This window comes from Heterocephalus glaber, unplaced genomic scaffold (genome assembly GCF_053883595.1).
Source record: "Heterocephalus glaber isolate CG9 unplaced genomic scaffold, H.glaber_assembly_v1.0 deba00000621, whole genome shotgun sequence".
Classification (NCBI taxonomy): Eukaryota; Metazoa; Chordata; class Mammalia; order Rodentia; family Bathyergidae; genus Heterocephalus; species Heterocephalus glaber.
The window spans coordinates 17,880,488-18,002,383 of NW_028258153.1; the positions used below are offsets into that span (position 1 = coordinate 17,880,488).

The 121,896-nt window shown below is 38.2% G+C and overlaps 3 protein-coding genes across 7 annotated transcripts; 2 read left to right on the plus strand and 1 right to left on the minus strand.

Moving 5' to 3' along the window:
• Positions 1-43,344: 43,344 nt before the first annotated feature.
• Positions 43,345-69,485, minus strand: Fastkd2 (FAST kinase domains 2). Of its 3 annotated transcripts, none has more exons than XM_087206234.1 (12): positions 69,375-69,485; positions 67,209-67,340; positions 63,255-63,358; positions 62,591-62,699; positions 62,194-62,317; positions 61,794-61,933; positions 60,425-60,597; positions 49,894-50,057; positions 46,992-47,210; positions 46,473-46,557; positions 44,720-44,834; positions 43,345-43,546 (listed from the first exon to the last, which is right to left on the minus strand). In XM_087206234.1, the coding sequence occupies exons 2-12, from the start codon at positions 67,326-67,328 to the stop codon at positions 43,454-43,456; spliced, it is 1,446 nt and encodes a 481-aa protein (XP_087062360.1). In that variant the 5' UTR covers positions 67,329-67,340; positions 69,375-69,485; the 3' UTR covers positions 43,345-43,453. The 3 variants fall into 3 exon arrangements, with proteins under 3 accessions (XP_087062360.1, XP_087062361.1, XP_004851211.2); XM_087206235.1 differs by having other exon boundaries at positions 69,217-69,485; XM_004851154.4 differs by having other exon boundaries at positions 67,209-68,043; positions 69,217-69,485.
• Positions 69,486-69,601: 116 nt separating this feature from the next.
• Mdh1b (malate dehydrogenase 1B) lies at positions 69,602-107,970 on the plus strand. Of its 3 annotated transcripts, XM_004851155.3 has the most exons (11): positions 69,602-69,796; positions 73,365-73,477; positions 76,192-76,326; positions 76,492-76,634; positions 77,668-78,164; positions 83,185-83,326; positions 84,614-84,777; positions 86,807-86,946; positions 87,338-87,389; positions 91,204-91,281; positions 107,733-107,970. In XM_004851155.3, the coding sequence occupies exons 1-11, from the start codon at positions 69,775-69,777 to the stop codon at positions 107,759-107,761; spliced, it is 1,515 nt and encodes a 504-aa protein (XP_004851212.1). In that variant the 5' UTR covers positions 69,602-69,774; the 3' UTR covers positions 107,762-107,970. The 3 variants fall into 3 exon arrangements, with proteins under 3 accessions (XP_004851212.1, XP_021119226.1, XP_087062362.1); XM_087206236.1 differs by lacking the exon at positions 73,365-73,477 and having other exon boundaries at positions 69,728-69,796; positions 107,733-107,969; XM_021263567.2 differs by lacking the exons at positions 86,807-86,946; positions 87,338-87,389; positions 91,204-91,281; positions 107,733-107,970 and adding an exon at positions 86,342-86,764.
• A 12,817-nt stretch (positions 107,971-120,787) lies between these two features.
• LOC101715361 (RNA 3'-terminal phosphate cyclase-like protein) lies at positions 120,788-121,451 on the plus strand. Its single transcript, XM_087205948.1, has 2 exons — positions 120,788-121,180; positions 121,295-121,451. The coding sequence occupies exons 1-2, from the start codon at positions 120,803-120,805 to the stop codon at positions 121,427-121,429; spliced, it is 513 nt and encodes a 170-aa protein (XP_087062074.1). The 5' UTR covers positions 120,788-120,802; the 3' UTR covers positions 121,430-121,451.
• The last annotated feature ends 445 nt before the right edge of the window (positions 121,452-121,896 follow it).

The following is a 121,896-nucleotide window of genomic DNA, read 5'->3' on the forward strand; positions in this document are numbered from 1 at the left end:
TATTGATCTCTGTACTTTTCTATAGGTTAAAGTTTCTTAATAAGGGAAAGTGAAAAAAATCAGGAAACATTAGAAGATCTGATTTATTAAATTGTATAAATATATTCTGATCAATAAGAGTTCTCAAATTTGAACTGATTCACAGACATCGTATTCACAGGTAACATAACCTATCAGAGATAAATCTCCCAAACTAAACTGGTAGTTAAGAAGCCTGAATTCATTTCTCTTTGACCACATCTTATTTTTCTCACTAAGCCCTGGAAATTTTCAGAGGTTCCTTTATGTTCACGGGTCCCAGGGATACAATTTAATTCACAGGGACAATAATTTAAATAAAGGCACCAGATGACCTATACAGAAGAAGCAATCTCTCAAATAGCTATATTTTATGGCCAATAATATGCATGGGCCATGTTACTGGTATTAAGGTACTTTTAATTCCAAAGGAAAAAATAACTGTAAAATAGTATTTAACATATTTTTGGCCTATTTTTGGACACCAATGACATTTTAATGGCTGCCATCATTTTAGGTATAACGTAAAGCCACCTATACATCATTTCTGTTTATGAGGCTCTCTGGACATCTGTTTCTTGCATTAGGTAATTAGTTCAGACTAAGTTATGGTAAATGGCATATGCTCAGTTGACCATCTGCCTCCTTGATATAGTTCACTTTCAGAAATGGCTTTTGTTCTATCCTATTCCATCAATATTCATCACATGGGTATATTGATAAAAGTTCCACTTTTACTCACTGATCACTTGTCTTAACTCTTTCCAACAAGATTTACAGAAAAGACCTATAACTAACACAAAGGAGATTTCATTTTAGAGAGATTTAGTAAATGTGATCAAATCCCTTTTAAGATAGCCTGACCAAATGGTTACAAATGGATGTTTTTTATATCTGATGTAGTTTTCCTAAATCAACAAATCTTATTTTACATTATACATCACCATAACTATGACACCTGAAAGTGCTACTCTGAAACAATTCTGAAATGTCACAGCCAATATCTGGCATTCCTTCTCAGAAAGAACAATAGTTTTTCAGGATAGTGTAGTGACACTAGCTTTGAAATCATTTCCAATTTATTGTTATGTTCAAAACTGCCTCACACGTGCTAATATAGCAGCTTTCTGGCTCCTTGTTCTATAAGCTTTGTGAAAGTATATTTTTATATTATTCACAAGGGATAACTTTTTAAAAAAAGGAAAGGGAGAGGAGGAAGAGGTAGAGGGACAGTCTCATTGTTTTAGGAGACTTGAGCTATAAAATGCATTGTGTGCTTATGAATCTGAAATTTGATTTTCTACCATAATATTAAAAAATCACTTTGTGATGTTATTATTTCCATTTTCATTTCATGGCATTTCATTTCCCATATTACTGTTCCCTACTAAGAATTATGGGTGAATAATCCATCCCAATTTTCATTTGTCTGAATTTTCTGACACTTTTACAATGAGCTCATATTAAATCTATACGGAGCAGAATAAAAAGCATTTTTATTCAAAAATGTTTTAGAGTTTGCCAAAATATTGTGATTTCATCATATAACTTTATTTTTAGTTTATCTGTGCATACAACTCACAGATGTAAAATGTAGTAGTAACTAGGATTTGGTTTTCTGCAAATTATAGGTAACTATGCCTTAGTAGCTACAAGTATATTATTTTGTCTCTGTTGTTACTAAGAGACACCATTCAGTTGGCAAATGTTAACAAGGAGCAGAGAAAATACAAACACCACTTGTTCTACTGATATTTTAATAGGCTTCCTTTGAGATAAATTCTCTTGACACCATAACACGATATACAGGTAAATGTTGCTTAACTAGTTAAATAATAGCATTAAATGATAGCATAATGCAAGATCAATTATTAGATTCCGACAAATTCAATGTACTGTGAGACTCAGCTAAAATAAAGAGTAAAAGTGATTTTGATCTACTAGATTAGACTAGACTGAATAGATAAATGTACATGCTTTAACCCATTTCTCCTTTATCCCAGAAATAGTCTTTGGTGGGGCTCAAGAGATAACTTGCTGATTACTGTCCCAACACTTCCCATAAATTTTTCCATGAAATATGTCCTTTTTATTATTATCTTTGCGTTGCTCTAATGAGTCAACAGCCTTTGGGAATGAAAGACATCACTCCAAGAACAAAATTTATATTTTATTTTCATATGTGGAAACAGTTACATGTGTTTCCGTGTGTTTATGTAAAATTAAAGCAACACTGGCAAGGAGCCGGACCTTTTGATTTCTAAATGGGGAATGGGTTAAAGGTCAATAATCATAGAACCATACACATATGTTAAGTGTGTTACTTTTTTCCCCTTCAAGCCTCTATTCAAATTGTACCTCTCCCATGAAGCTTCTCCTGTTATTTCTGGAATGATCTCTCCTCTGGCTTTAAAAAACTATGTATCTCTGTAATAGAATTCACTACCATCTCATACTGTTTTGTCTCCTTGGGATGCACAGAATTGTGCACATTTTAACATTTCAGAAGCTTAGAAGCACCCTATGATGTATATGTTATGCAATTGGCCCTCCAAATTTGTGGGTTCCACATCCATGGATTCAACTGACTGCAGATAAGAGTATTAAAATGATTGCATCTGTACTGAACATGTACAGACTTTATTTTTTGTCATTATCCCTAAACAACACAATATAACACCTATTTACATCATGTTTGGCATTCTAAGTAATCTAGAGATGATTTAAAGTATAGGGGAGGATGTTCATGGGTTATATGTGAACACTGCACCACTTTGCCTAACGGATTTGAACATTCTCAGATTTTGGTTTCTGAGGAAGGTCTTGGAGAAAATCCCCAGAGATACCAAGTGGTGACTATTTTTAATGTGTTATTGCTTTCTGCCGTATCCTGCATATCTCGTTAAATCAGTAGAGGAATTTACAATTAATTAAACTGTGAATAGCCTTACAATCTGCTTACTTGAAGTACTCATATTCTCTAAGAAGATAAACCATAAGCTTGCAGTGTAGAGATCTGGGGAGATGGAAATTACTAACCTCAGGCTCTCTTAGACAGAGAGAATTTTTATGTTCATGTTCCTGAAGTGTTACCCAGTGATATCTGCTACATTTCTTCAAATGTATATTATTATTCTTTCTTAATCTCAGACAATTCTATGATATGGCATTTGTCCATGTACTGCAAACAAATCAGATTTTATATTTTATGCAAGTAACTTACAGTTCAAAGCTTAACTTGCTTCTCTCCTTGTAGTGGACACTGAATTGGGCCATTCAGATGCTTCCTCCCCTTCCAAACTGAATCACTCATTTCCCCAGCTCCTGGGAGTATTGATGGTGGACAGCTCCTAACTGAATCCTGCTGCAGATACTGCTGTCTGCTAAAGACAGCTATGTAACCTAAGCTCAGACCCCTTCCCAAAAACAGCCCATAGCTGATGACTGGTTAGAGTTGCAAAGGCTGGCCGCTCTGCCCCATTTAGGGATGGTGACACAGAGGGACCACACCTCTGGAGCATGCAATGAGTTTGGCTGTGGCCCCAATTGGGAATGCCTCACAGGCCAATTCCTTTTTCTGTCTTACTTCTTCTTTCCACAGGGGTTGAAAAGGGTTGATGCAGAGATTTCTACTCCCCAGGGAACTTGACAGCTGGTGTGCTAGAAATGGTCTCAAAAATGCTTCAAAAATAAAATGTTGGAGCTGGATTACTCATGATCCAGTGAACTATAATGGTCCCTATCACTGATGGTTGATAGATGTCTGAATGTGAAGATGCTTTCACTATTCATGAACAGAGTATACTAGAAAGATTAGCAGGTCTGATGTACAAGGTATTTAAAAAATACCAAAGAAATAATAATAATAAGCAAAACTGATCACTAATTAAGTGTGAAAGCTGAAGCTTACTTTCCAGTAAAACAAGTCACTCTTATTTTCGGCCACTACAAAGCAGACAAAGTTGAGAATCAAGATCAAGACTTATAAGAATAAGAATAGCATAATATCCCAAAGTTCAATGTCCCTGGCCAGTCTATTATCCCAAAGTTAAGGCCCTGATTAGGAAGTAATGGGGCCTTGATGTATAAGATTGGAATGTCTGGGTTGATGCATTCAACAATCTTGAACCCTCAGATTTTCCTGACTCCTCTACAGATGTGACCCACACCCTTCCCTATTAAAAGCTAATATCTCCATTGATGGACTAAGGCATAAGGACTCCGCCCTTACAAAAACATGGACCTCACTCAGGATCTGTGCTTAGTTCCCCTTCTGTCCACCAAAACAACAGCTAGATTTAAGTCAAAGCAAACTTTAGCTTGGGAAGTGCCAAGTATGTGAAGTCAGGAAAGAAATAATAGGCTAAAGGAACAGTAGGATCTAGATGACATGTACTGATAAAGCCAGGAGAAGACATATGTTTGGAACTTTATGGATTATGGAGGTAGGTGAATAGAAATGGAGATATGGGTGAATTTATAGATATGAAAGTAATACAGAAAACTTAATTTTTGATGAAAACCCACTTAGACATGGATAATGCTTTACTAAAAGAGCTCTTAGGAAGTGGAAGAGAAAGTAATGGCTCTCACTAAGTAATGTAGAAATGTTGTAGCTGGAAAGAAAGATGAATGGCATTAGAAAAATAGATAATCATTAGTTGAAAATTCCACCAGATGACTGATCCACAAGAAGGCCCAGAAAGTCTTCCATTAGACAAAGCAATAGGAAATGTGATTGCAAGGGACAGCAGCATCACCGAGTAGCTCAGTATTGGCCGATTCTGTAGATCATGGTTGACAGTAGATGTCAGTACAGAATTGAGTTCTTTTGATAGCAATTCGGATCATTCCATCCCCCAATAAAAAAGACAAGAAGCAGTGGCACTTAGCCTTAGAAGCAAGGGGAGTACAATTATTGCAATGAACAGCAAGGACAGTGTGGCTGACAAAAAGGACTAATCCTTAGAAAGCTATGGAGATGCATGAAAAAAATAATAATAAGGCATCCCTAGAGATGACAAACAGTAGAGAGGGCTATAATATATCCCATTAAATTTCTACTTATAAGTTCCTGCTGGGAAAAGAGGGCCACTAGAATCTCAAATGAGTGACTCCCAGGACATAAGGGGGAACTAAAGTGAAAGCTGCATTTGCCATTCATATCTTCCTTTTCAGCTAAGAATTTTGGCAACTCATAACTCAGCTTGAAACTGAGTCCCTATCTAAAGATAGCTCTCCACTGCAGAAAGCCACCTCCGCCAAGATCAGGCTTCCCTCTGGGCGTAGCCCACATCCTGTGACTGGTCGGTCAGTCAGCAAATACAGAAGTCTATCTCCCTGACCCCAGTGCAGAACTATCCTAGATCCAAAGCTTTCCTTGAATTAACCAAGGTCTTCTTTGTAATTGTTTCACAGCCTGACTTCCTCTGCCATATCCTTTCTCCTTCATTTTAACAGGTATTGATCCTATAAGTACCCCCTATAAACTTTCTGTATGCAAATCTCTGTTTCATGGGGAACCTAACCTGAAGCATTCCTCCTCACCACATCTACATCAGCAGTTTCCAAATATATGCTGTTAACTTGCTATTGCAGAAACACTGGGAAAAAAAGAAAATCTCACTCTCATGTTCACCCCATACCAAGAAAACCACAATAGTGGACAGTGTCAGGGATGGGAAACTCTTTAAAACTCCCTTAGATGATTGTGGTGGGCAACTTTATGTAGGAACAACTGCTGCATCAAGAACTTAAGACTCCAATCTTCCTGTCAACTTATTACAGAATGGAAAAGTGGTAAAAGGCCAAAGCTTAGTACTGAGTATATAAAATCCAAACAAGTGTGCTTGCTTCAACAGCACATATACTAAAATGTGAACAACTAGTTCTCATGAGCACTAGTATGTTCTTGGCTATTGGCAATTAATCCTATTTCCTCCTTTCTCAGGGAGCTCAAAACAGGTTTTGTGGCCAACTCCTGGCTTTCAAATAAAACTTTATCATATCTTCTACCAAACATTAACTTCACCTCTGGGTGTCTCTCATTTTTGCAATCCAATTTCACTTCTAGTCCAATTTCCTTTTCTATTTCTTGTCATATTTTATATTTCACATATTTCTGTAAGCAACCTCAAACCCATTTTTGTTATTATAGGGAACAAGTGGAGAATCAATTAAAAGAAAAGAAGAAAAAGAAGGAGGAGGAGGAGGAGGAAGAGAAATAGGGAAGGAAAACACTGTTAGTTCTAGATGTGTAAGCAAGTGTGGATATATAGGACTTGAGTTATTCAGAATATAGCTTATCTTAGCTGCTCTTAACAGACCCTTATTTTGGAGCAAGAACTCACCACTGAACATATTTTAACACTAGACAGTAAAGTTTGTAGGATGCACACTAAGGTGGAAGGGTGAGAAGGGGTAGGAGGATGAATTTGGCCATGGCTGGTCTGAGAGCCCTGTTACCCTAACTGAAGGCTTTGATTTCACTATTTGTCCTCAGGTACAGCCAAGTCTCCCTGCCTGTGTTGGCTCTTCTGACCCAGAGAGCTTAAAACATCTGTGTAGAAGACAGCAAGGAGAGGAGGTAGGAGTGACCTTGCCCATGGAGTGATATTTAGTATAATTATAGATCTCCTTCTCATACAATTTTGTCCTTTTTCCTACTTGGTTGCCCCTGTGTGTTTTGTATAAAGGTTCCACATCCTGGGAGGGTAAGTGAAAAACTTTCTCTACAACCAAGCTGGAATAGAATCCTAATAATGTTTTGTTCAGGCTGGATAAATGTCCTAAGTGAAAGTGCCAACAGAGTCTGATATTATTTCCCTGGTTACAAGCTTTTCCTCTTCTTCTGTAGTTGGTAACTACTTGGAAGAATAAAGCTATGGTTTGCAAATGTATCAGAAATTTAGAAATACAACTTGTACATGTAGAAATTTATTTTTTCCTCTCTGGAAGGTAAATGATTGTGATTAATAGCAATTCTACTTGTGGGATGCCTGGGCCACTTGACCCCCTAAGGAAAAGCAAAAAAATAAAATCAAGCTAAAATACATTTGTTTTCATTTCGAGAGTATTTTTTACCTGTATTTTTTAACAGTGTGCTCTAGCAATCATTGACTAGGATTACCAAACATTCTTGTGCCTCCTAGATTTACAATGGCCCAGCTACATTCCTGGGCTGGTCTCTGGAATACACTTGTCACTCAGCTTCACTTCCCATCTTCAAGTGCCCACTGGTGTGTTAGAGACATTTTCTTCACAGATAGAAGATAGTGTGTGTGTGGGGGTATGCACACACACACACGTGTTTTAGTTTATACCAAAATGAGGGATGAACCTCTAGGGCTTTTTATCAAGCCCATACAGACCACTGATTTTATGAAAGATCTAACCTGATCTAGTGTTAGAACTCCAGTAATGCTTTTGAGAGCTCAGAAATCTGAACCTAAAGAGCTAATAGGAAAGAGAATAAGCTCCTCCTTTGGTTGCAAATGATTTTTTCATCTTTATTTTTTATTAGTACATGTTTGGCACACATAATGATCACATTTGTCATAGGGAATTTGTACCTGTACATAATAGATATTAACTCTTTCTCCCCTTCCCCTCCCTTCCCTTAAATCCTTCTTCTCCCCATTTACGAAAGCTCTGTTTCCATTTTTTCCATCCATTCCATTTTTTCCGCTCCTTCCCTTGTTCCTCTCTGTCCTTTATTCCTCCTTCCATTTGAACAAGTTCTTCCTACTTCTCAATATCTATCCCCCATTTTGCTCCTTATTTACACTTTGGGTTTCTCACACAAGAGAAACAATGGAATATTTAAACTCTCTTGTCTGAGTTATCTCACTTAAAATTGTGGTCTCAAGATGCATCCATTTACCTAAAAATTACTCATTTTTCTTTCTTTGTGGTTGAGTATTGTGCATAAAAAACTACATTTTCTTTATCCATTCATCTGTTGATGTGCATAGGGGCTGTTTCCAAAATTTAGCTATTATAAATTGTGCTGCTATGAACATAGGTATGGATGTATTACTGTGCTATGATGCTTTTAACTCTCTCAGGAAGCTACATAGAAAGGGTAGCTATGGGCTGTCTCTTCATTCTGTTGGTGGTTTCTTTTGCTGTGTAAAAGCTTTTTCATTTCATGTGATTCCATTTGTTGATTCTTTGTAATACTTCCTGTGTAACTGAGGTTTTTCTAGAAAATTGTCTAAAAGCTAGTGAAACACACCTGTCATCCCAGCACTCTGGAAGGCTGAGGCAGTAAGATCAAAAATTTAAGCCCAGATTGGGCACCTTAGTAAGAGCCCCATTTCAAAAATAAATAAACCCAGTGGGCCCTTGAGTTATGATCAGCCCCACATATGAACAACTTGGGTTACAACTGGAATTTTAGTTTTAACTTACTACAAAAGTCTTGAGTTATGACCTGAATGCCGGCCACTTATGCAGTTTGAAACAGAGACCCCTGATGCGAGGAAAGCGTATGTAAGTGAACAAAAGCATCAGTCTGAGTCCAGATGAGCATGTCTGTACATGTGATTTCATTCAGTGCTTTATATAATCACTATACTTACTGCTATCAAAATGGCCCTGAAAAATCTAGAAAAGCAGCTAAGGAAGGAAGGGAAGGGAAAGAAAGCAATCACAATTTTAAAAAAGAAGGAAATTGTGGAGAAATATAAAAGTAGCATTCATGTGACCAATCTTGTACAGCATGTCAATAATCTTACAGAAAAAATATTTGTATAAGGAAGCTGGTGTTGCTGAAGGTGTTACTCAAATTAGTAAGTCATGATCAACAGTGTTAGATGAGGTAGAAAGGCTATTATTAATGTGAATAGACAAAAGATAGACGGCAGGTTATAGCCTATCTGAGTTTATAATTTGTGAAAAAGCTAGGGCTATAAATGCCAATCTCATAAAGGATAATTCATCAATATGTGATAATGGTAAAACATTTCATGCCATTAAGGGGTGGTTTCACAATTTTAAGGTGAGAATAGGGGCTCATAGCATAACTAGGCATGGCGAAGCAGCCAGTGCTGATAAAAGGGTGGCTGAAAATTACATACACCACTTCAAAATGGTGACACAGAGAAATGGCTTTTGCTCTCATCAAGTTTTCAACTGTGATGAAACTGGCCTTTTCTGGAAGAAAATGCCCAAGAAAACATACATTACCCAGGAAGAAAAGAAAATGCCAGGCCACAAGCCAATAAAGGATAGATTAACCTTACTGCAATGTGATATTGCAAACGGTGATAAAGCCTCTCTTGGTTTATCACTCTGAGACCCTTAGCATGTTCAGAAAACACAAAGTCATAAAGAATAGGCTAGGGGTCATGTGGAGATCTAGTGCAGAAGCCAGGGTAACAAGAGTACTTTTTCTTGAGTGGATCATGAAGGCTTTCTCTCCTACTGTTAAGAAATATCTAGGGGAGAAAGGTTTACCACTCAAGACTCTCCTCATCATGGACAATGCTCCTGCTCACTCACAAGATTTGGAAGAAAAATTGGCTGAAGAATTTCCATGGGTCTCAGTCTAGTTCCTCCCACCTAATACAACTTCTCTATGGCAGACTACGAACCAATAGGTTACAGCTAATTTTTAAGAAACTATATACCAAGAAACTATTCCTGAAGTGCTTCCAAATGGTCTCAGAAACAGATTTAACCCTTAAAGAGTTCTGGAAGGAACATTATAACATCATTTCCTGTGTGGGGTTAATTGAGAAATCCTAGGCCAATGTCTCTCTCAGGGCACTGAGATCTGCCTGGAAGAAAGTGTGACCTAAAATTATACAGGAGAGAGACTTTGAAGGCTGTGTCTAGGAGCCTGAGCCTTCAATTGACCCTGTGATGACAATGTCACTATAGCAGAGTCCATGGGCTTGCAGGTAGACAGTGGTGATGTTGAGGAAGTAGTGCAGAAACATTCAGAGGAATTGTCTACAGAGGAACTTCAGCAACTTCTGGCTGAACAACAGAGAATGGCAGCTGAAGAGCTTTCTGAGGAGGTGGGAGTGCAGCAAAGTTCTTCTTCTGAAATACAGAAAATCTTGAAAAACTGGACAGAGCTACAAACATTTGTAGAGAAGACCCACCCAGAGAGAGAAAACATCAATTGCTGCATTCACTTGCTTAATAACAATGTCATGTCATATTACAGACCAGTGTAAAAACAAAGACAGAAACAGAAAACCTTAGACCAGTTTTTAGTTCTGAAAAGGTTGAGACTTAGTGAGCCAGAAGCAGGTTCTAGTGGGCTACAGACTCTCCCAAGGAAAGAAAGGACACCAGAGAGAGAGACAGGTTCCTGATGTTCTTATGGAAGGGCCTCTCCTTTTCAACAATAACCCCCTTCCATTTACCCTCCCTTCTTGCAAGCTAAAGATGTCAACTTGAAAGGTGAGTACAGTATAAAATTGTTGTTTCTGGTAAATTAGGCATGTTTTATAGCTTTTTGGTGAATACACTAGGAAAATTATTGGTTTTTCTGATAAATTATGCACATTATATAACACTTTATGATGAAATGTTAGTTAAGGGGTGCTTTGGGAGTTTCAGAATGCATTATGAGTATTTCCATTATTTCTTATGGGAAACATAGTCTTGACTTACAACTAACTTGAATTACAACTAGCCATCATGAATGAATTGAGTGTGTATGTCAAGGGTCCACTGTAATAAATAGACAAATAAAATAAGAATCACTGGGGATGCAGCTCAGTATGAAGACCTTGAGTTCAGTTCTAGTGTTTACCCACCACCTAAAAAAAAAAAAGCCTAATATTCACCTGCCTTGTCTGGAAACTAAAACAAGGTCTTGCCTTTGTATAGTGTTTCATCATGTATCATGAACATTCACAATTTTTAAATGAAATCTAATGATAATAATATGAAGGAAATAGAACTTGGGTTATCATTTTCTTTACAAAGTCACCTTCCTTGTGTCACACTGATGCCTCTTCTATGACATTTGTGGATTTATGTTTAGAATACTCAAAAGAATTGACTAATTTCATTGATCAGCTAAAATATCATCACAACCTTTTTCACAGTATGAGTATTTCTAGGCTTCTTAAAAACAAGAGGTGGTCATAATGAACCACCTCTGATGAATAAATCAAGCTAATAGCTAAAAAAACTAGGAATCACTTTAACTAGGGAAGTCAAATGTCTACAAAATGAAAATTATAAAACACTGAGAAAAGAAATTAAAGAGGATACAAAAAATGGAAAGATATTCCATGTTCATGGATTGGAAAAATTAAGATTGTTAAACTATCCATAGTATTCAAAGCAATCTACAGATTCAATGTAATCTTTAACAAAGTACCAATGACGTTCATCACAGAAATAGAAAAAAAATGAACATAAAATTCAGAGGGATTTTACAAAGACCCCAAAAAGCCAAATCAATGCTTACCATAAAGAACATGCTGGAACCATCACAATAACTAACTTCCAAACATACTACAAAGCTATAATAGCCAAAACACTATAGTACTGGCCTTAAAATTAACATAGAACAATGGAACAAAGTAGAGAACCTAGAAATTAATCCATGTACCTATGGACAACTGATTTTCAACAAAATTCCCCAAAACATACATTGATGAAAGGATAGTCTCTTCACAAAATAGTGCTAGGAAAATTGGACACAAATATGCAGAAGAATACAGCTAGACTTCTCTCTCACCATATACAAAAATCAGTTTAACATGGATCAAAAACCTAGATGTTATACATGAAACTACTAGAAGAAAGCATGAGGAACCCACTTCTAGGCATTGGTACAGGGCAAAGATTATCTTGATGAGACACAGACAACAGAAGTGACACTAGACAAATGAGATTGTGTCAAACTGCTTCTTTACAGCAATGGAAATAACCAACACAGTGAAGAGACAATCCACAGAATGCAAGAAAATATTTATAATTATTCAACCAACAAGGATTTAATATCCAGAATATATGAGGAGCTCTAACTCAACAGCAAAAAAATCCAATTTTAAAATGGGAAAATAATCTGAAAAGATATTTCATTAAAGAAGACATACAAATGACTAAGTATATTAAAAATGCTAAATATTACTAATCATCAGAGAAATTCAAATCAAAACTATAATGAGATATAATCTCACCCCAGTTGGAATGGCTGTAACTTAAAAAAAATGTTGGTGAGGATATGGAGAAAAGACAAACTCTTGTACACTGTTGCAGGGAATGTAAAATACATTCCAATACAGCCACTATTGAGAACAGCATGGAGTTTCCTCAAAAAAACTAAAAATGGAACTACTATATGATTCAGAAATCCCACTATTAGGTATATATCCAATGCAAATGAAATAAGTATATCAGACAGATGCCTGCATTGCATATTTATTGCAGCTCTATTGACAATGGCCAAGATATGGAACCAATCAAGGTATTCACTGACAAATGAATGGATAGAGAAGATGTGGTATACATACAAAATGAAATACTATTGAGCCATTAAAATGAATAAAATACTGTTATTTGTAGCAACACAGATGGAAGTAGAAAACATTTTGTTAAATGGAATAGCCAGGCACATATAGATATACTGTGTGTGCTTACTCATTTGTGGAAGTTCAAAGAGTTGATCCCATGGAAGAAACAAGCAGAGCAGGCATCAGTAATGACCAGGAAGGATAGAAGTAAGGGCAATATAAACAGGTTAGATAACTGATACCAAAATACTTAGGTAAGAGTATATTAGTTCTAGTGTTCTTATAGCACAGTAGGGTAACTGTAGTCTAAATAATTTATGATATAAGTCAAAATAACTAAAGGAGTCTGAAGTTCCTCAACACATAGAAATGGTAAATATTTCAGGAGGTAGAAATACCAACTACCCTGATTTGATCATTAGATACTGTATACATGAATTATAGTACAACACATCATAAATATGCACTAATAGTGTGTCAACTGAAAATAAAAATAAGAGGTTGGTTGTTCCTATACCATAGTTATTGCAAATAATACTGCAGTCAACCCAGCAGTGCAGAGATTTCTTCCAGACACTGATTTTATTGACAGAGCAATGTCAGCTAAAATTGTGGTGATTATTTCACAATGTAGATATCAAAATATCAAGTACATTTTAAATATATACAACTTTAATTTTTCAATTATACTCAATAAAACTGGAAAAGATAAGGGTTGGGATTATAGGAATGCTCAGCATTTACCCAGCTCTAGTTCTATACTGGCCTATAAAAATGCCAAATGGTAGCCCATGCCTAAAATCCCACACTATGAAGTGAGGCAGGTGAAGGGGACAGCAAGTTCAAGTCCAGCCTGGGCAATTTAGCACTTAACAAGACCCTGTCTCAGAATTTAAAAAAAAAATGTTAAAGGTCTGCAGAAATAGCCAATATAGTGTGAAAGCCTTGGGTTCAACTTCCAGTATCTAAAAAAAAAAAGCCAAGAGTGGAAAACACATGACTAGAGGAGGCATAGGTGTGGAGATTCCCTCACAAACACAGAAGAGCAGGACTAGCTGGACAGGTCACATTTTGTGCAAGAAAATAAGCACCACAGAAAACAGAGACAATATGTGGTTTAGACTTCAGTGAGGCCACACGTTCCATATGGTTTGGTTGATTTTAATCTATAAATCTCAAAAAATGATGGGTTAAAGGGCTGGGGGTTCATCTCAGTGGTTTCGCCGCCTGCTACACAAGCACAAGGACCCAAGTTCGATCCCCAGTACCAAAAAAAAAAAAAAAAGACGGGTTAAGTCAGGGATATTAGGAGATACATACATGGAGGACATGAATTCAATTACAGGATGGCTAGAGCAGGCTTTGTCTCTCAAGATGGAACAGACGTTCATGCAGGAGAAGATCTGTAACTGATTACAAGATCTGGCTTCTGCCACAATGGTGGAAAATCTCATTTTTCTAATTACCTAACTATCCTCCTTTCTCCATACTTTTGGAGGCTCTTCCTCCTCTGTTACCACCTCTACAGTTGTACCCAAAGCACAGTCCCAGGGCCTTTTTTTCTCTACCTTCCATTTACACTTAGGTCATCTCATCTAGACTCATGATTTTAAATAATATCTATACGCTGAAGTTCTTGTATTTATCTTTAGACCTGATGCTCCACTGAAGCTCAGATTCATCTAAATGATCAATTAAGCATCTCCAACTCACTCTGACCAGAATAGACCAATGATTTCCTCTTTACCATAAACTCAACCAATTGAATCTTTAGCCTCTTCCAGTCTTCCAAATTCAGCAAATGACATCATTTTTCATTAGTTACTTAGACCCAAAATCTAGGCACTCATAATCCATTTGCATTTTTCCCTCCACAATGACACCACTTTATTCTCTAAATCATGCCAGTTTCTGCCCATCAATATATCTCCAATTTACCCACTTTTCTCCATCTCTGTTGCCACCATATCATCATCTCCTATGGGTACTGCTCTAACATTTATGGTACTTCTACCTGCTGGACACAGTATTCAAGCTGTAGGTGTAAATATTTGACCTTAAATAGGTTAATCTAATTCTTTCCTGTGGGAATTTAATTTTCTTTCTTCTTTTGTGATAAAAACACTTATAAAATACTTCTGCTTAGCAAACTTTTAGGTTAACCATACACACTATGCTATACAGTAATCTCTAGGACCTATTCATGCTGAATAGGAGAAATGCAAAGTTTCAGTTTATATCCCTTGACTAGCAGAATTTAAATCTTAATCAGAGGGACACATAGAAGTTCTCCTCCATCATGTTACCATTTTAAGAAGCTCATTGGAACTGAGTCATTCACATGGAGTGTTAGTACCGCAACAAGTTGATCCAAATTTCCTGACCTGGATTCATGTCCAATGGCTGATTTCATGGATATCAAGGGCTCATAATTCAGCTTTTCCATTGATTTGGTGAGCCACTCAATATCTGTCCCTCAGGAAGGGTGAAGTAAAAAGTTTCCCTTGAAACCACAAATAAGCCTAATTGCACATGACCCCAGCATAAGTGACCCAAAGACTTGATTAGAATAGCATCAGAACAGTCATGATGCTTGTGGACAGGGAATTCTTTTATTTTATTCAGTACATCCTTAGTGCCTGGAATAGCACCTAACCAATACTATAGTATATTAACAAAATGTTTTTAAATGAATGAATAAATGAATATTAGCCAGGCAAGGAAGAAATAGAGTTCCAAATAGCAAAGATATCACGTAAGACTGAGAGAGAATATGCATGTCTAAGAAACAAAAAGAAAGTAAATTTGGAGTTGGCCTAGGGGTTTGGGATGGGTGGTTAAAGATAAGGCAGGAGGAATAATCAGTGGTCAGATGGTGAAAAATTATACCCCAGATAGAAGTTTAAACTTCTTGGAGAAGGAAAGGGGAACATTATTTTAAATTTTTAAGTAAGGGAGAAAATGATAAAATTCACACTCAGAAAGCACATTGTGGCTACAATGTGGAGATTTGGATTGGGACCGGACATGGACTGGAACCAAGGAGACCAGTTCCAAGTCTGTTGCAGTAAAGCAGGCAAGAGGCGTGGTGGCAGCCCAGGGCAGCAGAAATGTACAGCAGTATTCTGAGAAGGATCTCTATGAAGTAACGGCATGGTGACAGGGAACTGACAGGTAGCTACGATTTCCTGTGTCTGATAAATGGATAGAGATACCATTCACTAAACTAGGGAGCAGTTAGAAAGGAGCAAGTGTCAGGGACAAGTGATGAGTTGAGTACAAAATATGATGATTTTAGAACATGCAGATGTAGAAATAGAAGACGCATCCCAAGGTATGGGGCTGGAGCTAAGGAGAGGTGTGTGAGGGCAAGATGTGGAGTCAGTGGCTATAGGCATAAAGATGTAACAGAAGACATGGAAGAAAGTGAGATTTTGCAGCAAGCTAATGCGACCTGAGAGGAAAAGAAGATCTAGCCAAGCCCTGAGGAGTTTTTGTACCAAAAGATAGAAGAAAGAACCTATACTGGACTGGAACTAGGGAGACTACTGGAACAGCTAACAAGATAGGATACACAGGAATGTTTGCAAGTTAAGAAAGAGAAACAGACCGAGACTTATTTCAAGACAGAAAAAGCAGTTCAAGGCTGCTCTGACACTGTATGAAATAAAAACATCAAGTTGGCATTGTATTTGCAACAAGGACAACACTGGGACTTGTTGAGAATGATTTCAACAGGGGGAACAAAGGGACTTGGGGGCAGAGGGATGAAAGGAACAGAAGTTTGAGGAGTGAGGGCAGCAGCTCTTGGGGGCTTGTCTTTGGAGGGAAGAAGGGAAGTGGCAATTGCTGGGAAGGGATTTGGTCTTATGCAAGAGAGGTCAGCATGTTTAAGAAGCAAGAATGAAAGCATCTTTAAACAGAGGAAGGAAGACAAGATAGAGGGGGGAGGAAGGTAATAAAATTAAGGTTAGGTGGAAAGCACCATGAAAGAAATCTAAATGCAGTCAGGGAAGCCCTTTATCTGCCCACCAACTGTCCCCCATATTTTCCACAGTAACTTTTCCAAACTTGTCTGCTCTCTCAAGTTCTTATCTTCTCCTTCCACTCATTGTCACCTGAAGAGAGCTACTTGGACCTCTCCAGATACACTGAAGTTGCAGGCAAGAGGCCCTTGAGATGCCTGCATCCATGCTCATCTTTTCTTCCTTTAATTCTGATACAGTAGAGATGTCTAACTACTGTCTACAGTAGCGTAGTAGACTTCTCCCTCATCCATTCACTCGAGGGTTCAGGCAGCCTCTGCTTTAGGCTGGATGAGCCCCTCAAGGAGTTGAGGATCTGTGGAGAAAAAGGTAGGTGACCATACAATAAAATAGGTAATTGAAATAAAATACTGTGGGGCTGTGGTAAAAGTATGTAAAGAATCCCAAAGGACCCCAAGTGGTTCCTTTGGGCTCTCAGAGAAGAAATCTTAGTGTCCCCTAAACTTCCAAAGATGAGGCCATTTCAGTTCACTAGCTCCAACCCATCACAGAATATTATAGTAGTCCTGGAAAATACACCTTAATTTTGCAAAAGAAAACAAAAACCTAAATTCTCCTAAGTGTATTTGACTGAAGAAAATAAACCTTTCTACTTTAAAATATAAGTGTACTCTTAATTTATTTTCTTTCTGTGTTAAATACGCAAGACATCCTATTGAATCTCAAGTGTTGTCATTATTCTATTTCTTGGTAGCAAATCTTAATTGCCATGTTCCAAGAATAGGGTCATTGAACAATACAGGAAAATCCTTAACAAACACTAAGGCTTCCCTGAATATGGTTTCGGGTAAGAGGTAAGTGTGATGGACAGTGTAATTACCACCTTGTTGAGTTCGCTACATTAGGCTTGAAGTGTATTCATGTATGAATAACTGAAATGTATGAAATATTCAAATTGCATCAATTTAAACATGATATTTGTGATATGTGCTTTCCAATAACTCTCTCTCAGTAATGAACAGTTGCTATCAGGTCATTATCAATAAGATACAAGGAACCCTCCCCAAACACCCATAAACTGAAACTCACTCCAAAGAAAGAAAGAAGTTGCTAGAGATCAACAAAGCAAGTGTGTGGCAGAAGTTGCTATATACCTTCCAATGTATTTCCCCCATCTTTCTACATAACTGGGTGCAAGAAGATGAACTCCTGCTGGTATCTCCCACAGCCAGCTAAGGATAACTACATACTCTACTGGAGCTCGGTGACCACCAAAGGTTATCGAGGACCAATACCCTGGAAATGGTCACATCGCCCTTGATTTCCTACTTACACTCCCTCCCCAACCTGAGTCTAGAGAGAGCACCTGAGACACAGAGAGCAATAAAGTGTGGCATGCTCATTCATACCATATGGATCTTTTTTTTTTTTTTTTTGGTACTGGGGATCGAACTTGGGTCCTTGTGCTTGCACAGCAGATGGCGAAACCACTGAGCTAAATCCCGAGCCCCATAGCATATGGATCTTAAAGGGTTTTTTTACATTCAGTGTCAGTGAAGCAGTTAATAATTTCTTTTAAAAGGTGTTTATAGGAGAAAAAGAACCACATAGAGCAAAATAGACTTCACTTCTTGGTGCTATATCTTAGCAGGCCATCAATATGATAGCAATCAAGCAAGAAGGATTTTATAAGCAAAGTTACACAGAACAATGATTTTAAAGACAGCATTTTGTGTACACCGAATGGGCAGCCATATGCTATTATTTGTGATTAGCACTGTATTCCCACATATGTTAACTGTCTGCTATTTTTCCTAGTAGCATCCGTCACATTTTTTCTATTATCCACTGAATGTTATACTAAATACATATTAAAATATAACTTTTTTCTGAAACAGAAGCTCCTAAATTGCTAAACTGGTATATCAAAACATTTTCATTTTTCATAAGAGTTAGGTTTCATTGTTGATTTTAAACCCAATAAACTAACATCCCTTTATTGCCTCATTGACAATCACACAATATTTCTACCCTCTTACTTACTGAGTTTTATGGAAACTATTTCAACAGAGTAGACATTTATCATCACTAGAGAAACTCCCATTTAGACATTAACTACTTTAGCTTTATTAAAAACTCATTTTCCACAGATGTCCAGCCAGGATTTGCTCCTTTTTATCAGGAAATAAATAATATCAGGTAATGGCTTCCTGTGGCAGAGGTTACATCTTTATTATACCCAGGGAAATAGATACTAACTAGTTAGAGGACAGCCAGGTGGCTTACTGTTCTTATCAATGAAATTTAATTTTCAATGAGCTAATTGCTATTGAGCTAATTTTAAAACAGGAAACAGGAACTGGGAATTCTTCTAAGGAGAAATAATTATGGCATCTATAAGAGTTCCAAGTTTGCCTGAATAAAGATCTAGTTATTAATGCTCGTTTCTTCTTTAACCTGTGCCCATGCCAAAAACCCGGGCATCTTCCTTGGTGTCAAGACAATCTATCACAAGCCTTACCAGTTCTACCATGTACTGTCTCCTCAATCTGTGTGCTCTTTGTATTTCCAATACCACAATCTTTTTTTTTTTTTGGTACCGGGGATTGAACTCAGGACCTGGCATTTGCAAGGCAGGCACCGGAACCACTGAGCTAAATCCCCGGCCCCAATACCACAGTTTTAATGTGGTCACCGTCATTATGTGACTGTTCCCTTGAACCAACCAGTTCACACACAAACCCCTATCCCTTCTCCTCCTTGCTATCCCAATGGTCTCTCAAGAATGAAAGAGTAAAATACCTAAATGTGGTTTTAAAAGCCTGCATGCTCTGCTTCCATGACTAGTCTTCTAGCTTCATTTGCTACCTCTGATACCATATCCAATTTATATAAGAACTTGTATCCCAATAGATTCATTTTGCTTTGCCTCTATGCTTGTGTAAACAATGTTACTTTTGCCTGTAATACTTCTCCCCCTGTCTTCTCCACTCTCTTCTATCTTTACCTCAGCCTAGCTAATTGCTGCTCTCCTTTAGGTTCAAAGTCCACATGACTTTCTTAATGAAGACTTCCTAGTACTTCAAGATTGAACAAGGAATCCTTTCTAGATATTTTTGCAACATCTAAATGAATATTTGATAAACTTTACTGACAAAACATCATTGTCAATATTAATTAGTCACATGGGATCTTGCACAAATGATTAGGAGGGAAGGTGCACTCAAGCATGACTATTTTCTGATATCCAATTAAATTTGATGTCACTAATATTGCTGGGGCATCAGTGAATGTATTAGCTTTCCTATTACTGGAAAAAATACCCAATACCCCAAACTTAGACGAGGAGAAGTTTACTTTGCCTCACAGTTTTCAATGGATTTGGTCCATGGTTGGCTGACTCCAAGGCAGAAATAGCATGGTGAAAGTGCATTGTGGAGGAAATCTGCTCACCCCAGAAGCAGAGATGGAAGGAAGGAGCCAGAAACAAGAATACATATACCCTTCCCCACAGTGATCACCTTGTCCGAGGGGGCCTGGGCTCTTAACGGCACCATCAGCTAAGAATTCAGCCATGTACTAATCCATTGATGAGTATAGTGGCCCCACAATCTAATCACCTTCCAAAAGCCCCATCTCTGAACATGAGACTCTTCAGGGACATTTGAGATCTAAACAATAACAGTGAGGAACTGTAGTAAGGTACTGCAACTGTAGTTTTGTATCAGAAAACAAAACTAATGGAAATGTAAACAAAAGCGAGAAGAGAGTCTATATATGAGCAGTCCAAGGATACAGCATACACAGTCATCAGGATCTTTTGCAAATGGGCAGAGGAGAGAGAGATGGAGGGAAGAGGAAGGGAGAGGAGGAGGAGAAGTAAGTAGAATTAAGATGTTCAATGTGTGTGTACCAGCTTCCCAAGATGAATGCAACAATGATGCAATGTAAGCATGTACTAATAAAAAGGTTTTTTAAATCAACACTAAAAAAAAAAAAAGATATAAAAAGTCATCAGGAATCCAACTCTAGCAACATTAGTGTATGACTTGCATTCTCAAAGCCACAGAATGTCCCTGAGTCACTGGACATCTAACCTTCATTCCTGGCAAGAAACAAAGAAAGAGGGTAAGGAAGACTCTTGCTGATGTCTTGCCTGTCACCTTCAGTTTATAGCACACTGACCACTCCTAAGTACAAGAAACCCTGTGCCATGTAGTTGTTTAGTTGAAGATCCTACTGCCTCAAAAAACATCTTTCAAAGAAAGAAGGGCAGAGTGAATACTGGGTAGGCAACTAGCAGTGTATTTCACGCTCAGCCTAGTTTTATAATCCATTTTTAATCCATTCAATAAATTGGAAAAGAATCACAAGGGGGACTTTTAAAACAGCATACTTCAAATGTGAAGAAGATAGAAAAAATTCAGATCACACATGATCTTTTGGAAACACATCTCCTGTGTACACAACAATCTCACTCGTCCACTCATGTTATCCACATGGAAATTTTAGTGGGCAACATTGAATGCATCTCCTGTTTGTCCTTCACCTCATGAGGCAGGCCGTGGATGAGGACACTGAGGGAGAGCAAAGTTAAGTAACTCATGCAGGATCACATTGTTGGTGATGGCAGCCTAACGCCTTCTCTACTCTGCAATAGAAATTCCCTGCGGGCTGGGGATTTAGCTCAGTGGTTTCACCGCCTGCTTTGCAAGCGCAAAGACCTGAGTTCTATCCCTGGTACAAAAAAAAAAAAAAGAAATTCCCTGCAAAGCCCACCCAACACCACTCTTAACATGGACTATCAATTCTGTTACTCCAAGAACAAAATTTCCACAATGTCCCTTAGTGACTCCACTCAAGGCAGCCTGTGCTCCGTAGAAGTGATTGGCCACTTTATTGAGCTTAAGCATGATGGGTAATTTAAATAGGTTACCTGGGGTCTGGAAGAATCTGTATAGATCATTTAGAATCACTTTACTCAATTTGGAGGTGAGAACACTGAAAGTGGCCCAGGGAATTGGCGAAGGTCACAGCAATGAGTTGTATGGCTAAGGGGAGAGCCCAGACCTCAGGCCTCATTATTTTGGGTGCTCTTCCTCTGTGGTACCCCTCAGCTTTCTCTTTCCAAAATCTTTTCAAAACCCATTCATAACTTCCATTGTTTTCTCAAGTCATTCCATGGTTTTCCTAATAAGAATTAATTGGGCTTAGCTTAAATTATATTTTGAACCTCTATTTTAATATTTCATTCATTCTGTTCTACATTGATTTTGCATAGAAGTGTCCCCTTCTAGATTATAAGTCCTTTAAGGATTTATTGTTTACAATGTCAAGCATCTAGTTTACTGTTTTGTTCATGCTAGGTGTTCAGTGTGTATTTATTGAATGGTTAAATGAACCAGTAGTATTTTAGCATTTCTTAAAAGTTCATTAAAAGATATCTCTATCGCTAGATTTGAAAATAAAACATTGCTCATTCTTCTGTATTAGTACTTCCTATGTTGTTCTGTCTTTTGTTTGTCTACCGTTCAAAGTGTCCTCCAGAAGAACGTAAGATTTTCATGCACACTCTCTTCCTAATGCCCAACACTGTGGCTCAAGTAAATGGCAAATAAGCACCAAGCACCAAGTAAATGGCAAATAAATAAATGAATCCGTTTCTCCAGACACTCATGAGACATTTTCATTTTCAATCTAAGTCTTCCAGAAGAATGAATCCACCAGAGAAAAATATCTCAAAACAGCCATTTCATATTTCCAAGGAAATAATTGTGGGATGTGTGAGAACATCAAGTTGGCAGATACACAAACACATCTTAAGAAAAATGGAGGTGTGGTTGTCAAGGAGAAAAAATATGAAGACGAGAGATTTTGGAGCTGTAACATTAACTGTTCCTATAATAATGCTGGCAACCAACCAGCCACAACATGACAATGTCATAAAACAAAAAGCAATGGTTACTCATCCCTTTGGAACAATTGATTAGGCAGCTTTGTCTATCTTAGCTGGGTGGTCCTTCTCACCTAGTGGATGACCACACATGTATAAGGATATGTGTTGATGTTGGGGGGTGGTCAGCTGGTTTTCAACTAGCATAGGATGTTCTTGGCTGGAATAACTGGACTAATTACCTCTATTTCAAGAATCTCTAATCATCCAACAATCTATCACACATACTCTTTTGTTTAAGAATGAAAAAAGACTGTTTTCACCAGTGCTGTCAAGCTTTTGTTGTCATGCTCAGTAAGAGCACATTGGCCAAAATGTAAGTTTCATGACTGAGGTTAGAGTCAAAATTGAAAATCACTATAGATTTATCCAGCAAAGAGCTTGGAGAAGTAGAAAATTGGAGCTATTTTTACAAATCTACCACAAAGGTGAAGAATAACTCCTGCTTACCTAAATTATATTCCCTTAGCATATAACAGTAGGCTCAATAAGTAGCATACAATAGTAGGCTCACTGCACTGATCATTGGATGGATGGATGACTGGTAAATTAATGAAACTAGTTTATGGAGCTCTTAGATGAGACAAGTCATTAGTAATTCAACTCTTATCTCAATGATGCTAGCAAGAAAACATTTGTCCACAGATTTACACGAGATCTAATGCAACATCTTATAAAAACAGAAACATGCCCAGGTTCACAAGGTCCACCAAGCTACTCTCAGGATGAATTTGTCAAAATCCTTCCACGATGAACATGAATTTTCTAAGGGGCCAACTCTTGTTTAGTTATAACAAGCCTTCCTTTGCAAGTGAGTGAAATTTTTCTTACAGTTGTACTAAGAACATACTAATATCTCCAATTTTTATTTCCTTACAAAACAAAGGTCATCAGAGAAGTATCTTTGATCTCAAATGCAGGTTCCTTATTTCAACAACAGCAACATTAAAAGCCCCCTGGCCCATGCTCACTTTTGACAAGGCCAGTGGAAAATGTTCTAGAGTTTCTAGGCAGATCTCTACTACTTAGTGGATGACAGAACTTTCCACTGGGGATTAGATTGCAACAAAAAATTGTGAGCTGAAACTCAGTTGTACTCTTTCCTTCATTCTCTCTAAATCCAAGAACAGTTAGAATTATAGTGAAATGGATTTAATAAAAAGTTAACTTGTCCAAGTGGAAAGGTTGAAAAGATAAGACTTCTATATACTTGAAGGAAATAATGGAAAACACATTCATGCTTCAAGAAGTAAAACCAAGGTCTTTTGGTGAGTTCTTTATAGCAAACAATTGGTAGATATTACTAATTGATGCTCTTAAACATTCCAGATTGCCCTGAGGTACATGAAAATTTGGGTATGTGTTCATAATAATAACCAACATTCACTGACTCTTAGTTTATGCCAAGTTCTGTGGTAAGCATTCTTCATTCATTATCTCATTTAATCTTGTTTATAAGTATTTTTCCTATCTTTACTTTATCTTACCTATTTTACAGAGGAAACAGTTTATTCTGCTAAGAATGTGATAACCATGCATCTTAGTTTGACCAACACTATTCTAATTTATATTTGCTACCCTGACATAATTATTGATACATCACCCGTCACTCTCAAAAGTGTTGATTTGGATGATAATTATGGTCACTCTAGTTAAGAAACTTATACACCTAGCTAATAAATGCAGAACCAGGACTAGAAACTAGGTCAGCCTGATGCTAGCACCAGCAATTTCACCACGTAGAAACCCTCATTGTCTTACCAATCAACCCTAATGATGACTGACATAATCTATTCCTCTAGTATCTAACAGCCCTAGTCTGGGAGCTGAGACTATAGAGATGCTCAAGTGCATTACGACTACAAAGTGGAATTTCAGAAAATTCTAGTTGCATGTCAAGAAGACTGGAAAAAGTTAAATTGCCCAAAGAGCTGGAAAAGGGGAAGAGGTAGATACTATCAAAATCAAAGTCCCTGACATTATTCCTTTAGATAGAACTTAAAACGACTACTTTATATATACTTAAATATCATCTTATTCATTAAACTGCTGTTTTATTTATTGAATATACATATTGAAGAGTCCCACATTCTATCCCTGATCTTAAGAAAAATGGATAATACAGTCAAAATATTCTTCCTCTTTCTTATTTAGCTTGCTACCAGTAAATACTAACATTTATCTCTTTTTGTGTAACAGGAAGGATAACTTGTATCTCCAAGAAGGTTGATTTGAGCAAAATGGAAATCAACACAATCATAAATTTTCTCTTTCACTGTCTCTCCTTCTCCAGGAGTATGAAGTACACACATCAGCAGCAGAGAGATGTAAGAGAAATGCAAATAAGTGCACATTGTGTATTTACTCCTTATGAATAAATTTCTTTAAAGAAGAGACAGACACCCCTGCCTTTCAGGTCACACTGACTGTTCTTTACTAATACAAAAATTAGGAATTCACACACATTCTCCTCATGCAAACCAAGTCAGAAAAAATTAGCTTGGAAGAGGGATTGTTTGTGCTTATAAAAGAATCACCATTAAATTCTCTTGGTAAAACATATTGTCTAAGTCAAAGAGGGGAAATAACTAGTCCAGAAAAGGGAGAACAGTAGAAGGCAGCCTAAATTATAGAAACAAAAGTTTAAAAAGATCCAGAGAATAAATAAAAGCAGTTAGAATAAACACATGTACACGTGATGGAAAAGTAGAAGCAAAGCCTTCTTACAACATGGTCAGAACATATGATGGTGACATTAAGAAGTTGCTCCCCCAAAGTACAATCTACTTAGGGAAGCAAGACTTCTAACTCAGGAGACAAAACACAGGGGAAACAGATGTTTCCAGTTGCCTGACTGCCCTGAGAGATCTAGGAGAGCAATGATACATACATCATACCTAGGAGGAAATTCTACTGATTCCAAAGGGAGGGGGGGGAGAGAGAGAGAGAGAGAGAGAATATTCATGAGTCATAAGGAAGAGAGGAAGTGGGCAGCCCCTGGACTGTCTGCTTGACATGATCCAGAGCCACACCTAAACCATCCCAACAGAGAAGACCTCCAAACAGCAGTGCTCCTGGCTCCCCTTGGACACAGTGTTCCAGGGCACAACATTGGTCAGAATGTTTCCTTCTTACTGATCAACACTCCTGCTATAGGATTATTCTCACTCGTTCTGCCTGCAGTGGAGATCCAGAGCAGGCCAAGCCCTCTGGCTTCTTTTCTCCTTGGGCGGACAGGCACAAGCCTCATCCTACATTGTAGACACACTATCTCTCAGAAGAGAATTATCAACCCCTATTGTCTTCTCCAGACTCACTCATGGCATCCTCTAAGTTTTTCCTCCCAAAGGGAATTCTTAGCCTTCAGAAATGAGTGCATCATCTATGGCCATACCATCCTGAACATGCCCAATCTTATCTGATCTTGGAAACTAAGCAGGGTTGGGCCTAGTTAGTACTTGGATAGGAGAAATGAGGGCATTTTGGGAAAACAATTTTTAAAAATAAATATTAATGAAATAAAGATTCTCATATTTAAAAACAAAGAAATGAAACTTCATCTCAGTTGTGGCTCTCCAGGTATGGATTCCAACTATGGACCCACTTAAACCATTAAAAGGTGATTGTGTAACAATGGAAGCAACAAAGAACTCCAGGCAAGCCAACATGTGTTTAAGACAGCTCAGGATTTGACGGCTCTCTATTCTATCAACTTTGTTTTAGGTGGGGCAAGGATATTATTATTAATAGTACAAATAATGATGATGGTGATGATGATGATAAAAAAATCACAGTTCTTTACTCCTCTTTACTGAGTATGGTGTCAGAATAATGATCTCTTTCGCTCCCAAAGACATTCCAATTCTCAAAAGCCATACATGTATTATATTTCATGGTAAGGAAAAACTAAGGTTGCAAATGCAACATGGTTGCTAATTAACTCAAAGCACTTCTGCTAAGACAAGGAATTAAAGCAAGGAAGTACCTTCCCACCACTGCTTTTCAACATCAAATTTTAGTCCTAAGTAATGCACCAAAAAAAAGAAATGAAAGATATACTGATTGGAAAAGAAGAAGTAAAACCATCTTTGCTGGAAGATGGCATCATCATCATCCATGTAGAAAATATGAAAGAATCACCAACAATAAAATACTGTAACTAATAAGCTATTATAGCAAGGTTGCAGCACAGAGTTACTATGTAAATGTCAATAGCTTTCTATGTAGCAACAATGAACAAATGATATTTGAAATTAAAAATGTGTCACCAATTACATAAATACCTCCAAAATGAAATACTTTGGAATAAATCTAACAAATATTTTATATCCTTGTGAGGTAAACTACAGAACTTTAATAATGATATTAAATAGCAACAAAATAAACATGAAATACTCTATATTATTGCACAGGAAAACTATTATCAATATGTGAGTTCTTCCCAACTTGATCTCTAGATTTGACATAGGTATGCCCAAGAAAAGTCTCAGCGAGTTATTTCATAGATATTAACAAACTTATTTTAAAGTTTACATGAAAAGGTAAATACCCACAAGATTGCAGGTAGAATTAAGGTTGTTAATTAACTGACCTTAAATTATGGAAATTATCCTGACTTGTCAGAGAGGCCACAGTTTAATCACAAGTACCCTTAAAAGTAGGAAAGGAGGCAGAAAAGTCAGTGTCTAGGTGACACAAAGTGAAGGAAAGGAGGAAGGAAGGAAGGGAGGGAGGAGGAAAGAGAGAGACAGAAGAAAGAGAAAGAAAGAAGAAAGAAAGAAAGAAAGAAAGAAAGAAAGAAAGAAAGAAAGAAAGAAAGAAAGAAAGAAAGAAAGAAAGAGAGAAAGAAAGAAAGGGAGAGAGGAAGAGAGAGAGAAAGGGAAGATAGGGGACTTCATTGGCCACTTTCTTGAAGACAGAAAAAGGGCACCACAAGCCAAGGAATGCAAGCAGACTCCAGTAGCTGGAGAGGAAAAATAAAATTGAATATTTAATGATTCCAAAAAGGAAGGGAACCCTGCTAACACTTTAATTTTAGCACAGTTAGACCCATTTTGGACTTGTGATACTAACACTGTAAGATAATGAAAGCACATTATTTTGAGCCACTTATTTTGTGGTGGTTTGTTAATGCAATAATAGAAAACTGAAAAACTCTTGCAAACTTTGGACTGTTTCATTTCAATAATCCCTAATTCTTACAAACACTGCAACAAAGGTACAATTATCTGGTTAAGACAAATGAAGACTCTCAAGCCCCAGATGTTAGTGACACTGTGGTTTACATATGGTCTGAACATCTCTCCCAAACATTCATATGCTGGAAGCATGATCCTTAGTATGGCAATGCTGGGAGGTGGTGTGAAACCTTTAAGAGAGGGGCCTAGTGAAAGGTGATTACATAATAAATGTAGTTTTCATGGGATCCTTGTAGGCTAGAGTGAGCCCGACCCCTCCTTGCTTTCTGTGCTCCTGTTGTGAGCTCTCCCACAACGTCCGCCATAATACTACTTGCCATGACGTGGTGCAGCCAGCGGTGCCCTTTCCACATACGACACCATGATGTTTAGAATTGCAGCCTTCAAACTGTGACCTAAATAAACCTCTTTTCTTTATAAAGTACTAGCCTCTGCTATTTTGTTACAATGGAAAACAGGTAATACAAGTGATTTGTCCAAGGTCTCAGTTAGTAAAATGTGAAGTTGGAGTGTAAATACAGGTCTGAGTGACCCCAAAGCCTCTCTCCCTTCTCTACTCAAAATGAACCCATGTGGTACCAAACCCTAAGGAACATTCACTCCATGTTCAGATATGCAATGCTCCACCTCAGTAGCTAAACTGACTCTACAGAAGCTGCATAAAGTTAAAAAAGAAGTCAATTACCATTTTAAAATAGCTCTCTATCTAAACGGCCGAATGAAAGTATTATTTTGGTTTAATGGGTCTAACTGGCTCTGTCTGGTACCTCCTTTATTCAATATATAGGGCTCTTCTAAGGAAAAACATTGAGGGGAGATAGGGTGACTCATGCATAAGCCTGAAAGCTTGGCCGAAAGCACTTGAATCAATAAACAAGCCGATGCTTGAGCCTGGGAAATTTACTACAGTTGGGTTTTAAATGCTTTTCTCATTTTGTTTTTATAATTAATTAGTATTGATAATGCTTTTTGTCATTATTTTTATAATTAATTAGCAAGCATTGATAGTAGGTAACAACTTTTCATACATTTCCTCAAACATACAGAGATAAAAAATCAGAATCATAACTGGAGTGCACATTCATGGATTACTAAAATGCTCACATAAGAATTACACACTAATTCAACCACAATAAAGAAATTACACTTTAAGAGCTTATTATATACTATTCCTTCCCGTTCTGAGAAACATTTGAGCATAATCCTAGCATGGTTACCATGACAACTATAATGCAAAATTGGCAGTAACTTTATGAATTGCAAATTCCTCTAAGGGTGTTGGGGAATTTGTTCTCTACTTCCATTTTTAACCATCTCATATGCATTATTCCAGCAATATGTTAAACAAGATTTTTGGGAACTCATGCATCACTTCAAAACAAGCTATGTTTTAAACCCTCAAATTCCATTATTCCTACAAGAGCAAGCTAACTATGGAACACCCGATTTACTGGATTTTAAATTTTCTATGGTTTTTAACTGAGTTGTTAACACATTTGATCACCCTCATCTTTTCTAAAGAGAATCCAGGTAGTCATAAATGGAATCAAGATATTTTTCAGCATCAAAATGTTGAATCTCAGGCCGGGGATTTAGCTCAGTTGTTCTGGCACCTGCCTCGCAAGCGCAAGGTCCCGAGTTCGATCCCCGGTACTAAAAAAAAAAAAAATCTGCCTCTCCCTCTCCCTCCAAGTAATTTCAGTTGCATTCTGCATCAAAACTTTAATTAAACAAATGGTCAGTTTCCCTTTCTCAATCTCGCCTCTCATGGATGCTGAGTAGCATGAAAATTACTTTGAGGAGCTCCTTGAGGACCAAGAGAGCTGTGTGGATTGACAATATGGATCGTCTTGGAGCTCAGATACTTGCAAAGGTGGCCAAATGTGCTATAGCATACGTGTGCTTTTTCATTTACAAGTACTTGAAATGGAGGGGAGGGGGACCCATGAATCACAATTGATTCTGATCTCAGTATTGCCATATTCTAGCTCTGTGACATGGTCACCTGTGAGTATCAGCCTACTCATTTATGGAACATGGGTTTTAATTTTTGCCCACTCCATTTCACAAGTGTGTTAGACTTGAGTCACAACTTGTCTGTTAATCAAGAGATAATGTGTTCGAAAACTGCCATATCCTAACTCAATTATTCTGAATTTTATTTCAAAAAACCAGTAGTATCTCCAAAATGTAAGTACCTGTATCTTTTATTTTCAGTACTGGTATCAAGACGAAAGGTGCTGATTTATGAATTTGGTGTTTCAGTGTTCAGGAAATAAACTGATGTAAAGCTAAGAACAAAAGGATCAGAAGTAAGTCCTATCTATAAAGGAAGACCTAAATTATTGCTTTTCCAACTTGGAAGGTGTATTTTTTTTTTCAAAACAGTAACACGGTAAATGACTGCATTCAAAGCATATCTCTAAGACAAGGGTCCATCCATCAGGCTTAACAAGTTCAAGAACATTTTGTGAAGACACACAAGTCTACTGGTTTATCCCTTTCTGCCCTGTTTCATAGCAAGTTCCTATGGTGAGCGGAACCTTGAACATTTGGCTTCAAAAAGGATGTAAGTACTGTACAGCATGATCCTCTGATGGATGTAAAGTGTGGTATAAAAGTAATTAGAGAAATGTGGTGAGTAATCTTCAAAAGACTGAGGTCCTTCTGGCTTGACTTCTGAAGAATTTCCCTGCCTCCCTCCCTTCCTTTTTTACTTTCTCCCTTCCCTCCTTCTTTCCTTCTTTCCCTTTCTTCATTCAACAAATACTGAGAGGTTTCTGTACTCTGCTTCAGTAACTGAAGGGAAGAATCAGACATATTCTCTCTCATGAAAAGCTCTCCAATGTATTCAGAGATGATTGTGGAGCCCATATTCTAGCCCTTGTCCATATCTAAATCTTATAAGAAGACAGAGATGGCAAAGACTAACCACAAATGGGGCAGGAAGGAGAGAGAGAGACATCTCATGAAGTGTTGCTCCAGTCCCATTAATTTAGGAACTCTAGGGGGAGGAGAGGTGGCAGGGCTTCTATAGAGGAAGAATGCATGTGTAAAGGCTCTGAAGTGTGAAATTCAAATGCCAGTGGAGGCCTCTGAGTAGCTCGAGCACAGGACGTCAAGGGTGGGGAATAATGACGAAGGAACCTCAAAAAGTGGCTTCAAGTATAACCTGACAGTGTGTGCATAAGCAATGAAGAGTCCGAGATCTTTTAAATAAGGAGAGAGAATAACATTGTCAGATCCGGGCTTGACACAGGACACTTTACAAGTAGCAGGGTGTACCAAAACAAGGACAGATGCTCCATCACAGGTCCCTAACTTGTCTCCCGGACCAGACCCAAGATCCAAGGGCTGCAAGGGCATGAGCAGCCTGGGAGAGCTGCAGGAAGGAAGTGCGAATCTACCATCCTCCACAACTTCCTGATGAGGGAGGAAAATGCTGGAAAACTGCCAGCGCACTCTCAGAAGGTGAGCACACAGATTGCAGAGTATTTCTACCTTTCCAAGCTTGGCAATAATACAAAAATGTGGTTGATTTCCTTCCCTCCAAGTAACTCACACCAGATGCTGATGCCCTTAGTCTCTTCCCCAGCTACAGTTCCCAAAATCATTTCTTTCCAGAGGTCAGGCATATGGAGCTCATTAAATTCCATACAGCAACATTTGAACTGTGTGAAACTTTTTGTTTGCAATGCAATTTAATGTTGAATTTGATTTACAAAACACTACATATTCTTAGTCTGGGGATGACAGCCTATTCTAGGAGTTTGAATAGTGGTTTGGGGCAATGGGATTCAAATGGGAAATCTGGGTTTATGCTAAGCATCTGTAAAGAAGAGAAAGTTTTACATCTAGAGAAATCTATCCCAACTTAATTTTTCTACAGCTGAGGAAACCAAGACCCAGATAATTCAAATGACAGAGATAGTGGCTAGAACCCAGGTCTTCTGTTTTTTAGTCCAGTGGCTTTTCCTCTCTTTCTTGCTTTTGTACTGCTCAACATACAAGAAGGAAGGTAAATGGAGACCTTTCTTTTCCATGATGTAATTCATTTCAAAGTGAAAAAAAGGGCCAGGGATTTAGCTCAGTGGTTCTGCTGCCTGCTTCGCAAGTGCAGGATCCAAGTTCGATCCCTGATACAAAAAAAAACCCAGAAAACTCAAAGTGAAAAAAAGTTAACTCCATGTAATGTGCTAGCACCTTCATGTCCTAATATAAAACTTAGAGAAAATTATTAAGATATTTGTTTGGAAACATCTTGCTTTCTGTTTGTTACAAAGTTGTGCAATATGTAGTGTGTGGCTGTGGAATCAAATGTAAACATTTAAATAGCTTGCTCAAAGTCATGTGGCATTGCTAAGCCTAAGTCCAGATTTCTTTGTGTAACAGGCAAGATAATACTGACTTCAAAGCTCAATTACTTCATTTAATTAAATTTTGAGAAAAATGCTTTAATGATTTGGCTTTTATTATGCTTAAGTCATATATATATATATGGGTTTGGGCTTCAAATAATCTGTACGGGGGACTCACCAAACACTCCTGTTCATGATGCTATAATTACTCAAAATATTGTATGCACTGTTTTTGGATGTGCCTTCAGAGTTAGTTTTTAAGTCTTTAGGGAAAATTATGTCTGTATGTCTACTGCAATGGTTTATAAGTGTCTTCCAAAGGCCCTTGTGTGGGCCTGGCTACTGTGAAGTGAATGCACTCCCACCATGATGCACTGTGCTGTCACAGGTCCAAGATAACAGGGCCAAGGGAGCATGGACTGAAACCTCTGCTAAAATACAACTTTCCTCTCTTCACATTAATTGTCTTAGGTGTTTTGTCACAGCAACAGAAAGCTGACTAACACACCTATATTTAATGAAGGAATGGAAGTCAATGTTATCAACTTCATTCACCCATGTTACCTGTGAGGCCTTTTTTTTTTTGGTACTGGGGATCGAACTCGGGTCCTTGTGTTTGCAAGGCAGGCAGCAGAACCATTGAGCTAAATCCCTGGCCCTACTGTGAGGACTTTTAACCATGTGTTTAAACCAAAGCCAGATACAAAAGATGAAGCTTTGCCACAACCAAGGATACCCAAAATTCTTCTTTAAATGGAAAGGATACATTTTCTATTGATTGGATCAGACCCAAAAACCTTGGGAAAGTCATAAGCCATGGAACCCAACCTTGCCACAGAGTCCAGGTGGGAAACGGGGTGTGATGACTCCAGGTTGGCCCCAGAGGCTAGTGTTCTCTGGAATTTTTGAGAGAGATACTGCCTCTCCAAAACAACTATGTGAATTTTCACAAGCAGAAAAGATCACTGTAGCTCTGGTAATGATTAATGCTCATTCTGCAGGAAGGACAGAAAGGAGGGGAAGTTTTGGAGACCAGAACTCTCTCCAAAGTTCACCTTGACCTTGCACGTAAGACAGACTGTGTTAGGAAGAGGGGCACCTAGGCACTCTGTCATGCCCTCATTCAGGATAAACTGAGCCCTACCTTGTCCCCTTTGCCCAAGGCCACACTCCATGAAACAACAGACCCCTTTCTCTGTGCACTACCAGAAACTATGGGAGTTGAGGGTTAACAGCAACTTGCACCTCAGACATCTCATTCTTCATGTTGTTAGCATTATAACTCTATCACTACACCGCTGGTTAATCATGATTAAAACAATAAACAAGGGGAAAACTCTTTCCCTGGTGAGCATAATCACCAACAAATACATCTTGTTTGGGCTCCACACCATGTAATGTTATATGCTATGATGAAGAGTATTAGAGGATGTTTTATAGTCTGAGATAATATTTCTAATTATAATGTATATTCTCTTCAGATTCCAACCTCAACCTGAAGCCCAACAAAGTCACCCAAAGAGATTTTACAGCTCTTCCATGCAGTTTATGGGGGAAAGTAGCCTTTCCCTTTGGTAATAACCCTAAAGTGAAAATGTAAAACCAAGTAGAATGGGGTGAGGGGTGCTATTCTACCAGATGTTCAAAGGAAAGCACATAGGGTGTAGGCTAGATGCTGGGGTGATGGAGCAAGGAGAGGAAATCCAAGGGTTCATTTGAAAATGTATCACATACTTGGAAGGCTCACACTAGGGGAAGCCTGCTTAGGGAATGGGCCAGCTCAGTGGTTGGGCGGGAAATAACTCAGATTTCTTCAAACCTCTGACAACTCTTCTTTCTCACCAAGCAAGGAGATCTCCAGCATATACCAGAGCATGATGGTCAAACTCAGTTATTAGAAAGGCCTCATTTTCAGTATCCAAAAACCCCTCTACTGACCTATTCTCCAAATAGTCATCTCTCACCTACTATAAGTTTCCTCCAGAGTGAGTAGTGGGGGAAGGAGGCTGTGGAACCTCCTCTTCCAGTTCTTCCACCTTGTTCCTTCTTTTGCTATTCCTGTTCTACTCACTGCACTGCCTGGCTCCTTTGGGGTCAGGATGGAAAAAGGGGGACACCGGCAATTGACGAATAGATAGATAGATAGATAGATAGATAGATAGATAGATAGATAGATAGATGACATTTTTACAAGCATCACATCTAGGAAGCTAACGAGGGGGTAGAGATGGATTTGATGTTTTATTCTTCAAAATAATTTTAATGTTCTTAGGAAGTGACATTTAACCTCTTAGTGTCTCAATTTCTTCATCTCTAAATGTATATGATAATCAAGACCTGCTGTGAGTAGTAGATAATAATCTCGGGAACTCTAAGACTACATAACCAGGAATGCGTTAGTGGGATAGGGCAGAGGATCTGAAGCTCTGCTGTTGCCTTGAACAATTTCCATGTTTCTGTGGCTCACTTTCACTGCCTGAAAATCAGATGTTGGAAGACCCCTTTCTACTTTGCATTATAAGGTAGCCATATAGGAGGAAGAGCTTTTTAATTTCAGGGCTCAGCAGATCTACCTAGCTGTACAACCATGGACCCGTCATCAGTATCTCTGTGCTAGTTTCCTCAACCTCTGAGGAGGAGGACAGCTACTTCACAAGGTTTTTGTGAGAATCAAATGCCTTACATAGTACAGTGCCTAGTATATAAGTAGCAGTACTCAACCTATACAAGAGTTACACACATTAGTTTCCAATGAGAAATTCCACAGGATTACCTCCCCCTTTACTGTCTAGATTCAGTAATTTCTGAATAAGCTTAGTTGCTATGGTTACCTCCCAACGACACCACGTTTGATAATGTGCTGGGAGATGGGGATTGATGGCAGAAGGATTTAGTGGAGGACACAAAACAACTTTCAGCAGCAGACATTTTAATACATATGAATTCTTTCCCCTGGAAACAAAAGTCAAATTTTGCCAAAATGGAAATGAATTCAGGAAGCGGAATATCAGAAGTTCTGCATTTGGCCAGTCTCCTTCTCCCATAACTGAGACCTCAAGGACAGGTATATCTGGCCCTGAACCAACTCTGGAGCATCTCAGTTTCCTCCCCCAGGATCTGGCAGTCAAAAAGCTGTTGGTTGCCAGACAGAATTCATTAGATTCACTTCCCAGATGCTATCAGTTCTGATGCTGAAGGAAAAATAGGTTGCCCAGGAATTGAGGATAGAAAAGAGAGGTAGAGCTGGGAAATGCAAAGTGTTACACACACAATGACGGGCTATTCTTGTTACAACGCAGTAGCAGCCATTATTGTATATTCTGGGGTCCTTGCATTGCTCCAGTCCCATACCGTGTCCCTGGAGGGGAGAGGCACCAGCATTCCAAGCTGAACTCTCCCCTGCAGTGGTGTTAGTTTTCATCTGTCAAGATCAGTCATGGCTTCAACAGCTCTCAGCAAATGAATAAAGTTAGCCTGATCCTGCTTCCTGTTTCCAACTAAAGTAAATACAAGACCCACTGGAGCCTCACAGGCACTCAATACTTCTAAAAAGGCTCTTACTCCCTGGTCATTTTCCCCAGACATCCTGGGAGCTGTCCTGCTCTTATTTGAAATTCAAACCCAAAGGAAGTCACCCCTGAAAATAGTGTGTCCCACTTGTACTTTCGTGATGCTTCAGCACCACCTAGGGGACACTGATTCTCATTTCTATTTTCATTTTAAATCCTTTATAAAATATTCCAACCCCTCTCTCAGGAGAGAGCTATGGAAGATTCTCTACGTATGTTTTCCAAGATTCAGCTCTAGCCTTACTTTCATCTGGAAGTTAGCACACCATGAGCACTGTCGAGGGTCGTGGTCCACAGTTAAAACTCATACAGAGAATTCACTTTATTATTACTATAAGAACTACCAATTATTAAGCCGCTACTATATGTTGAACCATATTATTTCTAATATACACAATAGTCCTTCAAGTTGGGCATTAGCGTCCCCATTTTACAGATGAAGAAATGAAGGCTCCGAGAAGTTAGACTTTTTCAGGATCCCAAACCAGGGCAGGCTTTCTTTTTTTGCTGTCTTCTTAACCTGCTGTGTGCTGATCCTACATAGCAGTCATTTGGATGACTCTGAAGCACAACACTAAGAAAATATTGTCCTTCAAAGAAGACACTTGGAAGCCTGTTCCGTCATTCCAATACATAGTGCTCATGACGCCCTGGGTCTCAGACACCCTGGGAACTGTCCTCAGAGCTGTCTGTGAACTGCATGACATAATCTCCTTACTTTAGAAACATGTTACAGGTTAAATCAAAATATGGTGAGGATGCTGTGATACTGAGCAGTATAATCTTCCAGCCCCCTCCTCTGTTGATTTGGATTCAGTGCATCTGAATGGACCCAGAAATTGGTGTTTTTGTCAAGTATGCAAGTGAATGTAATCACCAGGAAAGCTGAAGAAGTGTCAGTTACTGTAATGATACCAGCTTTGGGGTCAGAGGACTTGAGCTGAAGATCTGGCTCTGCCTTTTTTTTCTAATTATTTACTCCTAGGAAAACCTTTGAAAACCCTGGAACATTGGCTCTCGTCATCTATAATATGAATATTGATATTTACTAATAACCATCAGACAGGGTTGTGGTGAGGATTGAATGAGATAATGACTGTGAACTGCTAGTACCTGACACATAATAGGCACTTAATAAATGATCACTCTTCTGTTACTCAATTTAAGCACCATTCAGCTTATCAGGTTTGCCTTGACTGGCTATTTCCCACTGCATTCACAGTAAAAGGAATGAGGGTACATAAAATATACTATAGTAATATATACTTCATTTAAAAACTAAACAACTAGAGAAACTACCAACAGAGCTAAGAGACAACCTACAATATGGGGAGAAATTTTTAGCAGCTGTACCTCAGACAAAGGTCCACTATCTAGAATATATAAAGAATTGAAAAAAATCAGACCCCCAAATTCAAAGACCCAATTCAAAAATGGGCATCTGAAATGAACAGACATTTCTCAGACAAAGAAGCAAAAGCAACAAATAAATATATGAAAAAATGTTCCACATCACTGGTCATTCGAGAGATGCAAATGAAAACAACACTGAGATTCCACCTAACCCCAGAAAGCATGGCTATCAAGAAATCAACCAATAACAAATGCTGGCAGGGGTGTGGGGAGAAAGGATCCCTTCTCCATTGTTGGTGGGAGTGCAGACTGGTGCAACCACTGTGGAAATCAGTATGGAGATACCTCAAGGAACTAGGATTAGAGGTCCCATTTGACCCAGCTATTCCCCTGCTGGGTATCTTCCCCAAAGAATTAAAAGAATCATACCACAGCGATATATGTGCACCTATGTTTATAGCGGCACAATTTGTAATAGCTAAGGATTGGAAACAGCACAAGTGCCCATCAACTGGAAATTGGATAAAGAAGATGTGGATTTTTTATAAAATGGAGTACTACTCAGCCATAAAGAATGAGAAACTAGAGTCATTTATAGCTAAATGGATGCACATTGAGGCCATACTCTTAAGTGAAATAAATAGGACACAAGTGTAAATACCAAATAGTATCTCTAGTGTGAGAAACTGAAAGTGTATATAAGGATGAAAATGATTAAAACGAATAATTGATAATTTGAAATAGGAAAAGGTCCAAAGGTGGAGGGGTGGCGGGAGGGGAAGGGGAAAGGGAAGAAAGGAAAGGAAAAATTATGAGAAAGAAAAAAAAATGGAAACAAAGTCTATGCAAACAGGGAAGGGTGGTGGGGGTGAAGGGCACACAGGTAGTGGGGAAAAAATAAGAACTAAGATACATCATGTTCAGGTACAAACACCCAATGATAAATGTAAATGTATTGTATATCTAAAATGTACCAATTAATATATAAATAAAAATAAATAAGTAAATAAAAACTAAACAACTGAGAATGCTTAGGAAAGGAGATAAGATTAGATGGAGAGATAGATGATAGACAGCTAAGGCTGGATAATCTTTAGGATAAGAAAATATTCTAGAGATTAGAGACTAAACACTAAGCTCCTTTAACAAATGAAGTTTCTGAAAACACACACATATTGATATGAAATGTAGACACTACCCAAGCATCCATCAACAGATAAAAGGCATGAATATAATGTGGCACATTCACACAGAAGAATATTATTCAGTCTGAAAAAAGGACATTCTGATATATTCTATGATATGGACGAACCAGGAGAACATTGTGCTAAGTGAAATAAGCCAGTCAGAAAAAGATACTGTATGAGTCTACTTCCATGAAGCACTGAGAGTAGTCACTTTTATAGAGGGCAAGGGGCATCTCTCAATGGAAGAGTGTTCACCTGGTGCGTACAGGTCCTGGTGCAATCACCAGCACTGACAGAAGAAAAAGAGAAAATAAATGATTGGTTGCTAGGCCCTGGGAATGGGGGGTGGGGGTGGGATATGGGGACTTCATGATTAACAGGTACCAAGTTTCCATTTTGTAAGTTTAAAAGATTCTGGAGATGGATAGTGATGTTTGTTACCCAACGATGTAAATGTACTTAATGCCACTGAACTGTGCACTTAAAATGGTTAAGATGGTAAATTTTGTTATGTGCATCTTACCATGATTTAATTATTTTTGGCAGTACTGGGGACTGAACCCAGGGGCCTGCATATGTTAGGCAAGTGCACTGCCACTGAGCTGCAGTACCAGACAGTTTTATCTATTTATTAAGTTGCCCAGGCTGGACTCCCACTTATGATGCTCCTGCCTCTACCCTCTAATAACTAGAATTAAAGGCATGTGCCATCATGCCTTGCCACAATTAAAAAACACACACACACACATGGCATCAAATTCACAGGGAAATGTGTTTGAGATTTTCTTTGGTTTGTGTTGCTGGGACTCACATGAGTGAGATATTGTGACTTACAAGCGCATATAGTACTTTTTTTTAATGAGCAAGTAAATTCACCTGTAAATGAATAGCATTGCTTTGGTTGCCTGGTTTTTTGTTTGTTTGTTTTTTCCAGCTATGTGTTTATCCAAGATGACTTCAGAAATACTGGGCAAAAGAGGTAGTGGTGACTGAACAACCTGCTCTGCCTCAATATCCTGGCCCTGGGAGATACTTTGTAAATGGCTGCCCAGCACAGAGCACCTTTTAGAAACAATGAAAGAGACACACCTTCCTCTCTAGACACAGTGACCCACACAGAGCCCTGTGGATTGGACCCCACACTTCCCCATTTCAACGATAGGCTGTAACCACAGCAGATGGAACTTTATTTGAACTTCAAACTGGTGAAGAGGGCATCACCCCTTTAATTAATTTTCTTTTAGACTAAGTATTCTTCAAGACTGCCATTCAATAAAATAGAGAAATATTTTCTGATGTATGCAAGCACTTCAAAGGTTTTTAAATATAACATTGGTTGTCTAATTTACTTAAAATTATGACAAGATATGACTTACACGTTTAGCAAATTCCCTTTCTCCTATTCTTCATTTTTTTTTCTAGCAAAAAGAAGGAATGGAATTCCTAAATCCACTGGGTAAAAGGTTGATGCCCTCTCCCTTTCCTTCTTCAGGATGTTGTGGTTCCTACAAGACTGCCTAAGGAAACTGGCACATTGCAGTAAAAGTGAGGGGAAGTAAGGTGAAAACCAAGTGCAAAGAGAGTAGCAGGAAGCAAAAGTTTGCTTTCTCCCCTCACCTGTCAGGAAAGCTTTACTGCAGCCCAGAGAAGCCTGCTAAGGATGTAAACTAACAAGCCATGTACAAGGTATTCATAGTGGGTTTCAGTAACATGTATCTCTAATCTTGAGCAAAATTCACAAAATTTTAGAGAAATGAATTCTACTTTTAAAATTTACAACATATGTAAGCCTATACCTGTAGCATCTATCAATCAGCTCTCATAGGTTAATAACTGAAGCCACTCTAGTTTAGACAGTGCGCGTGGAGGCTAACGTCTGGGATTCACAGAAGACTCCTCTGCTAACACGCTGACTGGACTGGGGTAAAGAAATAGCCTTCAGTCTGACACCCAGCGATGACTCTCAGAATTCCATCACAGAACTCCATCACAGAACTGGCTATCCGGAAAAGCTGCTTTCTCTGTTTGTAGTGCAGAACCGGGAACATCAGGAAGGTGCTGGTTCCAATCACATTCTTGGCCATAATCCCTACCAGCAAAATGGATGCCCCATACTCTGCCACACTACCCCAGGGACTCACTATTGTGATTCCAGACAAGTCAAATGCTCCATGACTGTTGGCAGAAACAACAGAAGCAGGATCTCCATCTCATTTGACCTACCTAATTTCATGCAGGCATATCTGCATGGAGACAGCTAAGTCTCATTTGGAATTCAAGCTGGAAGGGCCAGGAAAATGTAGACTTCAGCTTTTTCTAGGCCCACCACTGAGCCAGGGCATACACATGTGCACAAATGGATCACAAGTATATCAAGAGATACCTGACTCCTCGGCCTGCTGGGTGTCCACAAAGGGCTGCATAGCTGAAGCCCCCTTGGCCAGTAATCTGCTCACTCAGGGAAGGCTCTGCTGATGCATCTCTCAGGCCCCATGGATACCGACCATGACAGGCTCTGGCGCTCACTCTGCTGTTAGTGCAGTATGTGAAGGAAAGTGTGTGTCCAGTCACCTGGACATCTACCTGTGTAGCCTGGACACATGGACAAAGGAGCCTCCAGCTGTCGGGTAAGATCAGTGAAGCAGAGTAGGGGTTTGAAGAATGCCAGGTCCTCACAGGCTTATTCTATCAGATTGTCATCCCTCTTTGGAAATACACAGAATTAAAAAATTCAATTGCATTTGAGATCAATTATTATCATCACATACAAAAAAACACCCACACCACATTCTGTCAATGACTAAAAAAGACTTGTTAGGCTCTAAACATAATTTTCAATTGTATTTTTATAAACAAAGTTTCTTGTCAATGGTAACTAAAGAATCTAAGGAACTTCTTAAAGTGTCTTGATCAAGAATTACTCATAGCCACTTCAAGTACATAGCTTGGTATTTAATCATTATGTCTAGAAAGCAAGATCAAGGCACTCATTAAGGATTCTGAAAATAATGCTTGAAAATTTCACAGAAAATATTTAATATATAGTATTCCTAACACTAGGCTTTACTGATTTCTTATTATGTCATAAGGAAAACTTTTTTCTACCAAGCCCTGAAGACTCCAAACAATCTACAGCTAGTGCTATGGAAATACATCATTCCCTCTGTGTATCATAGATCTGTAGGTTCAGGGTCAGAGGGAAACAAAGAGAAGAACCTTTTACAGGTGATCGATCTGCTCATTGCCTTGACTGCAGTGATGGTTTCTGAGGTATATATGTACTTCTACGTCAAAATTTGCCAAACTGCGTTTTAAATACCCTGTATGCAGTTCCTTGTATGTCAATTATACTTCAATAAAACTATTTTTTAAAATACAGGAGAAAAAGTACGTTCCAGAAAATTTGAATTAATTTATATTCTACCAGCAGCACAAGCAAGTACTTGCCTTATTGTACCTTCATTAGCACTGTAATTCCTGAAGGAAAATAAAACACTGCTAATCTAAAAGGCAAAAATATCTGTTGTTTGAATACGCATGTCTTCACCAGTAGATTGAAATTTTCTCATGTTGATCAGCTGTTTGCTCATTTTTCTTTCATTGCCACAAAGCAATGAAGAATGCTAGTATTAGCGATGCTAGTAAAAGAAGAATGCCTTAATTGCCATGTCAATCAGTTCAAATTCAGGAAAACTACTAATCCAAATGGTAGTTATACATATTCATAAATTGTCCAATCTTCTGATCATGAGTCATAATTAGCCAAAAGAAGAAACTGATCCACATTTAACATTTAAAGAATGAATCTTAGTTTCATAAATAATAGAATATTTTCATCTCACTCTGATGCTGCTTATAAAGGTTAAATCACTTGATAAGCACACAAACCCAGATGATGTTCAATCTGGAACTAGAATCCTAATCTCTTTGGACACAGGTGTAAATCAATGGTATGACCTAGGCTTCAGGAAAAAAAATGCTTGGAGCCTTAACTTTCTCATCCATAAAATGAGGGACCTTTCAGCTCTAACATTTTCTAAGCAGGCTGGGTAAATTGACAAAAGCTGACAGTTGTAGTCAAATTGCTGCGTTTTTATTGCCAACCTCAGGAATCCTCAAGGATTATGAGGAATACTTTCCTCATAAGCCCACAGCAGCTCACATTAAAAGTCTAGCTGTAATAGGTCTGTATAGGGCCCATGCAGGTTTAGCAAATAACTTATCTTCATAGTAGATATGAGGGAGTGAAGGCCCAGCGTTCATCCTAAAAGAACCTGCACTTCAAAGTTTGTAAGATAAGGAAGAGAGAGAATACATATGAATACTCAGCAGTCCCTGGCATATACAGTAGTAAGATGTCCAGTAACTGCATGTCTTGGGTACCTGGGGTAAAATAATACCGACTTGCAGGGAACACATGTAAGTTCCACAAGTGACCATACCTATTCATCACTGTTTCCCAAAGAGTCAAACACTGGGTGGTTAGGTACAGAGAATAAAATATTTGAACTTGAACAAATAATTAAACAAAAGAATGAAAAAAAAATTGAAAAATAGTTGTAAGGTCTAATTTATAACAAAGTACAGTTACATATTTAATTTTGAAGATCTCATGAAGTGGTGGGAAGTGTAGGAATAAACTCAAAATGGCAATAATTATAGTATTAGCAAGTCGTAGCTTATCAGTTTACATAAAAATACAGACTCTTTGCCATCCATTATCTCATCTGTTTCTCTTATTATGCCCCATGAAACACCTCCACCTATTCTGCTTGTTACAAATGTAAATGCTATCCTCATTCATTCTTTAAAAAGCCACCTCACTGCTTCTTACACACTGTACAAATGGAGAACGGGGCCCAACTGCTACATGGAGAGTGCTTGAAATGATCTGGACACATAATCCTAAGTCTTAAAACAGCTTATAGCAAAAAGATAAATATGCAGATTCCTAAGAGGACTGTCCATATCAATTTGCCTGTGACCTATCGGAATTCAACTAAAAAAACAAAACAGCTTTTAATACATCAATGCTAATAAGCAAAAGTGAAACCTATGGATAATAATTTGTCAGATATGTGGGCAGTAGAAGGAATAGGTGTGTGGTCAGAAAAATGACTCTTCTGGAAATTTTGTAAGCATATTCTAAAATGCAAGTAACAATGTTTCTTCCATTCTTAAAATTAACAGTGAACTAAAATAACATTTTCTGATTCAGTAAGCAGCCAGGTTAATTCCATTGATAACCGAACTACAGTCTTTATTAAAGTTATTTTTACAAATCTATGCATTCTAATATGAAAAGGTTGATTTTTACTTGAAAATGAGTTTTGCAAATTTACATCAGTAGTAGGAAGGACTTCCTGAATAGATTTTGGTCTTCAAAACTTTGACTGCATCCTTCATCGTTAGTTTTTTCATCTCCCAGCTTTTGACCTTACCAGAGAAAGAGGAAAACAGTTTGTGAGACGATACATACGTAAAATAAAAGCTAGTTTCAAGATCCAAACATATAAAGTAGCATCAAGTGAACTGCTTTCTAAATGCAAATATTACTTTATAATTACCCATATTTTAAAAGTGTAATGAGACTATTTAATAGGACTGAGGAAAGCTGTAACACTGAGACTTATAAAAACCTTAAAGGCTCTCTAAGTGGTGCAAAAGTTATTTTTATGGGAAAATCTTCCCTAGGATATATATTTTTCCTAGTATGAAAAATAAAATCTCAAATAATAGAGAAGGGCTGTTTTCATCTCGATAATCCATGCACAATTCACTTCTGGATACTAAAGTATGACAGTGGAAGATGAGAATGTTTACACTTCACAGTACACGTAGGACCAACTGAGTAGTGCTACGACAGACTCCAACATTATCACAAATGTATCTGTTGTGCTCGCTTCGGCAGCACATATACAAATGTATTTGTGAGTTCTTGCTACAAAGATATCTAAAGAGGATATTCAAGAACAGGTATGGTACTGGGATCCAACAAGCATGAAAGCGAAAAGGAAGAGCCCTGCTGTCCCGGTTTCTATGTGACTAGCATCCTACAACAGCCTCACACTGCTCATGAAAACAAGCTTTGGCATCCTTTATCCCTTGTTCAAAATAATATGAAAATTGAAAATAGTTCCATATGTCTTGAATTCAGTAAGATGAAATTTGCATTCTTCTTATCAAAACTGGATTAAAGCTGACTAAAATAACATTTATAAATCTTCCTAGTAAATAACAGCACTCAGCTGAGTAAAAGCCAAATCAGGTACTAGAAATGTTGTTTTTCAAAGAAAGCAATAACTAAAATCCTTATTCCAATAATACCAACTACTCTTTTAGAGCCTGGCTACCAACTTCTTATTCAATACTTCTTATACCAAATACTTTTAGTTCAAAGCTTCTTATACCAATACTTATTCCAATAATACCAACTTCTATTATTTTCTTTTTTTTTTTTTGGCACCAGGGATTGAACTCGGGACCTTGAGCTTGCGAGGCAGGCAGCGGAACCACTGAGCTAAATCCCCGGTGGCTCCAACTTCTATTCTTTTACAGCCTGGCTACCGCTAGAATGTACATCAGCCACCATTTGCATTTTTTTCTTACCAAGACTACATGAAAACCCATTGTATTCAAATGACGGATTTTCGTAGCAAGGAATCCTCTGGGATGGCTTGAATGCAAGCAATAACCAGATCTAGGAACACATAGCACAGCTACTCTGAAAATAAAAATAATCAAATGAGACATTATTAAAACTGCATTTGCAACCTGGCTGTATTCCTGCTCTTTAGAGGGTCAAAGTTTACCTCTTCCCTAGCCACAATCCTCACCATTCCCGAAGGTCTTGGTTCTTTACTTCTCCCTGTTATTTGGTTTTTGGAAACTACAAAGCCAAATTGTATTATAGTCCTATATTGCAGAACATGAAGACTACTTTATAAACCCAAAACCTTTTAATAATATTTTATACAAATAGCTATCCCTCAGCCATCTTTAAGGATGGCTAAATTTCTGAGGAGTAAAATTTTCAGATATGGAAGGACATATCTTTCAGATATGAAAGATATTTCAGGTATGAAGGACTCTCAGATATGAAAGGACTAATCTAGACCAGTGCTAACCTCTGACCTGAGTATAATTATTTAGTAGAAGTACTGGTAAAGGTAATACCAAATGGCAGATGCTTTTCTTGTATATACTGCACATATTCTAGAGAGGAAGATTTAAAAACCAACTGAGACAAAAATGAAAGAAAATCCTAAAAAAAAAGGCAACTGTTAAAAATATGAAATTGAAAAATGTAACAAAAATGTGGAAGGTGTAGTTCGTTCTTTCCATTTTGGAAACAAGTTCACTGGGAGGAAAAAAGAAGGCAAAAAAGGCACTTATTTCTTTACTGTCTTCTCTGTCCTGGCTAAGAGAAAATTTACATTTTTAAAGAAATGTTTAGATTCTTTATTTCTCAGTACTTTGAGAACTATTGTTTTTTATTAAGTTTTATTATGTCAGAACAGTGGAGTACCTTAAAAGAGAAAAATGATACTTGCACAGGGGCAGAAAGTCTCTCCTGAGGGCATATAGGGAATAGGGATAAGGAAGACAGAACTTGAAAAAGATGAGCAAGGAATGAGCCAGGCGGACTTGGCAAGGGTAAAAGTCACAGAACTGCATGGTATTTATGTGCATATCTAACAGAATGATCAGAGATATTAGTTCCTTGGGGCCAGGGCCCATGTCTGACTCATCTCTGTGTGCCCCACAGGCCCTAGCAGAACCTTTCCACCAAGGCTGAATGATCTTATGCATGTGCTGAGCAGGCTGGACACTCTCCCACAGTGTGGAGTCGTATTTCTCCCAGAGGCTCCCAGAAGTCCCCATTTTTACCCAGAAGTACAAGCATATAATGTGTGATCAAGGAAACAACTTATGATTCGTATCACTGTACTCTAACCCATATATAACACAGCTTAATTAAAAAGCTGAAGTTCCTCTATTTTTTCATGAGTCTTGGTGATAAACATTTATTGGGTATTTCATTTTTGTAGAATTCTCAGTCTTAATGCTATTATATTGTCAGAAGTGTATACTCCCTTGATAGTTTCAACTATGTTAACACTGTTTTACTGAATTATTTAGCTTCAAAATCTAAGTTTTAAAAAATGTATATTTCAGTAAGTGACCCAACTCCAGCCCAGAATTATGTGTCCCTAAGCAGTAAATTCATGGAAGCAAATTCCTTTGGTGTATTACAGGCTCCATACAATCATTAGTATTAGTTTTACTGCGATTTAATATGACGTCTTTCCAAATTAAGACTTGAATTTATATAGCCCAGAAAAAGAGTATAAACAGCAACCTTTGCATATTCGTAGCAGAAGGTACATCTGCATCAGAAAATGAAAGTACTTGTTTCCTGTTAGCATCCATTCTGATTTCAAAATCTGCAAGAAAAAACTGATATTAATTTTTCAAACATTGCTCAAGATGACTTTCTGTGTCCAAATGTCTAACACCACCATCTTGGGTAATGATGGTAGCTAAACTACCATTTAGTAGCTAAACTAATGACAGTAGCTAAACTTACTGAAAGCTTCCCATGTGCCAGTTACTAGTCTGGGGATTTTACATTTGCCTTTATTGTTCACAAGAATCCATTGAGCTGGCTGTTATTATTATAACTGTCATTTTATAGATGAAGAAACTGAGGTTGGTAAGTATCTGAAGCCACAGTGCTAATAAGTTCACAAAGCAAGAATCCAAACCCAGGCAGTCTAGGTCCAAGGGCGATGCCACACTGCACTAAACTGCTGAAGTACACTAATAATCTTCTGTCAAGGAACAAAGGAAAACAAATAAAATGAAGGAAGTCCCATACCGATATGATAATTATGTGGCAACTGTACATCTTTTGAGAAGAATCCTTTGCTGTCTCCCAGAAGCCTGCTCAATACTTTTACAACTTTTGCATTTGGGTATGAAGGTGACAATGGCAGCTGTGGAAGTGCTGTGTCTATCCCCTTGTGATAGGAAGAAAGATCAAGTTTTAGACAAGCATCCAAAATATGAAGCTTGTGAACATTCTTCTCCATGTCATCTAAAAAAGAAAACAAAGAAAGAATATACACGATTAAGAAAAATATTAATGCCACATTTAAAAAAACTATTTTAGGGGCTGGGGATTTAGCTCAGTGGAGCTGCCGTCTGCCTTGCAAGTGCAAGGTCCTGAGTTCGATACCCAGTACCAAAAAAAACCACCCAAACTATTTTAATACATCTGTATTTCTAATAGTCCCTTTAATGTCATGAGGACTCTCTTGATGTCACCCTAGTTTCTAGTATCTGGAGCAATGCCCTCCTGCACTTGCCAATTTTTTTTTTTTTTTTTTGCTTAAATTCTTTTATTGCTACATTTTAGGTATACAATACGTTTACATTTGTCACTGGGTGCTTGTACCTGTACATGATGTATCTTGGTTCTTATTTTTTCCCCATTCCCTGTCCACCCTTCCCTATTTAAAAAGACTTTGTTTCCATTTTTTCCTTTTATCATTTTTCCTTTCCCTTCTTTCCTTTCTCCTTCCCCTCACACCTCCCCTACCCTTTTGGACCTTTTCTTCCTATTTTAAATTATCAATTATTCATTTTAATCATTTTAATTCTTTTTTACACTTTCAGTTTCTCACACTAGAGAAATTATTCGGTATTTACACATGTGTGTCCTATTTATTTCGCTTAAGAGTATGGCCTCAATATGCATTCATTTAGCTATAAATGTCTCTAGTTTCCCGTTCTTTATGGCTGAGTACTACTCCATTTTATAAAAAAAACACATCTTCTTTATCTAGTTTCCAGTTGATGGGCACTTGGGCTGTTCCCAAGCTTTAGCTATTATGAACTGTGCAACTATAAACATGGGTGCACATATACCGCTGTGGTATGATTCTTTTAATTCTTTGGGGAAGATACCCAGTAGGGGAATAGCTGAGTCAAATGGGACCTCTAGCCCTAGTTCTTTGAGGTATCTCCATACGGATTTCCACAGTGGTTGTACCAGTCTGCACTCCCACCAACCATGGAGAAGGATTCCTTTCTCCCCACACCCCCACCAGCATTTGTTATTGGTTGATTTCTTGATAGCAGCCATTCTTTCTGGGGTGAGGTGGAATCTCAGTGTTGTTTTCAGCTACATCTCTCGAATGACCAGTGATATGGAACATTTATATGTTTATTTGCTGCTTTTACTTTGTCTGAGAAATGTCTGTTCATTTCAGATGCCCATTTTTGAATTGGGTCTTTGAATTTGGGGGATCTAAGTTTTTTCAGTTCTTTATATATTCTAGATGGTAGTCCTTTGTCTGAGGCACAGCTGCTAAAATTTTTTTCCCACATTGTAGGTTGTCTCTTAGCTCTGTTGGTGGTTTCTCTTGCAGTGCAGAAGCTTTTTAATAAGAAGAGATCCCAGTTGTTCCTTTGTGCTAGTTCCCATGCTACTGAGGTTTTGTTCATAAAGTCTTTTCCTATGCCAATGTCTTCGAGAGTTCTACCTAACTTATCTTCCAGCAAGTTCAGTGTTTCTGTTTTAATATTTAGATCTTTAATCCACTTTGGTCTTAGTTTTAGTTCATGGTGATGGATATGGGTCTAGCTTCAATCTTTGCACTTGCCAATGTTTAAGGCTTAAAATATCTGTGGAGATGATTTAGTGTAAACTCATTTTACAGAAGAAATGCCCAACAATGTTAATGATGATTAATAACAGCAAAGCGCAGACTAGAACCTAGGTCTCCTGGGTTTAAAGCTGGTTCTCTAACATTGAACTATTTGAAAAGCCAGCATATGTACTGACCTTTCACAACTCAAATTTGGGACTGTGTAGCATTGTTTTTAAAAAGAATTTTAACTACTTTATTCTCAGATTTTTTTAAATTTAAAAGTTAATAATTTTGTTCTAAAAGCAAATAAATTCACTAATTTGGTACCTATTTAGTTACTTGACCTATCAGGCTGTGTCCTCATTAAAGGTCATGGATCACCAAATATTTACAGCTTTTGACTTAAGTTGGCTTCCAATGCGATACGTAAAGATTAGGAAATGCAAACACCTCTGATCAAGGCACAAAGAAAAATCTGCACATTTAGTATTTGTACAGGTGCACACAATGGTTACCACTATGGGTTGGATCTTAAATAATCCCCAAAGACCCAAATGCTAAAGGCCTGGCTGCCACCCTATAGTGTGCTGCCATACTGGTGGGGCCTACTGGAAGGAAGCTAGGCCACTGGGTGCCCCAGAAGGGGACGCTGGGATTCCAACCCGTTCTTGGCTCTGTGTTTATATTTCCTGGATGCCATGAGTGAGCAGCATCCTTTGCTTGCCACATACTTTCACTAGGATATACTGTGCTGCCACAGTACAAAAGTGATGGGCCCAAGTGACTAGGGATGGAAACCTCCCAAACCATGAGCCAAATCAATCTTCCCTCCTTGTAAGTTAACTATTTCAGGTACTGTATTTCTGTCACAGAAGTGGAAAGCTATGACCGTCATGCAGTCTTTATTTTCTTCTGTATACAGCACTTATCACTAAAGGAGGTTCCATAGATGTTCTGGTTTAAAGTACTGACCGGTAACTTCCATTAGGAAGGATTGATCCTTTCCTCAGTAACTTCAGTTCTGTACATTTCAACTACCTCTGTTCTGGCAGAGCTCTCATTCAGAATCATAACATAGCTCACAGCAGTGTTTTATTATAGTCTCCAGGTACACTAACACTCTACCTGATGTCAGCAGCTCACTGATGACATCCTTTTGGAGAAGTTGATCGACAAAAGCCAAGGGGAAATAGTTCATCATGCAAAATGAACACGTAGCATTCAACAGGTTTTCAGACGAGATGTGATAAAGATAATCAGTCAGAGCACCAGCCATAACTTCTAGGAACCTTTTGGGTGAACAAAGAGAAGTCAGATTTCAAATATAAACATGAAATGAGGTCCTGGAAGAAGTGATTAGGTGTGACAAACAAATGCCTTTAAGGATCCAAAGAAAACAATTAAGAAAAGAAGGCTTATAAATCAGTTTCCACAAACAGTTCAGGATAAGTGTACATATCCAATAAATGATTGGCTATTGCTATGTGCCTTGCACACACAGTATTTTACGAGCTTTCACTCATTTAATTCCAATTAAAACATTATCAAGCATTATTATTATTATTTTCATAATAAAGATGAGTAACCAGGCTCAGAGAAGTTGAGTAACTAGTCCATACACTCTGCCAGGAAGCAGCATAGACAGTATTAGAACCTAAAGTGTCAAGCTTCAAAGCCTCTTAATTATTATGCTAGACCTTCTAGAAGGCCTGAACCATTTCCATAGTTTTATAACCAATTAAAACTCTCTAGCTATCAAAACTGTTAAAAAAGCTGCAAACCTAGTGCAAGCATCCAGAGCTAATGTTACAAAGTATAACAAAACAGTGACGAACAGATAGAGAGGAAACATCAAATTTTGGCCAGGTCACATGCCCAGAGAGGTCAGTCTGACTCACAGGGCACATTATCTATATCATTATACAAGACAAAAGTGAAACACATAAAAAGTACAGTGATAGCGCAGAGGAAGGGAAGCAGACAGGGCAGCTTCTGGGAGACAGAAAATTTGAACAGGTGGAACAGATGGATAAGGCAAGAGCATTCGAATGGAGCATTGAAAGTGCTCATGATCTCAGCAATTGTGAATGACTACAGAGATGAAAGAACAGAGCAGGGATTCTTACAACAAGGCAAGCATGCCTGGAAGAAACTCCTGATTAACAATGAGGCTGGAAGGCAAATGTCTGCCATCCACTGGGAAGTCCCAAAGGCCAGGGCAATTGGCGTATAGGAGGGAGGGAGATCTGGCAGGCTAGGTGGACTGCATACATTAGGAGATGGGAAGAACATAACAGATAGAAGAGTGAGCAGCATTAGTCAATTGACAGTTGATTGCATCTGGATTACACAGCAGGGAAGGGTGGGGCTACAGATGAAGACCTGCACAGTCCTTGCCCATTCACTCCTCTCTGTACCTGTTTCCACTGACCCAGATGGTGTGCCAGTCCCTACACACACCCTACTAGCAGACAGAATGCCTTCTACTTGGAATGTGCCTTCCTGCTCATCTTCCCCGGTGATCTCCTATCAATCCATCTTTTAAGATTGGCTCAAGTACCATCTCGACCAGGCACCAGTGACTATATCTACTCTGCCCCTCTTCTTCACTAGACACATCCTGGCACATCTCTCTCCTCTATGTCTACATCTCCTACCTAGAACTCCATCACTCTAGTTTGCATGCTGTATTTAATTGCTAATTTTTGTGTCTACCTTACCTATTCTACAAAATCTTTTGGCAAAAAGGATTGCATCTTATTCACCTTTTTGCCAACTACCCAGGTGCTTGGTAAACATTTGCTAGCTAAATGAACAAGTAAAGTTACATGAAGAAGACAGGGGAGGAGCATGTTAGGGGAATGAACATGATGAGTCAAGAGTTATGAGCTCACTTCAGAACTTCAGAATAACTGAAATGGTCTCTTTTGGGCTACTCAGTGAGCACATGCAACCCACAGAGACAGGCTTGGAGCTCAGAAGTACGCTAATGACCAGAGATGCAAGTCTGTGATTAAACAGAGGGTGTTAAATAAATGAAGAAACCAAATGAAAAAAGTGACAGACTTTAAATGATAAATGTTTTCTTCCTTGGGTTTCAATCCTAGAAAAACACCCTCGTTTAATGTCCTCTCCCCCATAGCATCACATTAATAAAACAACCTACAGCTTGCAGATATACAATGTGCTAAGACAAATTTCCTACTAATTGACCCAGCTCATTTCTCCTAGGAAACTCTCTTCCCAAATGTCTGGAGTTATCCTGCTGCCAAAACTTTTACCACTTCTGCCCACGACACCGTTGTCTTTACTCCTTCTATCACATATTTGGTACCTACAATTTACCGCTTCCCTCTAGATGAACCAGATATTCATTCAGATGTCCTCTTAACTGGATTAGGAAGGAAGGGAACACAAGCTTCTCTTGAGGGGGTCCTTTTCCAGGGTAGCAAATGTAGGCCACTGCACGTTAATGGGTACTCAGGATGACTGCTTGGCCTTGATCTAGCAACCCCAGCCTCACTGTTCCTATTTTCCCATAGGATCATGAGGGTTACTTTGGAGTTTCTTAATCTCAGCAATACTGACATTGGGCTGGATAATTCCTTGTTGTGAGGAGCTGTCCTGTGTACAATAAAATTTTAGCAGTATTGCTGGCTCCCACTCACTAGATATAAGCAGCACCAACACTCCTCCTGTTGTGACAGCAAAAAGGTCTCTAGATACTGCTAAATGTCCCCTTTGATTCTCAGCTACCCATGGTTAAGAAGTGCTAGGTTAGATGTAGCCAGAGCAGACAGATAAATGACATTATAATTTCCCCCTGTACTAATTCTCCTACTGCTCTTTAACTGCACTTCACAACTTTGCCCCCACCATTCCCAATATAACAATTTTATTGGTCTGATAGCTCTTGGACCATGTAGAATCAGCTGAAAAACTCTCTCCTCCCCAGGGCTGTTCTAATCCCACAGACTTCAAGGCTCTTTCTAGAGTTGGTTTTTTTTTTTGGTACTGGGGATTGAACTCAGGACCTTGCACCAAATATCCCTCTCTTTTTTTTTTTTTTTTTTTTTTTGGTACTGGGGATCCAACTTGGGACCTTGCACTTTCGAGGCAGGCACTGGAACCACTGATCTAAATCCCCAGCCCCTTTCTAGAGTTGTAATTACCATTCAGCTTCACAGTATTCCTCTGAAAAGTACAGGCATCTATGGGAATCAGCATCATAAGAAAACTGACAGGGCAGCAGAGAAAGCATGAACGTGGGGACATTTTTCAACTTTTATTAAATGTGTGTTCCTTGCCAGCCACTGTGCTATGTTCAAGATAAGAGGAACTTGAGTTTGACTCTAGAGTTTGTCAACTGAGGAGCAGAGAGAGATTTATTGACAAACAACTAGCACTGTGTAGTCAAGGCACCACCACAGCCTTGTGTGAGATGTAACAAGCACAGGGGCTCTGAGGGAGACAATCAGGGAAGGCACAAGAAATGCCTGGCTGTTCAGTGGAAAGGACAGTGGGCAGCTACTTTGTAGACGGCCCAGCACCACTGTGTTTATTAACTGCCCCAAGAGGCGGACTATCTCAACTGAACTCAATTAGACTTTTTTGAAATCTGAATCTAAAGCAAAATCTACAGGATTGTTTGCAGTTGGAGTCAAGTTGTTGAACCTAAGGAGATGGCCTGTGAATAAGACTCTCAGAACTACCTTAGTTTGTTCCCGAGACCTCTGTGTCCTGCACGCTAACATTTAAAATATCTAACAGTTAGGGCCGGGGATTTAGCTTAGTGGTTCTGGTGCCTGCCTCGCAAGGGCAAGGACCCGAGTTCAATCCCTGGTACCAAAAAAAAAAAAAAAAAAAAAAAAAAATCTAACAATTACTTTAATGTAAGCATTGTTCTAAGAGCTTAGCATAGGTAAACTCAACCCTCAAAATGACCTAATGTCAACTAGAAATAATTCACTCCCATTTTAGTAATAAGTTAAGGCATAGATAAATAACTTGCCAAAAGTCAAGTAGCTATTGACTTGCAGGGCTCGGATTCAAACCTAAGAAAGCTGTCTCCAGTCTGTGCTTTTAATCAGTCTCCTAACAAATGACCTTTTATATGTATTTCTGGTATCTAATGAACCCTAATTGATCCAGAAAGCAAGAAAAGATGTTGTGGGTGGAAAGCAAAGATGTGAAACAACCTGGCGATCTAAGGAGCTGCTGCATGGTGGGGATTAAAATAAGAACAACAGAAAGCACTAGTGTGGGATCAAATAAATGGTTAGGGTCACGACTGAACTTTAGGGAAGTGATGTCAGCAAGGTAGCAGAAAAAGAAGATCTCGCTCTCACTGCCCCACAGAAACACTGATTTAACAAAAATATACAGACCAAACGCCTCTCTGAGGAGTCCAGAATCGAGTCAAGAGACTGCACTACAGTACTCAAGACGAGCAAAAAATACCATCTGTGTAGAAACAGACAACAGCAATTTTACTGTCCATATGTCAGCCTCCCTCAAGCTGGTACAGCTGGGCACCAAGAGAAATCACCTTGCCCTGCAACTTCACCTGGGAGAGCAGAGTGGAGCCGGCACCAAGCATACCAGACTGACTGAGGCTCACGTCTCACTTCATGTGAAGTACTGACAGAACCAGCACAGTCTGGATACCTGAGAGCAGTTAAGTACAAAGGAAAAGGGATGACTTCCTATAAAACTAAGAGAAGGTGAAGAACTTGCAGCTTCAGTCCAGGAGCAGGGGGAGAGAAGTGGAGCATGCCTTCAACATAGGGCCTTTCAGGGTACCATCCAAGGGGTCTGGTTCTACCTAGCCTCACAGCTCCATGCCAGCACAACTACCATAATTCAGATGCTTAGGAGAAAATAAGAGGAAAGAAAAAAGGACTGGTGACTAGCAGCAACCAGCACAACTCTGTAGGACTGGGAGAAGAGCTGAACTCAGGGATCCCTCATGGGAGTGAGGTGGATGCCAGTGTTCCTTCCTGCAGTGCAGCAGTCAGGCACCACAGGGAGCAAGAGATGACGGGCACCTGAAAAATTAAAACCAGTAAATTCCTACAATTAAGACTCCATATGCACACTTCAACAGAACGCACATCCACAGAAAAGGCTTGAGAAGCTCCTACATTCACTAGCTGGACTAACTGGTGAAGATCTCACCTTGTTTCAGCTCATCTGTAAAGACAGGGAGAGAGCACACAGCAATACCTGGAACCCAAAGAATCAGTGAAACATGATATAATGAAAGGAACAAAATAAATCTCCAATAATCAGGCACAAAAAAGTGAAAATTTATTAAATGCTTCACAAAGAATACAAAGTACTGTAATCATTTCAGAGAAGCTCACTGAGTTACAAGACAAGAGACAAAAGAAATCAGGAAAATGATAATGGAACAAAATAATAACATCAATAAAGAGATAAGAAACTACAAAAAAGAGCTAAACAGAAATTCTGGGTCAGAAGAATAATTAAACTGAAAATTCACTAAAGGGCTATGATGACAGACTTAAGCAGAAGAATCAGCAAACTGTATACAGAGGAGTAAAAGAAATAAAGAAGGAGAAAGTGTTAAAGCCCAAAGGACTTACGAGACATCATTAAACAAACCAACTGATATAATGAGAGTTTCAGAAGGAGAAAAAAGGAAGTAAAGGAGCAGAAAGCTTACTTTAAAGGAATATGGGCCAAAATCTTTAAATTTTGGAAGGGTAATAGACATTCATACTCATAAAGCCTAAATGTTCCCAAATCAGATGAACCAAAAGAAATCTACATCAATATACTATAACCAAATTGTTAAAAGTTAAACACAAAAGAGAGTTTTGACAGAAGAAAAAAGCAAATCATCCCTCACCCATAAGGCTATCCCGCAGGCTAGAAAAGAGAAGGGCAAAGTATTCAACATGCTGAAAGAAAAACTGCCAACACACATACCATCCCTGAGATAAAAGGCCTCAGAAATGAAGGAAAAATGAAGACTTTCAAATGAACAAAAGCTGAAGGAAGTCATCACCACTAGCCTTGCCTTCCAAGAAATGCTCCAGTGAGTTCTTTGAGTTGAAATGGAAAGACACAAAACAGCAGCAATACAATGGTATGTGGAAGCAGAAAACTCACTGGTAAAGAAAATATAAAGACAAATCCATGAAAGTGTAATACTGTAATGGTGGTATGTAAACCACTTTTTTGGTATGAATAATTTCTATATTTTGGGTTTTTATTAGCACATGTTTGTATTATATAATGTTTACATTCCTTGTGTGTAGTTGGTACATGTACATAACATGTTCATAGCAGCACGATTCATAAGAGCTAAATCTTGGAAGCGGCCTATATGTCCAACAACAGATGAACAAATAAAAAAAATGCAGTATACATTTACACACCATGGAGTACTTCTCTGCCATAAACAAGGATAATCTTGAGTCACCTATAGGAAAACAGATGTACCCTGACAGCATAATGTTAAGAGAAATACATCAGAAACACAAGCTTAAATAGTATACTGTTTCTCTTATATAAGAAACCAAAGTATAAATAAAGAGCAAAATAAAAGATAATAGGAAGCAGGGAGATAGATCATTCTCAAATGGAAAGGGGATCAAAAGAAGGGTAGAAGAAGGAAAATGAAAGTAGATGTAAACCACTTTAATTCTATTATAATATAATGGCAATACTGTACTATGTCCTCTATCAATAGTTTAAATGTAAATGTATTAAACTCCTCAAAGTAGCTGAGTGCATTAAAAAATAAGACCCAAGTATATGCCACATATAACAGATTCACTTTGGATTTAAGGACACATGGAGTTTGGAAGTGAAGAAATGGGGTGATAGTCCATACAAACGGTAACAAAGAGCAGTGGTGGCCAGGTCAAATCAAACAAAGTAGATTCTTGTGACAAACTGTCACAAGGTCATTATATAATGATAAAATGATCAAACCATCAGGAAGGTAAACAAGTTATAAATATATGGTGTATTGACTCAACATCAGAATACCTACATTATAAAACTAACAGAAACTAACAGATCTGATAGGAGAAATAGAGACCAATACAATAACCACAGGAAACTTCAATATCCTACTTTCAATAATAGATAAACATCCAGAGAGAAAAACCAATGAAGAAACAGAGAACTTATATAACGCTATAAATAAACATCACAGAAATACACAGACCATTCTGCTCTACGGCACCAGACAGAACATTCTTGAGGAAAAACCAGTTGTTATGTCACAAAAAGTCTTAGCAAACTTAAGAAAATAATGGAATAAAACTAGAAACCAACAACAGGAGGAAAATCGGAAAATTCACAAATATGTAAAAATTACAAAACAGACTCTTGAACAAGTAATTAATCAAAGAAGAAAAAGGAAATTAGAAAATATCTCAATAAAAATACACCACCAAAACTTCTCTAGTAAGGAAGTTTATAGCAATAAATGCCTAACCTAAAAAAGATCTCAAATAAACAACCTAAATTTACACTCAAACTAGAAAAAAGAAAAATAAGCTAAGCTCAAAGCTGACAAAGGGAAGAAAATAATAAAGATTAGAGAAGAAATAAATGAAACTAAAAACAGACAAAAAACTCATGAAAACTAAGATTTAATTTTTTAGAGATTAACAAAGTTGATAAATCCTAGAAAGACAGAAAAAGGAGACTTAAATAAAATCAGAAATGAAAGAGACATTATAACTAATACCAGAGAAATAAGAAAAGTATAACAAGATACTATGAAAGATTATATGCCAATAAGTTGAACAATCAAGAAGAAATGGACAGCCAGGTGTGGTGGCAGACACCTGTAATCGCAGCTACTTGGGAGACTAAGGCAGGAGGAACACAGGTTTGAAACCAACCTAGGTAATTTAGCAAGACCCTGCCTCAAGATAAAAAATAAAAAAGGGCTACAGAAGTAGCTCAGTATGAAGACCCTGGATTCAATTCCCAGAACCACCCCCCAAAATTAAAAATTAAAAAAAAAAAAAGAAAAAAACCTCAGAGCCAGGCATGGTGGAACACAACTATAATTCCAGCACTGTAAGAGGCTGAGACAGGGGGAGTCCAAGTTTAAGCCTGGGCAACTTAGACCTGTCTCAAAATAAAAAATTTCAAAAAGCTGGAGATGTAGCTTAACATGAAAGCCCTGAGTTCAATCCCCAGAACCACAAAAATAAGTAAATCGATAAACAGTTCATATGCAACATCATATCAGATGGTGAGAAACTGAAATCTTTTTCAGAAGATCAGGAACAAGGGAGGAATGACTGCTCACGCCACTTTTACTTAACATAGGTTTGGAATTCCTAGCCAGAGCAACCAGGCAAAAATAAATAAATAAAAATAACAAAGGAAAAGAAACAAAAAGCATGCAAATCAGAACAGAATTATTTGCTTTATGCCTACATACCAACAAGAAACTATCCAAAAAGTAAATTAGGGGCCAGGGATTTAGCTCATTGGTTCCACAGCCTGCTTCACAAGTGCAAGGTTCCAAGTTCAATCCCCAGTACAAAACAAAACAAACAAAAAGGAAATTAGGAAAACAATCCTATTTACAATAGCATTAAAAAGAATAAAATACTTAGGAAGTAAACCAAAGAAGTAAAAGACCTGTACACTAAAAACCATAAAACACTGATGAAAGAAATGAAAGACAACAAAAATAAATAGAAAGATATCTCATATTCATGAACTGGAAGACAATGTTGTTAGAATGTCCATACTACTTAAAATAATCCAGATTTGGTGTAATTCTGTCAAAATCCCAATTGTGTTTTTTATAGAAAGAGAAAAATACAGTTCTAATTTCATACAGGAAGCATTGTCTGAACTGTCAAAATAACCTGGGAAGATTCAAAATATAATACAGAGCTATAGTAATTAAAATGGTATGGGACTGGCATAAGAACAGACAAGAATGCCAAGAATGTCCAAAGGGGAAAGGACAGTGTCTTCTACAAAAGGGACTGGGAAAACTGAATGTCCACATACAAAATAATAAAATTAGGCCCATATCTTACACCACACACAAAAATCAACTCAAAACAGATTAAAGATTTAAACATTAGACCTCAGCATCTAAACCTCCTAGAAGGAAAACATGGGGACAGTTTTATGATACTGGTTTGTGTAATGATTTTTTGGATATGACACCAAAATATAAGCAACAAGAGCAAAAACAGACTGGGGGACTATATCACACTAAAAAGCTTCTGCACAGCAAAGAATCAACAGAATCAAAAGACAACATAGGGAATGGGAGAAAACATTGCCAAACTACATATCAGATGGGGGTTAATACCCAAAATATATAAGGAACTCCCTTAACTCAATAGTAAAAAAGCAAAAATATGATTAGAGAAAGGGCAAAGGACCTAAATAGACATTTCTTCAAAAGAGACATATAAATGGTCAACAGGCAGAGGAAAAAGTGCTTAACATCAGTGATCAAGAAAACGAAAATCAAAACCATAATGAGGTATCACCTAACACCTGATTATTATCCAAAAAGAACAAAAGATAAGTGTTGGCAAGGATGAGGAGAAATTGGAAGCCTTGCATACTGTTGGTAAAAATGCAAAATAGCACAGCCAGCAAAGAAAATAGTGTGAATGTTCTTCAAAAAATTTTAAAGTAGAACTACCATATGATCTAGTGATCCTACTTGCTGTATTTATAAGAACTGAAATCAGGATCTCAAAAAGATATCTGTACTCTCATGTTCACTGCAACATTATTCACAAAAGGCAAGATATGCAAACAACCTAAATGTCCATAAACAGATGAATAAAAAAAATGTGGTGCATGTATACTGTGGAATATTATTTAGTCCCTCAAAAGGAAATCCTGCCATATGCTACAATATGAATGAACCTAGAGGACCTTACAGGTAAAATATGCTAGTCACAGAAGGTCAAATAGTACATGATACTACTTATATGAGGTAGCTAAAAAAATCAAACTCCCAGAAATTCCTAGACTAGTAACTGCAGATAGAAGGGAGAAGTGAGGGAAAATGGGGGAGTTCCTGTTCACTAGGTATAACAGTTCACTTATGGAAGATGGTGAAGTTCCAGAGATCTGCTGTCCATCACTGTGCATATAGCAAACAATACTGCATTGCACATTTAAAATCTGATAAGAGAGTGGGTCTCATGTTAAGTTCTTACCACAATAAAAATTAAAGAAAAGTGGGCTAGGGATTTTGCTCAGTTGTTCCACCGCCTGCCTCACAAGCACAAGGTCCCAAGTTCAATTCCCAGTATCAAAATAAATAAATAAACAAATAAAAAATAAATATAGAAAAGTAAAAAACAAAAAATTTAAATGTATTTCTCAACATTTCAACTGCTAAAAAAATGAACTAAGAACGCAGGATCTGAGGGAATAAGCTGGGAGTCTAAAATGAAAATTCCTATATTGAATAAAAGGACCCAAAAGACAAGACAAAGAACATCAAAAACAAAATGGTTTAACTTCATAAATGAGTAGGAAATACTGCTTTATTTCTTCACATGAGTGATGGTTAATGGAATGTTCACTGGTAATAATTCGTTAAGTTTATGATTTGTAATATTTTCTATATATACTATGTGGCAATAAAAAGTAAGAAAAAAATACATACTCTTTGTTCTGGCACTTGTTGATGTGATTAAGAGAAGAATATACATGAAGAATAGGGACAATGTTTTTCTTGGTCAGAGATTTAGGCTCCTCAACTATTTTCTTCATAAACAAGTCCATCAATTCAATAGGTCGAAAGCCAAGTTTTTCAAACATAAGCAGGAGAAAAAAAACCTTGAAAAGAGAGAATTCAGGAAAATATTTTTAGTGACAGTATGCTAACAATAATTTCTAGGTCTCAAAAAGTCTAAACAGCAATACAAACTGTCCCAATAACAAAATAGTCCCTAAAAGGAACAAAATCTACTGTATCAAATTAATAAGCAATCTTTTTATAAGCTGAGTATCAAGTCAAACAATGATTTCCATACTTCTATTTTATCTAAAAAAGGTCTTTTCCTACATGGTGCTCATACTACTGATATGGAAATTACTTTTAAAATATATCTTTTCTGGGCCAGGGATTTAGCTCAGTGGTTTCATCGCCTGCTGCGCAAGCACAAGGACCCGAGTTCGATCCCTGGTACCAAAAAATGAAAAAAAAAATAAAATATATCTTTTCTGATATTTTTTCCATTTTAAATCTTGAGCAGGTCCCAGTTCACTTTCTATAGTGTCACTTCCTACAGTGTCACTTCCTAGACACTTCCTACATTCTAACATGAGATAATCAAAATTTCTCTAGTTAATATTAATTTCTAAAAGTGAGAACAGAGCTAAAATATTAGATTAAAATAAGCTTTCCAGTTCACCTCTGATTTCCCTCTTGATTTTTATCACAATAATTACTTTTTTCCAAAATAAACTTCCATAATAAACCCCTATTCATCTTACTCTCCAAAGTAAACCGATCCTACTCATCTACCACAGACATCATCTGCTCCATTGGAAAAAAGGGTTTTTATAAGCTGCTTCATTTTAACTGTTTTTATTATTAAATACCACTCCTGAATTTAAAGGCTTTTATTCTGGAGAAAACAATGGAAATGATCTTTTAGTAATGATATTTTATTCTGTCACATCACTCACCTTTACTATTCAAAAATCTGAGAAAAAGTATAAATAATACTAAATACCTAACCAATGTACCACACAACCTCTTGAAAACCAAATAGAAGAGCAAAGTTTGGACAATGTAATTTTTGTTTCAGATGGTAAGATCATCAAAAGATTGAGTGGCGTGTTAACAAGAACAGAAGTAATCTCCGAGACAAAAATAACAAAGAGCCAATTTTTCAAAAGTCAAGTTACAACTGGAATATTTTGGTACCTTACCTGCTATAAAGTATAAAGAAATTATTAAAATGCTAAGTGCATTAATATGCTTCTTGAAATTTCTGAGGCTTAGTCTCAACTGATAACATACTCACTTTTTGCAACTTCCAGATATCAAAAGTCACAGCCACATAATCTGCTATTCCCTTGAAGAGATCTGAATTATGGTATCGAAGGTCTATGCAGGATTCCAATATGTCCATGCATACTTTAAGAGGACACCCATGGATATTATCTTTAAGAATGAGTTAAATAAACAAACAAAAAATATCAGATGGTTGTGAATCTAAGATTCACAATGTTCAATACTTTTGTTTCTTTAGGGAAAAAATTATTATATTTTATTTTTTAAAAATACAGGCAAAAATAAAATTTAGATATAGCTTCATCAACAAATTTCTTACAAAGAAAACAAAGTTTTAAAAACAAAAACAAAACAAATATATTCCAAAATATTAGTTCAGATGCTACAGATCATGAAGGAAACATTCTTACCTAAGACCATCTTGCTGCATTCATTCAGCAGTACAACAGAACGGTGATTCATGGCAGATAGTGACTTGAACATGTGCTGGCTATTCAAAGCAGAAAATCCACCTAATTCCCTCAAGGCTTTCATCTAAAGAAAAACATGCTTATATTTATCATCTGTGAAAAAATAAACTTTTATTTTTAACTATAAAGAATGAAATTTGAGAATGACTTGGAAAAATAGATAAGTAAATATAGATATCTATTTATGTATACAAATAAATATGTCTTAATACACTTTAGCAGGCCTAAACTCAAAAGCACAGTGATGTCCTAAAAAAATTGACTTCAGAAAAAAACAGCAAGTCAAAAGAAATATTTTTTTCAAATCTCTTTCACTAGAGAAAATTCATGTATTTACCTCCAATTTTCTTTTAAGAGCAACTGGTGCATCTTTTCCAATATATCTCATTATAGTTTGTAATGTGATGACATGTTTTATTTTCCAAATTTGCTGATCAACTAGCAACCTGTCATTAAACACGATAAATGTTAGTGAAAGACCCAGAACAAGTCTAGCACTATTTCCTCTCACACTATTGTGCTGTCTTTACTAATGAATAAATCATATCAGAACATTATAGTAAGACATCCTATGCACAGGTAACAAAAAAAGGAAATTAAGTATTGTTCTCAATAATCTATGACATTAGATCAGTTGTATCAATTTTATAAATTCCTTTTCAAGTTGAGCCAGTTTCGTGTAATCCCTACACAGTGCCTAAATAACTATTTTGAATTGAATATACATCTCCTGACCACATGAATACTACGTTTTAAGATAAATTCAGATTTAATGTAAACGTATATTTTAATGTTGCCCACACTTTTTTATATGGTAGACCCTAAAAAAATTATTTCCAGTTTTATTTCATCCAAAGGTACAATTTTAAATGTAATTATTACAAACTTTACCAACAATGCCTTCCTTCCCTCTGTTCTCCAGAAAAGGAGTTCAACTTTCATCTCAATTTTTAGTTTCTGGTATAAGAACGGAGAAACCCACATTAAGAAAGAGTTCTCACCACAATCCTGTTCGAAGAGCTTGTACATTCTGGCATGGCTCCAATGCCTCTAAAAGAGTTGACAAAATTGAGAGACATCTCTCATCACACTCAGTGATACGTTCCTATTGAAATATAATTGCAAAAATACTATAGGTGATGAGCAAGGTAGACTATCTCACCCAAGCAAAACCACTGAACTGATGCTTTCAATTAAAGACCTAAGTATCAAGCCAGGAATTCATATAGTCAGTCCATTATAAATAACTTCTCTGGAAAAGAAAATGTCACATTTAAGTGAATTTTCCAAGGATATATATCATTTTATGCATCGACACTTTTTTACATTTATCATTATCAAAGTCCCTTAGATGGTGTGCCCTTACAATTTCACTGTATCTTTTCCTAGGTACCACGTTATAATTTCAGTTGTAAATCTGCTCATGCGCACCTCCTGCCAAATTTCACTACCACAATCTGGGTCTGAGGAGAGCAGGGCCTCAGAGATCCCTCCCTAATGTTCCTTTAGTTAGGATGCTAGTTTAGATTCCAGAATGGCAGTGGGCATAATTTGGAAAGTGAACAGTAACAATATAGCTTTATCTACCACAGCACTCTACAACTGAATCACAACTAGTCTGTACATCTCACACCCAAGGAAACAGGCTGAAATAAGTATGCTTGTTGCTAAAATTGCATGACTAACCAATTAGAAAATCTCAAGTAAGAATCAGGTAAAAATAAAAAACGGATAAGGCTGAAAGGAAAAAGAAAGGTTGCATTCCCATGAAAAGGTTTTCCTAACAATCTATGGCATTCCCATCAACATCTTCTGTGAAAGGGAAGATTACTGGGCTGTTTGAAGGGCAAATTTATCAGTGGCACACCATCCTTTTATCTCCAGCTAAAGTGTCTTTATAACATTTCAACAAATCAGTGAGATATAATCATACACACATATTCCAACTCCAAATCCCCACTGCTCCCATGTCACAAGGCCAGATGCTACATTGATGTAATAATATTTATACAAAATCTAGTACAGTAGAAGCATAAGGTAAGGGAACTTATAGTAATCAGTTTTAAATAATTATATATGGAACTAATATACAGTCTACCAAATACGAATATTCTGTGGTTTAAACAAACATATTCAAAATGAAAACTAGTTCTTGATTGAGGACATACAGAAATCACAGTAATGTAAAAAGTTAAAATTAAAAACACTATATACTCTACCCTAGAGAGAAAAGATGTGTCACATTATCCCCAAGAAGTTATCTTTAAAAACACTGATTATCATCACATTTAAAAGTCTGAGGTGTCTACTCTTAAAAAGTAAATGATTAAAAAAAAAAAGTAAATGATTAATGAGTGAATCCTTCCTTTCTCGCATCTGGTGCCATTTCAATGACATCAAGTAGGCCACGAAGACACTTGTGTGAAACTAAAATTGGCTCTCCTGTTCAAGTTCATCCTTCAAACAATGCAACTTCACTTATATATCTACCTAAATTACAAATCTGAGCATGTTAATGAACCTTTTTCTTAAAAGCCTTCATGTTTCCACATTGTCTCCCACAGCCTCCAGGATAAATGCAAATTCCGTAACAGGCATACAAGGTTTTTATGATCTGGATTCGAATTCTCTAAGCTCATGGCCTACCAGTAAGCCTTTGCAGCTTCCTCCTTCCCTTGACCACCAGGGACACAGCTTACTTGCCACCCATTCAAACTCACACCACACACACTGTTCGGACTCTAGCCATGCCAAGGTACTCTCAGCTTTCTGAACTAGCCAAACCTTTTCTTCAGGATGTTGGGCACATAATCTTGCACTGTCCCCTTCATTACCAATGTTTTCACAAACTGCTGGTCACCCATTGGAGTCAACTTGCACATAATTTCCTATTGGGTTTGAATCCCAATTCTACCATGGACTGGGTGTTCATTTAATCAGCAAATATTTATCAAGGAGAGGTTGAGCATCCTTAATCAAAACCTCTGAAAACTATACTGGGCACAGTGACACACACCTGTAATTCCAGTACTTGAGAGGTTGAGGCAGGAAGATCACCATGAATTCAACACCAGCCTGGGCTATGTGGTGAGTTTAATACCAGGGTGAACTATACAGCAAGTCACTGTTTCAAAAAAATGAAAACAAAACAAAACAAAAAGCATTGGTACAAAAAAGTTTTGGATTTTGGAGCATTATGGACTAGAAATAGAAATGTTCAACTGGTAAAGTCTATGTGCAAGTATCTAAAATCCGAAATCCAAAAACTCCAAAATCTGAACACTTCTGGTCCAAAGTATTTCAGATAAGGCATACTCAATCTAGGACTGGAGTGGCTGCCCAGCAAGTCCAAGGTCCTGAGTTCAATCCCAGTACCAGAGGGGAAAAAAAAAAGAATATTCAATCTGTATCTCTATATAGGAATATTAACAGGTATATGACCTTGGGGAAGTAATTAAACTAAGTTTCAGTTGCTTAATCAACAAGATGAGATTAACAGTATTTATTTTAAAGGGCTATACTGAGAATTACTCTGTATATATATCTCTGCTCCAATCACCAACCTTGTGTATTCCTCCCCATCTCAATTTCCCATCACGAAGTAACACTAAGTTGGAAGCCTCTGTTACACACTCTCATACAATTGCATGTTTTTTTCATCACACTAAAATACATCTACAATATCAGTATTTTGTTTACAATTATATTCCCTAGTATTCAGCCTAGTGCCTATAAAATGGCATGATTAAAGGAACGTTTGTTACTATTTTTGTAAAAGCTTCAGGATTATAAGGAACCATGTCTTATATATCTTTATATCTCTACTGACAAACACAGCAACTTGTAAATAGCTGATACGAAATACATTGTTATGGTTTGTGTCTAGATGTCCCCGCAAAGCCTCATATAATCATAGGTGGGGCTTTTCAGATGTGGCTGGTTCTAGAGTATGTGATGCTCAGATGAAGTGAGTGGTGCTGGGATTAAGTGTACGATGCTGGAAATTAAGAGTGTGTGATTATTAAATTAGTTCACTGATTGGTTTGGCATAGTTCGGGGTGTGGATAATGGGAAGGCTCAACCCTGAGTGTGACTGCTACCTGCCCTAAGGGCGTGTAGCCTGGATAGAGCATAAGGGACAGAAAGAGGGCTGCTGCTTCACTAATTTATTGCTTGCTGTTTTGCTGCCCTCTGCTGTCTGGCTGCCATCAACTATTTCTCCTCTGCCATGCCACTCTGCCTTAGGGCTAGCCAACTATGAACTGAAACCTCTACAAACTGTGTGCTACTATAAACCTTTCTTCTTTAACTTTGGGTGTTGGGAATTTTGTCTTAGCAACAAGTAATAGGACATATGTTTATTTCATGAATAAATGAATCAATTAACTCTATGACCTTAACCAAGTTGTTTAATGTCATTAAATCTACTTCCTCTTCTGCAAAACTGCAACCTTTAGGCTGTTGAGAGGATTAAATAAGATTATACAGTAAAAGGCATAGATACTCAATACATATTAGTTCCCCTTTCTTCTCTTTCTGTCCTTCCTTCAACCACCTCAACTTTCTTTTTATATCTTGCATCTCTCTCCATCTGAGCCTCTTTATTATTGCTCACACCCGGAGAAGATAAACAGAGGGAGGCTTTCATAAATTTCCATACCAAATAATCTACTTAAAGCCTCCAAATCATCATACACATATACATATATGTGTGTATATATATATATATATATATATATATGCAGAAATAAATACATATATTCTACTGATAGTCCCTCTTAAGGAGGCTACATACCTGTTTCCCCTCATTTTTTTGGTACCAGGGATCAAACTTGGGCCCTTGCGCTTGCAAGGCAGGCAGAGGCACCACTGAGCTAAATCCCTGGCCCTCCCCTCATTCTTTTAATATGTGCTAAACCAAATAAAAACACTTTAAAGTCTCTTTCTGAGCTTACCTGAATAACCCTCAGCAAAGTCTGTACCAGAAGTGAATTCTGAAAGACTCCAAGCTTTACTATAGCGTGAAGACTGAATAGCAGGTGGTCATAGCGCATGATCTTAGCTTCTTTCATCATTTCTTTACATAGCTGGTTAAAAGCAGGGTGATTAAACATCAGTTGTTTTTCACAGCGCTTCTGATCATCAGACATCCTTTTGGCAACTGTCCACATTGCTAAGAAATATTTACTACTAGGAAATGTAGGTGCTTTTGAAAATGTATCTAATACATCACTCAGAGAATTAGACTCCTCAGATAGTTTTCTATAGTTGATAGGAGTTGATTTCATTTCCTTGGAGAGCACATCTTCACTGGAGACCTCATGATGAAAGTCTACTTTTTTCAATCCATTATCAGAAATACCAATAGAAACAAAATAATCTTTTGAGTCAAAGGATATTCTTCTAGGACAAAGTAGTCTGTTAACTCTAAAGACTGTTAAAGTGTTTAAGCTTTCTGACTGAAAGCCATCATTTCTTGATTTTAAAATGAATGCATCCTGAAAGAGGTATCTAATAGATGGTCGCATTCTATTATCAAAGTCATTTAATGGAAGGTTTCTTAAATTCCAGTTTGAATGATCAATTTTTGATCTGCAAAATCCCAAAGGATATATACTCGAAGTTCTGCTAGCTAGAACTAAAGTACTGAATTGTCTGAGGTTCCATATATTGGAACGTGCTTTGTTACTCATTTTGTTATCCACTGAAACACTTTCAAATGACTTTCAGTTTTCAATATGAAACAAAAGTCACTTCCATTAGTGAAAAAGAACACATGCTGTCGTTTTCCTGTAGGGAACAAGGTAATGAAAAGAATAAAAGTTAAAGCATAGACTTTACAGTCACAATCATAGTGTGCATATATTTGCATTGTGCTTATTTTACTCCTCATATTATAGACATGTCCATGTTTCTACAAAGACTTCCAAATAGTTATTTTCATAGCAGTATACTTCAATATTTTTATTAACCAACTTTCTTCTTTGACATGTAGACTTTTTCCAATTTTTGCTATTATAAATAATACAGACATAAACATCTTAGTGCATTTAACTTTTTTTGGTATTCTTTAAAAACACGTGAGTGGAATTTATGGGGCAAAGCCATTTTTATGGTCCTTGCTACCATACTGCATATGGAAGGTAATATCCAAAACCAATTCGTTGTGGGGATATGGAATGATAATGATATTTAATTTACTTTTCTTTATTATTACTTTGTATTTTCAAATAAAAACAGGTAAATCACGAAAACAGTTAAAGCGAAACTTTTACTTAATGAAATGCAGAGGCTAAATGGGAATGAAATCACTAAATATTTACATTAAAACGGCAAAATTATTTCACCAGTATGGGCTTCCACTTTTGCCACAACATGCACACTATTTTAAAGTACCCAAGTGAACCACTTTCGAAGTAACTGTTATAGCTGAAAGTGAACAACAACAAAATCCCTGGGGGACAAGTGTTCCATAAAGCTTCCTCTCCGGAAGGGATTTTTATTCGCACTGTCTTAAGAGATATTTTCAATGAAGTCAAAGGGTATAATATTAATGGATTCTTTTCAACATTATTTATTGCAAAGGGCGAACCTGGACTATCAACCCGCAGCTACTACAGACGGGTCCTGAGGACAGGATACATTTTTTAAAGTGACGCTTGTAAAATGCCAATTTGTAATCGGTGCTGTAAGAAACTTTGACTTAATTCTTTAGAAAGTTAATGTTTTATGTTACAAATACTTACATAATGTACTTACAAATAAAATTGAGCATTTTTTTACTTTATAAAAAAGTTAAATTTATGGGTCCTGAAGACCAATAAATAGTACGTATGAAACTAAAATGAGTCGGTAGTAGCTGCAGATTAAGATTACGGATTTGGACAGGTTGGACTTACTCAGGAGAGGAAACAAAACTAAAGTGATGCGAATCACACCTGAAAGGTAACGAGCCAGTCTTACCTCGAAACCTCACCACTGTCAACGTCCTTCCGCAGCTGGGCCACCCACCGTAACCTATCTTCCTGAACGTCGGGACCACTCCTCACACCATTCGCTGCAGGGCAAAAAAGTCTAGGAGATGTTGCCAGTCGTTCCGCCTATGCTTATGCTCCACTCACCTTAAAACAGAACCCCGTGGCCACCTACGGCCGCAGCCATGACAGCTTTCCGGAAAGTTACACGTATCGCGAGAGTTTACGGATACATTTATAGGCCAAAAACTGTACGTTCGCGGTGGTTGTAGAAAGATGTTTAGAGAGAAAAAAGTCTAAAACATTGGCTAATTTTCGTGGATACTGAAATACAGACTAGGTCAAGGGAGACTGCAGAGCTTATAAAAGCGATGTGTGATCGTTCACTGCAACGTAACCTACTCAAATACTAATTTTGAAGTCCCAACCTTTCCCGCTAGGTGTCAGTCAACGAGCCAGCTCCATAGTGCGCCTGCGTCACTCTCCGAGGAGTGGTTGCTAGGAAACCGCGACGCTGTGGTCCCTGACTTTGAGTCCTCGCTTGATCATGGCCAAATTTGTGATTGCCGGTGAGTGTTGCCTGCCTCCTCCTGCAGATCTCTCAAAATGTAACTCCAGCCTACAGAAGGACCACAGTGAGCTTTCTTACGTAGTCCAGGGTATTTACTAGAAGGTGACAGCGAGCCAAGCACTGCTGAGCAAGGCGGATTCAGTGAGGGGAAAATGCATCCCTGCCCTCGGAGAGTTTCCGTCCTCGTGGAGAAAAGCGTGAAAAGAAGTGCTTTTGATATGGTGCAATTAATGCGATGAGGGAAAGATTCGCAAGTCTCTGGGAGAATACACCCTTACTCTGGAAGTGGAAGTGGGGGGAAGGAGGGCACAAGGGAGTTCACTTTGGGGACTGTTACAGGAGCTAAGTTGTGAAGGTTTAAGGTTGGAAGGCCATTCTAGACAAACACAGAAGATAGAAACTTCGTAGTCTATCGGAGACTCTGGATATAGGGAGAATTACAAGGCCTGGAGCTAAAACTACACAAGCAGGAGCCAGATCGTTGCACCTCACATACACCTACCAGAGGTGTTTGTACTATGAAAGCAATAAAGTGATTGAAAAATTTAGAGAAGAGTGTGTCCTTAATAGGGTTGCATTTTGAGATGCCTGTTTTGGCAGCAAATGGAGGGGAAGGACCTGGCAGGAAGGCAACCACTGCTTTTCCATCTCCCCTCCATTCCACTCAATCTGATTTGTACGACTTCTTCCTTGTGGATACTGCCCTCACGGAAGTCACCAATGAGTTTAACAAAAGCTGTGCAGCCCTTGCTTATTTGACCTCTTTGATACGTTGAACAGAATTTACATTTACCATTTGTCTACTTGGAATATTTGTGACCACTGGCTAACTGCATGCTAGGAAGACAGTGGGAAGCTTGCAGAAAATGTTGTGTGTGTGGCAGTAGCAGAACAATGTTCTAGAGCAACAATGGAAAGGACCTTACTTATTCTGAGAATGACTTCCAAGGAGGGGGAGATTTTTAAGGAGATACCTGAAAGATGAAATTTACCTGGTAGAGAAGAGGTATGGAGAAACAGAAATTTAAGCATTTGTGTCAGGGTGGGATTCAAGTGAGAATAGCTAGTTTGGTAATAATTAAAAGTGTATAATAAGTATAATATTGAAATAAGCTTAGTAGGACTAGAGCAAAGAGTATAAGAAAGAATGTTATAAGGTGATGCTACACTTAAATAATGTAGTTTTTGAGTCATATTAGGTAGCTTAGACTTTATCCAAAGTACTTGGAAGACTTTTAGAGGAGGAGAACATAATAAAATTAAAACATGATGAGCAATGTAGATTAGAGACCTATTCAGGAGATAGAAACTATAGAACTGGATATCTAACAGGGTGGAGAAGGGCAAATAAGAGAGAAGAAGCTAAAAATTATTTCCAAGCAGTGATTTGGATAACTGGGTAGATTAAAGGTCACTGAAAAAAATTTAAGTAGGAGAATAAGCTTAGTACTATGGTTACTCTTAATATTCTTCAGTGACTTAGGAAATGGATATAAAGAACATAGTTGAAAGAGCATATTTGGCAGGGACTGATGGCAAAAATCCATCATAGACATGTTGAGTGCCTATGAGGCACTTAGAAGGAGATGAAAGAATATAAGACAGTAGAGGTATCCAGATATGGGGAGATAGGCATAAGACAAGATACAGATTGCTATTTGAAACCAAGGAAGTGAGGATTGGCTGGTAAGAATACAAAGTGTAGGAAGAGAAGGTGGCATGCAGAATGATACCCTTTAATGGGTTGAAAAGGCATTAGGTATCTGCAGCATATAGACAGATGTATCCAGAAAAGTAGGAAGACCTGCAGAATGCCCCACCATAGTGAGTGTTTCATGCAGGCAGAAGAGTGCAGCAGTACAAATGACATCATGAATTAAAAAGAAAGGGATCAAAATATATCCATTGAATTTAGTGGCATGGAAGTTTTTATAACCTCTTAGAAAATTGTGGGATAAGGTAGATTGCAGTGGGATTAGAAATAAAAGGAAGTAGAGAATTGAGGAAGGAAAGTAGAGAGGATTTTTTAAAAGAAGTTTGAATAGAAAGAACATATAGAAAACATGGGAAATTGGTTTTTTGGACACAAGAACTTATATGTAACTTGAATATATTTAAGCAGGTTGGAAAGGGGGCATTAAAAACAGAAGTAAAATTCTGAAAAGAGAGGATGATCAGTTGAGCAAGATTCCTGAGAAGGCAAAAGAGGGTGGGATTCCAAAATCAAGTGGTAGGATTAGACCAAGACAGCAGGAAAAGAAGAAAGGAAAGGATGCGTCCAAATGCAGACAGACATGTAGTGTGATGCCAGGAGGTTCAGGAATTTCCCAACTGATGTCTGTTTGTTTGATTTGTTTTAATTTTTGTAAAGTAGAAAACAAGGTGATCTATTTTCTTCAGGTAGTGCAGAGAAATGTTCAAAGACAGAAGAGACTTGGAAGTGGACCAAATTTGAAATAGTCGCTGCGGAGAACACTGGAGAGTTCTAGTAAGGGAAACAGAGGGCTCTCTAGAATTGAGGAACACCTGAGTCTGGAGACTGAATTTATAATGTTCTCATGTGCTTGGTTCTGCCATGTTTTTCCAGTGATACTAAGCAGAAAGGACCCACACACAGGGAAGTCATGTGATTGAGTGCCACCAGGTTGAGGGCTTCTACAAGACTTATTTTCCAGAAGGATAGTAGGAAGAATCATTTAGGACAAGAGCCATAGAGTGATTTGAAGTGATGCACAATGGATTTGAACTACGCAAAGAGACAGATAGTAGGAGGTGGAGAAGGGTCGATGACCAGAGTTCCTGTGAGGGTTGAGAAACTAGTGATTGCAAGCAACTAAGGAAATATGTTCCAGTGAAGCCCCTGTCCCTCCTACCCTATCTGACACTCAGTCCCATTCCTGGTGGCAGATTCAGCTTCCTGTGCGTTCAGCCTCCCCTCGCCCCCGCCCCGTGTGTCTGGCACCCTCCCACGGCACCTGCACTTCAGATTTACACCCTGACTGCCTGCTGGTCCTTTCTGCTGATGGATACTGCAGACAGCCCCAACTGCACTTGTCTCAGCTTTCCCTCTTATGAAGTCAGAATTATCTATCCAATCTAGAAAACAAAAATTAGCCCAGACTCTTCTCTCTCCCTCAGTCTGCCTCTGCCACACCTCTGGACTACATATCCAATTCGAAAGTGACTCCCATGTTCCTCATTTCACACTTTACCTTTGAGTGGCTTCTAGGGAATAGCTCATTATTAGCACTTCAAGCCTAATTAGCAATATCTGGCAGCCTCTTAAGGAAATCAGACATGGCACAGTACTGGAAGAAAGTAAATAGTCAATAGACTTTTTTCCTTTCCACCTTTTACTATTTAAGATTCTGACCTCCCATGAAATTTATTTTTATCAACATAATAAAAATCTAAAGATTATGTCATGGCAATTTTACTACATTTTATGTTATATATAAAGATATATCATAACTATGATTAATTCCATAATTTTGTGGCACATACCCATAACTACATGATAATTTCTATGTGATGAAAAGAAACATGACTAATTTTAACTCTCTTAGGTAAAGCAGATTGTCCATATTATGCTAAAGCAGAACTTCTGGCAGACTACTTACAAAAGAATCTACCTGATTTTCAAATATTTAAAATTACACAACATCCTGATGTTTGGGAGGTAAGAAGGCTTTTTACATTTTGTTAAATACACACGAGCACACACACACACACACACACAAAAGTGCTTTTATTTAATTAAATATTGGCTAGTATATCATATTGGCTTCCAGCAGTGAATGTTTAAATACTAATGATATTTTAACACTAGTGAAAATTAGTACTTACCAGTTTCAAAACACCATCTATATCTCTTCCCAAGATCTATTAGAACAGATGAGACCTTAACAAGTAAGTAGACTAAGTCTGGCTCTTAACCCTCTCTGTCAGCACATGAGCCAACTTGCCCTCCCAGCCAGGCATTGGGAAACAGTTGTTTTTTCAAAACTAAAACCTTTGTATTCAGCTTTAATTGCAGTATGGGCAGTTTGTGATAAATAAGTGGGTTTTGGTTTGCAGTTTGGGCACTTGCCTCTAAAAAGTTCACTATCACTGACCTAGATGCTAAGTATTACTGTCCTTGCTGGGAAACAGCTGGTCTGCATGCCCCTGATCAGCAGGGCCTTCAAGCATGGTAACTTCTTTCCTTGCCTGCTAGTCTCTTGGAACAGGAGCTCAGTATGATTAATGGCAGCCATAGCTTAAAGGTGAACAGAACTCTTCCTGTGTCCCCTGGTAGAAGCACTCCCTCTTGAGTATTTAAAACCACCAGACCCACAGTCGAGATTAATGGAGTTTTGGGAAGCAATGGCAAACAGGATCATTCTTCATTCTACTCCTTGGTTCCTGGATTCAGGTATTTTTACCTATTACGGGCAAAATATTATATTGGTTGACAGTATTATTACATCCTGAAAGAGATGCCCCACCCTTACCTGGTATCAGTCTTCAAGCTAATGCCTGCACCTTTGGTGGCCTGCCCTGCCCCTCTATCAGGCTGTATGAGTGATGTGATACCTGTGATACCCTATAGGGGCAGTGGATCCCATGGTTTTATGTTCAGTATTGCACCTCTTTTGCCAAAATTGGGTTCCTTGGTTTTGAAGTGACATTAAGCGGGACCTAATGTTGGTAGGTTAGGCATTTTGAAAGCTCTTACCAGGGATGCTGATCAAAGTTCTACAAGCAGGAAAGGCAATTCTTTACCTAGAATGTGGATTCAAATCTGAATAAATTGTTGGCCTTTACACAGTGGAAGGAGTCCACTATGATCAACCGGCCAGGGAGAGGCTGGCCAGTACCTTCTATGAGTGGTGCCATTATCTGGGGGCCAGCATTGGTGCAGGTACAATAACTATTAAGCAGCACTAGTAAGTAGGTAGGCTTTGGTGAGTGCTAGCCAATTCCCTGGAGCAGTCAGATGACTCAATCTCTTTGTAAGCCCTTTGTGACTGCAGCTGTGTAAGTCATCTCATGTCCTGGGCTGTTTAGTACTTCTTTCACAATAGATACTCTGTGATGGGGACTGCCCCCTGGGCTGTTATTTCAAAAATTTATCATCCCAATTTCCAGGGAGCACAACTCTGTAACACTGCACCCTATAATGGCCCTGGTCTGAAACAGGTGGGCACGCTGGGGTTCTCAGTAACACTGGGACTGGTCTTGCCAGTGCATTCCATATGCTCTTGGTGAATGTATTGTCATCCAAAGCCTTTCAGAGAACATGGCTGACTACGAGGTTTTCTGGCCTCTATAGTACTATATCCACCAGCTTTTCATCCTGTCTTCTGCTTTCTTGCCTGGCAATTTTGGCATTGCTGTTTTACTTAGGCCATTATTTTCTCCAGGCTTTCAAGAGCCAGCCTAGCAACATGTCATCACTATTTTCTGAGGTCCTTGCCAGAGTGTGCCCTCCTGAATTGCATGAGTGCTTTATATTAAGAAAGTCTCTCTTGTCCAGCTTTATGTTCCACTATTGATTTAGCACTCCGAGGGGCGAGTCCAGGGTATATTCTGCCAGCTCCTGCAGGATCATCAGCATGTTCTGCTCAGTGCCAAAGGCTCTTTCCAGGAGAGTCCTTTTCCTCCTTAGGCCCCACACCCATTGCTGGGACTGTGCTGTAAGTGGAGGGACCATGATGGAATCCTCACAGCCAGGTTTGTTTTCAGACAGGATAAAGGAAGGGAGATCTTCAAGACCAGCAAGAAGAATTAGCTGCCAAGATTTTATTTGTTAGGTAGCCTCATGGTTTTAAGACTGTCCCCTGTACTGGGCAGATAAGAATGCTTGTCCCTGTCTCTGCTCAATCTTATTCTACACAAACCAGATAATGATCATTTAAACTTTTTCTCATAAATATTATCAGAAATCTCCAGATAACTTTTAGCTCATTATTTCAGTCTGACCTGCATAAAACATGCCCATGGGTTTGAAAAGCAGTATCAAAATTTATGTGGCCATAAAACTACAAATATCTCACATATAAGAATAAGGGGGAAAAAATCACTTTTTAAAATTCAATCAAATTAGAACAACACCTGACCTCTCTTTAAGTTGGACAGTTGCACTCCAGGTGTCCTAAAAAGAAAACACAACTTTCAGTACCTTTGTTGCCAGTGAATTTGAAGAATATTCTTTTGTATTTCTTAAATTGTTAGCTAAATCAGCACTATTTTCTACATTTTTTGTTTTTCTATTTAAAGATAACTATGTAGTATTTCATATACATAGTGACACTAAAAGCAAGCTGGTATTTGGAGTTTGAGTTCTAAGATATTTAGTTGAAATCTCAAACAAATTAAATATCTGACTTCTCTTGGAGTATCTTTCAATAGGACTGGCTGAAAGATGTGTGTGAAAAGAATAAATGGAGTCACAAAAACTCCCCCATCATCTGGAGAGAGCTGCTGGATCGTGGAGGAAAGGGTTTGCTCTTGGGAGGGTATAATGAGTTCCTGGAGCATGCTCAGGTACATAAATTAAGTTGATTTATCTCCTCACAGATTATTCTCTTACATTATTTTATGCTTCAAATGTCTTGCTTTCTGAGGCATCCTCTCATCTCTCTATTTTTACTTCAAACAAAATCTTTCCATTATAGCCATTGAGGTGACTTTTTCCTTCCCAATGTTTAGCTTTACTATGGTGTCACCTCGAGCATGACTACAGAGATGATGATGGTAATTGCTCAAGAGAACCTGGAGGCACATAAAGAAAAAGAGCTGAAGAAAGAATCCTCAAAAGATCTTGTCAGCCCCTTACAAGTTTGGATTACCAGGTAGGACAGTGAGACCCCAGGATTTATAAGATTGTGTTTTTACTTTAGAAAGGACAATGTGATGGGATTTGTTCTGTGGTGAAAGAATACCTAAATGTCGAATTTGACATTTGAGAGAGAGAGAGAGTGTGTGTGTGTATACTTAGATGTATAGCTATGTGGTTGTGTGTGTATGTCCTCCAGTATGACCCCACACATGAATTCTAGGGTTTACACACAGGCATGCATGCGCACAGGAACTGAATCTGAAAGAAACTTTAGAGTGTGGCCGCTCGTTCCCTCCCTCTTTCTCCTTACTACTTTCCCTCGCTCTTACGCACTTACTCCCTGTCTCCCCGCCCCTTTTCCCTTCCTCAGTTCTATTCATTCCTCCTGGTCTGGGGCACAGGCCTTGTCGTTCCGTCTCTCCCTCTGTCTCTGCTCTCCTTCTCTCTCTTTGTGTTTCTTGTTCTCAGTCTCTTCCCTTTTCCTTTCCCCAGCCTTCAGTCTGTCTCTCACACTGTCCTTTCCAACTACATGTGTGCAATGTAACATATACACATTTTAAAAACAATTTTTACTATGAAAAATTACAACTATAGAAAAGACTTGAGACTTCTGTAATACATATCTATGACCCTATCACCTAGATAAATAAATTCCCCATCTTTGAAGGATAAATACAGTGTAGGTTCTGTTGAAATCCTCACTGTTCCCCTCCCAACCCCACCATGAGTACTAGAAATTCTCAGATTTCCCAGCTCCCTCCAGTTGGTTGATATAGAAATAGAAGACCCTTCTACTTGCTTTTTAAATAATATCATTATTTAAATTGTTTTCTGGCGCTCTGAACAAGTAATTAGTTGTGACAATTTTTTTTTTTTTTGCTACTTCTGATTCCTACCCTTAAAATGTCTATGCAGCTGTGTGAATGCTTATTTGGAATATTCTATTGGCCTTAATTATTAACGCCCGTCAGAAATATCTATTAAGAATAAATGCTTAACCGGGGCCAAGGGCCTACGCCTTCCCAACCCAGCTTTGGGTTTTTCAGCGCATCCACTCCTGCGGGCCGCAGCCTGATTCCCATACTGGTAAGCGGAGAAGTGTTTGGGAGCGGCACGGTCCTGAGCCTCACTCTGTTCGACCAGCAGCGGGCGGAAGGAGATCTCAGAAGCCTGGCGATGGAGGTGGAGGACTTGGCCTCGCCCTTGCTGCGCAGCGTGGCGGTCTGCACGCGGCCGGAGGAGGCCTTCCGCCAGGCGCAAGTGGTCATCCTGCTGGACGACAGCACAGAGCAGGAGGTGCACAGCCTGGAAGACTGCCTGCGACAGAGGGTGCCCCTGTGCAGCCTCTACGGGCAGCTGATGGAGAGAAACGCACAGGACTCCGTCCGGGTGATCGTGGGGGGAAAGACCTTCGTGAATCTGAGGACGCTGCTGCTGAAAAGATTCGCCCCAAGCATCGCACACAATATCATCGCTGTGGCCCTCGGGGTAGAAGGAGCAGCCAAAGCTGTATTAGCCAGAAAATTGAAAACCGCTCCCTCCTGTGAGTGAACCCGGCAGGGTTTGGGTGTGGGTTTGGGTTTTGAAACAAGATTTCAAGCAGCTAGAAGCTGCATCTTCTAGGATCCTTCTGGATATCTGGAATACAAGGGGTGATGGAAAACGACGGTGAGTGTTTAAATTTTTAAAATCTACTACGATAAAAGACACATGGCCGTTAATCGCCATCAAATACTCCTCCTCACTGCGAACACACTTGTGCCATCCTTCTTACCGCTTTCTGAAACACTTCTAGAAGTCCTCTTTCGTGAGTGTTTCACCAGATGTCATCATAGATGCTGCAAATGCTCGTGCCCAGTGCCATCGAATAGACAAGCAGGCGCGTAAAAACATTGTGGGGTGTCCTTATATATCTTACTTACTGGATCTGGCACCATGTGACCTCTGGAGCTTGCCCAAACCCCAGATGACTATGAAAGGTAAATATTTTGAATTAATTCAGGACATTAGGGCAAGCACAACAACACAACTAAAGACAGTCACAGAGGAAGACTTCCAGAACTGCATCAGAAAGCGGCAAGAATGACGGGAAGTGTTCAAAGTAGAGGGGACTATTCTGAGAGGGATTAATGGCAATGTTTCAACAAATTTTTTAAAATTATATATTCACCGTATTTTTTTAATCACACCACCTGAACATAGGAGGCAGACACAAAGAATTTCTCATTGTTTAACTACAGTACTCCCCCGCTGTCCTGGAGGTTACACTCCAAGACCTCGACTGATGAAACATCAGATCATATCGGGCCCTGTGTGTACTCTTTTTCCCTATATGTGCATGCCAGGATGAAGGTGAATTTATAAATTAGGTTCTAAGGTCAGACAAGATCAGGCACATTCAGGGTGGAATGGCTGTAGGCTAATTTATAAATTAGGAGCAGCAAAAGATTAACCACACTAACTAATAATAAGCTAGAAATATTATGACAATATACTATAATAAAGTTGTATGAAACGTATGAATTGTTTATTTCTGGCATTTCCCATCTAATATTTTCAGCCAAAGGTTAACCGAGGGTAACTAGAAGCACAGAAAGTGAACCCTTGCATGGGAGGGCCTACTGGATGGTGCAGATTTTTTCCACAGGCATTTACATGCTTACAAAAAGAATGTCCATCCTTATAGAAATTAATATTGTTTAATATAGTAAAATCTATATTGGTCAGGTAATTATTTGAAATTTAATACTCCATTTTTCCACGATAGTAATTGATTAAAGTACTTTGGTTTTTTAAAAATTTAGGGCTCTTTAAAGTGGCTTTGCCCCACTTCCCATGGTGAGACCTTGAGCAGTCAAACTCGCTCTGCTTCAGTCTGCTCATCTTTAAAACGAGGATGTTAACAGCACCTTCCTCCTAGAACAGATGTTTGCATTCCGTGAGATATAGTTCTAAAGAGCGTCAAAGAGTGGCTGGCACATGGTAAAAATCTGCAAAAATGTTAAATTTATTGATTGGTTTATGCTGTCTGCTCGGTTTTTGCCCCTACTAAGATTTGAATGGGTAGACATGAAAATCATGTAACCATGAGACTGGATCACAAAATGGGTTGTTGTATTTAAAAGGAGAAATCACATTTGACATGTTTTAGCTCTTTGTGCCCTTGGATGGAGCAGGTGGATTAGCATCCATTGAGAATGGAGAGGCGCAGGACATTCTCTCAAGCAGAAGTGAGAAGACAATGAAGTGCAGGCCCAGAAGGCTCTAAGGCAGTGAAGAACATCAGTGAGCCCCTAACATGCTACTCAGTGCTGTATTACCATTTCTTTACATGGAAGTCCCAGAAAGCACAATCCCTTGTATTCTTGTTTATATATCTTTAGTGTCTTACCCTTGGGGTCAGGATAAAACTCAGCTAAACTAAATACTAAAATCATCCAACAGGAAATGAATCCTTTTCTAACCATTTTATCTATGTGATCAACCTTATATTTATATATATATATATATATATATTTGTAGATGCTGCCTTTTCACTAAAGATGTATAATACACCGATTAAAAGTATCAAGAAGAAGTGACACAAATTTAAAACAAGGTGTGTGCAGTATGTGTGTATATGCTGGGCATCATAACAGGAGGCTTTCAACCACTAAGCGGCTGCTGCCTTGTGGATCTGCTGATACCATAATTCTAAGCTCTGTTGTACGCAAAGCAGATAACTGTGTGAGAGACAAAAGAAAGAAAAACTGGAGGAAAGTCTGGAAAACAAAGGAGAGATGTTAGAGACAGTCGTCAAAGTAAACTTGTCAATGGAGCAGCCAGGAGAAATCCATCAACAATAAAAATAGAGTTAAGAAAATGGCAGTAAAGAGAAAAACCACCAAAGAAATCATTCAGAAATCATTCCAGATGCCAAGAGGGTAGCAAACTTTTTCAGAAAAGCCAGGCCTGGCAGTGTAAGCCTATAATCCCAGCACTTGGGAGGCTGAGGGCAGAGGATGTCTGAGAGTTCGAGGCCAGCCTGGGCTCCATGGTAAATTTTAGGCCAGTCTGGGCTCCATAGTGACACCTTGGCTCACAAACAAACAAAAGCAAGGTTCAGGACCTGCCCTGAGTTCAGTTCACACAAGCTTGTTCCTCAGACCACATGTAATGGCTCAGCCAGGACTCCTTACATTGCAAGTGACAGAACGTCAACTCAGCATGACTAAAGTCAGACAGACAGCCTCTTTTCAGTAACTGGAAGGACAGGTGGTAGTTCGTGTTTCAGGCACAGCTACATGCTGGGATTCACATGATCTTGGATTTGTTCATTCCTTCTTTTGGCCTTTCCTTCCATGTTGGATCTAGCCTCAGGTGGACTCTGGAGATGGCAGTGACCACTGGCATCTCTGCTTCTGTCTGCTGAGCTCACCCTCCCATAAGAAGAGGGCTGTCCTTCTTGCCTGTTTGGGCAAAAGGAGCACAGACTTCTTGGCCAGGTGGGGACCATGTGCCAGCTTCTGAGTCAATCTAATGGTCAGGAGATGGAGCCAAGGGCCTCATCCTAGGCCAGACCTAATGGGAAACAACAGCCCACTCAAACCCTATGGTCTGAAGTAGGAGAAAGGGCAGTTATTGCAAATAAAATCAAATTTTTAAAGAAAAAAAGGAGAAAGGAATACTAGGAGGAAAACAACCAGCAGATGTGAACTAATTTTCTGAAGCATAATGCATAATTTAGATATTTACAGATATTAAGGGTCTTAAAACCATTAAGAAAAATGAGACCCAGTGAGATTAAGCTTCTTTAGACTGTAGGAAGTAAATCTACCCTATGCTGGAGAGTTATTTTGCCCATGTGGATCCTATGAATTTCAAAACCTGACAATTTTTCCCTTTCCTCCTACAACATACAGCTAATGGAGGGGCTCAAATGTGCATAATTAGCTCTCCTGAGAGCTGAGTGTTGGAAAGAAAAGTAGCTATTCCTACATCATGAGCCATTCTGATGAAGGGGAGAATGTCAGAGGACGAGGTTGACATTGATGGTTGTCTACCCAAGACAACCCATTCTCTCCCTTCTCTCCCCTAGCCTGTCCCTTGCTCCAGAAGTTCAAACAATCATACTCCTTTTCTTAGCTTCTCTTGCAGCTAAGAATGACTTAACAGTGTAGCCTCACAGCTGTGAGATGTGATACCTGGAACTGCTGCAGCCATTTTAGGACCATGAGGGATAGACCGTGAGAATCAGATCTTTAAGCTGTTGAAACAGCATATGCCACTGCCTCCTTTGACTTGTTATCTAAGAAAAGTAAACTCCTTCCACCTAAGCCAAGTTAGTAGCCAAGTAGCCAAATTCTGCTACTTCAAACCAAAAATAATCTTGAAAGAAAGAATTTACTCTTCTTAATATAGAATTAAGTGTTTAAGCAAATAAATAATTAACAAGTAATTAAATATAATGGTATCTTGGTTCACAAACTTAATTCTTTCCACAGTTCTGGTCACAAACCAAACTGAATGAGAACCGAATTAAATTTCCCCATAAGGTCAGTGTTGAACCTAACCATTGAATTTGGTTCAGTTCTTGTCCAATTTGGTTTGCGATCAGAATCATGGAAAGAATTAAGTTTGTGAACTGAGGTACCACTGTAAAGTTACTTATTTGTACTTTGCATACAATATGCCTAGAAAATCCAGTTGTAGAGACCTATTAAATAGCAATTCTTATTTCCCTTTAACCTTTGTCCTCTTATTTCTTTCTTAGATAACTACTGTCATGGTAGAGTAGCTGTTTCTTCACCGACTCCCCTTTACTGTAGAATGTTGTGTGTTCTGAGTTTGGGTCTGATTTCTTTCTTCTAAACCTAGTACCCAGAAAGAAGTGCCTCACACACAGAATATAATTTCTAATTAGTTATGGACTTAAAATGTTCCCTAGGGTCCTATTATTATAGCAGCTGCATTTCACAGGAGATGAAATCCAAGAATGAAGTCATTTTTCCAAGTTTCTATTTGAGTGTACAATGAAAGACACTTGGTCTCAATCAAAGAAGATTAAAAGTGTGCTTTCTCCTGAGTTCTATCCTGGTACCAAAAAAAAGTGTGCTTTCTCTTCCTCTCCCTCTCTTTCTCTCTCCCTCTCCCTCTCCCTCTCTCCCTCCCTCTCTCCCTCCCCTCCCTCTCCCTCTTCCTCCCCTCCCCTCCCCCTCCTCCCTCCCCCTCCCTCTCTCTCTCCCTCTCCCTCTCCCTCTCTCTCTTCTTTCCCTTCCTTCTCTCTCTGTAATAAGGTTAGGACCAACCCCAGCAATATAATTTTCAGTAACAATTTCTTTCAGGATACATTTCAATATTCCTTGGATTTACTCACCTACCCATACCATTAACAAAGCATTATTAGGGACTGCCTATCCCTGGTGATGAAGGAGGTGATCCAAACCTCTTATACAGCTTTAGAGACCATAAAGTTTGATTCATTTTATAGCAAATGGACCGCGCTAAACATAAACAAAACTAGGCTTCATGTAATTTTTATATTAATGTACTTTGTTATAGCCATTCTTTATTTCTATTCTTAGGCATCAAGAATGTGATTATTTGGGGTAGTATCTCTGGAAGTCATTACGTTGATCTGAGGAAAGCAAGAGCTTACAAACAGGAGAGTGCCATTTGGGGACCTCCTCAATATTCCCGCCCTGTTCTAAACTTGATTTTTGATAGGTACAGTATATTTTTAAGTACAGTGTATTAACAGTGTTGTATAAGTGTATAATAATTGTTTCTATCTTTAGGACCATCATATATCTCTTTGTAAAAAAAATAACTTACATCATTTACTCATATTTTATGTTTTCTATTGAAGAAACTTAGACAATTTCACAAAATATCAAGTCAATACCAACCCAAGTTTGATTTTGAAATTGTGAGTTTTTATGTTTCAGATTATTGCTAAAGTAGTCTACATATTCCATTAATGTTAGCTCTCAAACAAGTATAATATGTAAAGGAAGGTTCACCTAGTTTCAAGACAGATATAGCCAAATTGAAATATTTTGAGAAGGAGGAATTAAGGTGAGGCCCAGGCCAGGCGAGGCTGGGACTTCTGTCCCAGGAGAGGCAGAATTGAGATGTGGAGACACTCATGCGTAGGCCAAGCTACTTGGGTTGAATTCTCACTTTTCTACTCATTAGCTGTGTAGCTTTGGAGAAGTTGCTTAACTTCTCTATGCCTTGGTTTCTCCATCTGCACAATGGAAATGGCAACACAATATGGCCTAAGGTCACTGGGAAGATGAAATGGCGTAGGAAACACTAGCATTACGATGAGGCGGAGGAGAGGTGCGCAGGAGTGCCTTTGGAGCTTTTGTCTACTTCTGTAGCATTGAGATTGTAGCATTTCCCCCCATTGCCCACACTTTCCATCCCCAGGCAACAGAAGCTTCACCCATGCCTGGGAGTGAAGAGTCCCGGAGCCTGACTTCCATGTTGCTGCCTGTGCAGGACCTGTGTGACACAGAGCCATGTCCTGTGCTAAGCCATTGGCAGGGCAGCCATTAGCACTTGGTCCAGTCCAGCTGTTCCCTGAGTTTACACACCAGCTCATGAAAACACAATTATTTCCCTGAATCTCAATGCTCATAATGCTTTTGTGATTTTTTTTTTTAAATGAAGGGTACCACGTTACTGGTTCCAAGATAGCATCTATATAGAATAAATTCTTTGTAGTGAAAGTAATTGTTCCTGCCATCTTTGGCCACTTTTCTGTGTCCCATATTTATATTGTTATGCTTTTAGTTTGAAATTTGGGGGTTCCCTCCCATTCCCTTTTGTTACTTTTCCATGGACTTTTGAATGAGGATTGAAGGCACTTGAAGCAACATATGGAGTCATATTTCTGTCTTGATTATGGATATCATACCTTGTACTTAGTTCTATTGAGCCATGGAACATCCTTTCAAATTTCCCTTTCTCTCTCTATTATAAAGCTGTTTCTTTCTCTCTTTGCAGTGAGTGGCTAAAAAAAGAATTTGTGACAACTCTTAAAACTTTGACCACCACAGGAAAACATTTTGGCGGCATATTAGCTGCACACAGCATAGGCACAACGCTGAAATATTGGTACCATGGCTCACCACCAGGGGAGATTGTGTCTGTAGGAGTATTGAGTGAAGGTAAATCTGAGTTTTTCGTATCATATCATATTTTAAAACCTCCTGTCTAGGTCTTAACATGGCCTATAAGCTGGACTTACACATATTATAGTACATTTATTAACTCATGTATTAATTCAATTGTTGTTTCAAAAATTTAATAATATTTTGTATGAATGCACTGGGAACACACATATAAATCAGAACCAACCTCTGCCTTCAGAAAACCAAATATAAAGTAAAGGAGAGTCAGATACATAAAGTAAATAGTTCCAAGAAATTTTTCTTACTGTACTCAGCTGAGAAAGGGAAAGCAAAATCCAGGAATTGGAAGAATTAGAGCAGGCTTCGTGGAGTTGACACTGAAGGAAGCCACACAGTCTGAGTAGTGCTGACTAGAAAACAAGTGCGGGAAGAACAACAAGCATAAGGAGCACCAGGAGCGAAGACCCAGAGCAGGAGGCAAAGAGGACCAGAACTTAAGGGGACCAGGAAGCCCTGGGGATGTGGAAAACTTGCTCTGGAACTTTTACAGCCTGCATGTTTTCTTCCAAAACCTATTCAGAAGTCTTCTACCCTTTATATAAAACAATAAAAAGACTGAATGAGGGTCTATCCTCTGCAGATTCGACCTCAAGCATGTCTTTCCTTCCTGTTTTGCTGTCTCCTTCAGCAAACTTCTTTGCTCTCAGAGCTTCAGGCCTGGACCTCCCTGCTGAGCTCTGGCCATGAGACTTGGCCACCAGGATTTCATGCTGTCACTCACTTCCAACATAGAACAACCTAACTTACTGTTTTCCTCCCCAATCCAATCCATGTCTTTTATTCCTTGTGTATCAGCAGAACCACTATCATCGCCCTTGTTGCAATGACTTTGGTGCAGCTCAAGGACGTGCTCCAAATCCCTCATTTAATAATTAACCTCTGTCTCTCCCCTCTACTTGCAAGCATTTTGTTCCTCTAGCAGAGAGCGTATCATAGTCTGCCTTTTTAGTTGCATATGTCCCCTTCATCATTAGGCTGTCTACACACTGAGGGTGGGGACTCTTCATCATCTTTCTACACCTTTGTGAAAGGAGCATTTCATATAGTAGACACTCAGTGAACCTTGTTCACTTGAAGTTAAGGTGTGTAAAATTTGCACACTGTGAGCTAAGATCTGTGTGTTAACTTTATAGAAGATAGGCATTTAAAAACCCTGTCTTGATTTGTAGAAAGAAAGTTAAATCTATGTAGAAATTATATTCAAAAATAAAGAATACCGTAATCCAGGGAGGGAGATGGGTGATCATTATCTGCTTTAGGTAAGCCCTTATACATTCCCTGTCCCTGACACTAGTTCTTCACAGATAAAGCAAATAAAAAAACTAATAGAGGACCTGTGAAGCTCCCTATAGAAAAGTTGTTTGGATCCAGTTTCTTGACCATCCTCAGGGTTGGTTTTTTTTCCCCCTATTGACAACATTTTTAGTCCCTAGAATAGCAAGAATGATTCTCTTTATTTGACCGAAGCATCAAAATGGAGAGCAATTTTACCTGGATGGTGCTCAGTTAGTAATACATAGTGTCCGTCTGTTTTATTTAGAGCACATCCAAATGGGGACCTGGAGGCTATAAGGAAATAAGCAACTCTCTGGCCCAGTGCTTCCCCTTCCCGGCCCTTCCTGTCCTAACAGCGTGATTGCCATAATTGTTCAGAAGCATGGAGGCCCAGATTGACAAATGACAGGCTCATGGACAACACAGGGAGCCATGGAAAAACTTTGGGAAGCAGACACAAGAAGCACAATCAAGATGTGGAAGGAAAGGTGGCATTAACTTCCAGATACGAGAGAAATAGAGAAGGGAGAATTGTCAGTACTTGGACAAGTGCTCAGGCAATACTCACAGAACGAGTGCTTTGGTCCTTTGTGGAGAATTTCCAGAAATTCAGTTCCATTATTACCATTAAAAATTGGGAATCTTTGTGTCCTTTTCTATGACCCTTAGTAGGAAGTATTTATTTTCTGAGTTCTTTTGTTTTGCTTTGCCTTGTGTTTGCTTACTGCAGGCCAGTTTGGTATTCCTGAAGGGATTGTCTTTTCTATGCCTGTGAAATTTGAGAATGGAACTTGGGCAGTTCTTACAGATCTCGAAGATACTGAAATTAGTAAAGACATAATGACAGGAATGACAAGTGATCTAATTCAGGTAATCTCAAGAGTACACACTGACTTTTTTTCCCCCTGGTACAAGGAATTGAACTCAGGAGCTTGCGCTTGCCAGGCAGGTGTGATGCCACTGAGGGACATCCCTAGCCTCAAGGGAACTGACTATGTTAATGACCTGAAGCTGATTCCCCTAGACCAAGACGTATACATTGGTTTTCTCTGGGTTCAATTTGTATCTTATTCCTAAAAATAATGAGGCAATGAAGGTTTAAAGAAATCAGCAAAAGAACACTTCTCATTTGGCTGTATACTTTCTGGAATGTTAAAAATATTTGTTGTTGTTTTTTGATCTAGAATTAAAGTTTTTTTCTATTAAAGATAATGAAGGTAGTGATTGTGGTCATTTAACTGATTATAAAATTTTTCAACAGGAAAAACTTGTTGCACTTGGAGAATTGATGACTTTTCAGCCATACCAGTCAGGTAATAATTTCTTAGATGTGATCTTTCATTGGGCTGCTATTAAGAAAGTATTAAATAGGGCCGGGGATTTAGCTCAGTGGTTTCGTCACCTGCTGCACAGGTGCAAGGACCCAAGTTCAATCCCCGTACCAAAAAGAAAAAAAAAGTATTAAATACTTGTTATAACTTAATCACTAATAACATAGATAACACTAGTCTATATTTTATCATTTTTAAACTAAATTACCGTCAAAATAAATTGCCGAGTTCAGTGTGTCTTTTGAAATAAAACATAAAATTGCTAAGGAAATCAAATCATAAAAACACTATGGCCTTATAAAGTCTGTAAATATCAGATGTATTAGTTTTCTACAGCTACTATAACAAATTACTACAAGACTGGGTAACTTAAAACAACAGAATTATTTCCTTACCGTTCAGGAGAATAAAAGACTCAGATTATGGTGTTAGTAGGACCATGTTCCCGCTGAAGACTCTGGAGAGGAATCCATCCTTCTCTCTTCTACCTTCTGCCAGATAACATGGCCTTCTTGGCCTGGAGCTGTATCACTCCAATCTTTGCTTCCTTCACATGTCTACCTTCCCTCTGCCTCTGTGTTTCCAGATCTCTCTCTTCCCCCATATAAGGGCACCAGTCGTTGCATTTAGGACCCTCCTCCCCACTCCAGTGTGACCCCACTCCAATAAGGCCCAATTAAACTGAGTCTTAAATATCTGCTGAGAGTCTATTTCCAAATAAGGCCACATTCACAGGCACCAGGGCTTAAGACTGCATCATATTTACTTTTAGATAACTTTATTTAAACATCAATGAATTTCAATAGGCTTATTTTTCTCAGGATCATTTTCCTTAAACGCATAGGGAAATACTGTCATTTTTCTTTCTTTCCTTCTTTTGACCTAAAGAAAATCCCAGGATCAATACAGAAATAGACATGGAGAAATAAATCTATTTATGCAAAAAACGTTAATCAAATATCTTTTTGAGTCCCACATTCCTCCTTCCCACTAATATGTATGTAGGGTAAACTGGAAGCTGGTGCTGAGAGCTGGAATGCAGGGGTGAATGAGACAGGCTTGGTTTTGCCCTCTCAGAGCCGCAGTACGTCGGGGAGCCACTCAGGAAAATGACTTCCCTGGGATGCAGCTCAGGAATGAGAAGGAAAGGGAGCTGTGCTGGGAGACTGAGGCCTGGGGAGAGAAGGGAAGAACTTGAGGCAGGAAAGCGTAGATCAGCTTCTTTGGAAAAACTCATGGACCTGAATCCTAAAGAGGCAGAGCTGAGGTAGAGCCATGAGGAGTACGTGTGAGAGCCGTAGAAGATTCTGGATTGAGAATGACACGATCCAGAGCAGCTGGCAGAGAAGTGCGTGAAAGAGGCAGTCAGAAGGGTAGGACCAGCCCCAGAAATTGACAGGCTGTGTGATTTGTTTGAAAAACACCCTTGAAGAGATGATTATACCCAGGACCAGAGGCAATCAAAATTTGAGAGATATCTAGGAGACATAATTATCAAGACCTGATGATGGGGTGGTGCTGGGGAGTCCCAAGGACTCAGGCTTCTTCTGGCTGAGCAAGTGGGTATATTCACTGATGGAGTAAATGGTAAAAGGACATTATCATGTGAAAAAGAGAGACGTGTGCATGTGTGCGTGTGTCTGTGTGTGTGTGTGTGTGTGTGTGTGTGTGTGTGTGGGTGGGACAGGAAGAGGCTGGTACCAGAGTACAGGAAGGATGAGTTTAGTTCTTACGTTCTGATTCTGAATACCTATGTGATGTTTAAAATATCAGACAGAAAGCTACATACTTCCTAAAGCTCAAAAAGATCTGGACAGCAGGTGTCAAGTTAAAAGTTATTGCCTTATAAACAGAAAAAAAGCTGTGAGCATGATGGAAATTGTGTAAGAGAAAATGAGAGAAGGAGGTCTGGAGGGCCTGCAGGAAGCTAGGCTAAAATGGTTATGTAGATGGGAGCAGCTGACAGAGGAGCATGTGACAGATAGGATAAGATCGGAGGTCACAGAAGTTGTAAAGGCAGAGAGTGTTTTAAGAATGATCTCAGCTGGGCATGAGGACAAGAAATGTCCTGATGACCACAGTGAGGAGCCTGGAGGAGAGGCTGAGTGGCCAGGGAAGGAAGGTTTCACTACTGGATCTCTCAGACCTATTGGATTTGGTTCTATGTGCATTATTCACATATCTCAAAATAAAATAGGTGGAGAGATATCTGGATGGATGTTAATGTTTAACAACTGAGAGAGAGGACAGAGGTAGAGGGGAGTGAGAAAGGTCCTCAAACCTGCAGCAAAACATGAGTTCCAGAGCACAGGATCAGCTTTAAACTAGAAGTATCTGTACTGCTGAGGATCAAGGGAAGCAGAAGAGATGATGGCTGCAGAGACACATAGGTATGTAGGATGGAAGAGTGCAAAATAAAACAGAAGGCCAGGTCTGGAGAGCGGAAGACCAGGGGAAAGGCTGAGGTTTAAAGGATCAAGGTGAAAGTGTGAAATGACTGTTAAGAGAAGGAAGATAAATGAACCAGAAAAAGCATAGAATTTTTTTTTTTAGAGCTGAGAGCTCAGTGGCAGTCACACTGTGAACTCCTGCTGACTCCACTGTATTGCTGAGAGATTCTTTGAGAAGATACTCAGCTTCCCGGATGTAGGAGTGGCACTCTACAATGCCTTATTTGTAGTAAACTCCCCAATGTTAGGGAATATTGCCACCCATGCAACGAGAATAAATACAATTAAAATAAGAGTAATACTCCTCTCCAATCCAACAAAAATCTGAGGTTTTCTATGCTGACTTTATTTGGAATAAATAGATGTTGAGGTGAGTTTGATCATCAGCACCAAATATAGGAATGGAAAATGAGTCCTGCTTTGCTACTTTACTTAGCATTTGGGGAGGAAGGAAGTGAAGCAGAGAAGTTGAGGGTAGTAGAAGAAGCAGATTAAATGATGAACTTTTAGGGTGTATGTTGCATAGAGAAGGAAAAATACAGAGAAATAAAAGAGCCCGCACTGGTACAGAAAGTATCTAACAACCACTATGGTGCAGACTCCAACCAATGGAAATAGCTGCTGCCTTTCAGAATGGACTGGTGAAAAGGACCTGCCAGAAGACAGAATAAAGGTAGAAGTGGAGAACAAAGAGGATTCAGTGAGGCCAAAGTACAGGCAGAAGGAGGAAGGGCAAAGGGACATTGAGATAAAGAGGGTGTGAGCAGAAGGCGGGGTCTGGAAATTTGGAGACTGATGGTTAGGTCACCAGGAGTGGGCCAAACAAAGCCTAGGGGTGGAAAGAAGGTAGAAGTGCAGGCAGAGAAGGCTATGTAGAAGTCCAATGGGAAGTTGCTTTAGTTAGTTAAACTTATTCTCATAAAAAAGCCATTTGGGTAACTTTGCATTTGGCAGACTAGAGCTACAATTCTTTTCATCGTAATGAGTTACAAAACTGTCATCCTAAATTTGACTCCATGGAGTGGTAGGTAACCCTAAGTTTCCCATCTATGTCTGCATTAAAGATATTTATGAAATAAATTGACCTGACCTATATGCTATGTTCTAATTAACAAAGGTCACCATATATATTATTGACCTTCACTCTGTTACTTTTATTCCCCCCACCAAAAAAAAAAACGCCACTGTGCAAGGAATTCCAAATTCAGAGCATTGAAAATAATCAGAGCATTGTAGCCTCTCACAGTTTGGAGATCTCTACTTAGTAATTTATTAATGAAATTAATCATGTATGAGCTTTGTTTAATCCCTTCAATTAATTTAATACCTAATTTCCTGGCTTTTAGAAACTGAAGTAGCCAAAAGAGATGAAGAAATTTTCTCCATCTCTGAAGATCACCAGGAAGAATGCAGACTTTCAAATGGTAGGTATACTCAAGTGAAAAAAACTGCCTTTTTAACCAAAAGATTAACATTACATTTCAAAGAAAGAAATTTAATCCTCCCTTAGCCATAAAATGGCTTATCTTGTACTCAAAAAATTATATTTAAAATATACTTAAGTCTTTGAAGGAAATGACCAGATTTTTTTTAGTATCTTCTGTGTCCTGGTTTCTGTGAGAGATCTTGGGGAACACATTAAGGGAATAATGGCCACACACACTATCTAGGAGAAAGCAACCAAGAGACTATGAAATGCCAAAATACATGATCAATTAAAAAGCATAATAAAATAGAACAACAAGGTAGATCAAAAGGTAAAGAAGTGTACAATAAGCAATCTAAAAACTCACAAGGAAAGGAAAGACTCTTTAATGTAGAAAGGAGAAAGCAATCATTCCTTCAAATCTGCCTGGAACCTAAGATGACTAAAGATAAATAAATAAATATTTATTCAGAAACTGTGCTCATTCAGTTAGGCAAGAAAAAAAAGTTTAGAGATCTGTATAGCAATGTGTACATAATTGACAACACTCTATCCTTAAAAATGTAAGAAGGTAAATTTCATACTATAGGAATCTTACCATCAAAACCCTGCAAGGTACTAGGGACATAAAAATAAATCAGGATGGCTCCTGCCCTCAAAAGTACTTGCCATCTAGCATGAGAAATAGCAAAGCAAAGATAAAATTGCTCTACTAAGAGATATCTTAGTTTGTTCAGGCTGCTATAAGAAAATACCATAAACCAAGTGGTTTATAAACAACAAATTTATTTCTTAACAGCTATGGAGGCTAGGAAGTCCAAGATCAAGGCACTGTTTTATAAGGACACAATTCCATTCGTAAGAGCAGAGCCCTCCTCATCTAATCTCCTCCCACAGGCCCATCCTCTTAGCATAGTTACACTGCTGTGTAGATTTCAGCCTATGAATTCGGGTAGAAGGGTGACACAAACATTTGGACCCTGGCAAGAGGTTGGTGCTATGATAGAAAGAGGTCCAGGGTATAATGTGAGTATGTAGCTATCTCCTAACAGGCTTTCCAGGAGAGATGACATGGAAATTGGTTCTGGAAGGATGAGGGATGATTCATAATTAAGAGAAAAGAAAGTATGAAAATGCACAGGAAGGAGATTGTGAAAGGTCACCCATTATAGGGAAAAGAACATGGAAAAGGAGATAGTTTAGGAAATAAAGGCATATCGAGATATACAAAACTGGGGCAGTAAAAAAAAATGGTTTTCAGAAGACAAGTAGTGCAGCTAGGACACAAACAGGGAGTAGAACTGGGGAGGGAGGTTGGGGCCCTGTGTTGTCTGGCTGTGTGATTGCCAGTATGTCTGGTGGATGGCGGGACAAAGCTGAAACAGATGGGGTCGGCACTACAGAGCTAATCAGGATGGAACATTAGCCCTACGGATGACTATGGCACACCCCGGTCATTGCCCAGATAATCTTGGTGAACTCAGTCCCAGCCTGAATAGATCTCTTAAGAGGCCTAGTTAGCTAGACTGCTTCTTTAGGTATCTGATTAGTAGCCCTTTATTCCTATTGAGCCACTAAAGACCTTGTCAGAGAACTGAGAAAAACCATAAGATCGTTTATGAGGAACTTGACCAGATGTATGAATAGAAGCCAAGTTGCAGAGTATATATTCCCTAGAATACTGAAAATTTAAGCTGTTATTTAAAATTGTAGATACTTAAACCTCCTAAGTTACATTCTTGTGCAGACTAACATATTTTAATCATGATAAGGCAGAGAAATGGCATTGATTTCAGGCTGTTGTGAAGACCATTTGTTGAATGGGACTTGAAATCAAATATAATTTATTACAGTGCTTTCCATATTATGAAAACAATGTCCGTAACTTTACATGCATTATAAATGGATGCACATTGAGGTCATACTCTTAAGTGAAATAAATAGGACACACATGTGCAAATACCAAATAGTTTCTCTGGTGTGAGTAACTGAATGTGTAAATAAAGACTAAAATATATAATAGGTAATGTGAAATAGGAAGAAAAAAGGCAAAGAGGAAGAGGAAGTGGGAGGGGTAGGGGAAAGGAAAGAAGGGAATGGAATTAATATGAGAAAATGAAAAAATGGAAACAGTCTTTGTAAATAGGGAGGGGAGGAGGGGTTGAAGGGAGGGCAGGGGAATGGGGAAAAAATAAGAATCAAGAGAGATTACATAAAGGTACAAATTTCCAATGATGAATGTCATTATATTGTATACCTAAAATGTACCAACAGAATTAATTTTTTAAAATTTTACGTGCATTATAAAAACACTAGTGATTAAATCACTAGCATTTTGCTCAGTGAAATATTATTAAATTGATAAGAAAAGAGTAAGATGTGATCCCATTTGTTGATTCTTTGTATTATTTTCTGTGTGATCCAGGTTTTTTTCATAAAGTCTTTGCTTACACCTATATCTTCAAGAGTGCTATCTAGTCTATCTTCCAATAGGTTTAGGGTTTTTATTTTAATATTTAGGTCTTTGATCCATTTCAATTTTAATTTAGTGAGTGGGGAGAGATATGGGTCTAGATTTAATCTGCCTGTGGAAAGGCAGTTTTTCCAATACCACTTATTAAAGAAGTTATCTTTCTTCCAGTGAAGGTGTTTGGCCCATTTGTCAAAGAATAAGGTGACTGAGTGTATTTGGAGTTGTTTGTGCATCTTTGAATCAGCTCTGTTTCTTTGCCAATACCATGCTACTTTTATCATAGTAGCTTTGTAGTATAATTTCAAGTCATGGATTGTGATGCCTATTCCCTTGCCTTTGTTGCCCAGGATTGCTTTTGCTATTCTAGGTATCTTCTGGCTCTAAATGAATTTTAGGATTGTTTTTCCTAATTCTGTGAGGTATGCTGTTGGTGTTTTTATTGGGATTGCATTAAATCTGTGTAGTAATTTTGTAAGTATGGCCATTTTCACTATATTGGTTCTTCCTACCCAAGAACAAGTGATATCTTTCCATTTTCAGATAGCTTTTTTGATCTTTTTTTTCAAAGTACTGTAGTTTTCAATGTAAAGGTCCTTTGCCTTTTTTATTAGATTGATCCCTATTTTATTTTTTCCCAATGCTATTGTGAAGGTCGTGAAGGTTGTTGATTTTGTATCCAGCTATGCTACTGAATTTGCTTATTAAATCTAGAAGTCTTTGGTGGAGTTCTGGGGGTCTTGTGTGTAGAATATCATTTCATATGCAAATAATAATAATTTAACTTCTTCTTTTCCTATCATTATTCATTTTACTTATTTCTCTTATCTAATTACTCTGGCTAATGTTTCCAGAACTATAGAGAATAGAACAGTGATAGTCAAAATCCTTGTCTTGTTCCTGATTTTGGAGTGAAAGTTTCCAAATTTTGTCCATTTAGTATGATGTTGGCTGTTGGTTTGTCATAAATGGCTTTTTCAGGTTGAGATAAAGACATCTATCTACTCCAGTTTTCTGTAGGGTTTGTGTCATGCATGAGTGTTGGACTTTATCAAATGCTTTTTCTGTGTCTATTGAGTTGATTATGTGGTTTTTGTCCTTGGTTCTGTTGATATGGTATATTAAATTTATTGATTTGCATATATTGAACCATCTCTACATCCCTGAAATGAATCCTACTTGGTCATGGTGTATAATCTTCTTGATGATTTGCTTCATTCTTTTTGCCAGTATCTTATTGAGGATTTTTGCATCTATGTTCATTAGGGAAGTTGGCTTGTAGTTTTCTTTTTTGGTTGGGTCCTTCTCCAGTTTTGGTATTAGGGTAATGCTTCCTTCCAGGAATGATTTTGGGAGTTTTGCTTCCCTTTCAGTTTCATTAAGGAGTATGAGGAATAGTGGCATTAGCTCTTCTCTAAATTTCTTGTACAATTTAGCAGTGAATCCATCAGAACCTGGCCTTTTCTTTATTGGTAGGTTTTTAATTACATCTTCAACTTCATTGACTGATATTGGGTTACTTAGAATTTTTATAAATTTTATCTTCTTGATTCAGCTGCTGGTAATTCATATGTGTCTAGGAATCTGTCCATTCTGTGTTTTTTATCTTACTTGAATGTAGGTTCTCTAAGTAGGTATCAGTGATTTTCTGGATTTATGCAGGATTTGTTGTGATTTCATCCTTTCATTCTTAATTGCATGGATTTGAGTCTTTTCTTTCCTTTTTTTAATAAGGTTGCCTAAGGGTTTGTCAATTTTACTTAATCTTTCAAAGAACCAACTCTTCAATTCATTGATCCTTTGTATTGTTTTCTTAGTCTCAATTGCATTATATTTTGCTCTGAGGTTTTGCACAGCAAAAGATACCAACAGAGTGAAGAGATAACCTACAGAGTGGGAAAAATTTTTCCCAGCTGTTCCTCAGACAAAGAGCTAACACTTAGAATATATAAAGAACTCAAAAAAAAAATCAGACCTCCATAATTTAAAGACCAAATCCAAAAATGGCCATCTAAAATGAATAGACACTTTTCAAATGAAGTAGAAACAGCAAATAAATATATGAAAAAATGTTCAACATCACTGGTCTTTCAAGAGATGCAAATAAAACAATGCTGAGATTCCTTCTCCTGAGAGAATGGCTATTATGAAGAAATCAACCAATAACAAATGCTGGTGGGGCTGTGGAGAAAAAGGAACCCTTCTCCACTCTTGATGGGAGTGTAGACTGGTACAAACACTGTGGAAATCAGTGTGGAGGTTCCTCAACGAACTATGTCTAGAGGTTCCATTTCACCCAGCTATTCCCCTTCTTGGTATCTTCCCAAAAGAATTAAAAGCATCATACCACAGTGATATATGCACATCCATGTTTGTAGTAGCACAATTTGTAATAGCCAAATCTTGAAAACACCCAAACTATTCATCAGCCAATGAATGGATAAAGATGTGGTAGTTTTATAGAGAAAGCAATCCAAAAATTCATTTGGAAAAGAAGATCTAGAATAGCAAAAGCAATTCTAGGCAACAGAGACATAGAAAGGGGGTATCACAACCCCCAACTTGAAACTATACTGCAAAGCCACTGTGATGAAAACAGCATGGTACTGGCAAAGAAACAGACCTGAGGGTCAGTGGAACAGATTAGAAGATGCAGAAATAACTCCAGACATACTCAGCTACCTCATCTTTGACAAAGGAGCCAACATCCTCACTGGAGGAAAGATAGCCTCTTTAATAAATGGTGTTGGAAAAACTGGATTTCAACCTGCCAAAGATTAAAACTAGACACCTATCTTTCACCATGCACTAAACTAAAATCAAAGTGGATTAAAGATCTAAATATTAAAACAGAAACACTAAACTTGCTGGAAGATAAGTTAGGTAGAACTCTCGAAGACATTGGCATAGGAAAAGACTTTATGAGCAAATCCTCAGTAGCACGGGAACTAACACAAAAAATCAACAAGTGGAATCTCATCTTTTTAAAAAGCTTCTGCACTGCAAGAGAAACCACCAACAGAGCTAAAAGACAGCCTACAATGTGAGAAAAAAAATTTTACCAGCTGTTCCTCAGATCTGCTATCTAGACTATATAAAGAATTCAAAAAAAATCAAACCCCCACAAATATAAAGACCCAATTCAAAAATGGGCATCTGAAATGAACAGACATTTCTCAGACAAAGAAGTAGAGATAGCAAATAAACTTATGAAAAAATGTTCAACATCACTGGTCATTAGAGAAATACAGATGAAAACAACACTGAGATTCCACCTCACCCCAGAAAGAATGGCTGCTATCAAGAAATCAACCAATAACAAATGCTGGTGGGGTTGTGGGGAGAAAGGAACTCTTCTCCATTGTTGGTGGGCGTGCAGACTGGTGCAACCACTGGGGAGACCAATATGGAGATACCTCAGAAAACTAGTATTAGAGGTCCATTTGACCCAGCTATCCCTCTGCTGGGTATCTTCCCAAAAGAATTAAAAGAATCATACCACAGTGATATATGCACACCCATGTTTATAGTGGTACAGTTTATAATAGCTAAAATGTGGAAACAGCCTGATTACCCATCAACTGGAGACTGGATAAAAAAGTGGTTTTTTAAAAAATGAAATGGAGTACAACTCAGCCATAAAGAATGAGAAACTAGAGACATTTATAGCTAAATAAATGCACATTGAGGCCATACTCTTAAGTGAAATAAATAGGACACACATGTGTAAATGCCAAATAGTTTCTCTGATGTGAAAAATTAGAAGTGTAAATAAGGATCAAAATGTATAATTGATAATGTGAAATAGGAAGAAAAGGTCTAAAGATGTAAGGAAAGTGGGAGAGGTAGGGGAAAGGAAATAAAGGAAAAGAAAAAATATGAGAAAAAATAGAAACAAAGTCTTTGTAAATAGGGAAGGGTGGAGGGGGTGAAGGGAGGGGAGGGGAATGGGGAAAAAATAAGAACCAAGATACATCATGTAAAGGTACAAGATCCCAATGATGAATGTAACTATTGTATACCTAAAATGTACTAATAAACTTAATGAAAATATATATATATATATAAAAGATGTGGTAGTTTTATACAATAGAATACTACTCAACTATGAAGAATGAATGATAAACTTGAGGCATTAATAGGTGAATGGATGCACATTGAGATCATACTCTTAAGTGAAATAAATCAGACACTTATGTTTAAATACTGCATTGTTTCTCTGTTGTGAGAAGCCAAAATTGTAAATAAGGACCAAAATGTATAATAGGTATTGGAAAATGGGTAGAAAATGTTCAAATTGGAAGAGGAACAACAGAGCAGGGAGAGGAAAAAGAAGGAAGGGAAAAGAAAATAGGAGTAGCCCGTGAGCACAGAGGAGGTGAGCTGCTCCAGGGCACAAGAAGAGGCTTCCGGGCCACTGTACCCCCCACAAGCACAGAGGAGGTGAGCCACTCCCAGCACACAAGAGGAGGCTTCTGGGCCGCCGTACCCACCCCGAGCACTGAGGTGAGCCGCACAGGTGCCAGCAGCACCTCCCCCCGACCCCTGTTGAAATGAGAAAACACATAAACAAGTTTCAAAACCAGACTTCCAGATCACCTAAAACAACCCCAAAGGGAAATGAGATGGAACATTGTGATACTCAACCACCTGGACTCCCTGAACTGGCAACAAAAGAAGATCTGGAAAAAATGAAATAAGAAATAATTTCTCAGATAACAACAGAGATTGTGCCAATAGTGCAAGATGTGATTAATAAATCTAGAGATGACACAGATTAAAAAATAGAGGAGCTGAAGAACATGGTGGAATCCCAACATAGGAAACAAATGGAATCCATAAAACAGATGCAAACAGATTTCCAGGAGATTAAAAACTCCATTGAAAGTCTACACAGCAGAGTGAGCCAATTTGAGGACACAATTTCAGATATAGCAGATAAGATTGCAATTAGTGACCAGGAAAAGAAAAATTGCTTTAAAATTGTAAGGAACCATGAGAAATCAATCCAGCAGCTGCTAGATGATCCAAAGAAGAATAACATAGGACTGATTGGAGTCAATGAAGAAACAGGAGAGAGTGCAGATGACATAAAAATCTGTTCACAGAAATGATGTCAGAAAACTTCCGAAGCAGGGGAAAAGAACTTGACATACATATAAGGGACGCATATAGGACTCCAAGTAGCTGTGATCAAAAAAAAGTCTACACCTAGGCATATAATTGTTAAGATTCCAGAAACCCAACAGAAGAACAAAATTCTACAAGCAGTGAGAGAAAAGAAACAAATCACATACAAAGGAAAGCCCATCAGAATCACATCAGACTTCTCAATGCAAACCCTCAAGGCAAGAAGAGCTTGGAATGATGTATTTCAAGCCCTAAAAGAAAACAACTTCCAACCCAGATTGATGTACTCTGCAAAATTATCTTTGAAAATCGATGGAGAAATAAGATACTTTCATGACAAAAAGCACCTTAGGAACTTCATGAATACCAAACCAGTACTCCAAAAAATTTTAGACAATATCCTAGGAAAAGACAACAAGGATCACAACCCCAGGAAACCCAGCAAAATGAATCCATTGGGCATGACCAGAAATTAAAAGCAAAGGGGGAAAATCCAACAAACAGAAAAAGTCATGATAATGATAAAACAATATGTACGAGTTATAACCATCAATGTTAATAGTCTCAAATCACCAATCAAAAGAAATAGACTGGCAGAATGGGTCAAGAAGGAAGATCCAGCAGTATGCTGCATACAAGAAACACAGTTAATTCAAAAAGAAACTCATAGTCTGAAAGTTAAAGGGTGGATAACAATACTCCATGTGACAGGAACTCAAAAAAAAAAAAAAAAACAAAACAGGAGTAGCTATCCTCTTTACAGATCAAGTGGATTTCAAATGAAAATCTGAAACACTCTGGTACCAGGAATTTCAGATAAGGGATAGTCAACTTGCATGTACAAATCCATTGTGAACATGTGTTTTCATTCCTCTCAAGTAAAAACTCAAGAACAGGACTCTTGGTTCTTAACAGTAATACAAGAAATTTCTATATTGTTTTCCGCAATGGTTTGTCATTTTAAATTCACATTAGCAGTATTAGAAAGTTCTAACTGGTTCATACCTAAGCTGACATTTGTTCTTTTAAAACTTTTAAATTCATGTCTCTAATGAGTGTATAATTCAATCTTGTTATTGTACTGATTAGTATTTTTCTGATTTTAGTGTTGCACACCTTTCCTTGTGCCATAGTGGCTATCTATCATCTTCTTGTGTCTACTTTTAATTGAGTTGTCCATTAATGAGCTGTGTTCTTCATATGTTCTGGTCATAGGTTATATGTGTTATAACTATGGCCTGTTTAAGGACTACTTTTCATTTTCTTAATGATGTCATTTAAAGTTCAAATTTTGATGGAACCTCATTTATCAATTTTTTTCTTTTACACATCATGTTTTTTATGTCCTAGGAAATTCTTGCCTACCCTAAATTCATGAACATTTTCCCTTATAATTTCTTCTTAAAGTTTTATACTTTTAGGCTTTCATATTTAGGTTCGTAGATCCTTTCAAGTTATTTTTATGTATGGAAATAAAGGGTTGAGGTTAATTTTTTATATACGGATACCAGGTGTTCTAGTGCCACTTGCTGAAAACATTATCTTTTCCTCTGCTCTTGAATTGAGTTTATGGTCTATAAAATACTGCTGTTAAATAATCTTTCAAAACTCAGTGGACCATATATGTGTGGTTCTATTTCTAGATTCTCTGTTTTATTCCAATGATCTATATGTCTTTCCTTACACCAACACTGCCTTGATTACTGTAGCTTTAGAGGAAGTCTTAAAATTAGGTACTAAACGTCTTCCAACACTTTTTTTTTCTTTTTCTTTTTACTTTTCTAGGCCATTTGTACTCCTACATAACTTTTAAATTCAATATCCAATTCTTCATTTATAGCAAGTATACATAGACCTGAATTTTTATATATATCTTGTGTTTTGTAATCCTGCTAAATTCAAATACAAGCTCTAGGGTCTCCTAGAGATTTCTTAGTATTCCATCTACATATAAAGATTGTACTTCTACCTTGCCAATCCTATCCTAATTGTGTCATTTTTTCCCCCATTAACTTTATTGGTACATTTTAGGCATACAATACAGTTACAACCATCATTGGGATCCTGTACCATTACATGAGTCTCTTGGTTCTTATTTTTTTTCCCCTTCCCTTGCCCTCCGTTCACCCCCTCCACCCTTCCCTATTTGCAAAGACCATGTATCCTTTTTTTTCCTCTTCTCACATTTGTTCCTTTCCCTTTTTTCTGTTCCCCTACCCCTCCCAATTCCCCTGCTCTTTCAGACCTTTTCTTCCTGTTATACAATATCAGTTATACATTTTTTAAATTACAATATTGAGATCTAGGAGACATTACCACAGATTTTACAGAATTTAAAAGGATATAGAAAGCACATTACAAAAATCTTTTTTGGAAATAAATTTGACAACTTCTAAGAAGAAACTTAGAAGACAAATTAATGACACTAACTCTGGAGGAAATATAAAATTTGAATAGCACCTATTAAAGAAAGTATATTCCTAGCTTGAAAACCTACCTATATGACAGCAGCAGGCTCATACACATTTTAACTGATAAATTATATCAAACAATTAAAGCAGAAAAAAGAAGGAACACTTCTCCCCTCATTTTAGGAAATCAACATTGTCCTAATCCTAAAACTGGATAAAGATAATAGAAGAAAAAAGTATGAACATAGATAGAAATTTGTTTAACAAAACAAACTCTTAGAAGTCAGATCTGGCAGTATGTAGAAAGTGGTTTTGTTATAGGGATGGCAGTGTTGGTTCAGCATTGGAAGATCCACCCCCAAACGTCATCATTTTAACAGAGGAAAGGAAAAAGCCATATGATCCTGTCACTAGTTGGAGAAAAAGTATTGGACTAAATTCTACAACTGTTCATGGTAAAAGCTATCAGGAGACTAGAAGTAGAACAGAACCTTCTCAACAGATCAAAGACGTGTACTCCATACTTCCAACAAAAACTCCTTCTATGAATGGAGACGAAACAATGCTTTCTCCCTAAAGTGGGGAACAAGGGCATATATGCCTACTCTTCATCTGTCCATTAGACTTTGAAACATAGGTCTAAACCAAAAGAGTCTGACAATAAAATGACAGAACTAGGATAGGATTGGCATGGCAGAAGCAAAATCTTTATATGTAAATGAAATGATCATCTACAGAGAAAATACTAAGAAATCTCTAGGAGCCCCTAGAACTTGTACTTGAATTTAGCAGGATTAGAAAACATAAGGTATATATTAAAATTCAGGTCTGTGTATACTTGCTATAAATGAAGAATTGGATATTGAAATTTTAAAGTTATGTAGGAGTACAAAGGACCCAGAAAAGCCAAAACAAAAACAAAAACAGTGTTGGAAGATGTTTAGCACCCAATTTTAAGACTTCTTCTAAAGCTACAGTAATCAAGGCAGTGTTGGTGTAAGGAAAGACATATAGATCATTGGAATAAAACAGAGAATCGAGAAATAGAAACACACATATATGGTCCACTGAGTTTTGAAAGATTATTTAACCTTAGCATTTTATAGAATATAAACGTGATTCAAGAGCCGAGGAAGAGATAGTGTCTTCAGCAAATGACACTAGAACACCTGGTATCCATACATAAAAAATTAACCTCAACCCTTTTTTTCCATACATGAAAATAACTTGAAGGGATCTATGAACCTAAATAAGAAAGCCTAAAAGTATAAAACTTTAAGAAGAAATTATAAGGGAAAATATTTATGAATTCAAGGTAGGCAAGAACTGCCTAGGATACAAAAACCATGATGTATAAAAGAAAAAAAATTGATGAGATTCCATCAAAATTTAGAACTTTAAATGGCATCATTAAAATGAAAAGTCGTCCTTAAACTGACCGTATTTACAATGCATATAACCTATGAGCAAAATACATAAAGAATTCTTAGAGCTCATTAATAGACAACCCAATTAAAATGTAGACATAAGAAGATGATAAATAGCCAGTATAGCACAAGGAATGGTGTGCAATTCTAGAATCAGAAAAATACTAATCAGTACAATCACAAGATTGAATTATACACTCATTAGGGAGATGAAGTCAAAAGTTTTAAAAGCCTTGTCATGACTTTTTCTTTTTGTTGGATTCTCCCCCTTTGTGTTTAATTTGTCATGACCAACGAATTCATTCTGCTGGGTTTCCTGGGGTTGTGATCCTCATTGTCTTTTCCTAGGGTATTGTCTAAAATTTTTTGGATTGCCGGTTTGGTATTCATGAAGTTCCTGAGGTGCTCTTTATCATGAAAGTATCTTATTTCTCCATCAATTTTGAAAGATAGTTTTCCAGGGTACATCAATCTGGTTAGAGGCTGTTTTCCTTTAGGGCTTGAAATACATCACTCCAAGCTCTTCTTGCCTTGAGGGTTTGCATTGAGAAGTCTGATGTGATTCTGATGGGCTTTCCTTTGTATGTGCTTTGTTTCTTTTCTCTCACTGCTTGTAGAATTTTATTCTTCTGTTGGATTTCTGGAATCCTAACTATTATATGCCTATGTGTAGATTTTTTTTTTATTAAGGTTAGCTGGAGTCCTATATGCCTCACTTATCTGTATGTCAAGTTCTTTTCCCCTCCTTGGGAAGTTTTCTGCCATCACTTCTGTGAAGAATTTTTTTATGTCATCTGCACTCTCTCTTCTTTCTTCATTGACTCCAATCAGTCTTATGTTATTCTTCTTTGCATCGTCTAGCAGCTGTTGGATTGATTTCTCATGTTCCCTTACAATTTTAAAGCAATTTTTCTTTTCCTGGTCACTAATTCCAATCTTATCTTCTGTATGTGAAATTCTATCCTCACATCGGTTCATTCTGCTGCGCCGACTTTTGATGGAGTTTTAATCCCTTGGAAATCTGTTTGTATCTGTTTTATGGATTCCATTTGTTTCCTATGTTGGGATTCCATCATGTTCCTCAGATCCTCTATTTTTTTATCTGTGTCCTCTCTAGATTTATTAATCATGTCTTGCACCATGAGCAAAATCTTTGCTGTTATCTGAGTAATTATTTCTGATTTCATTTTTCCCAGAACCTCTTTTGTTGCCAATTCAGAGAGTCCAGGTGGTTGAGTATCAGATCGTTCCATCTTGTTTCCCTTTGGGGTTGCTGTAGGTGATCTGGAAGTCTGTTTTTGAGGCTTGTTTATGTGTCTTCTCATTTCCACGGGGTGGGGGGTGCTTCTGGCACCCACGTGGCTCACCTTCTGTGCCCTAAGAGCTTGGGATGGCAGCAGGGGAGCTTCCTTCCAGGTGCTGGGACTGGCTGAATGTCACTGCCCTAGGAGCCTGGGATGGAGGCGGGGGAGCTTCCTTCTGGTTGCTGGGACCGGCTCACCTTCTTGGCCCTAGGAGCCTGGGATGGCAGCAGGGGAGCTTCCTTCCGGGTGCTGGGACCGGCTGAGCTTCACTCCTAATTGTGTCATTTTATTGCCAGACTACTTTGGTTTGGGCCTATGTTTCAAAGTTTAATGGACAATGAAGAGTAGGCATATCTGCCCTTGTTCCCCACCTTAGGGAGAAAGCATTATATCTTCTCCATTCATATAAGGCATTTTTGCTGGAAGTATGGAGTACATGTCTTTGAGCAGTTGAGAAGGTTCTGTTCTACTTCTAGTTTTCTGATAGCTTTTACCATGAACAGCTGTAGAATTTAGTCCAATACTTTTTCTGCAACTACTGACAGGATCATATGACTTTTTCCTTTCCTCTGTTAAAATGATGACTTTTGGGATGGATCTTCCAATGCTGAACCAACACTGCCATCCCTATAACAAAACCACTTTCTACATACTGCCAGATCTGACTTCTAATAGATTTTTTTGTTAAACAAATTTCTATCTATTTCATACTTTTTTCTTCTATTATCTTTATCCAGTTTTAGGATTAGCACAATGTTGATTTCCTAAAATGAGGAGAGAAGTGTTCCTTTTTTTCTCTGCTTTAAATGTTTGATGTAATTTATCAGTTAAAATGTATATGAGCCTGTTGTTGTCATGTAGGTAGGTTTTCAAGCTAGGAATATACTTTCTTTAATAGGTGCTATTCAAATTTTATATTTCCTTCAGAGTTAGTTTCATTAATTTGTCTTCCAAGGTACTTCTTAGAAGTTGTCAAATTTATTTCAAAAAAAGATTTTTGTAATGTGCTTTCTGTATCCTTTTAAATTCTGTAAAATCTGTGGTAATGTCTTCTAGATCTTTGTATTGTAATTTTAAAAATGTATAATTGATATTGTATAATAAGAACCAAAAATCTAAAGAAGCAGGGGAAGTAGGAGGGCTAGGGGAAAGGTAAGAAGGGAAAGGAAAAATATGAGAAAAGAAAAAAGAAATGTAAACAACGTCTTTGCAAATAGGGAAGGGTGGAGGGGGTGAAGGGAGGGCAGAGGAAGGGGAAAAAATAAAAACCAAATTACATCTTGTAAAGGTATAAGATCCTAATGATGAATGTAACTGTATTTTATACCTAAAATGTACCAATAAACTTAATAAAAAAAAAGAAAATGGAAACAAAGCTTTTGTAAATAAGGAGGGGAAGAAGAGTTGAAGGAAGGGGAGGAGAATGGAAAAAATAAGAAGAATCAAGTCATATCATGCCCAAGTACAAATTCCCTATGATGATTATTATGTATATCTAAAATGTACCAATAAAATGAATTTTTTGAAAGAAAGTGAATATATGTTCCCAAGGGTGTACAAATATTGACAAAATGAAAAAATTAGAATTAAATGATAGTAATGGTCTGTAAATGAGGCAAGATGAAAGAAAAGCCAACATCCTGACTCCTTCAGACAAACAACATACTTCATCCAGGGTCATAAAGGAAACCTGAGTTCTGAAGATAAACATATTCATAAGGGCTGGAATGATTGCTGAAATGACATGCCAGACTTGATCCTCTTGCTCATTTCCTGGGGAGGAGGCAGAGACAGCTAAGGGTTTCAGACTGTAAGCTCCCCGTGCCCTGCAGTTCCCTCATCACTGGTTGAAACTCTCCCTCTTTCATCTGTCTAATATTCCTAAAAGGAAAATATTACCTGGAGTAATTTAAGTCTCTTGATTAATAATAATTTGCTTGGCCTGAAAGATGTATAGGATACTAGGAAAGCCTACTTGTAGACGTGTCTGTTGGAGACATAGGAGTGTTACCTGAGGGAGCATGTCTGGCCTCTGGACCCTTCTTCTCAGGCTCTTTCCCTGCTCTGTGCTTCCTCGCTCTCATAAAATACTTTACTTCATTTCTATCCACCATGATGTATCTGCTTTGGAGACAATCACAGACTGATATCTGTGATAATAAGACAGAATAAATCTTTTTTTTTTTTTTGGTGTTTTGAGACATAGTCTCACTATGTAGTTCAGACTAACCTTGAGCTCACTATGCAGCCTAGGCTGGTCTGGACCAGTTCCAGAGGCTTCTAAACTATATAGTCAAGTACAGTCACAATAGTGACCCCACTCCTGGTACCAATTAGCCAATTGCCTCATCACTGAGGCAAAATATCCAACATCCACAATTTAAAGGAGGAGAGGTTTATTTTTGCTATTTCAGAAGTCTGTCCTTGAATGGTCATCTGACTCCAAGGCAGAAAACATCATGGCAAAGGGACATAGTGGAGGAAAGGTGCTCACATCATGGTAGTCAGGAAACAGAGAAAAAAGGAGTCAGGAAGGGAGATATACCCAGGTTATACCCCAGTGACCCACCTCTTCTGACCCTACCTCCTAACATCAAATCAGCTATATTGTCCCCATGATCCATTTACCTTCCAAAAGCCCTGCCTATTAGTGCATGAGGCCTTTGAAGGATATTCTCAATCTAAGCCATAATGATAGGACAAAATAAGAAAAAAAAACTGCAAACATTGATGTGCTTTAAATATTAAAAACTAGTCCTTTAATTCTCTGCTTGCTGCAATGGATTCTTTAGATCTGTTTCTTCAAACCATTTCTGAGGAGTTAAAGATTCAAGAATCCCTAAATAGTAGGGAGGTGCTAGACAAAACATTAATGAGAATTTTCTTGTTCTACAAACAAAACTGAATAGTATATCAAGTGCCCTTGCAGTATAATGCCACACACACACACACACACACACACACACACACACACACAACCACTACATCCATAGGCCTCAGCCTGGTGTGTCCATGCTCCTGGAACCTAGCTTCCCACTTTTATAACCAAGTCTCTTAATAGTGAGAACCTAATCCTTCCATCAGAATGAATAATTACATAAGTAAGGCAGTGAACAGAAATACATTTGCAAGTCCAGATGTCCAAAGTATGTACCTGAGTTTTCTCAATATTTTATGAAAACAAGACTGATGTACATTTTTGTGGTTGACCAATCCAGATATTCACCCAAGCACCACATTTATTTAAATGTCAAAAAAAATGAATGTCCAATAAAATTAACACAGTCCAGTGGACCTTTCATTTGAAAGTCTGCAGAATGATGGTCTCTATGTTTGGGCTAACCATGGAGAATTAGAATTAGTGCACTGAGAAACACCAGGGCCCAGAGACAAAATAGAGCTGAGAATATAGCTGCATACAGAATTCAGAACAACATGCAAAGAAGCCAAAAGATACTGAACATAACAATATCATAAGGTCAGGAGAGGCCAGAATTATGTTTGGTATGTGAAAATATCTAATGATGGTCTTATGGTTCTATTTCCCCATAGAATTTTACATGTTCACGTCCTCAGCCATTGAATCAGAGTGATTACAGGAACCCAGTAAACAAAGGAAAAGAAGAGTAAAAGAAAAGCTAATAAAAACAGAAACTACTAATATATATGTTAATAGTTATATCTCTTCATTTTTCTTTCTTTTACAGACCTTGAAGGCAAAACTGCAAGACACTAACAGATGCAGTTGGACCAAATCTAGGGTTATTTGGCAATATAATAAATACAGAGAGACCTACAAATAGCTGTATTTAGGGAAGAATAACTTTGAAGATTTACTGCAGCCTCAGATAATATTATGCTAAACAATTAAATATTTTTGTGACAACAAAAAGAATTCAATCATTTTATGTTGCCTGTATTCACTCCTGCGTTTATTACTTTTATTTTCTCAAAAATAGTTTTGTGTCAATTACTATTTTTTAAATTACATTAAAAACCAGTTGTCTGTCATTGAATCTTTTTCTGAAAGACCTATTTCCTTCCACCAGCCATTCTTCATATTTGCCCACATGTCCAAACCACCTTGGACTCAACTGAATGGGCCACAATGAAGGAGAAACTATCTTTTTTGTTTTTTCTGTCTCTATCTCTATTTCTGTCTCTCTGTCTCTGTATCCCCCACACACACACATACATTTAATCTTTAATGGTTGAGTGAGTTGGTGTCTGAGGTTAGGAGTAATGAACTAGAAAAAAAATAGTAATGAACTAGAGAAAATCATAGGGTTATGCTGTGAGATCTTCAGGACTGGTCAGGTTCACCATCTTCAGAAGACCTGGCTGTGCACTATTTTTCATATAAGTGTCTTTGCAACAAATTGAACTTTTTCATTAACCTCGATTGAACAGGTTTCTATATCTTGATACCAGAAATGGCCTGAATAAACATAATTTTAAAGAAAAACAAATTTTTTACCAATATATTGCACTCCTTAAATAAGAATTAGTCTTTTATTAAAGCAGTACTAGTCAAACCAATATACTCGAATATTTTCAAGTTTAATAGGACCCAACAAAAATGTGGTTAGGAACTTTTAAAAATCCAGGAGTCTTGTTTAAAAAAACTGCAGCTCTCTGTGCTCTATATTTTTTTAATAACTCAAAGGACAAATTCCTTTTTTTATTAATTGAGTTTATTGGTACATTTTAGGTATACATTATGATTGCATTAATCATTGGGAATTTGTACCTGTACATGATATATCTCGGTTCATGTTTTTTCTCATTCCTCTCCCCTCCCTTCCACCCCTCCAACCTTCCCTATTTACAAAAGCTTTGTTTCCATTTTTTCCTTCTTTTCTTATTTTTTCTTTCCTTTCCCCTGCCCCTACCCAGTTGCCCTGGCCCTTTGAACCTTTTCTTCCTATTTCACTATATCTATTATACATTTTGGTTCTCATTTACACTTTCAGTATTTACATGTGTTTCTTATTTCACTTAAGAGTATGGTCTCAAGGTGCATCCATTTGGCTGTAAATGCCTCTAATTTATCATTCTTTATGGCTGAGTAGTACTCTATTTTATATTTTTTAAAAAGACATCTTTTTTATCCAGTTACCAGTTGATGAGCATTTGGACTGTTTCCAAGATTTAGCTATTACAAACTGTGCCACTATAAAGATGGATGTGCACACATTGCTGTGGTATAATGCTTTTAATTCTTTCTGGAACATACCCAGAAGGGGAATAGCTATGTCAAGTGGGACCTCTAGTTCTAGTTTTTTGAGAAATCTCCACACTGATTTCCACAGTGGTTGCACCAAACTACATTCCCACCAACAGTGGAGAAGGGTTCCTTTTTCTCTACAGCCCCACCAGCATTTGTTATTAGTTGATTTCTTGATAGTAGCCATTCTTTCTGGAGTGAGATGAAGTCTCAGTGTTATTTTCATTTGCATCTCTCAAATGACCAGTGATGTTGAACATTTGTTCATATGCTTACTTGCTGCTTCCATTTCTTCATCTGAGAAATGTCTGTTCATTTCAGATGTCCATGTTTAGGTTGGGTCTTTAAATCTGGGGGCAGGGTATGATTTTTTAAGTTCTTTATATATTCTAGATAGTAGACCATTGTCTGAGGAACAGCTGGTAAAAAATTTTTTCCCACATTATATATATTGTCTCTTCACTCTGTTGGTGGTTTCTCTTGCTGTGCAGAAGCTTTTTAATAAGATGAGATCTAACTTTTTGATTCTTTGTGTTCTTGTTTGACTGAGATTTTGTTCATAAAGTCTTTACATAGGTCAATGTCTTCAAGATACTTAACTGTCATCCAGCAGGTTTAATGATTCTCTTTTAATACTTAGAGCTTTGATCCATTTCAATTTTAGTTTAGTGCATGATGAGAGATATAAGTCTAGTTTTAATCTTTGGCAAGTTGAAACCTAACTTTTTTCAGCACCATTTATTAAAGAGGATATCTTTGCTCTGGTGAGGGTGTTTGGTTCCTTTGTCAAAGATGAGGTGACTGAGTGTCTCTGGAGTTGCTTCTGCATCTTCTAATCTGCTCCACTGGTCCTCAGGTCTGTTTCTTTGCCAGTATCATGCTGTTTGTATCACAATAGCTTTGCAGTCTAGTTTCAATTTGGGAATTGTGATACTCCCTGCCTTATCTTTGTTGCCCAGAATTGCTTTTTCTATTCAAGGTCTCTTCTGGTTCCAAATACATTTTTGGCTTGTTCTCTCAGTTCTGTGAAATATGCTGTTGGAATTTCAGTCAGGAGTACATTGAATATATAGAAGTTTTGGAAGTATGTCCATTTTCACTATATTGTTTCTAACTACCCAAGAAAAAGGGGTGTCTTTCCATTTTCTGATATCCTCTTTAATCTCTTTTTTCAGAGTGCTGTAGTTTTCAAAGTAGAGGTCCTTTACTCCTTTCATTAGATTGATTCCTAGGTATTTCTTTTCTTTTCTTTTGGATGCTATTGTGAAAGGAGTTGTTTCCCCATTTCCTCTCTCAGTGAGTCTGTTATTTGTATACAGGAAGACTATTGATGTTTGGGTGTTGACCTTGTATCAGGTACTTTACTGAATTTGGTTATTAAAGCTAGAAGTCTTTTGGTGGAGTTTTTGTTGTCTTCTATGAAGAGTACCATGTCATCTGCAAATAATTACAATTTAACTTCTTCATTTCCTATCTTTATTCCTTTTATTTTTCTCTTGTCTAATTGCTCTGGCTAATGTTTTCAGAACTATATTGATCAAAAGTGGTGATAGTGGACATCTTTGTCTTGTTTCTGATTTTACCATGAAATTTTTCAATTTTTGACTCTAGTATGATATTAACTGTTGGGCTTTTGTAGATGGATTTTATCAGGTTGAGATAAAGACCATCTAGACCAATTCTCTTTAGGGTTTTTATCATGCATGGTGTTGGATTTTGTCAAATGCTTTTTCTGCATCTATTGAGATGATCATATGATTTTTGTCCTTGACTCTGTTAATATAGTGTGTTACATTTATTGATTTACATATGTTTAACCAACCTTGCATCACTGGAATGAATCCCACTTGGTCAGGATATATGATCTTCTTGATAATCTGCATTCTGTTTGCAAGTATCTTACTGAGGATTTTTGCATCCATGTTCATTAGGAAGATTGGCAAGTAGTTCTCTTTTTTGGTTGGATCTTTCTCTGATTTTGAATTCAAGGTAATGGTTGCTTCCAGGAATGCATTTGGGAATATTGCTTTCCTTTCAATTTCATTAAAGAGTTTGAAAAGTAGTGGCATTAGCTCTTCTCTAAATTTCTTGTAGAATTAGCAGTAAAGTATCAGGACCTGGGTTTTTCTTTGTTGGTAAGTTTTTAATTTCATTGATTGATATTGTGTTTAAAATTTTTATATCTTCTTTGTTCAACTTTGGTAATTCATGTGTATCTGGAAATCTGTCCATTTTTTTCTGTTTTCCATCTTATTGGTGTACAGGTTCTCTCACTAGGTATTGTTCGTCCACTGGATTTCTGCTGGGTCTATTGGAATTTCACCCTTTTCATTCCTAATTGCATGTACTTGGACCTTTCCTTTCTTTTTATTTTTCTTTCTTTTTTTTTGATAAGGTTGGCTAGGTTTTATCAATTTTGTTTATTCTTTCAAAGAACCAAATCTTGATTTGTTGATTTTTTTGTATCATTATCTTAGTCTTCACTGCATTGATTTCTGCTCTGATCTTTATAATTTCCTCCCTTTAATGAGTTTTGAGTTTGTCTTGCTCTTCTTTTTCTTAAGGTTTGAGGTTCAACATTAGGTTATTAGAGCTCACTCTGTTTTCCTAATATAGGTATTCACTGCTGTGAATTTCCTTTGCAGGACTGCTTTGTGTCCCATAGATTCTGGTATGTTGTATTGGCATTACCATTTAATTATAGAAACTGTCTAATTTCTTAATTTCCTCTGTGACCCATTGGTTGTTCAGGAGGTTGTTATTGAATTTCCATGAGTTTATGAACTTTTTGTGGTTTCTTTTGCTATTGATCTCCAATCTCATTATGCTAAGGTCTGATAATATACCAGGGATAACTTCACTTCCTTTGCATTTTCTTAAGCATGTTCTGTGAGCTAGCACTTGGTCTGTTTTGAAGAACTACCTGTGTGCAGCTGAGAAGAACATGTATGTGGATGTTTTGGGATGGAACACTGTAGACATCTACTAAGGCCATTTGTTCACTGGTTTGATTCAGTTCTGATATTTCTTTGTTGATTTTTTGTCTACTTGATCTGTCTATTTGTGACAGTGGGGCATTGAGGTCTCCTACTACAATTGTATTAGTGCTTATTTGATTTTTCATGTCCCTTAATATTTGTTTTATATAGTTGGATGCTCTAGTATTTGATGCATATATATTTATGATTGTCATCTCTTCCTCTTGGATTGTTCCCTTTACAAGGATGTAGTGACCTTCTGTGTGTATTTTAATTAGTCTTGGCTTGAAATCCACTTTGTTTGCAAATGGGATGTCTACCCCTGCTTTTTTCTGGGCTCCTGTTGCATGGAGTATTGTTTTCCATCGTTTGACTTTCAGTCTATGAATTTCTTTTTTAATTAAGTGTGTTTCTTGTATGCAGCATATTGTTGGATCTTGCTTCTTGATCTGTTCTGCCAGTCTATTTCTTTTGATTGGTGAATTGAGACCATTAACGTTGATAGTTATAACTGATATATATTGACTTATCCTTGTCATGATATTTTTCTATTGTTGGATTTTTTTTCCTTTCTATTTAAATTCTTGCCTTGCCTAATGGATTCATTCTTTTGGACTTCATGAAGTTGTGATCCTCACTGTCTTTTCCTAGAATATTGTTTAGAAATTTTTGGACTGCTGGTTTGGTATTCATGAAGTTTCTCAGGTGTTCTTTGTCATAATAGTATCATATTTCTCAATCAATTTTGAAAGATAATTTTGCAGGATATATCAATCTGGATTGGAGGTTGTTTTCTTTTAGGGCCTGAAATACTTTACTCCATGCTCTCTCCTTGACTTGAGGGTTTGTGTTGAGAAATCTGATGTGATTCTCATGGGCTTTCCATTGTATGTAATTTGTTTCTTTTCTTTTACTGCTTTTAATATTTTGTTCTTGTTTTAGATTACTGGGGTCTTGACTATTATATGCTTACCTGTCAATTTTTTATCACAGCTAATTGGAGTTCTATATCCCTCACTTATCTTTCTGTCAAATTCTTTTTCCTGTTTGGGAAGTTTTCTGTGATTACTTCTGTGAATAGTTTATGTATGTCTTTTGTGCTATCTCCTACTCCTTCATTGACTCCAGTCAATCTTAGATTATTCTTTTTTGCATCATCTAGTAGATGTTAGATTGATTTTTCATGGTCCCTTGCTATATTTAAGAAATCTTTCTTTTTGTGTTCGCCAACTGCAATCCTGTCTTCTGTATCTGAAATTCTATCCTCATATTCACTTATTCTGCTGTGGAAACTTTCAATAGAATTTTTTAATCTCTTGGATATCTACTTGGATGTGTTTCATGTTTTCCATTTCTTTCCCATGCTGGGTATTCATGGTTTCCATCATTTTCCTCAGCTCATCTATTTTTCTTATCTGTGTCTGCTTCAGAGTTACTAATCATGTCTTTCATTATGGTCATCATCTCTGTTGTTATCTGAGAAATTATTTCTGATTTCATTTTTTCCTGAGCCTCTTTCATCCGTTACTTCCCTTGTTACTAGTTCAGGGTGTCCAGGTGGTTCACTTGGATTGTTCCACTTCATTGGCCCCTGGATTTGCCTTTGGTGGGCCGAAAGTCTGCATTTGCATCTTGTTTAGGTCTTCTCATTTCTATTTTTCTGTTGTTGGTGTTTTTTATTTAATTCTTGGTGATGCTTGTATATTTAAGTATCTTTATTGCTAATATTTAAAACCCTTAAGGAATGGCTACTTCTCAGATTGTCTTCTGGGTATAGCTGGCCTTTGGGTTTTGAGTCTATAATGATCCTTAAGCAATCTCACTCTTGATATACCAGGAAGAACAATTAACTAGAACAATCACATCACTTTGGGCAAAGTAATATAATCAGCATCAACAATAGCATCAAGCACAGCCTAGAAAATGACAAACTGTGGTAACTATTAATCTGCCACCTTTAACCATTTGAACTAGATTTGTTATATATCAAAAAATTAAAACCAACCAGAAATATGTTTGTAGTAAATAAGTCCTTCAATATAGGAAATTTACCCTCTGGAGGGATTTATAAGGAGTTGCAGGGATAGAGAAATAGTAGGAAAGGGAAAGGTTAGAAGCAAGGCTAGAGGACTCAGAAAGATCATGCAAACTTTGGGAAACTGGTGAAGACAGGTGGAAAAGCGAGAAGGAATGAGCAAAAGCAAGAACAGAGAAAACTAACAGCAACAGAAACTAGAAATCGTATTCATGCTCTTATGAAAATAAAGACAATCAAGAAAAATGGCCCAGGCCATGGTCACAATCTCGCTGCTTGACACAGCTCCAGTGAAACCAAGACTATGGCTGAAACCATGACTCCGTCTTTTGCTTTTGCTTTCCGCGGTAATGATTACCTCTGTGCTGTTAGGGGCCTCTTTGATGTTTACGTATCCCTTTCAAAATGCATATTTGAAACATGAGTCTAAATTACAAAAAAAAAACTCCCCGGGAAATCACTGAAAGGATAAAAGTCATTACTTCAGAAATGGTTACTAGGCTGGGATTACAGGAAGAAATTGTAAATCCATTTACAGAAAAGCCTCTCACTCATACCTCCATGCGTAGTGGGGACGTGACATCCATATGCCCTGACTGTACAAAGGAAAATTGGGACATCAACAAATTCATGATGCAGTTATGGCTCTTGGAAGGTCACCCTTGGCCAACACCTATATAACCGAAGGGCACACAACAATGAGATCTGACGAAACGTGGCCTAATAAAGTAGCCTGACCTTTCTAAAATGCTTCTTGTTCCTCAAATGTAAATCTGATAAGTTAGCAAGAGTTCGTTCACATAGCACCCGGAGGAGTATTTAGAACTGGGTGGTCTAAAATAGTTTTTTAGATGATATCAGCTTTTCTTTAACTCTGTATGAAAACACACTGTGTATGGACCCACATGCTTACCAAAGCCTTGTGTAATCAAAACATATACAAGTAAAGTGATTTTGGTATAACTCAGACAGGCAAGCTGAGCTGCCGACCCTCCACTCAGTGTCTGTTTCATTCTCTCGTTGCCGACTCCACACCTCCTCTCAGGACCTGAACCCGCTGGAGCTGGACTCTGGCAAAAAAAAACAAAACAGGACAAAAACAGGAACAAGAAAGAGAAATGAAGAAGAAGAAGAAAAGATAAGAGAAAAGAAATGACCAAGGCGTGTCTACTGTCACTGGTAAACAATGTGGGCAATGTACAGATCCTAGTGGACTAATCTCAATGAGCCAGCTGTAGTCCACTGAAATTCGGGCTAGTTTTTGCCTATGGGGCTGGGACTGAGTCTCTGGGCTGCAGGTTTGAACTCTGCTTGATTCTACGCCAGGATCAAGTTGCCCTTTCCCCGAAGTGAGACCAGGCTTTGGTGGTGGTTTGTGCTGGGCTGAGTTCCTGGTGGGCTTCTCAGGTACAAATTATTTTCTGAAGATTCACAAGAGTTTGAAATGCTTCTTCATTGCTTCTATACAGTCATAATGAAATGGACAATTTCAAATCCTAACTTGTGCCTTGGTCACTTTCTCACCATTGAAACATAATACCTGAGATCTACAACTTAAAGGAGGAGATGTTTATTGTGGCTCAGTTTGTAGAGGTTTCAGTCCATAGCTGGCTGGCTCCAAGGCACAGTGACATGACACAGGGGCATGGCAGAGGACAGCTGCTCATGGTGTGGTGTCCAGGAAGGAGAGAGAAGGTCAGGGGAGAAGATAAACCCTTCAAAGCCTTTCTCCACCTGACCCACCTCTTCTTACTAGACCCCACTTTCATGAGCCCCCATAACCCATTCACCTTCCAAAAGCTGCCTATGAGCACTTCAGCCTGCTGTGGGATCCAGGGCCTCAGCTGGATTCTTTGGGTCTCTAGCACATGAACAGATCTCTTGCACTCCTCTGCATTTGACTTTTTGGGTGAATATTATAAAGTAATCCTATAAATTATGTGTCCTGTATTAAATCTATTCCCTTGAAAACTCTTACTTCAACCCTAGGTGATGCTGATACTGCTGGGCTGGGGGCCACACTTTGGCAACCAGTGCCCTGGGCAATGGCCAGTTACCTCTTAAGTCAGCCACCTGTAATTCATTTTACTAACATTTACACTCCAGATACTATTCATCTGGATTCTACTTTCTGACCACAGTATTCTTTTCCCAACTTACCAGGAAATTACTTATTTTAAGATTTCCTAACACCGGTCAGACTAATGCACCCATGTCTTGTCAGTTTCAGGTATGTTGCTCCCTTACCTTTACAGTTACCATTTGGCCTGCCTGGAGTGCCTGCAAACCTCATCACACTGAAGTCTTCTCAGGTCTGCCACAATGGAGGAGTCATCTTTTCTCTCTTGGCCAAATCCTTTTTTCTTTCCTTTTAGTTCATAGAAATGAAAATTATGAGACTCTGAGAAATAGAAGATAAAAAGTTTTCTCTTCCCTCTACTCCTTACAGGTACAAGTAGGAAGTAATGTCATATATAACTTTGATTTGCTCTTTTGCTGACCTTAAAGTGAGCATCTTTCATGCTGAGATGATCCTGGCCCAAAGCTGAATGCAGAGGACATAGAAAGGTTACCCAAACCTACAGCTGAGCTTCTGGAAGCAAACCTCCAATCTTCCCAACAGTGAGCAGCTGCTCTGCCCCACACATTAATATTTTCTGGGCAGAAATTAGGTGCCCACAGAGATATCTAATCACAAATCTCTCATTTCTCTGGTACAAAGAACATGATTTTTATGCAGAGAGGCCACAATCAAGGGCTTTGCAGAGTGCACAGATTCTCCTCCTCCCTTGTAAATGTTCTTCCTGTCTCTGGGAAAGGGACCATACATCCTGATGTAATTTGCTCAAGAACAACATGTAAGAGTCACATTCAAACCATGCCAAATAGATTTTTCTTCCACATCCAAAATTGCCTCCATTCTTTCAAAATCTTATGAAGATCTCTGAGTCTTTGCTGTAGTTTGGCTGTTGCTTTTCCCTCAAAGATCCATACATTAGAGGGTGTGTCCCTGGTGTGGCAATGTTAAGAGGTGGTGAGACTTTTAAAAAGTAGAGCCCATTAGGAGGTCAGTTGGGGATGCTGTCCTCAGAAAGACTAGATGTAATTCTCATGGAACTCTGAGTTAATTCTCTCCAGAGGGCTGTTATAAAAAGAAAAATCCTGGATTTCCACTCTGGCTTCCTGTCTTGCCATATAATCTCTCCCTCCTGCACAGGCTCCTGCCATAATGCTATCTGCCAGGATGTGATGCAACCAGGCGAGATCTAGCCATAGTTGATACCATATTATTTGGACTTTCTGCCTCCAAAACTATGCACTAAATAGATCTCTTTTCCTTATAAACTACCCATCCTCAGGTATCTTGTTATACTACCAAAAATAGACTGATTCAGTCTTCATGCTTTCTTAACCTATCAGCAGCATTTGAGATACATCTTGGTCTTTTCAGGCTGGTATAACAAAATGCCATAAACTGGGTGGCTTTAAAACCATAGAAATTTTTTCTCACAGTTCTGCAGGCCAAGAAGTCCAAGATCAAGGTGCCAACAAATTCAGTGATGGTGAGAACTCATTTCTCAGTTCATAAATGATTCCTTCTCACTATGTCCTCACATAGGTGAATGGGTGAGGCAACTCTCTGAGGCCCCTTTATAAGGTCACTCATCCTTCCTGAAGCCTTTATGTCAATGATTAGATTTCAGTCTTACCTATTAATTCTCACATCTCTCACTCCAAACCTGCTCCTCCTATAGAATCTCAACAGAGAGGAACTTCATCCTTTCATTTGCTCAAACCAAATCCCTGAGAGTCATCCTTGACTTCTTTTTCTCTTACATTCAATACCCACTTGCAGAATATCCTGTTGGCTCTACCTTCAAAATGTGATTCTACATTTACCAATCTGCATGATGACCATAGTGGCCAAGCCTCTGCTCTCTCTCTTCCGGATTACTGCAGAGCTTCCTAATTGATCTCCTCTGTTTTTATTTGTTTTGCTTTGTTTTGTTTTGTTTTTGCAACAGGGTCTTTCTATATAGTCCAGGCCAGCCTTAAAATTGCTGTGTAACCAAGGCTGGCCTTGAATTTATGATCATCCCACCTCAGGCTACAAAGTACTGGGATTATTTTTTATCTGTGACAGTTTAGAGGCGATTCTTAGGACAAGAGCCAAAATAATATTTTCTTTCCAGTGAGTCTGTTGTTTGTGTACAGGAAAGCTATTGCTTTTTGTGGGTTGACCTTGTATCCAGCTGCTCTACTAAATTTGGTTATTAAGTCTAGAAGAATTTCGCTGGAGTTCTTGGGGTCTTCTATATAGAGTATCATGTCATCTGCAAATAATGATAATTTGACTTCATTTCCTATCTTTGTTCCTTTTATTTCTTTCTCTTGACTAATTACTGTGGCTAATGTTTCCCAAACTATATTGAACAGGAGTGGTGATAATGGACATATGTGCACCCATGTTCATGGCAGCACAGTTTGTAATAGCTAAAGCTTGGAAACAGCCCAATTGCCCATTAATTAGAGACTGGATAAAGAAAATGTGGGATTTTTAATAAAATGGGGATAAAGACTGAGAAATTAGAGGCATTTATAGCTAAATGGATGCACATTGAGGCGATACTCTTAAGTGAAATGAATAGGACACACATGTGTAAATACTAAATAGTTTCTCTGGTGTGAGAAACTAAAAATGTAAATAAGAACTAAAAGGTATAATAGATAATGTGAAATAGGAAGGAAAGGGGCAAAGGGTAAGGGGAAGTGGGAAGGGTAGGGGAAAGGAAAGCAGGGAATGGAATTAATGTGAAAAAATGGAAAGAAAGTCTTTGTAAATAGGGAGGTATGGAGGGGTTGAAGGGAGAGCAGGGGAATGGGGAAAAAATAAGAATTAAGAGAGATTATGTAAAGGTACAAATCTCCAATGATGAATGTCATTATATTGTATATCTAAAATATACCAATAAAATTTAAAAATATATAATTTCTTTCCAAATGTGAGCAGATTATACCTCAACTATGTTCAAAAGCCAGTAGTGTGGCGGCTTTCTATTATAAAGTCTTTAAAATGACCTCCAAATCTCTTCATGATTTGTCCCATTAATGTTTCTTGCATAACTAAGAAAACAAGTTTAATGATAAAATAAGAATGCCAACTTACCAACCTTAGATGTAAAGTAAAAACACCAGAGACATCAATATCTACAACCCTAACAATGCATTTATTTCCTGTTCAAGCTACATGGAAAACAAACTATGATCATAAATCTTAGTCAGAATATGGAAAACTATGTAGATGGTTTAGATATCTGATGGTGTCAGATGCTAATTAACTTCCATATCCATGATAGGGCCACATCCAGTATAGACTGGTTGAGATCATAATGTGATCCTGATTCATTTATTCCACACATTTTTTTGAGTGCTTGTGATGGGTCATGCAGTGGGGGCAGCAGGCATTGAGGACATAAGGACAAACAAGACAAGAGGGATCTTGTTCCTGTCTTTAAGGAATTTACTTTTGAGTGAAGGTAGCAAATAGTAAACGTACAGAGAAGCACGATGATTTCAGAGTGAGCTAAGAGCTGTGAATAAAATGGAATGATGTGTTGAAGCACCTTCAGATAAGGGAGTCATGGAAGAGTCACTGAAGCTTGGAAAATGAGAGTGGGTCATTTATACAACAAGAGGTGTGGGAGAAAGATTGCGAGCAGGGGAAGAGCCAAGTACAAAGGTCCAGTATGAAGGGTAAGAGGGGAATAGTAAGTTTTTAAAGACATCAAAGCTAGCTAGCTAGCATAAGAACAAGACAGGTAACGCGGACGCGCGGGGGGCTCCGGGGCTAAGGGACCCACCAGGGCCGCCCCTGCTGCTGTCGCCACGGAAGTCTCCGCGGGGCACCCGTGCCTGTGCGGCGCGGTCGCGCACATGGCAACCCAGGTGCACTCCCTCAGCTACGCAGGGTGCAACTTCTTGCGCCCGCTTCTGGTCCTGTCCATCCTGAGCGGGTGCCCCGTCAAAATCCAAAAGATTCGGGCCAGAGACGAGAACCCCGGCCTGAGAGATTTTGAAGCCAGCTACATAAGGCTACTTGACAAAATAACTAACGGTTCTCGAATTGAAATAAATCAAACAGGAACGACCTTATATTATAAGCCTGGCCTCCTGTTCGGTGGATCAGAGGAAAATGACTGTAGTGTCCTGTGGCATTGGCTATTACCTGGAGGGTCTCCTTTGCCTGGCTCCATTTATGAAGCACCCGTTAAAAACAGTTCTCCAAGGAGTGACAAATGACCAAGTTGACCCTTCGGTTGATGTTCTTAAGGCAACAGCACTCCCTCTATTGAAACAGTTTGGGATTGATGGTGAATCCTTTGAGCTAAAGATTGTGTGATGAGGAATGCCTCCGGGAGGAGGTGAAGTGTCTTTCTTGTGTCCTGTCGGGAAGGTTCTGAAGCCCATTCAGGTTACAGAGCCAGGAAAATCAAACGTATCAGAGGGATGGTGTACTTTGTACGTGTGTCACCTCAGATGACACACCGGATTGTGGATTCTGCAAGGAGCATCCTCAACAAGTTCATACCTGATATCTATATTTACACAGACCACATGAAGGGAGTCAACTCTGGGAAGTCTCCAGGCTTTGGGTTGTCACTGGTTGCTGAGACCACTGATGGCACCTTCTTCAGTGCTGAACTGGCCTCCAACCCTCAGGGCCAGAGAGCAGCTGCACTTCCAGAGGACCTCGGCAGGAACTGTGCCAGACTGCTACTAGAGGAGATCCACAGAGGTGGATGGGTAGACTCAACCAACCAAGGTCTGGCTCTGCTGCTCATGACCCTTGGACGGCAGGATGTTTCCAAAATCCTGCTAGGACCAATCTATCCTTTTACAACAGTTTTTGTTTTTGTTTTGTTTTGTTTTGTTTTTGGTACCTGGGATCGAACTCGGGTCCTCGAGCTTGCACAGCAGGCAGCGAAACCACTGAGCTAAATCCCTGGCCTTAGGACAGAGTTTTTACAGCATTTGAAGAGCTTCTTCCAGATTATGTTTAAAATTGAAGCCAAACCATGTAGTAAAGAACTCAAGGGTGGGGATAAAGTCCTGATGACCTGTGTTGGTATTGGCTTCTCTAACCTTAGCAAGAACCTCAAGTGATATTGTCACCAGATAAGTCCCTGTTGCCTACATACAAAACAGAAGGTGCCAAAGGGACCAAGTACAGATGTATTCTTCCACAACAGGGTAATCTATATATTAAGGACTTTATTAATTTTTCATTAAAAACACCTGTATACAAATAAAAACCATCTGTCCTTCATGCGGTTTCTAGGCACTCTGCCATGGCATTGACATTCCTTGGGGGCCCAGTCACTGGAGCTCCCCTGGCTGGTCCAGAAGAAGAATGCCTCCAGGACATGGTCACGCTGTGAACAACAGCACACTCTTCGCTTCTTCAGCCCACATCCCTGAGCTCCTCCTGTCCTGTGGCCTTCTTCCAGCCCTGTGGAATCTGTTACTGTTGTTTCTGCAAGGACATCCTCAGTTTCTGTTGTAGGGATTAAATGTAACTACATTGATATGCATCACGTGGTGCCATATAGATGTCAGAAATCGGTATATTT

What these genes read in the sequence shown, in the direction of transcription:
- Fastkd2 (XM_004851154.4), bottom strand. Translation starts at nt 67,946, where the DNA reads ATGAGTAACAAAGCACGTTCCAATATATGGAACCTCAGACAATTCAGT. An exon ending in CTTTGCTGAGGGTTATTCAG is followed by an intron (nt 63,359 to 67,208) that starts GTAAGCTCAGAA and finishes ATATTTCAATAG; the next exon opens with GAACGTATCACTGAGTGTGA. An exon ending in ATATCTGGAAGTTGCAAAAA is followed by an intron (nt 60,598 to 61,793) that starts GTGAGTATGTTA and finishes TCTCTTTTCAAG; the next exon opens with GTTTTTTTTCTCCTGCTTAT.
- Mdh1b (XM_004851155.3), top strand. Translation starts at nt 69,775, where the DNA reads ATGGCCAAATTTGTGATTGCCG. An exon ending in AGTTCCTGGAGCATGCTCAG is followed by an intron (nt 76,327 to 76,491) that starts GTACATAAATTA and finishes CCCAATGTTTAG; the next exon opens with CTTTACTATGGTGTCACCTC. An exon ending in TGTAGGAGTATTGAGTGAAG is followed by an intron (nt 84,778 to 86,806) that starts GTAAATCTGAGT and finishes TGCTTACTGCAG; the next exon opens with GCCAGTTTGGTATTCCTGAA.
- LOC101715361 (XM_087205948.1), top strand. Translation starts at nt 120,803, where the DNA reads ATGACACACCGGATTGTGGATTCTGCAAGGAGCATCCTCAACAAGTTC. An exon ending in TTACAACAGTTTTTGTTTTT is followed by an intron (nt 121,181 to 121,294) that starts GTTTTGTTTTGT and finishes GAGTTTTTACAG; the next exon opens with CATTTGAAGAGCTTCTTCCA.